At 52.0% G+C, this 113,293-nt stretch overlaps 2 protein-coding genes across 16 annotated transcripts; both read right to left on the bottom strand.

The window, feature by feature from the left end:
- Positions 1–1,010: 1,010 nt before the first annotated feature.
- Fasn (fatty acid synthase) lies at positions 1,011–17,458 on the bottom strand. Its single transcript, XM_003464828.5, has 43 exons — positions 17,283–17,458; positions 16,005–16,140; positions 15,459–15,611; positions 14,133–14,306; positions 13,736–13,936; positions 13,423–13,545; positions 13,226–13,341; positions 13,015–13,149; positions 11,989–12,451; positions 11,694–11,881; positions 11,310–11,499; positions 10,752–10,846; positions 10,400–10,534; positions 10,116–10,319; positions 9,912–10,027; positions 9,556–9,728; positions 9,289–9,480; positions 9,140–9,220; positions 8,872–9,051; positions 8,575–8,754; positions 8,297–8,497; positions 7,718–7,995; positions 7,042–7,428; positions 6,798–6,962; positions 6,589–6,707; positions 6,348–6,502; positions 6,050–6,253; positions 5,789–5,939; positions 5,527–5,705; positions 5,328–5,447; positions 5,104–5,226; positions 4,794–5,017; positions 4,505–4,706; positions 4,241–4,392; positions 4,047–4,138; positions 3,774–3,925; positions 3,440–3,682; positions 3,141–3,332; positions 2,805–3,035; positions 2,509–2,729; positions 2,315–2,413; positions 1,961–2,212; positions 1,011–1,880 (listed from the first exon to the last, which is right to left on the bottom strand). The coding sequence occupies exons 2-43, from the start codon at positions 16,129–16,131 to the stop codon at positions 1,743–1,745; spliced, it is 7,506 nt and encodes a 2,501-aa protein (XP_003464876.2). The 5' UTR covers positions 16,132–16,140; positions 17,283–17,458; the 3' UTR covers positions 1,011–1,742.
- A 2,290-nt stretch (positions 17,459–19,748) lies between these two features.
- Ccdc57 (coiled-coil domain containing 57) lies at positions 19,749–113,015 on the bottom strand. 15 transcript variants are annotated; one of them, XR_010045276.1, is made up of 19 exons: positions 111,233–113,010; positions 97,296–97,704; positions 94,457–94,565; positions 81,489–81,590; positions 79,531–79,688; positions 79,336–79,410; positions 77,959–78,159; positions 74,582–74,740; positions 72,652–72,814; positions 72,041–72,175; positions 66,994–67,216; positions 64,502–64,605; positions 61,609–61,782; positions 57,406–57,646; positions 52,969–53,087; positions 46,985–47,104; positions 46,336–46,546; positions 25,961–26,086; positions 20,009–20,147 (listed from the first exon to the last, which is right to left on the bottom strand). XR_010045276.1 is itself a non-coding variant. In XM_063242376.1 (18 exons), the coding sequence occupies exons 1-18, from the start codon at positions 111,408–111,410 to the stop codon at positions 19,939–19,941; spliced, it is 3,090 nt and encodes a 1,029-aa protein (XP_063098446.1). In that variant the 5' UTR covers positions 111,411–113,004; the 3' UTR covers positions 19,749–19,938. The 15 variants fall into 15 exon arrangements, 9 of the variants coding, with proteins under 9 accessions (XP_063098446.1, XP_013002648.2, XP_063098449.1 ...); XR_010045275.1 differs by lacking the exon at positions 25,961–26,086 and adding an exon at positions 42,191–42,323 and having other exon boundaries at positions 20,016–20,147; XM_063242376.1 differs by lacking the exon at positions 25,961–26,086 and having other exon boundaries at positions 19,749–20,147; positions 111,233–113,004.
- Between the last annotated feature and the right edge of the window lie 278 nt (positions 113,016–113,293).

The raw sequence follows: 113,293 nt of genomic DNA on the forward strand, positions 1-113,293 counted from the left end.
TTGAAAAGTTACCATCACTGATAAAGAAGGAACAACTCTGAGTTTCACAATCCTTGGCACACTGAGCTTTAGTTCCAGCCCTTTTTATTATTTGTATTTTGTGGTGCTAGGGATTGAATCCAGGGCCTTGTGCAGGCAAGACAAGAGCTCTACCACTAAGCCATTTTTATTTTGAGACAAGGTCTAAGTTGTCCAAGCTGGATTTAAACTTGTGATCTTCTTGCTTTAGACTCTGGAGGAACTGCGACAGGTATGGGGCACCTCGCCCAGCACATTATTGTGAGTAATCCTCTGGGTACATTTAGAATTGTATAGACAAGCCGGGTGTGGTGGCTCACACCTGTAATCCCAGCACTCAGGAGGCTGAGGTGGGAGGATCTTTGCAAGTTCGAGACCAGCCTGGACTAAGTGAGTTCAAGGCCAGCCTGAAATGCACAGCGAGACCCTGTCTCAAAAAAAAATTACATAGACAGTGTTGTACTTTTTATGTTTTTTTTTCCTGATATTCCAGGATTGAACTCATGACTCCTTGCTTGCAAGGCAGGTACTTATGCCGCTGAGCTAAATCCCCAGCCCCTGTACCCCCCTTTTTTGAGGACTTCCTTCCTACCATAACCAGGTGCTGGTAGGTGGCACCTCCCCCAACCAAATGAGGAAAGGGGAGTGTTGCTTCCTCTGGGGGCCCATCCCATCAGCTGAGCCCTCAGAACAATCCCCAGGGAGACTATCCTGCCTAGGTGGTGACTGCCAGGGATCTTCTGCCCCCAGCCACATACACAGTGGGCAGAAGCCTTGGCACCCATTTGTGAGGAGACTCTGCCCACTTACACGAGCAGACTCCTATCCCCCACCCCTAGGTGCCCAGCAGGCTCTGGCCTGCTTCTCTTTCCCTGGAGTGAGCCCAGATACAAACACAGGTAGTCAAATGGGAGCCACGGTAAGGACTCCCGGCAGGACAGGGCTATACCCTGCATCACAGATCAGGAAGGAAAAAGGAACTTAGCCAGAGGTGGAGCTCACATGCGCTTTAATAGTGGGGAGGCTCAGGGGATGGGATCAAGAGCAGCATTTTTATCAAGTTGGTGTAAAAATGAAACAAGATCCAGACATGGTTCTTCACACTGACAAGTACAATCAATTTCAAAATCCAAGCAGCAATTTGAATTGTTTTTGCAAAACAAACACAAACGCAGGTTGGTACCCGGTGCGGTCCGCAGGGCCAGGTTGGCCCTACATCATGGGTGCAGCCAGGTGCTGGGGACCCAGGGACCAGCCCTCCCCGCAGTAGGCAGAAGGAGCAGGGCGCCTGGGCAGCGCATGTGCACAGTAGAGAGGGTGTGGTGCCCCCAAGAGCCCGCCATCTTCACAGGATGGGACCAGCCCTGGGGGTCTTGCCCAGGAATGTAATAAATACGAGAATCTAAATGCAGAAACAACAACCAACCAGTGTGGCCAACTCCACACAGTACAAAAGGCTCAGCCCGGCTCTGCCGGTCCCACTGGCTCTTCACAGACCAAAGTGTCTCCGAGTCAGCAGCTCTGGGGTTCCCTGGCACCCACTGGGAGGTGGCAAGTGGATGGGATGTGTGTCACAGTCCTATTTTAGCAGCCACCAAGGGGAGGCGGTGGTGCTAGGCCTTGGGCAGGTTCCACTGGCGGGACCCTCCCCAACCCCTGCATGCTAGGTGTCGGTGTGGTGTGTTGGCATGGTCCCTGGTGATGGGCTGGCAGTGGCCAGGAGCCTAACCTTCCCGCACGCTGACTCGTGGCTCAGCCAGAGAGCTGTGGATGATGCTGATGATGGACTCCAGACCGCTGCCCTCCAGCAGTGTGCGGTGGTCACCCTCGATGATGTGCACAGACACCTTCCCATCACACACCTGTGGGTAGGGACTGTGAGCCAGACCTCACTCCAGGACCGAGTCTGGCCAGTTGCCCTGGGTGCTGCCTGCCCACTCACCTGTGAGAGGTTGTAGTCGGCGCCCAGGTCCTCGCCATAGGCGCCACCAGTCTTGGCCCGGAGCAGCGTCACATTGCCATGGTACTTGGCCCTGGGTGTGTACTGCTCAATTGCACGCAGCTTGTAGTAGAAGGACAGGGCGGCGAAGCGAAGCTCCCGTCGGTTCAGGTTCTGGTGACTCTGGGTGATGAAGTCCACAGCAGCAGCCACACGCTCCTCCAGGTCCTTCAGCGGCAGCAGTGCCTCCAGCATCTACAAGGCAGGCTCTGAGTGTGGGAGCTCAGCCTGCCTGACCCTAGCCCTGTGTCACAGGGGCAGAGACCCTGACCTCATCCTGCCCCACACCTGACCCACCCTGTTGTGCTCTGCGTCAGTGAACTGCTGCACGAAGAAGCAAATGGCCTCAGCCTCGGCCTCCGCTTCACAGCCAGGGGTCATCTTTGCGCGGTAGCTCTGCAGGGAAGGAGGGCAGTGGCTGCAGCACGGGAGGGGAGGTGAGTGTGGCCCACCTGGAGCTGGAATACTGGCGATCCTACCACCTGGCTCACCTGGGTGTAGGCCAGCACATAGGTGTGTGAGCCATCAAACAGGAAGAGGCTGTTGTGGGCGGGAGCTGGCTCCTGCTGGGCCTGCAGCTGGGAGCACATCTCAAAGGCTACACAGGCCCCATAGGAATAGCCAGCCACACGGTAGGGTCCTTCAGGCTGCACCTGCTTGATGCAGTCAATGTAGTAGGCGGCCAGGCTCTGAATGCTGTCCAGGGGGGCAGCTGCAATGGCAGTACCAGGTGCTCAGCTGGGAGGGCCCGCTGGCTGTAGCCACCCAGGGAGGACTGGGCACATACCTTGGGTGCACTGCAGGCCATAGGTGGGCACACTGAGCTTGGCAGCCAGGCTGTGGAACACAGTGGTGGAGCCTTCAATGGGGTGCACCAGGAAGAGCGGCCGTTCAGTGCTCTGGACCGAGTTGAGCCGTGTCAGGGTGGGGCCCTCGGGGTTTACCAGGAGCGTACTCAGGTTCAGCTGGCCCTGTGGCTGGGTCTGGTTGCCCTCCTTAGCCTTGGGGGACTCTAGCTCTGCAAGGATAGGGCAGATGCCAGGCTGGCTTCCACACATGTGAACCTGTGTGCTCTGTGCCCTGCTGCCAGCCCCTTGCCCCTGACTGTCACCCTCACACGCACCACTGGCTGGGTTGGACTTGGAGGAGGACAGCTTCTGCAACTTCTGCAGCGTGAGCTGCCGCACCTCGCGCATAGACAGCACCATGTCGTACTCCCGCTCCAGGGTCTGTCGCACCTCCACGCCCATGAGTGAGTCCAGGCCCAGGTCTGCCAGCGAGGTGTCCAGGTTGATTCTGGAGAGATCATGGATGCCTGGGAGGGAAGTACAGGTGCCATTCAAGTGGGGCTGCTCTGGATGGACACCTGGCTGGGGCTGGGGGTGCTGTTGCTCAGGAGCAGGTTCCACAGACAGTGCTTACCCAGGATGTGTGCAATCGCCTGCAAAAGGTCTGGCTGGACTTTGCTGTCCCTGTGGGTTGCAGTCTTCTCAGCCAGTACGAAGCTGCTCAGGACAGCATAGGGCTGCTGCAGGAAGAGGTCCAGCACCTCCAGGCAAGAGGCAATGCGCTGGGGCAGCGTGCCACCCACGGTCGTGTCACTGTTACCCATCAGGTCCAGCAAAATGCCCACATCACCAATAGCACCCCACTGCACGGCGAGGCCTGTGGCAAGAGCACGGTGGTGGTGAGTAAGGGCTGTGGGTATAGGGTAGCACAGATGGGGTGGGGTGGTGGTGGAGGCGGCAAGGCCTACCTGGGAGGCCATCGTGACGGCGCTGCTCACAGATGCGCTCCATGGTGGAGTTGGCAAAGCCATAGTTGCTCTGGCCCATGTTGCCACGCCCACAGCTCACTGATGAGAAGGCCACGAAGTAGTCCAGCTCAGGACAGGCTTCCCGGGTCACCCTGTAGGTGTTCTTGTCACTCTCTGCCAGCTGTCATGACCAGGATCCCCTCCTCCTCACACCTTCCCTGGGATGGACGGGCCAGAGAAGGCTCCTGATGTGTAGCCTGGGGCCCCACCTACCTGTCCAGGTTTAGGGTGCCGCTGTACTTGGGTCTGTTCACATCCTGGAACTGCTCTGGGGTCTGGTTCTCCAGTATGGCATCCCTCAGGACCTGGGGAGAGGCCTCATCAGTACCTGCAGGGCTCCATCCACCCTGCTATTGCCATCCTGATCTTGGTTTTGGAAGGCACTGGCACAAGGATCTGTCCCTTACCACAGCCAGGTTAAAGATGCCTCCGATTGGCCCAAGCTGTGAGGCCTCAGCAATGAGGGCACGCGCTCCCTCCAGTGAGCTGGCGTCTCGAGTGGACACTAGTACCTGGATGCCCTGGCTCCTCCACTCAGTGACCTGCTTGTTCTGGTAGCCTATGGGACATGGGATTTGGGGCTAGGAAGGGAAGTGAGAGGGGAGCTGCCCCCAGGAATGTGGACACTGTCCCTCACCCATGTTAGTCCCCTCATGCCCTTGCCTGCCCACCTGTGCGGATTCCAGAGCGAGAGGTCAACACAAGCTTCTGGGCCCCTCGCTGAAGCAGCCACTCAGCCAGCTCAAGGCCGAAGCCGCCCAGACCTCCCGTGATGACGTAGGTCTTGTGAGATGGAAAGAAAGTCTTGGAGATGGCAACCATGGGGGTGGGCTGTGCTCCCTGCAGCCTGGATTCTTGCTCTTCCTCGTGGACCTGTGGCCAAGCAGGAGCCACTCAGGTGCCCTGGGAGGGCCAGTGCCACCATGCAGTTGGAGCCAGGGCGCCCGGGTGCTCCCCTACCTGAACAAGGACTTTGCCAATGTGCTTCCCCTGGGCCATGTAGCGGAAGGCGTCTTCCACCTTAGCCTTGGGGAACACGGTGCACTTGAGGGGCTGCACCACACCATCACGGATACCAGCCTGCAGGAGGGCCGACACCTCGTTCCACTGGGGGCTGTTTTTTTCCATGAGCGCGTCCAACAGGATCCCGTGGAAAGTGACATTCTTCAGGAAGATGGCCATGCCTAGGTGGGGTGCCAAATTTATCAGGGCGGCTGCCGAAGCCTGGCGCCTGCCTTCTATTGCTCACCCCAGGCGCTGCCTGCCTCACCAAGCGGGTGGTTGTTGGAAAGGTCAAATTTGCCGATTTCAAGGAAGCGGCCATGCTGAGCCAGGCACCTCACGCTAGCCTGCAGCTTCTCTTCCGCCAGGGAATTTAGGACCAAGTCAACACCTAGGCCGAGAGACAGGGCCTCAGGGTCACACTTCGGCTCCCCCAGGGCCCTCACCCAGTCAGCCAGGCCTCCAGGGATGCGGAGCTTGGGTAGCACTCACCCCTCCCGCCTGTGTGCAGCATCACATGCTGTTCAAAAGATGTGTCCCTGGAGTTGGCGAAGCTGGTGTCATCAAGCTGGGGGAACCTGGCCCGGAGGTAGACCCGCTTCTCAGCCGAGCCTGCAGGGCAAGGTGCCGGGTGGGCTGTGGGCCAGGTGGGCACCAGGGCCGGGGCATGCAGGGTGGGATGGGGCCTTACCGACGGTGGTGAAGACACGGCAGCCCAGGCTGAGCGCGATGGTGATGGCGGCCTGGCCCACCCCACCTGAGCCTGAGTGAATGAGCACGGTCTCTCCAGGCTTTATGCGCCCCCGGGCCACGAGTGCATAGTAGGCAGTGCTATAGACCACGGGCACAGAAGCTGCCTCCTCCAGCGTCCTGAGGACACAGCGCAGGGTCACCAGGCCTGGTCACCAAACAACAGCCTGCAGACTCTTTTACCTGCAGCCCAGCTCACTCACCAACTGGAGGGCACTTCCCAGAGGAAGGCTGATGACACCAGGATAGAGGTGGCCAGACCTTCAGAGGGCACCAGCCCCATCACACGCCGGCCTAGGGCGTCTCGACCTGAGAACTCCATGCCCAGCAAGCAGTCCCGGTTAATCGATTTCCCTGGGAGCAGATAAAAGTGAGCCTGCTGGTGGCGCCACACTTCCCTTCCTTTCTTAGGAGGGGCTGCTGTGGTCCTGCCCTGCCCCCGAAGGCCTCATCTTGGCTGGCACCTGGGATGGCATCAGGGGACAGTTTGCCCGTGGCCAGCATGATGTCCCGGAAGTTGAGTGAGGCATAGTACACAGTGCAGAGCTGCGTTTCTGGGCTGGTGGGCCGGGCATATTTCAGCGGGGAGCAGACCCAGCGGATGGAGGAGAGGTCCCCACGAGTGAGGATGTTCACAAAGGCGTGTGCCGTCTGCTCTTGGGGTCTGTCTGCAGGAACAGAAGCAGGGCTGCCACAGGGTCCAGCTGGCTAGGGTTCCCACCCACCTCGGCCTGGCAAGGACAGTCAGTGCTGTGGGCTCACCTTGGTCCAGGAAGGAAAAGCGGAAGGCACCCCAGACCCCATCACGGTACACATTCATCACCAGATCTCCCTCCAGCACCTTCTGCAGCTCTGCGGAGCCAGGGTCCATCTTGGGGACATGAGACGTGCTGCTGAGGTTGGAAAGCAGGATGCACCTGCAAGAAGCCAGAGGTGGTGAGGACTAGAAGCAGCTAGGCGTAGGAGACAGGAAATGGCACAGCTCAGTGGGCAGCCCACCTACCGGATCCGGTGCCCACCAGGCTCTTTGCGGAGACAGTTCACCATGCCTACCACGCCTGAGGTGGGGCAGCCCAGGGCTGTCAGCCACACGGGGCGGGGGGACATCTCAGCCAGAATATCCTGCAGGGCAAGGAGGGGGTGGGGGGTCAACTGCTGCCAAGGCTCCAGGCTGTATGAGGTAGGGCAGGAGAGCTAGTACCCCGGCCAGACCTTCAGAGAGTCCACCCATTGGAAGCTGGTGTCCTCCACAGGCAGGAAGATGGGGTTGTCCTGTGGGGCGGGCCGGCGGCACAGGAAGATGGCAGAGCCATAGAATGAGGTCTTCTGGCCCACTAAGTGCAGCGCTGCCTTTGAGAACAGACTCTCCCATTCATCCTAGGAGTGGCAGGACATCAGTGTCTGCCAACTCGGCCCCTGCCAGCCCCACCCCCAGTCCCACTCCCAGCAGTGGCACCTGGCTCAGGAGGCTGGGCCCACTCTGCAGCTCTGAGGTGAGGAAGGCCAGGGTCTCCCCGAGGGTGTGCCCTCTGAGCACGGTGTGCAGCAGCAGGAAGCCGCCCTCCTTGAGGGCAGCTGTCATGTTAGCCAGGGCCAGAGCTGGGTCCCCCAGGGTGGCCACAGCACCATTGCACACCAGCAGATCTGCTGCACCCAGACTGCTGGGGGCAGGGTCCGCAGGGTCCCACTGGCCCTGGGCAACCTCATGCTCGTGTAGCCTGCCCTGGATGGCCTCCAGGGCCTGGGGGTGGCGGTCTGTGGCGGTGTAGTCCAGCTGCAGCATGGGGTGGGTGGTGAGCAGGGCTGGGATGCGTGAATACAGGTGACCGTCACCAGCAAGCACCTGCAGCAGAGGAGCAGGCAGTGGGCAAGAATCTGCAGCTGGGGCTGTCCCTAGGGCAGGGTGGTCACCCACTCCACAGTCCACCTGTGGTTCCAGACCCCAGAGCCTCCAGGGACAGCTGCATGGACTGGACATGCAGCCAGGGCCCCTCCCCAGCCTACCCCTCCTGCAAACCTTCTCCTGCCTGGCTGCTGGGTGGGTTTTCCCATAGCCTCTAGGAGAGATACACAGCGGCCCAGAGATTGGGAGTGCACCCTCCCTAGGTCCTGAGGCTCTGCCTGGCACCCACCTCTACCACCTTCATCTTCATGCTAGGCAGGTTCTCCAGAGCTGTGTCCAAGCAGGCCTTGAGCGCAGGGGAGTTGAGGAGGCCACTGAGGAGGGGGTCCTCAGGCAGCAGAGCTCTCTCCTGGGCCAGTGCCTGCTGCAGGTTCCCATTGAGCTGCAGCTGACAGGCAGCTGCCAGCAGTCGGGGCAGTCCCTGCTGTGTCTGGGTCTCATCCAGCTCAGGCACCACCATCTGGGGCCCCTGCTGGGCTGCCTTGGTCTGCAGTGCCTGTGCCAGCCCTATGCAGGAGAGACAGACTACCTGAGTTGCCTGGCCACTGCCCAGGACCCAGAGGACAAGGCAGCAGCTGGAGGGAAGGAACAGGGACTGGCTGAGGGCAGGTGGCAGGGCTGATTACCCCCAACCCCACAAACTAGATGGGGCCTTGAACCCCTTAGCTGAAATTGGAATAGTTAATGGCCATGAAGACCAAGGGGTGGGAAGAAAGACAGGTGTGGTGTCTGCATGGAAAGGGGCTGTAGAGAGAGTTGCAAGGCAGCTTGGCACTGGCCTCTCAAGAGGCCTGGACCCCTGGCTCACCCTTGCACAGCTGCAGCTCCCCCTGAAGGGTCTCACTCTGAGACAGGCACCCTGCTTCCAGGTGGGGTGTGAAGCAAAACTTCTCCAGGGTGGGCACCATGCTCTCCTGCTGCCGCCGTGGGGCTGATGTTGTATGGAGCTGCAGGATGTAGACACCACCGGCCACTATTCTGTTCACAGCGGAGCTCACCACATCAACCACTGTGGGGACAGGCTGGTGAGCGAGGGCAGCACCAGGCAGGACGTGGGCATGCGGGCCGGGGGCATGGCAGGACTACCTTGGGTCTCATCCTGCAGTGTGTACACCTTCTGCAGGTGGACGGTGGGGTCAATGCGCATGTCAGTGATGCGGGTGGGCAGGTACAGGCTGCGCTGATTCATGCTGAGGATGGTAATCTGTAGCATGGCATCCAGGAAAGTCACCCAGTTGTCTTTCCAGAGCAGCTTTCCCTGTTTACCTGAGGGAAGACCTTGGTCAAAGCCCTGGACTCTCCCCTCTGCCTCACATTGCCAGACACAGCTGTGAGGGTCTGGTCCCTGCAGCTACTCAACACTGGCAGAGTGTGCATGCCTACCTCTGAAGCTGGCCTGCAAGACACCCTGGAAGTGGGGGCCATATTCATAGCCACGCAGCCGCAGCTCCTTGTACACATCCGCCAGGGACAGGTGGGAAGTGGGCTCCGGCTCCATGGGACCTGGGTCTTCTGAGTGGTTGAAGAGCTTGGGGTCGGGGTCCTCCCACTGGTATGCCTTCCCTGTGGGTAGGGGTGGCAGGAGGGCCTGAGCACAGGGTAGGCTGGCTGCCTGTTCAGCCCCCAGCCCCCGATGGGCAGCTCTGCTCACCGCTCACTACCAGGTTGCCATTGTGAGAGACTTCAAAAGCGTGGGCAGCCTTCAGCAGCCGTACCTCCAGGGGCACAGTCCCTGTGGGGCAACAGGGTCAGAGCCTGGCTGTGGCCCCTCCAGCTGCCCCTACCCGCCGGCGCCCTCACCTGTCCTGGGCAGGATGGTGGCCTGGTGCACTGTCACCCCCTCAAACACCACAGGTGTCTGCTCTAAGGGCAGGCTAAGGTTTCGAGCTAATGTCTTCCAGACAAGGTACAGGTAGCCAGTGGCTGGGAAGAGTACACGGCCATCGATGCAGTGGTCCAACAGGTAGTGGTCAGGGGACTCGGGACCAGCATCTGCAGGCAGAAGCAAGCCTCAGTGCCTGGCCCCCACGTCCAGCAAGGAGGGTCTGCCCACCTCCAGGCCCTCACCGATGTTGTAGACGGTGGCAGAGGAAGAGCCTGAGCCATTCGGGAAGTGCTCTGCGGCCGGCACATCCCAGGTCTGGCTGTGGTCCCACTTGATGTGAGGGGAGATAAGGGGTGTTCCTCGGGGTGCTGGGAACTCCACAGGTGGGAGTAAGGCGTTGGGGTTGGCGTTGATGCTGGAGTGGGGACAGAGAGGGGTGAATAACAGCAGCATCTGGCCTGGGGGCAGAGTCCAGAGGCAAAGGGCAGGGAGGCCCACAGCCAGGGTACCACCAAGGTACTCAGTTCAGCTGCCTGGTTCCCAGAGGCCATTGACCCACACCACTGCAACTCCGGGGCTCAGCGCGGGCAGAACTCACCCTACGAGGTGGAGCTTGCCAATGTTGGTAAGGAAGAACTCCAGGTTGTTCTTGTGGTCCCTCCGCATTAGGGGCACAATGGTGCAGCTGGGCTTCAGGCCCCGTTTGAGAACAGCCTGTAGGCGGACAGAGGTTGGTAGGCTCCCTCTGATCTCTTCCTTGCTGCTGCCCACCGGTGCTGCCCACCCATGGCCCAGTGCGCACCTGCAGCAGGGCGTGGGGCGCGATCTCCACCACCACAGCGTGCTCGGGGATATGGCGCAGAGCTTCCTGGAACAGCACCGGGCTCACCAGGTTGTTGACATTGTACTCGGCGGAGAAGGTACGGGCCAAGCTACCCTGCCACTGAGCCTCAGGAATGGATGTGCTGAGCCAGCGGGCAGAGCGCGGCCTTGGGGCCTGGATCACCTGCGCACAGAAGCAGAGTCAGCACCGAAGTTGCAGGTCCTCGGCTCCCTTGGGACCCTGTGCACACCATGGGCACCCACCTTCTTGAGAGCCTGCAGTAGTGCGGGCGCAATGGCCTCCATGAAGTAGGAGTGGAAGGCTATGCCGCCTGTCTGTACCTCCTTGGCAAACACTCCCTCCTGCTTAAGCTGCTCTACGAACTTGCTCACGGCAGCCTGGGGAATCAGGAAAGGTTTAGAGGGGCCCTGGCCTAGCTCTCCTGGTTGGGCACACACCCAGTTCTGTCCACTGAGCTGAGGTCATGGAGAGGAGCCCACCTAAGGGCAGGGAGGGGTCTGGGGACAAACACAACTCAGGCCGGGCCCCTCAGAAGCTGACAGGTACAGGCCAAGGCCTCGCAAGGCCAGTCATCCCTGCTGACTGCAGGCCCACCTGAGGTCCTGAGATGGTCACTGTGTCCTCAGAGTTGTGGCAGGCGGGCACAATGCCAGGGGGGCAGCGCTGCTTACACTCCTCCCAGGATAAACCTGCAAGCAGAGCTGGTCTCAGAGGGCAGCCTGGGCCCAACACACTGCTCTTTCTGTGGAGAGCAGTCATGGGCACAGCCTGGAGCCAGGGGCGCTGGTCTTAATGACAGAGGGCCTAATGACAGCCTCTAAGGGGCTTCTCAAGAAATGTTCACCTCTGCCTCACTGGCTTCCCAGCAGAGGTGTCATTATAGGGGTGATACCTAAGGCCAGTCCTTGACGGCGATTCCACAGAAACCACAGGGCCTGGGCCTCACCACCCTGCTCTGATGGCTGAGCCCTGGGGCCTCACAGGTGGGTGACAGAGGAACAAACTGAGGCCCGCCAGTGTGCCCCAAGTGGACCAGCAGAAAGCCTACTGGCCCAGGCGAGAGCGTCTGCACCACCCATGCCCTTTTGGAGGAGGCAGGAAAGCAGCCTCGTTCCAGGGGTCTGTGGAGGAGAGGCACAGAGAGATGCTTACCCACGGCAGCCATAGTTCCTGATGGGAGGCTGGCCTCCTTGACACACTGGCCTCTCCAGTAGGCTGCAAGCACAGCCTCCTCCTGGGAGACACAGCCATCAGCATAGGCACAGGCCACTTCCCCCAGGGAGTGCCCGATGATTCCATCAGGTCTAAGGCCCATTGAGGTTAGCAGGTCTAGGAGAGCAATCTGTGGACAGAGACAGGACACCTTGCTAGCTCTCCTGGTCTCCCAGGCCACCTGCCACCATGCAGCCTCTATGCAGTCCTCTGCTAGCATTGAGAAGCCCTCCCCTCTTCCAGGCCCCATGCCCATGAGCTGGACAGACCAGGACCGATGTAGCCCAGAAGTGCCCTAGGGCTTAGCATCAGGCAAGTGCCCACCTGGATGGCCGTGAGGCTCACAAGGGCATGGACAACATCATCAAAGGTGTTTTCCTCTGTGCTCAGCAGCAGTTTGGACACCTTCAGTCCAACTGGTTTCAGGGCCTCATCAGATCGCAAGATGGAGTCCCGGAAGCCATCCAGACGCATGAGGCTCACTCCCATCCCGCACCACTGTGTACCCATACCTGTGCCAGAGAGAGTCAGTGGTTTGGCCAGTGTCAACTAGTTCCTCACCCTTCCAATAGAGGGGTGGGACTCCAAGGAACCACGGAGGACATGGGGGTGGACTTACCTGAGCAAATGAACCAGAGTGGGTGCTTGCCTGAAGGCACCTGCTGCACTTCCTGGCCACCACCCTCCACGCCCAGCACTGCATAACCCCTGAAGGGCATGGCTGTTGGTGAGGTGGCCGCAATGTCATTGAGCATGCTCACGAAGGCTAGGTCCTGGCTGTGCTGGCGACCCTGCTCCAGCAGGCTCTGCACAGCCTCTAGGGTCCGCCCACTGGCCTGCAGCAGGCGAGGCAGGGCAGCATGGGGGGCAGGCACAGGGGCCAGCTTTGTGTTGGGCTGGAGGATGACATGCACATTGGCGCCTCCGAAGCCGAAGGAGTTGATGCTCACATTGCCACCACGAACAGGCAGGGGCCGGTCTACCACCTGCAGCCGCCCGTCAGTCAGGGCTGGGATCTCAGAGTTGGGGGTGTGGAAGTGTAGGTTAGGGGCCCAGACCCCATGCTCCAGGCACAGAAGAACCTGCAGCCAGAGTACATGCTGGTGGGCAGCTGACCCCATAGGACTCAGCCACCCCCAGATATGCCTGCCACCAGAGGTCCTACAGTTGCTTCAGCCTAGCACCAGGCACTGGGGTGCTGGGCACAGACCCTCCCTGCTGGGCCTTTTGGCTCCCTAGGATCCCTGTCACTTCCCAGCTGTGTGGACACCTGAGAAGGGTTGCAGGTTTGGAAACAGGCCCCAAGTCCAAGGATGTTTAGTCCTCCAGGGCACTGTAACCAGCCCCCATGAAGGCCAGTTAACCAGTCTGGAAGTAGGGATGTGTACGTGGAGGGGGGGCCCAAAATGGACACTGGTCTGCCCTGACACCAGAATCTCCACTGATGAACCAAGTGCCCACGTGTCTGTCCAGCTGCTTCCCTATCTCTGGGACCCCTGTCTGAACCCCTCTCTGGCTGGGCCCAAGAGCAGCTCAGCTCAGCAGGACATCTGGCAGACATAGCACAGGGGCTCCTGCTGGCAAACCTGGACTTTGCCAGGCAAGACAGGTGTGTGGTGGCCACTCTATAGAGCTGTCCACTTACCTTGGTCAGAGCTGCAAGCCCCGAGGCAGGCTCTGGGTGCCCCATGTTGGACTTGGTGGACCCAATGAGCAGTGGGTCCTGGCGGGAGGCACAGAGGACCTGAGCGATGCTGTTTAACTCCTGGGGGTCGCCTACCTGCAGGGGATATGGAGTCAGGGCTCCAGCCAGGGGCCTTTTCAGTATGGATGGGGTGAGGGGCACAGGGCTTCACCTTGGTGCCTGTGCCATGGGCTTCAATGTACTCAAGGGACTCTGGTGCTGGTCCAGCTGGCAGGTACAGGGAGCGAATGAGCTGCTTCTGGGCTTCTCCAGAAGGGAAGGTCACGCCTGCAGGGTTGGGGGTATATTAGGCCTCAGAGCCCCCTCAACCCCATCTGTGGCAGCCTGGTGCCACCCTGCCATGCCCACCTTGTTCCTTGGAGCCATCTGTGTTGGTGCCAGTATTCAGAACAGTGGCATATACCCGCCGGGCCAGGGACTTCTTGGTCAGCAAAACGGCCACCACAGCCTCCGACCGGCAGTATCCATTCCCTGGATCAGAGTGCACCTCAGTGGGCTGACCCTCAGTGGGGGTCAGCCCACCCAGGAGCACGGGCGCTGGGTGGGGTGCCCTGTGCAGCACTGCAAAGACGCTGCCTGCTCTGGGGAGGGGGTGCCAGATGGAGCTGCAGCAGGCAGGCAGTGGGGAGGGAGCCTTGCTCAGGCTTCCTGCTGCCCTCACCTGTCTGATCGAAGGACTTGCACATGCCGTCCGGGCTAAGCATGCCTAGCTTCATGAACTGCACCGAGGTATTGGGCTTGAGCAACGTGTTGATGCCACCCACAATGGCAGCGGGGCACTCTCCGCTGCGGATGGCCTGGTAGGCATTGTGCAGTGCCATCAGGCTGGAGGAGCAGGCTGTGTCCAGGGCGATGCTGGGCCCTGTGTCGGGAAGGGGCATAAGAAGGAGTGCGTGTGCCAGGCCCCGAGTACCTCACTGGCCCTGCCCTGATCCTAGTGGGTCAGACATGTGCATGAAGGGCAGGTCTACACTCCCAGGGTCTTTGCTATTTTGCCTTCAAGACCCAGGGCCAGGCTCAGACACCCTGGTTCCCAGAGGACTGAGCAAAAAACTCACCTTTGAAGTCAAAGAAGAAGGAAATGCGGTTGGCCATCATTGCACGCTGGCAGCCCACCATGCTGTAGCCCACAAGTGTCTCTGGGTCTCGGCTCAGGGCCTCCGAAGCCTCTGAGCCACTCACACCCACCCAGACACCAGTGTTCGTCCCTCGAAGCGAGGATGGGTTGATACCTGTGGGAGCAGTAGTCAGAACCAACATTCCCACATGGCCCCACAGGTGGAGGCCTCAGCCTCAGTGTGTGTGTGGGGGTCTATTAGGGCATTGGGGCATTGGGGTGGGGTGCTTGGAACAGCCAGTCCAGATAGGGCTACAAAGTTAAGAACCAGGACAGAGGAGCTGGGGCATCAGGGATCAACCAGGTCTACAAGGTCCAGGTCAGTTGGTGGCCAGAGGAATGACAGAGCACACCATTGTCCCCAAACAAATCCCTTGGTCCTCGGTGTCACTAGCGGATCTGACAAGCCTGCTGGCCAATGAGAACCCCAGCTCCAAGGGCAGCCTGCCCCGGCACAGGCCCAGATAAGCAGACACAAGGAGACAAAGACTGAGTGTCTAGGCTAGGAAAAGAGATGTCAGTGGACAGCCCCTTGGGAGTTATGCCCAAGGCCTCTGGGTGGAGCCTGGGCAGCAGGAAAAGCCTGAGGCAAAGGCCTGCTCTACCACCGTGGAGGCATCTCAGTTTCGCCCCACCAGGATGGCATTGGACCTCAGGGTAGGTGTACCAGCCCTAATGGCCAATGTCTACCGATTAGAGGCTGGGGAGATGCAGGGTGGTGGAGGGGCAGAGTTATCAGGAACAAAAGTGGAGGAGGTATGTGGGCAGTACTTCAGCACCCTCCGAGCAGGGATCCAGATCACAGCCACCCTGAGGCCTAGAGCGGAGGGTGGACATACAGCAGCCAGTGTGGGCAGCAGAAGCTGAGCCACCCTGCCCTAACCACTGTCAGTCCTGCCCTCACCCCAAGACCAAACATGGTGAGTGAGGAAACTGGGGCACCAGGGCATGCCTGGGACAGCGCCAGTGTGCAGTTGTGAAACTGACTGCCAGGAGCCCCTGTCTCCTGAGCCACTGGCCCCAAGTCAGGCCAGAATGAAGACAAGATCAGGGAGGCAGGGCCAGGCCACACGCCACTTGCGAGGCCTTTTAAGCCTAAAAAAAATATTGCAGATACCGCACAGTTTGCTTTCTTTTGCAACACAGGGAATGGAACCAAGGGGCCTCAAACACACCAGGCAAGAGCTTTGCCACCAGGCTGGTCCCTGCCCTGTCACTGAGACCCTGGAAACGAACTGCTATGACCAGCAGCTCCACTACAACCCACCTGCATCCACAATGGCCTCATAGGCAACTTCCAACAGCAGCCGGATCTGGGGATCCATTGTTTGGGCCTGCTTGGGGTGGACCCCGAAGAAGGAGGCGTCGAACTTGGATAGGTCCTTCAGCTTGCCACACCGCCGTGGCAGGCCATAGAGTCCTGTGGGATAAGGGAGGTGTCCTCCTCCTGACAGGTGCCCATGGACATCACAGGCTCCTGCAGTAGGGTAAAATCCAGGAGGCTCCCTGGGAGGGGTAGATAGTGGCCCTCACATAGAACTGGTGACTCTAACTTGATTTCCAAGAAGGACCCCCTGCCAAAACCCAGAACCCAGACACAATACCCTCTGAGGGACCAGAGGCTGGCTGGGCCCACCATGCTGACTCACACCTGTCTAGCAAGTAGAGCTGCTCTATGGATCGAGACAAGAGTGGATCCAGCCTGAGCACCTGGTACCCTGCCGGCTCTGGGCACAGGCAGAACGGTGCTTGGCTACAGGACCTCAGCAAGGGAAAGGGCAAAGTTGACTCTCATACCCTCTGTGGCACTCACCTGCCTTCCATCGCCGGTCATCATCCGTGACCATGTCCACACCACCAATGAGGTTGGCCCAGAACTCATGCAAGTTCTCTGACTCGGGCAGCTTCCCGGACATACCAGCGATCACTACCTCCTCCATGGCTCCTCTCTGCAGGGAGGAGCACAGGCCCCACGAGTGGTCACAACTACCCCAGCACACCCTGTGCACAGTCTCAGCACCCACAACGTGGTCACCCTCATATGTCCAGCACAATAATTGGGGTGTTCAGGGGCTGGCTGCAGGCCCAGGACAGGCCCCAAGCTGACTTGTGGAGGCTCCCTGACAGTAGACTGGAAGCCAGGAGCTCCAGATATCACCCCCCCCCTTAGTGGGGGCCTTAGCACTGGCCTGGCATCTCTGAGGCCTTGCGCAGAGGTGTCCCCACAGGGCTGGCTGCCCTGCAGTAACTTGCTGCTGGGCGCTGCAGCCCAGGCACAGAATGGAGGGGACCTCTAAGGAGCTGGTAGGGCCCAGAGACCCTCTGGTCCTAGCATAGCGTGGGAGCAGAGGCGCCACCTCAGGCCACTGAGGGGCTGTGCTGCCCTCTGTGCTGGGTGTGGAGGCCGCTCCCACTCAGGCGGACCCAGACGCTGGGGCGGGAAGGGATCCAGGCGACAGGCCTGAGCAGTATGGGTGCCAAATCCTGGCAGGGGTAGGTAAAAGGTGGCCCTGGCCGGTAAGACTCTTCCAGCAACCTGGGGAACCAGGCCTGCCAAAGGCGCGCAGGTGAGGTCGTGCCCAGGCTGAGGCGGCGGCAGACTCCGGGACAGTCCCCGAGGCACCTGCCCAGGAGCCCTGAACCGGCCCAGAGAGCTCGGGCCGCGTGGCCACGATGCTGCTTGTAGGCTCCGGAGCCGCCCCAGGACGAGGGGCAAGGCCGGGCAGGCCCAGCCATTTCCGCTGAGCGCAGGACCTCGTGCGCGCCCAGCGCCGCGCCCTGGTCCTCCCCAACCAGCGCAAGCGACCCACAGCGCAGCCCCTGTTCAAGGAAGGCCCCGGATGTCCCCGAATCCCGCTTGCATCCACGCGGCCCAGCGCAGAGTCGCGGCGCGGCGTCCGCCCCCCCCCCGCGGCCCGGCGCCCACGTGCCGGGGCCTCCCTCTGGGCCCCAATCCCGGCTGGGCAGGCGGCGGAGCGGGCAGCCTTTGTGGGCGCGGGGCCGGTGGTTGGCGCCCACCCGCCGTGCCCGAGAAAGCCCTTGTCGGTGCGCTTCGGCCCGGGCCGCCCCAGGGCTCCGCGGGGCCGCGTACCTGGACCAAGCGGCTGGCGGTGAAGAGCACGGAACGCTGATGGAGGAGCGAGGGGCGCCGCTGCGTCTCTCTGGCTCCCTCTAGGCCGCGCTGGCGCTATTTAAACCGCGGCCATCCCCGCGCGGCCACGCCACATGGGCTGACAGCTTGGCTGCGCCGCCCAGGCCAATGAGCGTCGGGGCTGCGCCCCAGGACCCGGCGCGCCGCCGCCGTGGGGTGATGCCCGCGCGCGCCGCCCCCCGTCCGCGTCCGCTTCCGCTCCCGCGCGAGCCGGAGCGGCTCCGAACTGCCCGCGTTTGCGGGCCACGTGGGCTCTGCGCGCCTGCGGTGCGAGATGGGCGTGCTTGGGCTACACTGGGGACTGTGCAGGGACCGTTTGGGGTCACACGAGGGACAACACGGGAGGCAGCCTCGGGTACGAGCCCGCGTCCCCGCACTCGCTCGGCCACCGCGGCGCGCGCGCAGAGCTGGAGGCGTGGCTTGCTTCGCCGCCGTGGCCAATCGGTCTTCGGGGTTCTACACATTGGGCCAATGGCGGCGCTCGAGTGGGCGTTGCTAGGCGATAGGGTGATGGCCGGCTGCTGGTTGCTCGTCGCTGAGCAGGCCGCGGGAGAGCGCGGTCGTTGACCCTGGCTGAGGGCGCCGAGTGCCGGGTTACTACCGGTCATCGCTGTGCGGCTGCCGGTGCTCCTGGGTGCGGCCACCCGGGGAATGGGGGATGCGTATAACGCATCCCAGAGCGCAGCGGTGCGCCGGACTCCAGGCCAGGGTGCAGAGAACAAAGAAGCCACTGCTGCCTCCTACAGAGGCCCAGAGCTTCCAGCGTCCTTTCTCTCTTCCTCTCTCATAATTCCTCTGCTCTAAGGGTCGCTGAACTTTCGAGGAAAAGAAACCCAAAATACAACTGGCAACCGAAAGAACCAAATGGGCCCCAGTATCGGGGCTCACCTGAGAGTCCCGGAAGGTGGTCCTCAGGTCCTTGGCCTCCTACCTGCAGGCCCAACTCACTTAGGAAGAGTCTTTTCTCGAGAAGCCAGCAGACCTGGAAGCCAGCAGACTTGGAGGCACAGCTGTCTTGGTTGTCTGTATTTCCTGCTCCAACCACCCAGTGTCCCAGGGCCTTTCCAAGCCTGGCTGGCTGACCCCTTTGGGTCTCTTTGGATTTGACAAGTGTTCCAGTTCTCAAGGCAGTGCTACTGGTGGGCGGTTGGTGGTCAATGGGGTTCTGTCCCCTGCACCCTTGGGCGCAGGTAATGGGCTGAACCCAGAATCTGAACCTGTCTAGAGGATGGCAGCTTGGGGCTCAATTTGAGATTCTGAAGGGGAGCTTTAATGTGCTTTTTTCAGCCTCAGTAGGTCACAGGTCCAGGCCTCTCTTCAGGAACACATGCCTTAAAGAACAGCAAGGGTACCTTCCCCTCCAAAGCATCTAAGAATGCAGCAGTTTGCTTCCAGGAGCATCAGGAAGGCCTGCCAGTGTCCTTGTGTGCCCAGGTGGAGCATGTTAAAGACATGGTGGTAACCCTTTGTCTGTGCACCTGGAATAAATGGATGAAGCCAATTGTAGAAACCCAAGGTGTTGCAAGAGAGATTTACAAAGCAATGAGACCTGGACCTGTAATTTCTCAGCCTGCATCAGGGCCCCTGCTGCTGGTGTGGGGTTTCCCTGTGACATTTGTCAGGCTCACACACTTGTGAGCCAGCAGGCAGATGTTGGCACCCATATTTTACCTGGATTGCAAGTTAGGGTGGGGGGGGGCAGCCCCCACCTCATGGTCCTCCCAGAACAGTTAGTTGTCTGTTGGGTTCAGAAAGGGGAAATGCTGTGGGAGGGAGGGCTTGCAGTGAGGGCTTGCAGTGAGGGCGAGATCAAAACCTTTCCTGGCCTCTGCTGTGATTCAGATGTTGGGGAAAAAAAGGCTAAGCAAGGGCTCTGGGTGAGCACATGTAGGACAAGCCCACAAGACAGTGTCCTTATGGCCTTGGAGCATAGCTGTGGGACTGTAGAATGGGGTAGGGTCAGCCTCATGATGCAGCTGTCTAGTAGGTCAGTGTGGGTATGCTCTTGGGGCACTTGAAGTGACGTATGCCTGTGTATTTCATTCCTGCCCTGGGCACCCAGGTGGCTAAGTGCTTTACTGTTGTCCTTTGTGGGGGATGAGTATGGAAGGCAGTGAGGTGACTCACTTTCCATCCTCCAGCACTCAGTGAACACCCCAGCATGCCAAAGGCAGGGCCAGAACCACCTAGGGGTATGATTCTCAGTGGGGTCCCTCATAAGGCACTGTCTGGGACATACTTCACAGGTGGGTATTCTGCTCGCCAAGCCGCCAGTCTCAGGGGAGGGCCACTGTCAGGTATGGGTGCAGGTATGTGGGCAGTGACAAGCAGGTAGCAGAGGCCAAGCCAAAATCTGGCATGCAGACCTGACATGGCATTTCCAAGTAGGACAAATAGACAACTTGGTCCGCAGATGTGGCAGAGGTTTTAATGACTCCGTGGTCCTCTGGGGAGGCTGTCTCAGCGGCACCTGGAGCCTACCTTGCAGCTCTCAGCATCCCCTGCATGACACGTGCACACCCACCCTTGATATGGAGGGAGGAACAGGGCCCCAAGGCCTGGCCCTTGTGAGTCTGCTGCACTGGGGCCAAAGAAGTCAGTCCTTCATGTTGTAGTTGCGGATCCGGGGGCGCAGCTGGCAGCTTTTAGGACTTGCAGGATGAGAGGTATAGGATCTGGTGGGCCTCGTCCTTGACTGTGCTGCCATCTTCGTTCCCTCAATGGCCAAGGCCTCCCTGAATGGTAGCCTACTAGGCCTCCTGTCAGCTTCCTGATGGCCGTGGGCTGCTGGTGGTGCTGGGGACTCTGCAAAAGAAGTCAGGGCACTGTCAGGAATGCAGAAGGGGGTGGTCATGGTACACAGAGCTGGGGTCTTAGGGCAGATGGCTCTGGGACCTGAACCCCTTGCCTTGGCTTTTTTTGTGGGAGCTACTGCTCGAAGGTGGCCGCTCTGTCAGGATCCTGTCCCAGGCTGGGCATAGCCCATCTGTATGGATATGAGGCGCACAGGTGCCCCATGCCTCTCCTGGACACTCAGACCTCTGGTTCTGAAACTGCCCTGCTTGCTGCCTCTGCGTGGCCTGAAAAAAGGTGGCTGACCCAGGAAGACAGCAAGTCCCAGCCTAGCCTGGGCAACCTAGGATTTGGGAGAGATCCTATCTCAAGATAAAAAATAAAAGGCAAAATGGCTGGGGATACCACTCATCCCTTCATCTGGAGGATGAAGACCCTGGCTTCAACCCCCAGTGTTAAAGAGCAATCAACCAACCAATCAGTCAGTCAATCCAAGGGAACATGTAGTTCAGAACCAGCTGGAAGGGAGTTTTTTAACTTTCCCACAACTGGATGCCTCCACTGGGCTGTCACACATGAGCCAGCTTAAGGCTGACATGCAGTCTGACTCTGTGAATCTAGCTCTCCACCCAGGGAAAGACCTAGAGGCCCTGGGATGTGTTGAGTGTGGCCAGGATGAGCACTGGACAGGGGGCCAATCTTCACAGTGGTTAGCAGCAGTCACCAGCCCCAAGCTGCCTGGGCCCATGTGTGGCCATGAAGTCCGGTCCAGGATGGGAAGAGCCCACTGGGTCTTGGGCTCCATGCTCTGGGACACCCTGTTTGCACCTCCTTTCTATCCTGGGCCACTGCTGCTTTGCTATCCTATGGGGACCTCTTGACACACTGAGTACTGGCCTTCCTCACCCTGCAGGCTGATCAGGGTCACATTCAGACCCTGTGCTCCTCTGCCTCAGGTGCCTGCTAGGGTAGGTATTGGGGGCCTTGGGTGCCCCTGCCCACTGCCCCAGGCAGTCTCTTGCCCCTCCCTGACCTCTGGTCAAGGTGTCCTGAGGCCAAGTCCCTCTTTGACCAGGTCCTGATGTCACCTCACTCAAACACCAGGCCCCAGCTGTTCTCTGCATGACTCAGGGCCCCTGTGTGCTTACCTGCTTTAATCCTTATGATATAAGGCCTGGGTATTTTGGAAAAGTGAGGTTTAGAGAGAAGGGCCAGCCAGGCCCCCGAGGTGTGCATCCACATCATTTCCCCAAGGCCCAGCCAGCAGGTAAGTGAGAGGAGCCAGGCTAGCCTTTTGCTACCCATCTGGGACAGGAAGGGGCAGGGGCAGGGAAGCCCCAGGCCAGGCAGGGTGGCTTCTCAGCAGCCCCCAGAGCTGAGCTAACGTCTTCTCCAGAACAGGGACTGAAGAACCCAGAACACCTTTGTAGCCTGTAGTTTTTCTTTTCTTTTTTTGATACCAGGAATCGAACTCAGGATCTTGTGCTTACCAGGTAGGTACTGTGCAGCTGAGCCATATCCCCGGTCCTGTCTAGTTTCTCCTGGCAGCACCCCTGGACTGAGCTGCCAGGCCACAGGGAAGTGATGCAGATGCCTTGCTGACAGCAGGACCTGCATGCTGCCTCCTGCTGGCTGCTTGGTCTACTCTGTCTCTGGGTTAGGGAGATATTTAAGGCCCTGGGGCTCCAGACTGGGGAGTGGGAAAGAACTTGGGGGTCCCTGTCAGGCTGGAGCCGCCCCTCCCAGTGTGTCTTATGATGTTAGGAGAATCTGCAATGAGAGGGTCCCTGCCTCTTCTTTGGGCTAGACATCTTGCAGTCCCTTGGAGAAGACCTGGTCACATTCAGGCGAAGGGGATTTGATTCCCAGTCTCCCTTTGGAATGCTAAGGGCTCTCTGCTCACTGACAGCAGTGCTGGGGTCCAGCTTTCTGGCCCTCAGTGGTATCTCCTGCCCCAGAGCTGTGCCCTAGCTTCTTACTTCTGGGGAGTGCCATGAGTACCAGCCAGGTAACACTGGGTAAAGGCTGCCTGGGCCGTGAGGGCTCTGGGAAAGAGGTAGCACTGTTGCCTGCCTTAGGGCTGGTGGGCAAGGCAGTTTAGGCCTCAGTTTAAATTGTGGCCCTGAACACCAGTGACAAAGGCCTGTGGAGCTCACTGTGGCTTCAGCTGGTCTAACTTGCTCTGTCTCTCTGGCTCAGTGCCCCTCCTCCCAGAAAGCCTGTTCACTGGGACTCTCCTCACTGCCCCTCCAGTAGGAGGTCTTCTAGAAGCTCATCTAAGCCTTTAAAAATTAAAAAAATGTATTGCAATACTGGGGATCGAAAACAAGGCCTTTGTACTGAGCTGTGCCCCCAGCCTTTTTTTTCTCATTTTTAAAATTTTAAGATGGGGTCTTACTAAGTTGCTAAACTGCCCAGACTGGATTCAGACATAGATTCTTCTGATTCAGCTTCTCCAAGTGCTGGGATTATAGGCATGGGCCACCACATATAGTAAGAACCACTTTCTTTTCATTTATTCATTCACTTAGGTTTTTGAGAAACATAGGGGCTTGCTGTTCAGGCTGGCCTTAAACTTACTATGTAGCCCAGGCTGGCACTGAACTCACCACGGTCCTCCTGCCTCAGCCTCCTGAGTGGTGGGACTACAGGAAGGTGCCCCATGCTCTGCTTTGAACCATCTTTTTCTTAGTGCCCGTAAATCCAGTTATATGACATCCTCTGCCCTTCAGACCTTCCAGGGCTTTCTTCTCCTACTGTTGAGTGGACCCCAAGCCTTAGAGTAGCCCCAGTGGTCAAAGTGGATAGTGGACATGATCTTGCCCTACATCCTCAGCCCTGAGTCTCCAAAAGTTGCAAGCTCCTTGGGACCCCATGCCTGAGGTGGTCATGCAGTGATGGCCTGTGCACCCATCCCTGCATCAGCATCATCCAAAAAAGCCCTGATGGAGGGACCATGCCCACCTCACGTGTAGCCAGCATTTGGCAGGCTGGGGCTGGGCAGCTGTGGCAGGTGTCAAGGGCAGAAAGTGCCATTCCCAGCCCTGAGATGACTTTACCTGACTCTTCTCTGCCTACGGTGGCTGGGCTGCGGCAGGACCTGGGTTGTGGGGAAAGAACGGGGGCCTGGATCCTGGGCAGCAGCTGGCCCCTAGCTGGCCCCGTGGAAAGAAAAGGCGCTAGGCTGGGAGCCGATCTCCCCATGCTGGACTCTGCACTGACTGTGCTGGGGTGTTCAGTCTGGGGTGGCAGCAGAGAGCTCTGGTAGCTTCTAGATACAACCCATGGACAAGGGGCTGCCAATGTGTCTGCCTGCTGGTGTGTGGCTACCACAGCTCACAGAGGTGCAGGATGGGGCTGGCTGGGGTGGTCAGGACTTGGGGATGGCTGGGCTGTGGCATCAGGGGTGACTTCCTATTGGCTGAGGACAGCCGTGACAGAGGTGACACATGTTCCCCTGGGCTGCCCGATTTGTTCCAGATGCTTCAGGCCATGACCAGACCACAAGCCTCCTCTGAAATCACCTCCCAGAAGTCTGGATGCTGACCCTTTGGACTCCACAGGCTGGCCCTGCTCCGGAGGGAGAGTCAAGGGGACAGCATGCCTATGGCACATGCAAGGTGGCTGCAGATTGCAACTGGGCAGCAGGCCTGGGTTGGCGAGGCCAGGGAATGTAGCCAGGAAATGTGGCCAGTGTAGGAGGACTAAGAGGAGGCCACTGCATTGCGGGGAGGGCGCTCAGCTCACTAGACCTGTCTGCTGCCTCCAGTCCAGGGTCGGCCTCAGGTAATAAGGGGCAGGAGAGCCCCAGGCAGATGAGAGAGCATGGTGTGGAGAGACCAGTTCCAGCCCAGCCAACACAGGGACAGCAGGGGCCTGAAGACAGGAGAGGACCTGTGTGGCAGCAGAGAGGCCTGATGCCCGCCCGGTGGGAGTGCTCATGCCTGAGGCTGTGTTCTCCTGGCTTGGTGAGACAGACAGGCTGCCTGAGATGGGTTCCTGCGAGAGCCCACCCTCCAGCCCTGGCTGCTCTCAGCCCCATCGCACTCAAGACAGATGCTTCCAGAACACGCTCTTCTACACAAAGTTCATGCAGAAAATGCATCATTTTCCCAGGGTGGCCGGGCTGTTCCTGGGAAAGGCTGGATCTCCATCCCAACTGTCCATATGACATCCGAGTACATGCTGTCTTCCCACCCTCTGGACAAAGATGTCCTCCATGGGCATGTGGGCTGTTCTTGCATGTCTGTAGGGTCCTCTGGTCCTTCATGAATTGGCTCAGCTCCCGGTTTGGCATTTTCCCCTTGCAGGTGGGTGGTTATCAGCTCACTCTCCCTTCCTCCCTCTCTCCTTTCTCTCCTTTTGTGGTATTGGAGATTGAACCCAGGGTCTTTGCACTGAGTTACATTCCCAACCCTTTTATTTGAGACAGAGTCCCACTGAGTTGCTAAATTACATAGGCTGTGATTCAGGCATGTGCCGCTGTGTCCGGCTAGTCTCTTTTTCACTAATGTCAATGGGGCCACAGGTATGTACAGCAGAACCTTCAAGAACTAATCACACCATGGCCAGAAACATCTCCCACCGTCCTTCCCAATTCCTGAACCAAATCCTCCCGCCTCACTGGGCACCGAACTCTCAGGGCAGCAGCCCTGGGTGTGGCTCTCAGCCTGCCTCACCATCCTGAAGGGTCCTGGGCCAGCCAGCCCTTCCTTTGTCTCCAGGGTGTACTGATTGCTTGGGGGCAATCCCACAGCAGCCAGCTCCCACTTCTGGTGGGAGGAAAGGCCAGGCCTACAGGGCAGGCACATGTGGGTGTGGAAGTGTGGGTGTGGAAGTGAGTGTGACACAGCTGTGGCTGCTTTAGGTAGATGGCAGCTTTAGAGGGCAATGACATGAGCAGGATTTGTGTGAGGCTGAGCTCCACCCAGAGCCCTTCTGCATACATCTTCCCTGAACTGCATCAGAGCTGACCCTCCAGATACCTGGATACACAGCACAGGGCTTCTGGGCTGTGCTGGAAACCCTTGTGCAGCTGGGCGCGGTGGTGCACAACTGTAATCCCGGCACTGAGAAGCCTGAGGCAGGAGGATTGCTTTGAGTTTGAGGCCAGCCTGCTCTACACAGTGAGTTCAAGGCCAGCCTGCACTGCATAGCAATATTGTTTTAAAAAACTCTTACATAGCAGGTGGTGAAGTCCAGAGAGAGACAGAATTGGGGAAGGGGGTTAGGAGTGCGCAGGCCATGACAGCCCCCATGGGGCTCCAGACACAGCTCCACACCAGGGAGATGGTGGGAGTGGGGCAGGAGTGTGGGGAGGGCATGGGGAGCCTCTGTGGATTTAGGCTGAGCCAGGGGCCATGACAACAGGACAAAGTTAAAATATTGTGAAATCCACAGGAGAAAACATTTCTTCCAGGGAAAGACAAGAATGTAGCAAAATGAAACAAATGGGAAATAATTTGGGAGAGTTAATTCTAATACACAAGAATTCAGTAGATAAAGAGTTAAATTCATTAATGAAAACTTAAAGAACAGAAAAAAAGAACACATAGCTGGGTGTGGGAGGGCCTTTTTAGAACCCTAGCCACTCGGAGAGTGAAGGCAGTTGAGGCAGGAGGATCTCAAGTGTAAGGCCAGCGTGGGCAATTAATTTTTTATTATTTTATTATTCTTACTATTCTTCTTATTATTTTAGTACTGGGAATTAAACTCATGAACTGCACTTGCCACACAGGCACTGTACCACTGAGCTACGCCCCTCCCCCCATCACTATTATTGAGACAAGTGCTTGCTATTTGGTTCAGGTTAGCTTTGAACTTACTGTAAGCTCAAGCTGGCATCAAACTGACGGCAGTTCTTCGTGCCTCAGTCTCTGAGTGATGCAATTACAGGCATGTGCCGCCACATCTAGTCAGCCTTGGCATTTCAGCAACTTAGTGAACTGTGCCTCAAAAAAAAAAAAAAAAAAAAAATCCAGGGATGCAGACCAGCATCAAGGCCCTGGGTTTAACACCTAGGAACAAAAATGAACATATCAGAAAAACTAAAATGAGAAAATAAAAATCAATCAGGCAAAAAAAAAATAAATAAATAAAGTCCTAAGCAGCAAGAACTCTGCACCCTTGAGGTCCAGCTTCAGAATACTGCATCACGGGGCAGGCAGCAGTGCCCTAGGAGTGGCTGACATGGAACCAGGGCCAAAGACCCCAACTCTCCTGCTGACCACTGTCCAGCTGGACCACAGGCAGAGGACACAGGGCCTCCAGGACAAGTCCCTTGAGCCCTCTGGCCTGCAGGAGGAGGCAAGACACTTCTTCCTTTTCCAGCAAGTGGATCTCATGTAGTGCAACTGTCCTGGGGGTTGAGGTTGCCTTGAGATATGAACGCTTCTGGTTAAAGCTGGAACCACGAGCAGGGAAAGGTTTGGACAGCTCCGGGTGGGAAGATGCGGAAGGAAGCAGAACTGCAAGAGTCTCAGAGCCAAAGCTGAGGTCCAGGAGAGGGAGCCTCAGGGATAAGCAGTGGGCAAGACCAGAGGAACTCAGACAGCTGCGGAGAGGTGGCAGAGGTATGGCCTCTGCCTAACGCTCAGGAGAAAGGGAGGGTAAACAGATGGGATGGATGGATGGACGCTGGGGAGATACGAGGCAACAGTAGACAGCAGAGCAAGCGTGATGGGAATGATTCAGAGTGGAGCCCCAGTGCAACCCTGTAATCCCAGCTACTGGGGAGACCGAGCAGAAAGGTGATAAGTTGTACCTCTTTTTGTTGTTTTTTGGAGACAGGGTCTCACTGTATAGTTCAGGCTGTCCTTGAACTTAGTATGTAGCTTCCTGTTTCACAAATAAAGTTTTATTTAGAGGAACAAAGTACCTCTCCAGGGATCCATCCTCCTGTACTAAGATTACAGGCCTTGCACCATGCCTACCATCAAGTAATGCTGCAGAAAACGTGAATGGTAATCAAACTTAGAATCCCCTAGAGAACATGGGCCAAGTGGCCCGACAGAGGCTTCTATTGAAACTTCCAGAAAATCATTTTGTTTTTAAGTAACAGTCATTTCCAATCTTACTTAAACGATTCAGCAAAGTAGAAAAAGTTAAAACTTCTCACTTCGTTTTATGATGTTGTCTTGCTTTCCAAACTAGGGAACAACACAAGAAATGAAAATTACAGGGATATTCAACGTACAGATACAGCTGCCTGTCTATAAAACATAAGCGGCCGGGTGTGGTGGCACACACAAGCCCAGCACTCAGGAGGCTGAGGCAGGAGGATCATTGAAGTTTGAGACCAACCTGGGCTACAAAGTAAGCTTGAGATCAGCCTAAGCTTCATATTGAGACCTGGTCTCAAAAAAGACAATAAATAAATAAAATAAGAAAATCAAATACGATTACTATTCAAAAATACACCCTTATCCTGTGACTTTCACCTGGTACTACAGCCTGGTCCAGCAGTGGGTTGTGTTTGCCCTTGTGTCTCCTCATCTATTGTCTCATGAAGTTCGATTGCCCTTACCAAAAAAACCCACAAAACCCAAAAAAGTCTACTGTCTCATGGAAAGAAGAAATAGTGTGTGACCATTTTGACACAGAGAAATACCAGGCAAAGTTTAACATCTGCAGATGAGGAAAGCTCTTGGCAATGATTCTTTTCTCTTCCTTTTTTCTTTTTGGTGCAGGAGAAGGGCCAGAGCTTTGTGCACACTGAGCACCCATCCCATTGCCTTGCTGCATCCCCGGGGAGGGGCTGCCTGCCCCACAAAGGCTCCATGGAGCTGCCACACAGCACTCATTCCAGCGAGTGGAGAAGCTCCAGCCTAATCCCCTGCAAGTCAGAAAACAAGACAGCACGGCACAGGCAATTCTGTAAGTGTACAGGAGTGTGAAGAGAAGGGGATGGAAGAGAAAATTCGGACAGAAGACAGCATGATTGTCCACTTAGCGTGCAAGAGAATCGCAGTGAGGAGGAATGAGGGGCCCTGGGGGGCAGGCAGCTCTGTCCGTAAACTCCAGGGCACTGCATTTCTCTACAGAAGCTGTGACGCTCCAGTCAGCGCCTTAGAAATTTTGGAAACAGCCAGATAACTCGAAGCCAGCCTGCAGCCTGCTTCACAAATAAAGTTTTATTTAGAGGAACAAAGCACCTCCCAAATGTGTCTAGGTCACGTGGGGGACATCTGGTTTCTACTGCTGCCTCCACCACCACGTCCCTTGGCTGAAGTCAGCTCCGTCAGCTCTGCACCAAGTGTACAGTACTGGCCAAGTCCTCCAGATACTAAACAGCCTCAAGAATTCAGAAAACATACTGGGTGGCTCTATACATTTTTCTTTTTAAGCAGAGGACTGTGACCCAGGGACATAGCTCAGCAGCACAGCATCTGCCTGGCAAGTGCAAAGTCATGAGTTTGATTCCTGGTTAACAAAAAACAAACAAACAAAAAAAAAAGTTGAGGGACCATATCTTCAAACAAAACCTTAGCAGGGCTTGGTGAGCTATGACTATAACCCCAGCTACTTGAGAGGCTGAGGCAGGAGGACGTAGGGTTTGAGACCAGCAGGGGCTACACATGGAGATCCTCTACTGAGAAAACAAAACACTGGGTGAGGTGGTACCTGCCTGTTATCCCAACACTTTTGGAAGCTGAGGCAGGAGAACTGCAAGTTCAAGCTGAGACTCTCAAAATTTAAAAAAATGAAAAAAGGGGCTGAGGTCATAGCCCAGTGGTAGTGCATTCCTGAGTTTGACTCTCAGTAGCACAAAAAACAAAAGAAAATCCAAACTGAGCAGGCCTGTACAGGAAAGGAGGGCAGCAACTGACTCTCGCCTCCCCTCTCCAGGGAACCCCAGCTTCTAGGGCTCCTGGGGAGACAGGCGCTGAAGTAATGACTTCCCAGGTGTCCCTAAGTGCCACCAAGGAGAATAATTAGGAAGCCTCTGGTGACTCATGGGAATACCAAGCATCTGCAAGAATCTGGTATCCATGCACTCTCTGTGCCCTGGCCTTCCCTGCGTTGGCTCCTCCTGATTTTGCTGTGAGAAACTGGCCTTCCTTGTAGAGCATTGGTGGCAGACCTATGCCACACGTGCCTCGGTGGGCTGTCTGTTGTCACCGAAAACTCTAAAAATTTCGCCATCACTGCTCTAAAGACTGTGAACACTGGGTGGGTCTGGTGGCAGCCCCTGTGGGCCTGTCTTCTGCCAGGAAAGTTTCCTGGTGCTTGGTCACTTCTGCTTGTGTTCAGGTATTGCCAGCAATCTGCTTTTTTATCCCATCCCTCAAGTCATTTTTAACCTGGCTGTCATGGCATACAGCTGTAATTCCAGTACTCTGGAGGCTGAGGCAAGAGAATTACAAAGCCTAAGCAAGGTGACCATTTTAGTCAGAAATAGGCTCTGTTTCTGACCATCAGCAGTCTGACTCGCTGGGCATTTTTGTGTTTTTGAGACAGGGTCTCCCTATGCAGTGCAGGCTGACTTTGAATTCACCATGTAGTTTACCTATACAGGTCTCAAACTAAAAGACATTCTCCTGTCTCAGGCTTCTGAGTTCTGGGATTAAATACCACCTTGCATGGTGTCTACCATCTTTTTTGCATAGGATCCTTAGCAAGGGCCTCCTTTTGTTTCTGATGTTCCAGGGTAGAAAATCTCTTATTTTCTTAGTTTATGAGGGCAGCAGCTAGCGAGGGGAAGGATCTGAGACAGCTGGGTGACTGGTCACATGGGGAAGGATTAAAATCAGCACAGTTACTGGACCAGGACTTCTCCTCCCCAGCAGAGAGGGCGGCTCCTCCCTACCAAGCTCCTGAGTTCCGAGAAATTAAAAATCCACAATTACTAGTTTTTTTCTTTCCTCTGAAGTCCTGGTTTCCAGTAAACCCTACATTTGGAAGGACTGGGTTAGAAGCCTGAGTTTCTATTGGTCCACAGAGCCACTTGTTACAGCCGCTACATAACTACCGAGCAGTTCTGTGCCTGCCGATCTGGGAGCTCTAGGAGCACCTGGAAACCACTCCGATTTCCACTCGACTCCCCCATCCTCCTGTTTGACCCACAGAGTTAGCCCAGGATCTGCAAAATCCTGAGCTTGGCACGAGTGGTAATGAGAACATGGCACATCTATCCTGCCATGAGTCAGTGTTTTGGGGGATTATTGTTCTAGACTAGTGAGGACTGAACCAGGGCCTTCATACTGAGCTGCATGTTCAGCCCTTTTCTAACTTTTGAGACAGGGTTCTGCTAAGACAGCCTGCTTTGGCCTCATAAAATGCTGCAATTACTGATATGCTACCAAATCTGGCTCAAAATCTGCTTATTCTGAGGTTTACCTATGCAGGTTTTCAGCTGGATATTTACTTTGAACTAGCTGGATGTGTCAGTCTTCATTACTTTTTTTTTAATGAATCAAATTCCAGATCTATTGTTCTCCTGTATTATTTTTCTTATTTAATTCTTAAATCTTTGGGTTCAATTCACTATATTTCTGACCAGTTAACATAGAAGTGTGGATTACTGATTTATTTTTTACTGATTTATTTATTTTGAGTCAGGATCTCACTATGTAGTTCAGGTTGGCCTTGAATTTATTATGTAACACAGGTTGGCTTGGAACTTGCAGTGATTCCCCTGCCTCAGCCTCCCAAAGGCTGAGAATACAGGTGTGTGCCACCACACCTGGCCTATTTAGAAGCATTTCATTGAGAAAATATTTGAAGCTTTTCTAGAATCTGTTTTACTGATTTCTAATTAAGTTCCTCTGTTTCCTGTAGTCAGGAAACATATTTCAATCCTTTAAATTGACTGAGCTGGCCTGGTGGCACACGCCTGTAATTCCAGTACTGGGGGGAAGACAGAAGGTTCTCCATGAGTTCAAGGCCAGCCTGGGGTCTCCAGTGAGTTTGAGGCAGTCTAAAATGCATAGCAAGACCCTGTCTCAAAAAAATAAACAACAACAAAAAAACCCCCACAACAACCAAAAACAAAAGCTCCAAGTGGGATCTGCGTCCTGGCCAGCACACCGTGTTTCTGAGGGAAGCTTGCAGGGGTGGTCAGGTCTGTGTGGCTCAGCGTGGCTAAGGATGAGGTCGTGGTACAGTCTGCCCATCCTAACTGGCCACCGGCCACCCCATAATACAGGCAGAGTGCTGGAATGCACCCAGTAGATGAGTTGGTTTTACAGACAAAAGAGGCCAAAAGGCAAAAAAGAAAAAAAAAAAAAGCAAAAATGAAGCAACAAAAATCGTCATTTCAAAGTTACTTTCCTTGTAAGGTGGGGACGGGGAATCAAAAGAACAGAAAAAGAACTGATTGGTTAATAGCGGGTTACTTTAGGTTAACTTTTCAAAAAGGATCAGGGCAGAGGTAACTTCATTATCTGCCAAGGGAACCAACCGGCCTATCTGAGCCCCTGTGACAGGGCTGTTATCTCCCTAATCTCAACCCTTCAGGGAGGGAAGGGAAGCTTCAAATTCCGAGCAGGCTTCCTGCTTAGTGGCTCTGTTTGGAAGTGTCTTGTCACTTGGTCAGCTGAGGCCAGTGCAGGAGCTTAGTCCATAAGTGGTCTCACCTGTACATCACGACAAACACCTATGATTCTAGCAACTGGGAGACTGAGGCACAAGGAACTCAAGTTTAAAGCTGACCTAACCTACAAAACCAATCAATCAAACAAACAAACAAAAACCCCAAACAAAATGGCCACTTGTAAACTCTGTTTTCTTTTGATGGTAGTGATACTGGGGTTTGAACCTAGGGCCTTTGCATAGAGCTGCATCCCCAACACCTTTTTTTTTTGATACTGGGGGTCGAATTCATTACCTCGTGCTTGCCAGGAAGAAGCTTATGCCACTGAGTTAAATCCCAGGCACCCACCCACCCCCAGCACGTTTTAGTTTTGAGACAGGGTCTTGCTAAATTGCCCAGGCTAGGCTTGACCTTGTGATCCTTGCAATTTAGCTTTTCAAGTGCTGAGCTTGCAGGGGTATCCACTGGGCTCTGTTCACTGTGAAGTTTTATTCTGTACAAGCATGGGTTGGTATTAAGGAGGCAAAGAAAAACTCAGAAAACTCCTCAAACAAGAATGCTGGCACAGGCCTGTAATCCAGCACTCTGGGAGGCTGAGGCAAGAGGATCACAAGTTTGAGCCCAACCTGAGCAATTATTTAAAAAAAAGATTGGGGACATAGTTCAGTGCAAAGGCCCTGGGTTACATCTCTGGTACTGCAAATAACTCCAACAAGGAACCTCAGAGAAGCCCCATGTGGACTCCTGGGGCTCTTTTCCAAGTAGGGGGATGCTGGGCCGTGTGGCCCAGTTTTCTGTACATGGGGGACACTGAAACCTGATCCTTATAACCACACATTGGCAGAGGTAGAAGTGGGTGTGGGCTACTCCAAGACCTTAGAGTAAACACTGAAAAGCCAACTGACTGGATCATTTATGTATTTGCTTTGCTTTAAAAGTCACTTCAGCAGAAGTGACTTCTTTGAGCGGTCATAACACTTTCAAAAGCTGAAGGGGACCCACTCCAGTGTCCCATTCCCAAAGGTGTAGAGCTGCAGACCTGGGAGGTCTCATGAAGTATCAGGCGCTCACCTGCACAGGGCAGGGTACACCATCAGGGCCCAGCACTCGGCTTCTGGGTGGCTTTGAGTCAGGCACTGCAGCCTCAGGAAGGTCTTTCCCTGGGCACAGTCAGGACACAAGTGCCTGCAGGGGTACGGGGTGTCCTGGCCCATGCAAGGCTGCTGCCAGGGGGTCTCTGTGCCTAGCTGCTGAATTGTGGCCAACTCTCCCCCTCCTTGAGGTTTCCCTGAGGCTTTTCCCTACCTGTTCACGTCAAGGAAGCCATCAGGACTCCGTGTTACCCTCCTGCACAGGCTCCTGACCCAAGGGGAGCCCTCTGGAAAAGCAGCATGAATGAGATGTTCCAGGTTTGCTTACCTGGAACATCTCAAGAGGCATAAGCTGCAATTTGAGGCCACCCATCCGGTGGCCACCTGCTCCTTATCACAGAATGTGTCACCACTCACTCATTCCTAATGGCCCTGCTCTCTTGAGCTCACAGGGGTTTCACAAGTGTCCCTTGAGCCCAGGTGGCAGTGGCAGGGACTTCCTAGGGCTCAGCCAAATCACAGGCAGCTGCTGCTGTGGAGAGTCACCTGTCCTAGCCCTGTAGCCAGGGCTGAAACCCAGAAGAGCATCTCTCCTGCCATCCCGGGTTCCCACACTGACCACAGCTGCCCATCGGGCCTCCAGGAACCAGGGTCACAAGGCAACAGCCAAACACCTGCGGGGACTGGCTCCAATCTGCACGGTGACAGAGCTCCTGGGCCTCAATCTTGTCAGGGAAGAAGGAGTCTCTCTGTGGAAAGCCCTAACCAGAAGGCCCCTGAAAGACCAGGCAACCTTTGTTTTTCTTTCCTGCTTTCCTCAGCCCTTCTTATGAAATTGACCTCTCTATGGGATACTCGTCACATCTTTTACACCAGCCTGCTCTCCCCCCCCCCCATCTGGGTGCCAGAACAGGCCTGAGGCTCACACCCAGCTCCAGTCCAGAGCTTTACCTGGATCTTGGTGCTTTTGTCCTCTAATGCTCGTTGGGAGGGTACTGGCTCAGCCAGCAGAGTGCAGAAAATAGGGCTGAGCCCCCTGCAAGCTAAGTTTTTATGCCTTCAGGGTCCAGCACGGTTCCAGATTTGGTCTCAGAGGACTGTCTCAAATGCTACTGGTTCAAAGCAGCCTCTGGGGAAAGGACCAGGAGGCCCCACGGGGATACCTACCACCAGAATTGGGGGAATGAACTGGGATCCTCATCAGATAGGACAAGACCTTCCTGGAAATAAGAGATGGGGATTCTGGGGCTCCCCACCCCATTACTTGGGATTGAATTTAGGGCCTCTGAACTGCCCTGTGACCTAGTTTTTTGGGTTTGTTTGTTTTGTCCTTAGGAGAAAGAGTCTCACTGTACTTTTGGCTGGCCTTGAAATCATGGTGATCCTCTTACCTCATCCTGAGTGCTAGTAACACCACAACTAGCTTTATTTTATTTTCTGAGTCAGGGTCTCACTAAATTGCCCAGACTGGGCTTTCTTGAATTTGCAGTCCTCCTGCCGCAGCCTCTCAGAGTAGAGATTACCGGATGTGTGCCACCATGCCTGGGTGCCTCCAGTGTTTCTTGGGGAGCAAAGGATAGCAGGACCTGAGTGGCTGCTTACAAACAGCAATGTATAGAATGTGTCTTTTCCTTTTTTCTAGTTTTTTTTTTTTTTTTGAAATCGCACTACTTGGAATTGAACCTGAGACTTTTGCATTGAACTATATACCCATCCATCTTTTTTAAAGAAATGAGACAGGGTGTCATTGTATCTAAGTCACTGAGTCTTCCAGGCGAGGCTCAAATTTAGGGTCCTCCCTAGTCTTACAGTAGGGCCTGTAACATCAGGGTAGAGATGGCCTTGAATCCACAGCCTCCACAGGGAGGAAATCCCCTACAACATGAGGAAAAAAGTTCAGAAACCGCCACACTCATGACCCTGGGGAAGAGCTAACTGCAGCTGCGGAGTCCCTGCCCATCTGCTGCCCTTTTACAGCTAAAGGCTTTTTCAGTTTGTTTTGAGATAGCGCCTTGCTGTGAGGGTTAGGCTGGCCTCACCCTCCTACTTCAGCCCCAGAGTGCTGAGAGGACAGGCCTGCATCACCATGCCCAGCTCCAGTCAAAGCTTTTTAATGTTGCACACTTTGATTCCAGGTCCCTGCATAGCCTGTCACTTGGGCCTCTAGATCTGCTCAGGGTGCAGTGCCCATGTGGGGACAGAGGCCATGTCTCTGAGTCTCAGTCCCAGGGTACTTGTGCAGGCTAGTCCCTTGCCAGGCTCTAGTGAGGTGGCAACCTCTCATTCCCCACTGTGTTTTTGTCAGGAGTTGTCCACGGGGCCACGAGGTGATGCCAGCTGTTTAAAGCTGTGCCACAACCCCACGCAGCACCAGCGTCTGGAGCCTGCTCACAGCTCTGCCGATACATCTTGGCTTAACTTAATTAGCTACTGATATTTAAAAGGGAAACATAAAGAGCTCTCTGTTTTCCCTGGGAACAGAGAGATCTGCTTGCTCCTTCCTCCCGCAGGGTCAGGAAGGGACAGCCCTGTGGGTGTCAAAGCCTCTCATGGCTGACCACCCACCTGCCACTGCAGGCCACAGTGTCCTTTCCTGCCAGCCCCTGACTTCACTGAGAAGCGGCCTAAAGCACAGAGCTGGGCCATGTAACCATGGGCAGGGGACTCTCCAGCAGGCTGTCAGGTGGGAGGTGGTTCTGCTGTTCTGCTTTAACCCTGGATCATCAGATAAGAGGAGGCTGGCAGCCAAGCGGCAGCAGGAATCTGCACAGGAAGGTTCTCATTGTGTAAGCAGTGACTTTAGACCATTCTTACAGAAACTTTAGACCAGCAGCATACAGGGCCCTATCTTAACACTGTATGTAAACCTCCCCACCCCGCAGGGCCTTTGTACTTTGTGGTTTTTAGTGAGACAGGGTCTCAGATGCTGTCCAGGCTGGGCTTGAGGTTGGGATTTGGCTGCCTCAGCCTCCCAGGATGTTGTGATTATAGGCATTTCCACCAAGCCTGGCTTTGTGCAAACTTTTTAAAGGAAAAACTTCAAAATTTCAGGGAAAACTTAATGTAATTTTTGAAAGAACAAGTTTTTAAAAATCCAACATTTACACTGTGACCCGCTTTTCTTCCTGAACCCAGACCTTAGCTGCCTGGTTCAGGAAAAGTCTCTGGGAGAAGCCATGTTCCCCTCCTGCCAGGACTCAGCCTGTGGCAGCCTCGGGAAACAGCAGCTGCTGGGCAGGCCAAGTTTGGCCCATCTCTGCTGCCTGGTCTCCACGCAGATGCCACATTCCTCAGAGCTTCCCATGACCTTCCTGCCCCAGGATCTGTGACCTCCTGCCCACACCTGCTGTGTCCCACAGGTCCCTTCTGGAACTCCAGGGAGGGGCATGCAGGTTGGGGCTAGGGTCTCAGGTGGCCTCAGTTTCCACTTGAAAATGGGATTGCAGCACTGTCTAGGCAGGCGGGTAATCAGCCATGAGAGGCTGATACCCATTGGCTGCTCCTTTCCAACCATGGGGGGGAACAGACAGGTCTTTCTGCTTCTAGAGAAAACAGAGCTAGAACTCTGCGGGCCTGGGACTGAGGCAGGTTCCCCCAGACCTGGACTCCAGTGGTCCTCCCAGAGCCCCCAGGCTCCCCCTGGGAGCACAGCACAGGGCCCCCTCCAGCACTTTCCTCTCTCTTTTAGAATGCAGCTTCCTTCCCTGGCTTAGCTTTAGAAGTCACGGAGGACCCACTTTCATGTCTTTCTAGCTCTCTCAGTCACCTGTGAAAGCAGATTGACCAAAAACAAAAAGTAAGGAAACATTGGGAAAGTCCAGCTGCCAGCGCTGGGGGAAGAGAAGTGCCCTCTGCTCACAGCCAGCTGCGGGCACTTGGCCAACCCTGGGGATAATTTGGTAACACTTCTGTAACACAGCCTACCCTACACTTTAACCCAGCTATTTCCCTTCAAGATAATTATCCACTGCGGATTCCCACGAGGTCAACATGCTCACAGGGGCTGTCCAGCACAGGTGACTAGGGACAGACAGGATGGGATGCACGATGCTTGTGAACTGCTGAGACCAGCTGAAGGTCTACACACAGATGCAGAAGCAGGCTGCCTGTGGCAACATGCAGTGGGCAGGTCACGCACACAGAAGCGCAGACACGCACTGTACTCACGGGGTGCCTGGTGAGGCCAGGCAGGGCCTGCAGTGGACAGGGATGAGGAGGCTCAGAGGAGAGGCTTGTTCTTTCCTAAGGCCTGTGCACATTTTGTCCTGGGCCCCCAGGAGGCATTAGGTATGACCAGGGCAGCCCCTTGCTTCAGGGGGGCAGTCCTGGTGTCTGGAGTCCCAACACCAGCTCTGGATGTCTGGGTGCCAACAACCTGCACTCACAGACGATGGCACCTCTGACTGGTGTCTTGGTTACTCTAAGAGGTCCTGTAGCCGTGGCTGGGGCTTGCAGCCCTCAGGTGCATAAGCTGCTGAAGATTGTCCTTTTACTTTGAGCTATACCTCTGGTCCTTTTAATTAAATATAATATAATATAATATATATTATATATAATATTTACAATAATTAATATATAAAATTACATTTAATTATATATATAGTATTTTTATACTATATATATATATAAATATATACTCAGTACTGAAAAAAAATACTATATATATATAGTATTTTTTTTCAGTACTGGGGATTGAACCCAGAATCTTCACACTGAGCTACATCCCTCACCAACAACCCCTCTTTTTCTTAGACAGGATCTGGCTGTGCAGTTCAGGCAGGCCTTAAATTCACTATCTAGTCCAAGCTGGCCTCAAACTTGCAGTGATCCTTTTGCCTCAGCTTCCTAAGTGCTGGGATTATAGGCATGCACCACCACAACTGGCCTTCAACTCTTTTTATGTGTCATATTTTTACTTTGAGACAGGATCTTGCTAAGTTGCTAAACTGCCCAGCCTTGGTTCAAACTTGCAATCTTCTCGTCACAGTGTCCACAGGGTTTCAGCCGTGCATTACCATGCTTGGCCTTATTTTACTCTGCGATGGGGTCTCACTAAATTGCCCAGGCTGGCTTGGAACTCACAAAACCCTCTTATCTTCCCCTCAGTAGCTGGAATGATTGGAATATGCCTCTCTCAGCCTGGATCATTTTGGGGGTAAAAGTAATTATCTTTTTTTTTTTTTTCCAAATCCATTTTATTTCAAAGAGAGAGAGAGAGAGAGAGAAAAAAAAAAGAAAAACAAAATTTCAAAATCTAACACAACAATCAGAGGACAACAGTGGTACATACATTTTGCACTGTCTTCCCCAAATCTGCATTCACTTGTCAGAACAGGACCAGCACCCATCTTTCTCTTCAGTGAACTCAGAGAACTCAGTAGCTTAACTGTCTTAACTATTGTCCATATACATTGTTTCTTTCAGCTCCTCACATTGGTGAGACAATGTGAGGTTTACACATGCACCTCTGATTTATTTAAAAAGTAATTAAACACCTGCAATGCCTTCCCTTACATACAAACTTAGCTCTCGTTCTGCCATTTGCAAAGACGGTGTTCTGCTTCTGCACACCGTATGGGCTGTGCTGGGTCCCTGCCTCTGCCTGGAATGAGATGTGGCACAGATGACAGGTGGGGAAGGGGCCTCCACCTGCTGTCCCTGACGTCCTGCCTTTGCCAAGTGGCTCCGGGAGAAGAAAGCCACCACGTGAAAAGCAGGTTCTGCTGTCACGCGGGCTGTTTTTTTTTTAAACTACCTTCTTGCTTCTTCTGATATTGATTTCTAGATGGTTACATCTTGCCAAATACTTCTGCCCATACATTTTATGGCCGTAAACTTTAAAACCCTGTTGGCTTCCCTAGAAATCCTGTTCGACTCCCCAAGAACCCACCAGATGAGCACAGTCAGGAGCGGCCCACAGCCTTGATCCCATCTGATGCTTCCGCCAGGCAGTGCGCATTTCTCCTGCGCTTTTCACAGCACGTGGGTGCTTCTCTGCTCAGCTGAACAACCAGGTGCTCCTGCTGAGGGGCTCCCCAAAGCTGCAGACCCCATAGTCCAGATGTCTCCCTCAACAGGCTGAATGGAGGTGGAGAGGCAACAGGATCTAGGACGGACTCTCAGATTTGCCCACTGCCACTGGTGCTGGCCACAGAATCTGCACAGCAGCCTCCAGACCGGGCACCACTCTTCAGCTCTCACTGAAGGTGGGATCCACTGACTTGACCGTGGCAGTATTGTTTCAGGTACTGTTGACTATTCACAACTGTGCCGTAGCTAGTTCGCTACTCAGAATGCACTGAATATTTAAAAAAAAAAGATTAAAAAAAAAAAAAAAGGCAGGGCTGGGCATGGTGGTGCACAGCTGTAATCTCAGCACTTGAGTGAGTTAAAAAAAAAACTCAGAGGACACCTTGTCCCAGGATATGGAGCACAGCTTGCAGACTGACTGACCAGGGACTTCCTCATGTTGCACACTGCTCTACGTCAGGGTAATGAGGTCACGGGCCTCCTCCTGACCAGAGATTCTGTCCCCTGGTGTTCTATGAGCTAGTTTCTGTAGAACAAGCCTATAATTTCAGGACCCTGGGAGGCTGAGATAGGTGATCTGCAATCTTGGGCCCAGCCAGAGCAATAGCACCTCGGTAAGACCCTGTCTCAAAAAAAAAAAAAAAAAGAAGAAGAAAAAAAGGGCTAGGTATGATGGTACATGCTTGTGAATCCAGTCCTTAGGAGGCTGAGACAGGAAGATCATCACAAGTTTAAGTCCAGCCTAGGCTACCATAGTGAATTTATGGCCAGCCTAAATCACATAGTGAGATCCTGTCTCAAAATAATAAAAAAGGAAGAAAGAAAAAAAAGGGGATTGGGGTATAGCTCGGTATGCAGGCCTTAGGGTCAAACCCTAGTAACTGCTCCTCCCAAGAAACTAGGATAACTCACATCACTGGGTGCTCTGATCACTGCTGCTATGGATGATGAGATCTTTTACAGGGACAAGCAAAAGCCTCATTGCTGAAATAGTGGCCACATGCATGTAGACTGGTGGGGGCACAGCTTGTGCCATGCACTGCCTGCTTTGCTCCACTCTGTTAGGTGCCACTGCGAGCTCAGGCCTGACACCACCTCACTGGCTGGCCTGGGACTCCCAGCAGCCACAGCCAGCAGCCAGACCCCACACACAGCATGGCCCAGCTCCGCCCTCTCACCCTGGGCGCTCCCATACATGGGCGCCACCCTCCTGTTCTCTGCCCACTACTCTGCCTCTGCTCTCACAGCTCTGCCCGCTTGCCAAGGGTATTTCACAAGCTGTCTTTCTGCAGCCCTCCTCCTCCCAGAGCCCATGGCTTTGTGTCCTGTGGGAGATGAGGCAATGATGGGACTCTGCCAGGACTTTGTTTCTATGACCCGATCATGCTGGACCTGTCACCTGGTTTCATGTGCTCTTACCTGATATCTCTGTCTCTTTGCCAGTACTGGGGGCTAAACTCAGTACATAGCTTCCTCACCTTTGTGGTTTTTTAAGATAGGTCTCATAATATAGTTCAGGCTGACCTTGAACTCTCTTTATTGCCTACGCTGGCCTAAACTCACAGTGATTTTCCTGCCTCAGCTTCCTTAGTGCTAGGATTACAGACCTGTGCCACCAAACCTAGCTTTTTGACATTTTATTTTGAGACAGGGTTTCAATGTGTCTCTGAGTTGCCAGGGCTAACTCTAACTTGAGATACTCCTGCCTCAGTCTCTTAAGAGTACTGAGTTTACAGGGATGTGACATTATAACGAGCACTTTTTGAGGGTGTCTTTCAAGGGAGGGGTGCTTGCCCTCAAAGCCAAGTACAAGACTGTATGAAAGATCCTGCATTCCTCCCATTGGGACTCATCCTCCAGGACACAGGCCTCCATCTCTAACCCAGGAATCTTTTGCCAGCGTGCACATGGCTGCCACAGGCTCACACAGCTTGCAAGTGTAGCAAACACACAGTTTCAGCTGCCCCTCAGCCACTGTGCCCCGCTCTGCAGCAGCCCTAACTTCCTGTGTTTCTCCTACACAGAGAGAGGTTTCCCACCACTCTGGCTCCGCTGGCCTGTCCAAGGTCATCTGACTGCTGTTTTCTGAGCAAAGCTTGCTGAATAGGTCACCCATTCCACTCTCAGCTCAGATCACTCCACCTGACAACTCTGCCACTTCATTGACACCAGGGACTTCCACCTTGCTAAAACTGGGAGTTACTCCAGAAGGCTGAGACAGGAGGATCACTTTAGTTCGAGGCCACACTGGGCTACACAGTGAGTTCAAGGCCAGCCTGAGTTACAGAGTGAGACGCTGTCTCAAAAAACCAAACCAAACCAAACCAAACCAATCTATCATGTCTCTGTCCTGACCTGCTATAGTTTAAATCTAAAATGGCCTCCAAAGCCTCATGTATTTGGAAGGTGACTTGATTATAAGGCTCATGGCTGACCTGCTGTCAGGAGATGGGGTCAGGATGCTACAGCTCCTTTCCCAGCATCCCCCTTCTCTTTCTGCTTCCTGGCTGCCCTGGGATAAGCAGTACTCTGCTATAACCCTCTGCTTTGGGGCCAACTGACTACAGATGGAAACCTCTACAAACTGAGAGCCAGAATAAACTCCTCTGTCAGGGTGCAGGTGCCATCCCAGTACTCAGGAGGCTGAGACAAGAGTATCTCTGCTGGTTGGAGGCCAGTCTGGGCTGTGAGTTCAAGATCAGCAAGACCTTGTTTCAAGAAAACCATAAAAAAGGATGCAGGTATCATTTCTGAGAAGGAAACACTTGATTTCCCTGCAGAATTCCACACAGTTGATCACTCTTTCCCTCTTTACAACTTGGTTGTAAGATATACACAAAGCACACAGAACACATGTGTATCAAACGTAATTTAAGGACCAATAAAAAGTAACGTAAACAATAAAACAAACTCCTGTGCTCCAGCTCAGGGCACCTCTACCAGGCAGGAAGTTCCTCTCAGGCCCAGACCCCTGCCTGCACTGTATAGCTGCTCTTGTGCTGCACAGCCTGGGCCTGGCTCTCCGGCCTCCTGGTACCCTGCTGCCACTACTACCCTACACCCACTCTGCACCCAGGCTGCAGCTGGCCTGTAGGGTGAGAGGCTGGGGTGACAGTGTGGCAGGGTGCCTGTGTGTGCCCTTCATACCCTGGGTGCAGGCAGACTTCCGGGCTGGGGATCACACACCATGCTCCCTTCTCCTGGGTGAGTCCTGGGCCTTGTCACCTATTTTCTGAGTTCTGTGAGTTTATGACTCTGATTTCAACATCACCCAGTTTGATGAAGCCCAAGCAGTTCTGTGGTGTCAGTGCCCAGTGTATTGCTGGGCCCCTAAGCTCCCAGGTGAGGAACACTACCTTCCTGCCATCACACAAGCACAGCGAGACACATCCCTCACCCACCTGGGCTTTGGGCTGTGACAGTGACATCTAAGAGCTCGGATACTGGCTCATCAGAAACACAGGCTCATATTCAGGCTCATGTGCTTTCAGTGTGAGCAGCTGAGACCTTAAAAAGTGTCCCATATGACGGCATCTGTTAAAAATCAGCATGGAAGAAAAAATTACCCAAAAAACTACAATGAGACATTTGGAAAGTGAAAAGGATAAACAAAGCAAACTTAGATATCCTTCTATTTACCGGCCACCAGCCCTTAATAGCTCAGACTCCAAAGATGCCAATGGAAATAAAGAGAAATACAGATGTTATGTATTTAAGAAGCCTGTGTACAGCAGGCTGTGGTGCACACGCCTGCAATCCTAGCACTTGGGAGGGTGAGGCAGGAGGATCACTGTAAGTTTAAAGTCAGCTGGGCTACATCATGAAACCGTGTCTCAGAAACAAACAAATAAAAATTGGTGGGACTAATGAGAAGCAGTATGAGACTTAAAATTTTAAATATATCGAAGTGTTATATGCACTGGTGAAAGTATCACAATGCGATCTATTCCGTGTAATTAATATGTGCTAATAAAAATATTTTACACTGGAGTAACCAACAGAAGAATAAAAATAAAGAGTGTAGTTTAAAAACTGGCAAAGAAAATGGAAAACATGACCTAATAGAAAAAATATATAAAAAAGAAAATACAAAGTAAGACGCTAGCAAGCCAGGGAATGTAGCTTAGTGGCACAAGCACCTGCTTGGCAAGCGTGAGGTCCTGAGTCCGATCCCTGGTTCAAAAAATAAATAAATAAAAAAGATGCTAGCAAAAAAAAAAAAAATCATTAACATGTGAGACCTCACAATAATGAGACTGTATCAAACCATCTAAGAAGGGCCAAGGATGCGGCTGAGTGGCACAGCGCATACTGGGCTGGCAGGTGCGCCACCACAGCACAGCATGGGCATTTCTCAGGTCACATTCACCAGAACACAAGGTGGGTTTCTGACCTGAGGAGGCTTCGTGCCTCTCTTGTTCCTCCTGAAATTATCCAAAAGAAAGCGGAATAAGGAAGAGAAAAACAAGACTGCAGACTCCATCTTCATGGAGACCTAGAGCTAAAATCCCAGAGAGCGGTGGGCGGTGAGCGTGCAGACAGGGAGGGCGCGCGGTTCCCCAGGCCTGTGTGGCCCTGCGGTTTGAACCCGGGATGCTTTACACAAAAGCACTTTCCCCAGCCTCTTCTGCTTTTAAGTTTTGAGGCTCAGGCTCATTAAGTTGCCCTGGCTGGCCTGGAACTTGGATCCTCCTGCCTGGGCTTCTCAAAGATCTGGGACCTCACGACCCATGCTGCGCCCTGTCGGCCCCACCGCCTTCACTGCAAGGCTGCAGGCGGTGGGGAGGGGGCGGGGCGGGGCGGGGCGGGGCACGAGCCGCTAGGTCCGTGCGCGCGTGCGTAGAGGCCGTGGGCGACCCACCCCGTGCGTCCGCTAGCCAGAAGACCCCAGTTCTGCTTTTCGCGTCCCGCACCAACTCCACGTATAGTGGGTCAAGCAGGGGGAACGGAGAAATACAATACTGCGAGAAAACATAAAAAAAAAAAAACGAGCAAAACGAAAGGAAATGCTCTACGCCAAAGCAACTCCCCGCAGAGGGGCCGGCGTGGGCTGCGGGCAGCCAAGGAGGGTGGAGCACAGGGACCCGGACCTGGGCGCGGGATGGACCGGGAGAGAGCTGCTGAGCCCCTGTCAGCCCGCGATGATCCCTTGCTTCAGAACCGACGCCTGGCCTGGCAGGCTGGGCTGAAGCCCAGGATAGCGTTCCTTCCACCATCCGTGTCCTGCAATGAGCAGAGCTGTGCATCGGGCCTCCGGAACTAGGGCCAGGGAGGCCACAGCCGGATGCCCGCGGGGCGGGATCCACTCTGCGGGGCACTGAAGCTCCCCTCCCCTCCCCTCCTTGGAAGCAGCAGCCTGGCCCTTGCATGGACGCAGTTATTTATGTGGTCTCCCTTCCTGCCCTCCGGGAAAGTAACACTGGAAGGGTCCGGTCTTTTCAGTGTCTTCTCTGTGAAACCAGCCTCTGCTCAGTTCCCTGGAGCTTGTTTTAAGGAATGATGTGTGGCCTGATTCTAAGCCTGAAAGTAAATCTTTAAATTTTTGTAATTTTGTCCTTCAACAGTCAGAAGGTAAATGTAGTAATCCTAGGAAAACTAACACTAGAGTTTTGGTGCGAGGGGCTTGGAGAACCAGGCAAGCTGAGTCTAGAGACTGTATGGAAAAAATAAAGGTGGCAGGCGGGTGCGCATCTGTGGTCCCAGCACTCAGAAGGGTGAGGCAGAAGGATTGCTGGGAGTTTGAGACCACCCTGAACTACATGAGGTCCTAGCTCAAAAACCAAACCCAAAGCCAAAAATAGGTAAATGAGAACAAGTAGGAAGATTCTGAGGAGGAAGTGTACAGAGGAGGGCCTAGGTCAGCCAACATGAAGGAGGTCATGAAGCATAATAATTCACATACCACAGCGCTGCTGCTGGGCAGAAAGAGGCGAGTGGGGCATACACAGTCAGACCCACACTGCCTGAAAGCAGCGTGACAGGGAGCACGCTTTCAGACAAGTGTGACACATGGGCTCTTCAGTGGGTGCTGGGACATCTTAATAGCTACCCAAGGTAAAAGTTTGGTTCCTAGTTCCAGCTGCTCAAGAGACTGAGGCAACAACACAACTGAGGGAAGACCATATCTCAAGTCTCAAATACATTGATTAAAAACTGGGCTGTGGGCTGGGGTGGTGGCGCAGCCTGAGCTACACAGTGAGACCCTATCCTAAAAACAAAAAATGAAACAACAACAACAAAAAAAATGGGCTGGTGGTGTAGCTCCCTGTGAGAGTGCTACCCTAGGACCCTCCAGGTCCTAGGTCCAATCCCCAGTACTGGGGGTAAAAACCAAAGCAGAACTAAGGGAAACATTTGCAATTTTTGGCTTAGAAAAGACTTAAATTTCATTATATAGAATTACCCCTGGAAATGAGTAAGAAACATAATGGCCCTGTATGCAAATGGGCAGATAAAAAGATGAAAAGATACATAATCTGCTAACAGACATAACAATGTCACCTATCAGACTGGCAGTGAGCAAGGTATTGGACCCTGCTGGAGAGGGTTTGGAGGAGGTGGCTGTGGGAATAGACCAGAGCAGGTTCAGGGAGGCCAATTAGACCACAGCTGCTACATTTATGTGTGTGTGTGTGTGGGGGGGGTTGTTTTGTTTTGTTCTTTTCGGTGCTGGGGATCAGAGCCAAGGTTTAGCGTCTACCATTGGCTACAGCCCCAGCAAGCAATATGGTTTGACAAAGCAGACACTCCTTGGCGATCTTTTCCTTTCGAAAAGTGTGTCACAATATTGTCTCAGCTGGCCTTGAACTCAGTGATGCTCCTGTCTTAGCTTCCCAAGAGCTGGGACCAGGTGTTCACCACAGCGCCCAGCATCCCAGCACCTGACTAAGAATTTTCACACACGTATGTTCTGTGCATGCACTGTGGCGCATGTTCGGCCTCCTCACTACCTCTTTATCCATGATGGGAAGAAATGGGAAGACGCTGACAGCCTGGTGGTGGAGAAGATGAGAGGAGGGTGTGTCACAGAATGTGCCACGGAATGTGCACTCTGGGTAGGATGCAGGCTGGACTCCAGGTCCACGTGTGGTATCTCTGGCTGCTGCTTTGAATCAACTTTTCCCCTGTACACTCCTGCTGCTGCACACTGTCCCCTGTGGCTCCCTGAATGGGTCCTTTGAGTAGATTTTCCAGAAAACGTTGCGATGACCACCAGTGCAGACAGAGTGGTAGCCTGTGGGTGTCCTGGCCTGGGACTTAGGGGACAGAGTAGAGCCTCAGGCAGCTCAGCAGAACCACTCACAGTGTACCCTCCCTCTCCAGAGAGGAAGCTGATGCTGTTCTAATGTGTACCCAAGGGATGAGGTGCCTGGTCTGGTTTCTGTCTTGCAGCACCCATGCGACCTGCATGTGGCTGAAACTACAGCTCCAGAGAGCAAGGGGCAGAAAGGACGCCCATGGTTGATGGTGTCATTCAAGCGGGGTTGTCACATGTCCCTACGCTTTACCTGCTGTGGCAGCTGCCCAGCAGGCCACTCTCTCCTACCTGGAGTGGAGTCATTCTGGGAGGGGAGGCCAGAAGGGCTGGAGCTCAGGTCTAGCAACTTCCAGGTATCCTGCAGGGAGTGGCTGGTCAGGGAGGACGAGCCAAGGCTCTCGTGGCCATTTTCCTCAGGGGCTGCTTGTGCCTGAGGTGGCTTTGGAGCCCGGTTTTCTTTCTGATGCCTTGATTTGCAGGTGGGAACTCTGTGTTGCTTCTGTAACAGGCATAAGGGACGGAGTCATCCTTGAAAGCCACCTCCTTCTCCTCCTACCATCTGCCCCTGGCGACACAGCTTAGAGACAGGCCAGGCTGTAGGGGATTGGAGGTGTCCAGAAGAGTGGGTCCTGGCCCGAGCTGAATGTTCAAGGGTGAAGTGAGTCTTAGCCACTTGGAGTGGAAGCGCTGCGGTGGGCATGCTCAATGCTGCTGCCTGTATCCCTCCCCTGATGCAAATGCCATTGGTTTTGTTGCCCCACTCTAAATGAGGCACCCAGGGACACTACAATGACAGTTATTCATGCCACAATACCTGTCCCACTCAGCTTCCTATGCTTCTCATGTTCGAGTGTGTACCACACCTAGCACTGACAGTTGCCCCATTGCAACCAGGTGTACCCCGACACAGCAGGCTGCATCTGAGCCACCACTTTACCTGCATGGGCCCGGCCGTGGAGCCTCTCATGGCATGGTTTCTGCTGACCGGCTGTGTTGAGCAGGGCTGGCTCCTTCTCCCACTGCCAGGAACATACTCTGTAGCAGGGAGCTTCAGGTCCTGTTGTGGGAATTCATAGGAGAGGAGTTCAGTACTCACATCCTCCATTATATCTGTCAGTGAGCTTTCCATGAGGGCAGGAAGAAATGCATTTCTGCATCTCCAGGATTAGAGACTGGGGACAGGTCCCAAGGAGGGCACAGGTCTGCCCAATCAGCCAAGGTGCACTCAGCAGTGTCCTCCTGTTGACCTAAACATCTCCCAGAGCCTCCTGAAGAGTCCATGCTGCAGGCCCCAGGCCCTAGGCTCCAGACCCATGAGGAGCTACAGGTCCCACACTTACACACAATCTGGGGCTGGGCAGGAGAGTCCATGAGGCAGCTTCCTCTCTCCTCCTTGGCCCCTCCTCACACCCTTGGGTGTCTGAGCACCCCTGGCCTATTTTTCTCCTATTTGTCTTTTTCTTACAAGTCTGTAGGAGTTCATCTCTACATACCTTATCCACTTCATATGTGGTACCATTTACTACTAGAGATTAACAGGAACCAACAGCTGGCCCCAGGGGAATCTTTTCTGAATGTAATAAACAGGATGGTTTTGTAGTTTGGAAGAGATTAATAAAGTTTAATATGATGTTTAATATAGTAGAAGGATGTAGAGGTCCAGATAGATGCACTAACATCAAAAAATACAATGTTTACATTCTACCTCAAAAACCAAACAGAATTGCCAGGGATTTAGCTCAGTGGCAAAAGCACCTTCCTGGCAAGCATGAAGTTGTGAGTCCGATCCCCAGTGCAAAAAACAAAACAAAACAAAGAAACAGAAAGTGGTAAGGGTGGTGGAATGTTTATTTAAAGCCAGTGAAAATGCAGTATTCTGAAATAAATTGAAATGCTTTAAACATTCGCCATATCTGTTGATCACCCCTGTACGTTCTACCACAGTGGACAAGTGGTACACTTATCTGATGATTTGGGGCTACTTTTAGGGGTCTACGTAGTGATTGTGTGTGGCCCGGTCACACTGGGGAGACACTCCCGTGGTGAGCTGTAGTCCAGGGGAGGGTGCCCTAAGTGTAGGAAACAGCCAGCACGGCTCTCCTTGAATGTAGAACAGTTGCTTCAGCGAGTCCTATTTCCTGGTCTGATGTGTACACAGCCGGCTATGGCACTTCCCTTTATCTTTAATTGGCTTTATACAATGCAAATAAGGCTCCCTAGGGTACCCACATGTGATCCTTAGAACCAGCTGATAATTTCCTGTTTCCTCACATGTGTGTTCCTGTAAAAGCATTCAACACAGCGGGATGGCAGAGCCAGTCAGCTCCAGAAATGTCAACTGGATACGAGCCTTAAAATAAAAGGCTACAAATTTCCCAGAGCACAAAAGTTTACATAACAAAAACTGAAACAACAGCCTCCTAAATTCACTCATACACTGTCCCAGTTGAGTTATGCAGACAGGCCCTTCTGCATATCCCTGTACCCTGCAGAGGTGCTTGCTCTCTGCCTGGCCAGCTCAGGCATCGTGCTCACATGGTTCCCACCTTCCCCATTGTCATTTATCCTCGAGCCACTCCTTTCATGAGATGATAAATTCTGAGAGATCTCACTTGGGTCACACTTAGTACCCCGCAGCTGCCCATAACGTTCAATATGTCTTGGTGTCTTAACTCTTGCTGTGGGTTGCTTTGGAGGTGACAGATTGGAATTAACCTGCTAGAATTCCACTAACATTCCTATGGAATTACAAATATAACTTTCTGGATTGTGAGGTGGACTAAAAAAGGGATTATAATACTCAGCAGGGTTAGTGCCGAGGCCCAAGGGGAGAGGGTGGAGCAGTGGTTTCTTGGGGACTCTGCTGCAGGGGCGCAGGGAGCCTGCATGCTGTGTGTGCAGCCTTCTGGGTTGGCCCTGTTGCCGTGACCTCATGGCACCGCTTTGGCCTTAGCCCTACAGCCAGCATCCTCCTTCCCAGATGCCTCCTGCTGAGGTTCCTTGGCAGGGAGTGAGGCCTGTGGGATATCCTTGGGTCCTGGGCCACCTTCTTGGGCAATCCCTTCTCATTTTCCTCCCCTGTCCAATAACTGACCTCCATGGGCCTCTGCTCTTCTCACTGGGGTGTTTCCTGGGTGACACGACTCTATCCAAAGACTCTGGCTCTCCTGGGCCCCTGCTGGCTGTGTGGCTGCTGGCTGGGCTTAGCCTGGATAGAGGACTGGACCTTGTCTGGCTACCCTCCTACCCTCTTCTTCCCCAGCTGCCCAGCCCAGACCTGGATGTCTTTTCTCCATGTTCCTGTTTTCTTTTCTCTCACATTCCACATCCTGTTCTGGTGTACTGGGGGCTTATGCCCAGAGGCTCACATATACCGGGCAACTTTGTTCCCTGGTCTTTTTATTCTGAGACAGGCTCAAATCTGAAATCCCGCACAGCCTCCTGTGCAGCTAGGATCATGGATGTGTGAGACTGAGCCCTCCTACCATTAAGCTACACTCCCAGCCCTGATTATTAGCAGTTTAAAACCACACACACACATGCACACATGCCACAGCAGTGGGAGCTCTCCCCATGGCAACAGCGGCAGGCCCAGCACACCCCTGCTGACGGTCACGAGGCTACCTCAAGTGGAAGGTGGCTCTGAATCAGAGTGGTCATCACTGGGGGCAGAAGTGACCTGCTTGGGTGGCGGAGGAGGGACTTCTCCATGCTGATAAAAGGCCTCACTGAGGTTGGAGGACCTCAAGTCACTGGCATTTCCCTTTTGGCCATGGTGGATTGGAACCATGGGTTCATGCATGCTAAGTACACACTGTACCACTGAGTTACATCCCAGCCACTGGCCATTTTTAAATGACAAAAATGGCAATTTTATATGGTTTAACATAACCAAACCTATTGCAAACCTTGTACTTGAGGGAAAAATGTGGGACCTACCTCTCCAAACCCAGTGAGAGCAGTGGCACCAATCAGCCTTCACGGGGAAAGATGGGGCCTGGCCAAGGTGGCAGCATGGGCACTGTCCCAGCCACGCTGACATCCACCTGTGAAGCCTGCCCACCCATGAGAAACAGCTGGCACATCCACTGTGAATTACATTGTGCAGCAGAGCTGTTGGCCATAGAATCCCTGGATACAAATGCTCAGGGCTTGTGTTTAAGTGTCCCCCCGAAGCCTCATGCAGTCATAGAGGCAGATTAACCTAGCATTTGTGATTGGTTTATTGTCTAGTGCTGGGGTTGGTGGTGTGAATGCTGTACTCACCCAGGGGCAGGAGCCAGCACACAATGTAAGGGGGAAGGAGGGGTGTTCCTCCCCTTTTACCCTTTTCACTCTTGTCACTTTGGCTGCCATAAAAGGTTCTCCTTAACCACGCCACCCTGCCTTGGTACCAGCTGAGTATAAACTAAAACCTCCAAAAACTGTAAGCTAAATAAACCTTTTCTTCCTTCATTTTTTGGGCATCAGGAATTTTGTTGTAGTAACCAGAAAAAAATAACCAAGACACAAGCCCATTCTGTTCCTAAAGACCCTGAACAGTTTGAAAATATAACTTTGAAAAGATCAACCTTTGAGGGCCAGGGATTTAGCTCAGCACTCAAGCACTTGCCTGGTCAGCACAAGGTCATGAGTTTGATCCCCAGTATCAAAACAAAACAAAACAAAACAAAACAAAACAAATCGACCTTTGAATAAACTGTACAGCATCTACCAGATGGAATGTAATTCAACAATAGAAAGCAATGAGGTGCCAGAGGTGGTGGTGCACAGTCATAATCCCAGTATCAGGAGGCTGAGGCAGGAGGATCACTTGCTGTGAGTTCCAAGCCAGCCTGAGTTACACAGTGAGTTCAAGGCCAGTCTCCTGAACTACATAGTAAGACTCTGTCTCAAAAAAACAAAACTAAACAAGTAAGAGCTACCGCACCACAACACATGGAAGAACCTAGACAGACCATACTAAAGCAAAGAAGACCGAGAAGCTGCTGTGCTGTGATTCTATCTAAGACAGCACAGAGGAGGCACAGCCAGGGACACAGTGGGGAATAGGTGGTTGCCAGGGCTGGGGCCGGGAGCTGCAGGGCCAGTGGAGGGGGGCAGCAGGGGTGGGGTTGCACAGGCACATGTGTCCTGCACGGCTCATGCCGCCTTCAGGTGCTCAAATTCCCGGGCCTCTCTGGGAGCTTGGGCTCCACTGTGACCTGGCTCACGAGCTGTCAGCAGCCCACACACACAGTATGCCCGTGACAGGACTAAAAAGGGAAGGCGAGCCTGCACTTTCACTAAGTGGGTCTGCAAAACTAAAAAGCAATCTATTCTTTAAAAATTCTATTGATTCTTTTGAAAAATTATTTAATACTTAAGTAATATTTCTCAACTTTTAAAAATTTAATTTATTCTTTTCTTTTTTTAGCCCTTGGAAGAGGGGACTGAACCCAGGGCCTTCTCACTGAGTGACATCCTCAGCCCATTTTATAAAAATTTTGAGATAGAGCTGGGAATATAGCTCAGCAGCACACATGCCTGCCTTGCAGGCGCAAGGTCCTGAGCTCAATTCCTGGTATAAAAAAATAAAATAAAACTTTGAGACAAAAATATTACTAGGTCACTAAGTTGCCCCAGCTGGGCTTGAACTTGCCATCCTCCTGCCTCAGCCTCTAGACCCCTGGGGTTACAGATGAGCATCACTATTACCTAATGGTAATATAGGCGACTGCTCTGTTGACCTGTGAAATGATCTCTGTGTCACAGACTGTAAAGGGCCTCTACATTTTAAGGGCATAAACTAGTAGTTTCAGACTGTCATTTGATAATGTCTAATGAAAGTTAAAAGGCACACAGCTGAGACCCAGTTTTGGGAACCCTGTGCAGATACATGAAGATGCTCATGACAAGGATCACAGCAGAACACTGGAGCCCTAAGCACCGGTCAGTATGAGAGTGGACAAGAGTTCGCTGTGTTCCCATAGCAGGAAGAATGCACAGAGCTGCACATGGCAGCACACACCTGTATCCCAGAAACACTCTGGGAGGCCGAGGCAAGAAGACCGCAAGTCCAAGCCCAGCCGGGGCAGCTCAGTGATACAAAGAGACCTTGGCTCAACAAGTTTTAAAAAGAGCTGGGGGTGTAGCTCACTGAAAAGGCCCTGGGTTCAATTCCTAGTCCAGAAAAACAAACTAAAATAATCCTAGTCATTCAGGAGGCCAAGGCCAAGGCAATTAATCGGACCCTGTCTCAAAATGAAATTTTAAAAATTGGGCTGGAGATATAGCTCGGTACTCCCTGGGTTGCATAACAGTTCATAGACCAAATCCGAACATCACCATTTTATTTTATTTTACTTTTTGTATAGCCCATGAGCTTAAAAAATAGCTTATTTTATGTATTTTTTAATTTGTAGGGAAGGATTGAGACAGGATCTAGGCTGGTCTCAAATTCCTCTGTGTACCACCATACTCGTCTAATATAAGCAAATTTTTATTAAATATGCCAATCTTTTTACATATTCTATTGGTAAAGATCTAAAAATAATGCCCTGTAAGCAAAAGTAGAGTAGACTATATGCATGATATAACTAATAACTTTAAAACAGCAGGAAATACATCGGGATGTTACTGGTTACTATGCTGGACACTGAAAACCAGAGATATTTTATATTGGAACTACTGAAGATCAAGCATGGTGGCACATGCCTGTAATCCCAGCACTTAAAAATGCTGAGGCAGGAGGATTGATGTGAATTTGAGGCCAGTCTGAGCTACACAAGGAGTTCAAATCCTGCCTATCTCAAAACCTTATCTCAAAAAAACTAAAAAACAAATTTAAAAAAACCCCTTATAGTTTGAAATTTCTGTTATGAAAATGTAACACTGTCAGCAAAGTTACTTGAAATGTATCTGTCAGATGGCAGCGGTTACCTGGGCTGCTGGATGAGGCTGCAAATGTCCCAGAGGCTCCCAGGGCTCAGTGGGTGCATCACTTGGGTCCCGGGTCTCACGCCTGGGGCTGGGAGGAAGACGACAGCGAGGTGGTCCTCCTGAAAATGAGATCAGAAAGGCTCTTCTCCCCCTACATTTTGCTTCTGGGTTTACCTTGCTTGGAACATACTCAGGAGTAAAAACAAGTTCTTCCCCAGCAAAGCTGGGGCAGGGTCAAGTGTGACCCAGGAGGGACATGGCTCCCTGAAGCCACACAGACCCTGAAGCTGTCAGGGTGGCCGGAATGGACAATGTGTCAGGGGACTGGAGGTGCAGCCTCCCGTAACGTGGGGAAGCATGGGGCAGCTGGGCTGTGTGGCACACGCCTGGGATCCCTACCACCTGCAGGCGAAGCAGGAGGGTCACTGAAGCCCAGGAGTTCAGGGCCTGCCTGGGCAGCGCAGTGCAATTCTGCCAAAAGAAAAAAATCACCAAAAAGACAGAATTATTGCTAAGGCAACATGTCCCAGAGCAATGGATCAACTTGGTTAAACTACTGAGGACTCCAGAGAGTTCTAGAGGGGTGGCTGATAACTATCGCCCCGCTGGCTCCAGGATCTGGTTCTGCCCTTGGGCCCTGAGTCAGTTTTCTGGGCCAGGCATGTAGCTTAGAGGCACAGTGCCTGCCTGGCAAGTGAGAGGTCATGTGTTTGATTCCTGGTACCAAAAAAATAAAATAAGTCAGTTTTCTCCACATAGTAAAACACAAAATTTGGAACTCACCTTATTTTCCTTAGTTTCTAATACCTGAATTTAAAAGTTTCACAATCAGTAGCTGAGTGTGCCAACATACTTGAACCCTCAGTTGCTTGAAAGGTTGAGACAGGAGGATGATGAGTTTCAGCCCAGCCTCATAGTAGGGCAACATAGAGAGGCCTTGCGTCAATATTAAAAATAAGCGAAGTTTGGTGGTGCCCAGCTATAATCCCAGCACTCTGGGCGCTGAGCAGGAGGATGGTTGCGAATTTGAGACCAGCCTGGATTACAAAGTGAGACCCTGTCTCAAAAAGATGAAACAAAACAAAAACATTGCAAATAAAAAGGACCGGTTGTAGCTCAGTGGTGACGCTTGCTTAGCATGCTTGAGGCCTGAAGTTCTATCCCCAGCACAGCACACAGAAAGGAAAAGAAAAGAAGAAAGGGAAAGGGAAGAAGGAAAAAAATAAAATTACTAAACAAGCACGAATACGCATTAGACATTAAACCCAAGAAATCAGGAAAATGATAAACTCAAAAAGGAAAGTATCAGAAAGATGACATGGAAACTGCCAGCCACCCAAGAGCCTGCCCAGTGGTCTCAGCTGTCACCTGAGGGACCCTGGAAAGTGGCCAAGAGGGAAGCACAGCAGCCGCCCACTGTGGGCCCTAAGTGACCCAGGGTAGACTAGAACAAGACGGGAAGAAGCAGTGGTGGAAGAAATAATGGCTGAAGTTTCTCCATCTTTCTTTCTTTTTTATTTTTTCCTTTTGAGACAGGGTCTCACCATGTAGTCCAGGCTGGCCTCAAACGCATGAAGATCCTCCTGCCTCAGCTCTCAAGGGCTGAGATTACAGGCATGGGCACGGTACCTGGCTTTCATTTTTCAAGTATGGAAAAACAGCTGGTTGTGGTGGCACACACCTGTAATCCCACTGCTTAGGAGGCTGAAGCAGGAGGGTCGATGTGAGTTTTAGGTCAGCCTGAACTATACAGGGAAACCCTGTCTCAAAAAAAAAAAAAAGGAGAAACAAACATCCTTCCTGTCCCTGTCCCCCAGTACCCTGAGACCAGACCTACACAACTGGACAGGGCCCTGGTACAGACCCTAGGACGCAGGCAGGGGAGAAGGTGCACAGGCTGGGAGGGCAGCCTGTCCACCAGGGCCAGGGATGGACCATGTCAAGTGCTGGGAACCTCCTCTCTCTGAGCAGCTGTTGGAAAATGCAGCTGAGCGACTTTCTAGACAGCACCTAGAACAAAACCATCCAGGCCTAGGAAGTGCAGGGCCAGTTCTCTCCTGCAGGTTCTTCTCCCAGCCAGCAAGGCAGAGGCCTAGAGGAAGGCGGGGCCTCCAGGGAGCAGGGGCGCCTTCAGAACAAAGCCTCCTGCTGGTAGCTGCCATCCCAGCCCGTGGCTGCCACTGAAGTCAAACAGCAAACCTGGGGACAGTGCTGTCAGCTATTCATAAAATCCAATGTCCTGCTAATATTACTTCTGCACTGACAGGAAGGTTGCCATAGGATAGGTCGTTGTAATTCACAAGGTGAATGGACACAGATATTTCACACCCAGTGCGCAGAACCGGTGCAACCGGCTCGTTGTGTACTCACTGGGGAAAACTAAGCTAGATCCCCAATACACTTTTTTCTTAAACCTAATTATTTCCAGATGAATCAGGTCAGCAAGGAAATAATATAATGAAATACAAATGGCAAAAAATTTAAAGAAATTTAAAGTACTGGATAACAATGAAATATTTTTACTTTTTTTTTCTCTCTCTTTTTAGGTTTTTGAGACAAGGTCTTGCTGTGTAGCCCAGGCAGGCCTCAAAATCATAGCAGTCCTCCTGCCTCGGCCTCCTAAATGTTGGGATTGCAGGCCAGTCTTCTAGCAGAATGTGAATGACAACAGAAGAAAGAAGAGTAAAAATGCTGGTTTGCAGAACTTGTCTCTTTGGCCTTCCAGATCCTAGGACCCACAGGGTCTGGAGATCCATGGCTCTTGCTGCCCTGAGCAGCCTGCGAGAGGGCAGTGGGTTTAGCCTGAGGTTGACCACTGCTGCATGGAAACTGAGGAAGGTGGGAGTATCTGCTCCCAGAGGGGTTTAGGGCTGAATGGATGCCTGTGTGGATGGTGAAATGGATGAGTGAGGGGTGAGTGGGTGGCTCCCTGAAACATCCGGCCACACAGCTAGGCTGGCCTGGAAAAAAGACAAATTCACTGGCTGAAAGGTCAAAGAGAGGGGGAGGCCAGGCTGCCTCAGGGAAAACATGTGGGCCAATTGTGGTATGGGGGCAGAGATCAAAGAGCAGTAAGGTCAGGATGGGGAAGATCACAGAAGAGGGAGAGGAAACAACCATAACTGCCAAAGCCACTGCCACGGCTGCCAACAGTAAGGTGACAGAAACCAGAGGGGGCTCTGAGCAAGGTCCAGCCAGTGGCGCCTCTCAAAGGATAGGCAGCCCCCTCATCTGCTGCTGTGAGCCAGAAGGAAAAACACACAGGCCTCCGGCCCATCAGTCCTCAGAACTGAGCTGTGACGGGAGGGCAGGGCACCTGCCTCAGGTCAGGTTCTGAGGAGCAATGGGAGGAGGTGTGGCTCACCTCCCACCCATTCGCACACCAGGGCTCCTAGAGGGTGTGTCCCCTGCACTGCCCTTCCGGCCCTTCCAGGGACTGCAGGGCTCCCAGAAACTAGGGCCTCTGCCCAAGGTCCCCCAAGGTCGGTGCCCTCCCCCTTTGGGACGTTTCTTCAGAAGCTGTAGGACATAAACGTCCCTGGGTTAAGCCTCAGTGGCAGAGGCAGAAGCTAGAGAAAGACATGGTGCCCTGGACTTTCCCTTTTCTTTGGTGGCGAAAAGCTCTGGTAGGAGAAGTGCTAACAATGCTGACCCCCTGCAGGGCTCTGGGCTTTTCAGGGGTGCACAGGACTCCCCTGGTGCTTAGCACACTGGAAGGGGAGGCCCAACGGGACTCCCCCAGCATAGCCTCTGAGGGCCTCACCTAAAATGCAAAAACCTGCGGAAGCAGAGACGAAGGTAGAGGGCATGTGGGCAAAGGGTGGGCTCAGCAGGAACAGGCAGGCTCTTTAGCCCCTGAGAAACCCCTCGCCAATCTAGATGGACTCTGGAGTCTCCAGACAGCATGTTCTTGGGCGGGCCTCTGCCTGAGAGACTGTGCACAGGTCTGGGCTTCTAGTGGCCCCTTGGCCTGTCAGGCCTGGGCTGGGGGAATCTGAGTATTGCTGAGTGTGGCCTATCTTGCAGGCTCAGAATGTGTGTATCTTGTCAAGAATCTGAGGCTCAAGTGTCACTTGCCTTTCCCAGGAAATCTCCAAGTTCTCTGGTCCCAGCCTTGGCCTCCATCAGAAGACACAGCTGCCACTATCTGGGAGGTCACACAGCCTGAGCACTGGGGATCAGCTGCCCCAAATATCCTGTTCTGCCACTGTCTGCTACGTTCTCACAGATGAGGCCACAGAGCAGGCAGGGAGTGCGCCTGGCTCAGATGGAGCCCGGCGCAGTGTCAGGGCACAGCCACTGGGCCCCTCTGAGACACACAGCCGGCTGCAGTCCCTGCTCGGGCACACAGCACACACACAGCACTCTTCTTCCTTCCCGCCCATGTCCCTTGCCCCATGTGGCCTCATCCTGTTCCTTTCCTAGGGACTGGCTCACCTTTGGGGTACCCCAGCTCAGCGCGCAGCCGGTTCCCCATCTCAATGAGCTGCTCCCTCTGCAGGTGGAGGCTGAGGATCTTCCTGGTGGCTTCCTTGAGTTTCCTCTGCAGGTGGGGCACAGATGCGGCCCTGGGGGACTGTGATCCTGGCTGTGGGGGCCTGGAAGGCTGCTCCTGCTCCTCAGTCCCCACAGGTGTCCCGTCTGTGAGGCCCTGCAGAAAACCACACAGCAGACAGCCCTGTGAGAGCCCCAACAAATCCTGTGTGAGAAACAGTATGCAGAACCAGACCACCCCACTCCCAGTGATGTCCTCCACAGGAAAGACATGCTGGTGACTGTCTCTGTGCCCTCATGTTGGGTGGGGCAGCACAGATACTTGAGTGGGCCTCTCCTTTCCCATGGACCAATGTAGCACACACTGGGCCCTCAGCTCTAAGGGCCAAGGCCCAAACTGGCTCCTTGGTCCTTTCCCTCTGTCACGGGCACTGGCAGCCTTCCCCATGCCATGGGGAGTCTGGGCCTTTGTGACTTTCCAGAAGAGACAATAAGACCCTCTCACACCAGCTGGCCCAGCTGCTTTCAGGCCTGAGCTAGGCCCCGTTCCCAGGAGAAGAGGAAACACCCTTGTTACCCCCTCCCCTCCATGGTCCCCACAAGCCCGCCTGGAAGGCCAGGCCGGCTGGCTCTCCTAGCTGCCTGCTGGACACCCCTCCCCCTCCACAGCAGCTGTGGCTTTGGAAGCCCTCAGAAATTGTGGGGGTGGCAAAGAAAGAGGACAGGGCATTGCTGATGAGCGAAGTAACCCCTGGGAACCATGTGGTCCTGGCTTAGTCCTGCATGGACCGCCCCCGCCCCCAACAGCTATGCAAATGCACAATCGAACACAAGATGTTTGGGAAAGTAACAGGGGCACTCAGGCCTCAGCACATGTGAGACCTAGGCTGCTCCCTCCCTTAGCCTTGAGCACCGTGTGACTGGAACAGAACTGCACATCCTGTCCTGGCCAGCTGCCTGGAGTCCTCTAGGGCCTGTGCCCTGCAGGTGCTCTGTTCCCCAGGTGGCTTTGGAGCTGGGTGACTGTGTGCCAGAGCCTCAGGCAATGAGCTATGGTTCTGGGGGAGGAAGAGTCATGGGGTGACATAGCAGATATGGCCGTCCTCAGCCTGAGCAGGCTGGGGCAGGTACTGCTGGTCCCAAGAATGCCTGGGGCAGGCCTGGGTGCCCAACCTAAGGCACTCCTGGTGTGTATCCCTCGAGACCCCTCTGTAGGTGTTGTCCTCAGAGGACAAAGGACCCAGGGTAAGGACCTGGGAGAGGTGGACACATCTGGGGAAGGGTGACCTTCGTCTCTCTGTCCCCCAGGTCCGACTGGAGACTGCAGGACTAGCTGATTCTCATGGAGAGGAGGTGGGGGCAGAACACGCCTGCAACAGACTCGCCAAACCTCAGACACCTGGAAATTCTGTACTGATGGTGAATCTTTTAGAGCTTTCAGTGATAACGGCCTGAAATGTCCCAAGCCATAGCAGTGACCCTGGCAGGATCCTCAGCTTGGAGGAGCCTGAGGCCTCTGTGTTCTTGGTGGAAACAGCACAGAGTGTGGACCCAGCTGTGCCCTCGGCTGACTGTGTATATGACCTGGGCTAGAGAGTGACCCTCTGAGCACTGGGTTCCTGGCACAATGGTATTCCCTAAAAGTTTATTTTAATGAATCTCAAGTCTTTCCCCCAAACAAAGAGTGCACAACTGGAGATGTATCAGAGACATCATCTGAACAACAGGCCCCCCGAGCAGGCACAGCGGCCATGAGTCCCCCTGCGGAACCCAGGGCTGGGATGATCCTCCCTGTTCTACCAAGATGCCAGTGGAGGGGTGAGGGAGTGAACCTGAACAGCAAGGCAATCGGGAGGAATGCCATCCGTGGGAGGCTGTGGTGGCAGCCAGTGGACCCACAGGAGGCAGAGGTTGCTGCAGCAGGCAGGCCAGTGTTTCCCCCTCCACCCCAAAACCAGTGAGATCAGGCAGAGGGCAGATAGGCCTGAGGCCAGAAGCAAGGGGATGTTGATGCATAGCTGGGGTAGCAGGACAGGACGTCCAGCCTTTCCCCTGTGCAGAGGCCTGCAAGGGCAGTGCAGAGAAGCATGGCCAGCTGTGTGGAGGTCTCACACCTCCTGGGCAGGGGCAGGGGGCCAGTCTTTGACAGAGAGCCTGCAAGGTCAGCGTGGGCTTTACCAGTTCCAAGCCCAAGCACTGTCCACCCTTTCAGCATGGCACCTTTTCATGTAAAATTTCTCTGTAAGTATCCAAGAGCAAATGGGAGTGCTCTGCTGCTTTACATCCAGACACTCGGCCTGCACTTCTCACGTGCGAATGGACAGTCACAGGCCGGCTCAGGCCACGCTGAACATCACCCTGTGTCTGGATCGTGTTGCCCTAGTCTGAGTCTCCTGCCTCACGTGCTCGGGCTCAGGACACGTGCTCATGTGCTGCACTCCTCAGCTCCCCAGGGTCTGTCTGCTTGCTGATACCTGGAGTCCAGGCTGCATCACATCTCCGCTCTGGGCCTGTCTGAGGCCACCTCAGGCTCAGCACCAGGTTCTGTGTCCTTGGTGGGAGCCCAGGAATGATCTGTGGGCTTTCTACCCGAGGGGCAAGACAATTGTGTGTCCCAACGCTGGGAAGTGTGGCCAAGCTCATGTCTCACTCTTCAGCATGGGAGCTGTAGGGGACACCAACTGAGAACCAGGAAGGCCTTCTGCCTCTAGTCTACACTAGCCCCACCTGCCCTGCTGGTTGCGTCATCCCTGAGGGCTGCTGGTTGATCTTCTGATGTGTCTCCTTATCTGTCCCAATGTGAACTTGCAATTTCCTGTTTAACCCGGTGCCTCGCAATCTTCCCCAACAATGCCCATTGGCTTGGATCTGGTCAGCAGAGTGTCTTTCGGCTCCTACGCTGGATTGGCACTGTCTATAGAGCCCTGGTCCCAGGGACAGAGCAGGAAATCCAGAACCAGCCTCAGGGCACAGGTGCTTTTGGCCGCTGGAGTCCTTGTTTCTGGCCAGAACCAGGACAGAACCAGGAAGGTGTGCGTGCATGTGTGCCTCTCCCTTTCTCCCTGCATCTGAAATGACAGCTGTGGATGGCACTGGTGGGGATGATGCTGACACCACCTGAAGCCCAGCAGTCCATCTTTTTGGTCTTCCTTCTCCCTTCTCCTGGTGGTGAGACACCTGCCTGTACCATGAAGGACTGGGGTAGGGCTTGAGGCCACGACGTTTGGCCCCTCCACTCTGCACACATGAGAGTACAGGTAGAGCTGTCCTGTCCTGTCCAGCAAGGGCTATGCCTGGATGTTCAGGAAGCCAGGGACACAGCTGCCAACCTGTGGGCCAGGTCTGTTGTCCTACATGTCCCACAGGCCAGAAGTGAATTGGGCAGGCTGGACTGTGGAGCCCAGAGAAGGCTAGGTGCCGGTCCTGTGAGCAGACACAGCTCAGGGCTACGTTAGTGGCCAGGCTGGCCCTTCCCTTCCAGTGCCTGTGACTGAGCACCAGCTGGGACTCAGGCCCCTCTGCCCTTCTATTCTGCCTGTCTCATCTTCCACCTTCTGGGCAGCTCCTGGGTCATGCCTCCTTCATGTCTCTGGGTACCTGCTCCAGAAGCTGTGCACCCCAGGGACAAGCACACTGTTGTCAACCTCTGACAGTTTCTGCCAGAGGACTCTGAGTGTTTATAGACACTGTTTCTTGTCCCTAAGTCACCGTAAGTAACCAAAGGTCACTGTAAGTCACCATGGGTCACCATAGGTCAGCACTGCAGGCAGGTGGCAGGGCTGCTGCGCAGTAGCAGGCTGGGGTCGAGGGAAGCGGTTGTTCACCGTCCTGCTTAAACCCAGGTGTGGATTGGGTGGCACATGGTGCTGAGCCCGCTGAAGACCAGGACGGGGAGTCTGCAGTGGGTGCCTTCACCTCACCTGCAGCAGCACGCAGCTGGCCACGAGCGGTGCGGTAGCCAGCGTGGTGGTTCCCCCTGCTTCACCTGAAGACAGGTTGGGGGTGGCTCCTTGGGAGGACCTGGAGCAGGAGATGTTACAGCGGATGGAAGCAGGGGCTGACCTCTGGGCACCACCCTCTGCAGCTCATGGAGACCAGCAGCTTGGCAGGGCACCAGCAGCGCCGTCCACTACGAAGGGAACCCACCTCTTTCTCACGCGACTTCCTGTCTGAAGGCTCCTCTCCTTGCTGCGTTGTTCCAAGACGCTTCCCCAGTTCAGCCACCTCCTTCCGCAGGTCCAGAACGTCCAGGTGCACCTGGTGCATCTCCCGGGGAAGCTCTTGCTGCTTGAGGCCCAGCTCCAGGGGCTGCTCCTGCACCTGGGAGGCATTTCAAGAGGCAGCAGACGATGAAGCACAAGGGCACATGGTCCGGAGCAGGACAGCAGCAGGGTGTGCAGCAGGGACCCCTCTAGCCAGATACAACCTGCACACAGGCTCTGAATGCTGCCAGTGTGCACTGCCCAAGGCTGGAAGGGGAAGGCGCATGTGCAGCAGTGCGTAGCAGCCCTTCTCACAGGGCTCAGTGCTGGGAGAAATAGGGCCACCAGGAAACAGCAAGGATGCTAGGTGCAAGGGCACATGCCTATCAGGTCAGCTGCTTGGTGGCTGAGGCAGGAGGACTGCAAGTTTGAGGCTGACCTGGGAAACTTAGCAATTTAGTGAAACTGCTTCACTACGGCTGGGCATGTAGCTCAGTGCAAAGGTCCTGGGGTCAGCCACCAGTACCAAACAAACAAGCACAGGTCTGGAGATGGAACCCAGTGGTGGAGCACTTGCCTACCACAGAGGGCCTGGTTTCAATGTCCAACATCACAAAAACAAAATAAAAACTAAATACAAGCCCCGAGACAGCAGAGGGTAGGAAGCGAATCTTCCCCTTCCAGCAAAAAGCAGAGATAGGAGGTGCTAAGAGGGAAGGGGTCAAAGGCTGTGATGACCGGGAGTGGGCAAGAGGCAGAGAGAACACTGCCCAGCAGGAACTTCTGTGGGGGCAGCAGCATGGTTGTGATTCCCATCCTGGGCTCTGGCCAGGCCCTGCCAGCTCCCCAGGGCAGCCTCTGGCCAGCCTGGTGGGAAGGAAGGACACAGACAGGCTGCTATCCACCCTGGGCAATTCCTGTCAATAGTTTTGTTTTGACTTCACAGACACCTAGCAGAGCTGCTCTCTGGGTAAGCAGACACCATAAGTAGAAAAGGAAACACAAACACTCCACGGTAGAGTCTCACCTAGGACTGCCTCTGATTATGGAGGGAAAATTATGAGCTCTTACCTAAATGCTTTTTTTTTTGTCTTTTTTGAGACGGGGTCTCGCTATGCAGTTCAGGCTGGTCTTGAGTTCACTTTGTAGCCCAGGCTGGTCTCAAACTCGCAAGGATCCCCCCACCTCAGCCTCCCGAGTGCTGGGATTACAGGTGTGAGCCACCACGCCCAGCTTCTAATTGCTTATTTTTGTGTGTGAAATTCTAACCAGGTGGCTTAGAACCAAGAACACAAAGCATTATAGAAATGAGGTATCACCCTCCCTTCATATGTATGTAGAATACATATTTTTTTTTTCAGGTTTTTGAGACAGGGTCTCCCTGTATATTACAGGTTGGCTTTGAATTCAGTGCTTCTTTTGCCTCAGCCTCCCAAATGTTAGGTAACAGGTGTGTGCCATCATGCCTGACTTAATGTAAGAATTTAAAGTAGGGCTGGGGATTTAGCTCAGCGGCATAAGCGCCTGCCTTGCAAGCAGGCAGTTGTGGGTTCGATCCCCGGTACCAATAAAAAGGAAAAACACCAAAAAAAAAAAAAAAAAAAAAGAATTTAAAGTATATGTTTCTTTTTTTTTTTTTTCTTATAGGTACCAGGGATCGAACCCACAATCGCCTGCTTGCAAGGCGGGCGCTTATGCCGCTGAGCTAAATCCCCAGCCCCAAAGTACATGTTTCTAAGCACTATTTTGGGCTTTCTTTTTTCTTTTTTCCTTTTTCTTTTCTCTTGTATTTTGAGACTGGGTTTCATTGTATAGTTTGGGCTGGCCTCAAACTCACTAGGTAGCCTAGGCTGGTTGGTGTTGAACTTGCGGCAAACCTTCGGTCTCAGCCACATCTGGCATTGCTTTGGGAGTTCTTTGATTCAGAGATTATTTATTTTTGAGGTACTGAGGATTGAACCTTGAGTTATGCCTCTAGCCCTCATTTTTATTTTGAGGCAGGGTCTCACTAAGGCAGGGTTACTAATTTGTCCAGGCCAGGCTCAAATTTTCAATCCTCCTGCCTCATCCTTCCAGAGTGCTAAGATTACAGATGCCCAGTTTAACTCAGGGGCATGTTATTTTTGTTTTGTTGGATCTCATTATGTAGTTCAGGTTGGCCTCAAAAAATAGGCAATCCTCCTGGCTCAGCCTCCCAAGTGCTGGGATCATTGGTGTGTGCCAGTATGCCTGGTCCAGAGTTTATTTGGACATATGTTATTGAGAAAATATTTGGAGATTTTTCTGGGTATCTTTGTTGCTGATTTCCAATTAAGTTCTTTTGAGGTCAAGAAACTATTTATTTATTGAGACAGTATTTCACTATGCAATTCAGGCTGGCCTTGAACTCACTTTGTAAGCCCACTTTGTGGCCCTGAACTCAAGGAAATCTTGTCTCAGCTCCATAAGCGCCTGGCTTACAGGTGTGTGCCACCCCATCCAGCTAGAAACATTTTCTGTATGATTTGAACCTTTTAAAATTCATTGAGACCTGCTTTATGGTCTAACACATGCTCTAACTGACAGAAGCCCCATAGGCACCTGGTTCTGATCCTAAGCATAGAAGTGGAAAAGTGATTCATGTCTATTGCAACAACAAAGACACACTTCTGGTCAAGAAAGGGAACGAGACACCATGAGGAAACAGCAGGCATGGGAGACCCTGGATCTGCTATTAGCCAATTTGGCCACAGCCTGCAAATATTTCAAAACATCACAGGCTGGAGTGGTGGTGTTATGACTGCAACCCCAGTTCTCCTGGGAGGCCAGGGGTGGGAGATCTCAAGTTTGAGGCTCACCTTCTTTTTGAGCTCTGTTACCAGCACGTGCAAGAGATGCACTCTGTCTCCGAGCTTCCTGAACGCCAGTTCAGCAGATGCTTGGCCAGCACAGACAGAGCCTTCTGCAAAGAAGACAGAGTCAGTCAGGCTCAGATCCTGGAAGCTAGAAATGTCCCCCACAAGGCCCACAGGGGCCACTGGCTATCTCAGGGAGCAGGTGTCCCTCACTGGTCTCAAGAAGCCAGTTCCTTATGACAATCAGAAATGCGCTGTGCATGAAATGTAATCCTGTGCAGAGAGCAGGACAAAATCCTGCCTGACACACAGCCTCTGATGGAGTCTTTCCACTTATACAGGGGGCCATTTGTTTGAAGGAAGAAAAAAAGACATCCACATAATTCATGGGTCAAAGAAAAAGTGACCATGGACATTACAAGTTAATGTGAACAGAATTATAGAACAAAACAATTTATCTATTCATGCTAAGCTGTCCTTTGGAGAACATTTATAGTTTTGGGTTCACATTTTAGAAAGACAGAAAGGCTGAGAATCCATTAACTGAACATTCACCTGAAAAAAATAAACAGAAGATAAGCAAAAAAAGGTAGAGGAAAGAAAATAAAGTTAGACACTGAGGAAATGGAAAATATAATAGATGGTCAACAAAACCAAGCTGAGTCTTTAAAAAGGCTAAAAATAAATTTCTGTTGAGACTGAGCAAGAAAGAATAAAAAAGAACAGAAGCGAAGGACCAACTTAATATGTGGGAAAAGGTCAACAGACAATTAGAAAGCTCCTAGAATAGAGTAAATAGCTTTATGCTAGAAGTTTAAAAATCTAGATAAGATGGACAAATTCTTAGCATAATACGACATCCAAAATGATGCCCCCAAATAGGTGTAGTGGTACGTGCCTGTATTCTCAGTACTTCTGAAGGCATGCAAGTTCAAACTCAGCCTGAGCACTCAGGGAAGCCCTGCCTAAAAAAAATTTTTAAAGGCTGGAAGCAGGGTGTGGTGATGCAGCCTCATAATCCTAGCAGTTGTGAGGCTGAGGCAGGAAGATCACTACAAGTTTGAGACCATGCTGGCTACCTAGTGAGTTTGAGGCCAGTCTAAACTACATAGTGAGACCCTGTTTCAGAAAGGGGGGGGGGGTAGGGGGCAGCATTGGGGGAGGCACGGAGGCACACACACAAATCTGGAAGTCCTCTAACTGAATCAAGAGTTTAAAACCTTCTCACCAGAAAAACTCCTGCCTTGGGTAGCTTCAAAATAGAACTTTTTTGGGGGGTAGATATAGAAATTCTCAATAAAGCATCAACAAATGAAATCTAGCGATGCAGACAGGGCATGACACCTCACTCTGGAACTGCAAGGTTAAAGTTGCAAAACAGTGCGAATGTGTGCACCCTGCCCCTCCTGCAGTCACAGCCACACCTGGCAGCCACTGCCCGAAGAATCTGAGGGTGGGGAAAGGGCAGCCTTGACCTCAGGGACCCTGGGTGCTGCCTGTCCTTTCTGCTTTCCGGCAAATCCCGGCTCAGATGCTTTCAAAGGAGCCTGTGTCCCAGAAATGCCAGTGGTTTTGAGAAAACCCAAGAGAATCTGCTTCCTGGATCCACAGAACCAGGGAAAGACAGCTGTCTTCCCCCGGGGGCTCCTGCCCACCATTCCTGTCTGCGCTACACCCAGGCACCTGCCTGTGACACCAGCCACAGCCAGCATGGCAGGGCCCACAGATCTGAACCCAGGGAGCACAGAAGAGGCCTGAGTCAAAGCCCAAGGCCTCACCATGCCCGTCAAGCAGGTGAATCTCACTTGGGAACAAGGAGGCACAAATCAGAGCTGGGAGAGGTCTGCCAGGCATGTGCAGAGGCAGTGTCACCCACTGTTGGTGGCAGGCCGGCTGGCACTGTGACAAAACAGTGTGAGCTAAGAGAAGCCACATGAAAGCGCTGTACAGTCGCACGGACATAAGGGGTGAGGTGTCAGGGCAGCAGCTGACTCTGGGGAAACACAGGTAGCTCTGGGTCAGATCAGAGGGTCCTCGGGGGCTGGGAAAACCCATTTTGAAAGGACAGTATACTGGGCCAGCGCCTCCAGCAGCCTCTGCAGAGGAGCAGGCCTGAGTGTGGGGGTCAGTGTGGCCTGAGGGCATCCTCGTATGTTTCGATGTGCCTTCTAGCTGCTCTTCCAGGCCTCTCAGTTTGTCCTTTAAGTCTTGCATTTGTGCTTCAAGGGCCACAACATAACCTGCCAAAAACCCCAATCTTGTTACCTCCTCCCACAGGGTGCTCCTCCCTGAAGACCTGGCCCAGCACCCCTGGGCCGCATGACTTGGCCCTGTCCTACTTGTCTGCCTGGGCCCAGGGTGCCCTGTGGGGAGCCTGCCCTTTCCCCTTCTCAGTCTGAAGCTCAGGATTCTCTTTTCCTCAGGAGGAAGAGCAGGGGCATCCTTGGAAGAGATTTGCCAAAGGCGGTGTTCACCTGCAGGGCCTTCCCACTCACCAGAAGGGGCTGCGTCTCCTCCAGCGCCCGGATCGGGCTGGTCGCCACCCCAGGTGTCCTTTGCGAAGTGTGCAGGAGGAGGCATTTGGTCACTCAGCATTTCCATTTCCCGCCGCATCTGTGCCACAGCATTCCGCAAGCTTATGTTCTGCTCTTGGAGCCGCTGGATCTCCCTAGACAGAAAATCTTCACTTATTTCTTCTCTGTGCTGCTTTAGGGGCATCTGCCAAACACATGTGGAAAAGGGAATTGTTATGGCCACAGAGATAGGGAGCGTTTCCTGCTGCAGCCTGGCTTGATCTCCCACTGCTCCTGCCCTCCTGCTAACCACTGCCTGTCCTCTGGGGCTGCAGGGACCCTCCCAAGCTCAGTGACGGGAAGGCGCTCAAGTGCAGGGTCCCCAGAGTGACCAGGCTAGCGCCAGGCAGCAAACAGGTGTGTGTGTTCACAAGTGCAGGCACTCTCCAGGGGCAGAAGGAAGACCAGGGATTCAGTGTCAAATGGAACAGAGGCTCAGTTGGGTAAGACAAGATGCTCTAGGGAAAGACGCCAAGTGTGTGCTTCTGCCACTGAGCTACACACTGAAAAAGGGTGAAGATGGCAATTTTTTTTTTGGTGCTAGGGATCTAACTCATGACCTCATGTTTGCCAAGAAGGCACTTGTACCACTGAGCTAAACCCCTGGCCCTGATGGAAAATTTTACACACATTTTAGCACCATAAAAATTTAGTAGCTAGACTAGGCCCAAGAGCAGATCTGAAAGCACAGAAGAGCAGTGACCATAAACACACAGCAATAGAAAACAGTGAGGTGGAGGGAAGGGTCTGAAAAATAAGGAGAACTCGGGGTGGTCTGGGATGTGGTACCAGGCACCCAGAACAACAAGAGGGGCCAGAAAAGGTATTCTAAGCACCGTGTTGGTGCATGTCTGTAATTCTAGCACTTGGGAGGCTGAGGCAGGAGGATCACTGAGATCAAGGCCAGCCAATAATGAATTTCAGGACAGCCTGCAGTACAAAGTGAGACCCTCTCTCAAAAAACAAAATAAAAAATAAAAAAACAGAAATGGTATTCCACAGCAACAGCCACAAGTGCTCCAAGTCTGATGGAAGCATAAACCCGCAGGTCTAAGGGCTTCAGTGAATCCTAAGCAAGATAAACACAGAGAAAAAAACATCGAAGAATACATCAAAACCAAACTTCTACAAAACAGTGACAAGAAAGCTCTTTGAGGGTATCTGCCTCACTGAGGACAGATGCAGCTGATGAGTACAGCCCTGCCGGGAGCGAGCCAGAGCCAAGGGTGCAGCCTGCCTGCCAGCCTGACAGGACTATCTACGGAACCTCAGGAAGAAAAGTGTCAGGAAGCCTAGGTGGGGTACGGGGAATCAACCTGGGCAAGGCAGAAGACCCCATCTCAAAAAACAAAGTTTATTTAGAAAAGGAGGTCTGATGATATACCTCAGCTGGCATGGCGCCTACCTGGCAAGCACAAGGTCCTGAGTTTGATCCCCAGTTCAAAAAAAAAAAAAAAAGAAAAATTTAAATAGAAAAAAAAAAAAAAAAAGAATTCCTCAAGTGAAATGTGACCTTGCCAGTCACCGGTCCAAGCTCCCATCCAGCCCCTGGAGCCACTTGCTGTGTCTTGCGTGTTCGCAGTGCTGTGAGGAGACAGCCACCCCTTCAGTGACCGTGGGGTGAAGCCCGAGATTAGCTCTGAGCTGGCCTGGCCTGGGCCTTCCCTGGACACTACTGCAGCAGCCCTGTTACTTTCACTCCCAGCTCATCAGTGCTTTGCCAGGGTCACGCTGACTCTGGACATGCATGTGGCCTGCTGTCCCTGGCCACCCTCCACCCCAGCTCCTTGGGCCTCATACCTCAGGTTCTGATGACTCGGTTTTCTGCACACGAGCTTCCCTCAGTTGCTTGGCACTGTGCAGTGCGTGGGAGGACCATGTGCCCAGAGCCTGGCTCTGTTCACTCTGCAGCACCTGCACATCTGCTCAGGAGGGAGCGTGGTGCTCTTGGCTGGCTGGATACCATTCTGCACTCAGCTGGTGAAGCCTCACCAGCTTGCAGCACAGGCCGTACCCAGGGCCCTGCAGGGATGTCCCCCACCCAGGATGCACAGACGACCTGTGTGCTCACTACAACCCAGCTGCAGGAACACTGGTGTCATCGGTGTTGGGGTGCCCAGCTGAGCCCACTTCATAGCTGACTCTGCTTCAGGCCTGATCTGCCTTCCCTGAGAGCTGACAGCCCAGAAGGAGGGGAAGGCAGGCCAGTCCCCAAAGGACTCCAGTGCCCCTGGTAGCTTAGGCTTTCCATGATGGGGCAGACATCTGACTTTTGAGAAAACAAAGGGGCCCTCAAACACTGTCCTGAGACAGGGTCATGCATGGGGAGCCATTGGGCCTTAATCTCAAACAAAGTCCTGAGATGAGATCAGGCCCAGGCCAGCCTCCAAAAGATGGCGTCTGAGAAGTTTCTGTTGGTCCCAGGACAAATTATCACAGCAGGGCAGCTTAAGACCTCAGGAATTTATTTATCCTCTCCTGAAATCAGGGTATTGGGCAAGCTGTTCTCTGCCCAGAGGCCCTCACAGTCTCTGCTAGCTGGGGCACCCTTGCCATCCTCGGCTATGACTAAATCTGCCTTCGTGTGCTGTCTCTCCATGTCCTCTCCTCTCATCAGGTCAGTAGGTTCTGGATTAGGGCTGGTCCTACTCCAATGTTACCTCATCTTTTTTTCTTTTTCTTTGTTTTGTGTTGAGACTTTTGCAGTGGCTCTTGAGTCTGGCCTTGACTTTCCTAGGTAGTCTAGGCTGGGCTTGAACTTGCAATCCTCCTGCCTCAGCCTTCCAAGTGCTGGGAATATGGGTATGTGCCCCACACCTTGCCTGTGACTTCACCTGAACTCATCACATGTGCAGCAATCTAATTCCAATGAGGTTCTATGGTCAGAACCTGAACCTTAACTCAGCCACAGGAAGCCAGGGGCAGTGGTGGATGGCAGCTGGCTGTCAAGCCTGAGGAGGTCCTTGCAGAGACAAAGTCACTGTTCCCTTGAGCTCAGATTGCTCAGTCTGTGTGTGAAGACATGTGTCTTGGGGACAAAGTTCAACCTCTTGGCCAGCTTTGATTACGAAAAGCTCCACAGTTGCCCTGAGATTTCACCATGGATACCGGATTCTCCAAACCAACGAAGCCAGCAGGGTGGGAAGCGGTATTTTAAAACTGAGAGGGGAATAAGCTACCCAGGTCCACCAGCAGCGATGACCTGCTGGGATGCTGGCATCCCTGCCAGCCCAGGCACAGGCAGTGGCTCTCTGCACGCCAGCCTTTCTGCCCCTTCCTTTGTGCTGCAGCAGCCAGACCAGCTTACACTAGAGAGACCCCTTCCTCATCTTGGTGTGGAAGGCTTGTATTTGTAATTTCATGGAGAACTTATTGGCATTTTAGTGAGTTAATTCCAATCTACCACTTGGAGGCAACCCACAGTGAGAACAAAGATGCTAAGACACATTGAGAGCTATGGGGAGCCGAGCTGTACTAAGTCCAGCCAAGATGCTGGTTCACCTGGAACGAATGCCACTGGGTTTTATTAATTCATGAAGAAGGGAATGGTTTGAGGCTGAGTGATTGTGAGAATGGCAGGAGACATATAAGTACTGTGAGCTGGGCTAGGTAGGAGGCCAGAAGGCACCTCTGCAATACACAAAGAGAAAAATATGCAGGAAGACCAATCTGTGTAACACAATAGAGGTGGCGCTTAATGTTCAGGCAGTAGCGCCTCAGCTCTGATGTGCAAACCTTTTCTGCCTGGGAAGCCACAGCCTCTGATTTTGAGGCTCATCCCAGTTGACAGCCCTGGAGCAGGGGCTCTGCTATATAGCCCAGCTCACCCATGTTTAGGGAGACACCGGAGTGGGACACCGGAGTGACTGCTGCCTGGCTTCAAAGATCAAACATCAGCACCTCAGTTAGTGCTATTTACACTGCTCAGAACCAACTAAAGAAAAAGAAAAGGCCTGGCCAGTTCTGTACACACCAGCACACAGACACAGGGCCAGGGTTGGCTGAAGTGGAGGGGGTTTCCAGGTGTCATCCACACTACACCCCCACAAGGCAGTGGCTCCGAGCCAAGAGGCTCTCCCAGGTCTGAACAATCCCCAGCTGTTGAGGCAGGGCCATCACATTTGTGCTCTGACTCCATGGACCCAGGCTCAGCTGTCCCAGGTTCCCTGTGCCCCTCAGGTAGGTGGTGAGAATGGCTGACGCTCTCAGTGCTGTTGAGGGTCGCCAGTTTCTTCCTTCATGGCAAGACAGCAGCAGCAGAGAATCAGCTGATACAGGGAGGGAGATCAGAGTGGCGGCAGACACACTGTACATCTTGTCTGAGGTGGACTATGCTGTGGACACTGGGATCTGTGTACATCACTGCCTGTGAGCACACCTCAAAAGAATCAGCAGGGAAAAACCACCAAGGCCATTCACAGGCATGGAATGATGTCTCCTCTCCTTCCAGCTCCGGGCCACCCGACAGTTGTGACAGCTCAAGTAGGGTCCCTGAGCCTCAGGTACTGAACAAATCGAGGGGGATTATAGGCTTGGAGGGAGAGTGGCACCAGCTACTGACCACTATTGTCCCTACTAAACACCAGCAACTGCAGGGACAGACACAGCATGAGTCACACTCCGAGGGAAAGATCACAGCGTTCACCACTGGGCTGAGTCGTTCTGAGACTTTCTGCAGTACTAGGGACAGAGCCCAGGGTCTCACTCACTCCAGTGCTGCATTGTAGCAGCTCTGAGTCAGATTTGGCCCTGGTGTTTTTACAGGTTTCAAATGCTAAAGACACAAAAAAGATTCTGGCTTTATGTGTTTTGATGCTTCATAGCCTCAGACTCACCTGTGTGTGTGTAACCAGTCATCAAGAGGAACGGGATTGAGAAGGCCCAGCCAGCCTCCGTGCACATGGGCATTATGTCTACTGCAGCTGCTGAGCTGAGCCAGCAAGGGAGGCTGGGGAACGGATGCGCTCACCTGTGGCTCCTGTCTGGGGAGAAGCCCATGTGCCCGAAGCTCTTCCATGGCCTTGTCTCGCTCCAGGGTCACAGCCTTCAGCACCACATCCTGCTCCCTCAGTGCCTGCTCTGTCTCCTGAAGCTTGGCTGCAACCTGGGAAACACCCACCTGCGGTTGGGGGCAGTGCTGGCCTCCAGGGACAGAGCCAGCACCCTTCTGCCTATGAGGTGCACAGCAGGCAGGGGTGAGATGTGTCCTGAGAATCAGGGTGCACACGAGCTTGGGATGCCAGGCTGACCCTGATGTGGTGGGAGTGATGTCCATGCTGCCCAGCCCCGGTGCCCAGGCCACTCTTGCAGGGACCACACCAGCACCACTGAACCTCATCAGTGGGAAAGCAGCTAACACACTGCACCCCTGCTAGAGGTTGGTGGCCATGGAGGGCCATAATTGTATAACTGTGACTTTGCAGCCGTAAGTCAACGGTCAATGAGGCTGAGTGCTTTTGAACGTATAGAGTAAGTTAGCAAGCACCAAATCAGTCCTACTTCAGCACTGTACATGCCCCAGACCTGTCTCCTGATGCCCCCTGACCAAGGAGGCACAGCACCATGCAGTACCACACACACCTGATCTCTGGCCTCGGTCAGCCCCTGGATCAGGGCCTCTGACCTCTGGATCTGGTCTCTCTCAATGTCATCACAGCGCCGTTGCCAGTCCAAGCCCAGCTGCACCCGGTCACGTTCAAGGCTCCGTTCCCTTTCGATGGCCTGGGACAGCTGCTGTTTGTATCTAGGGACAAATCCAGATGGTCCGCCTTGGTGATTCTTTAGTTTGCGATGGGATGCAGTTTGCGGGCGAGCACAGCCATGCTGACGCTGTGTGCACAGCTTGAAGGCAATGAGAAGCCGCTGCCATGCGCACAGGGCAGGCCAGGGCAGAGGCCGAGATCCCCGAACACTGGGGAAGACGCGGGCCGTGAATGAAAGCAAAAGTGCCAGTGTGCAGGAAGACCAGCAGAGAAGCAAACACATGACAACCACGCTGGCGGACTACTCTGAGGAGCAGCAGATGTGAGCCAGGCAAGAGGCAGCCTGCAAGGGGGCAGCAGGGCCCATTCCATGGCAAGGGGAGGCTTCAGAGGCCATTGGAGCCTGACAGCACCGTGACAGAGAGGGGAAAACTACTGCCATGATACAAGGGCCAGTTTGTCAAGGGACGGTGTACAAAGTTCATGGCCCTAATGGGGCATCACACAGAATGTCATAGCTGACAGACAGCTGACCACAGCTGCACCTCCAGTGAGTGACCGAGCCAGATGATGGACCGAGAGGACATGGGCGACGAGACTCCACCCTTTGCCAACGTGGCTCAAGGGACCGTCTCAGAGCCCCTGGCACGGACAGGATGTCCTCTTTGGGTCCATGTGGGCAACCTGAGACAGACACAGGAACACAGAGGGAACATCTCAGCCACAGTAGGTTTAACTTGAAAACCAGAACATGATGGTCTAGAAAATGCAAAATAATGGGAAATAACACCACTTTTCTAAACTGCCCACTGCCCAAAGGGAAATCACAGGGAATTAGAAAACACTGTAACTGAGTATCAGACTCTAGGATGCAGACAGTCGTTCTTGAGAGGAGACCTATAGTACAAACTGCTTAGAGAAGAATAAGTCATCCAAACTTCTCTATCAGAAGCCATCAGAGGGATACCAAGTTAAAGCCAAAGGAAATGGAAGAAAGAAAAAAGATCAGGTATTGATGACACTGAAAACAGAAAAGCAATTAAAAAAATCAGGGGAGGAACTGGGAATGGGGGTTCACACCTGTAATCCCAGCACTCGGGAGGCTGAGGCAGGAGGATCACCATGGGTTTGAGGCTAGCCTGGGCCACAAAGTGAGTTAAGGCCAGCCTGAACTGTATAGAAATAAATAAATAAATAAATAAATAAATAAATAAATAAATTGGGGGCTGGGGATTTAGCTCAGCGGCATAAGTGCCTGCCTTGCAAGCAGGCGGCTGTGAGTTCGATCCCCAGTACCGATAAAAAAAAAAAAAAGGAAAAAGACCAAAAATAAATAAATAAGTTAGTAAACAAAGGGCTGGGGCTGGAGCTTAGTGGTACAACACTTGCCTAGCATGTGTCAGGCCTTGTGTCCAACCCCCAAGGAGAACTAAAACAAAGCCATCACATACAGTTAAAGTGGGGTATGTTTTACTAAATGTACACTGCTCCTCAATAATGCTGACTTTAGTACATTACTGGAAATAGATGACCTTTACTCAGGCACATGCTCCTGAAACCATAAGACAGACACTAGGGCACAGCCAGGCTGGTGGAGGAGTAAGAGATGGCCCTGCCATGGCTCCCAGCTCTCGAGAAGAGTAGGTCCCTCGTCCCAAGGCCTCTCAGATTCCACCACTGTCCTCATCACTGCATTCCCTTCTGTTTGTCTCTGGTTTACTGTTTCAAACAGAACCCAAAAGAACAGAAGCCTGTGGGCTCCCCTGGGAAGCACTCTCAGAACTCCGGCCCTGCCCTGGGGACCGTACCTGTCTACGTCCTGCTGGGTTCTGACCAGCTGGGCTTTAAGCTTCGCCTTCTCTTCCTGCAGTGTCTGGGCCTGGAGGTCTCTGGAGACCGCCTCCTTGGACACTTGGGCGACCTGGGCATCCCAGCCGGCTTTTATGGCTGCTGTTTCCTCCCGGAGCCTGAGCAGAAAGAATGTATCAGTCAGTGTTCCCACTGCGCACCTAGGTGCGCTGCTGCCCAGTGCCCCAGCAAACAAGCGTGTGCTCTCTGGGCCAGAAGAGACTCCACGGCAGAGTTCAGGCGTCCCCCCACTAGGTAAAGCAATGGTTCCACCTGGGAAGAAATGGCCCCTGGTCCTATAATCCCAGGGCCCCTTCCTGGCCACAGACCTGCCCAAGTGCAGGGCCAGAGGCTCCAGCATCCACAGAGCCTGGGCCACACCTGGCACAGCATCTCATCGCATTCAAAGTGAAAGCAGAAAGAGGCGCCACAGTGTCCGCTAACCACTTAGCAGTTTGCCCAGAGCGTTCTGCAGCATGCTTGTTGACAGACGTGCTGACTGCCCTAAGCAACACTTGGACAGGCGTCACTTCAACCAGTCGATTCTTGGACTGAGCAATTTTTTCTGGGGGAGGAGACAGGGTCTCACTAAGTAGTGCAGGCCGGCCTTGAACTCACTCTGTAGCCCAGGTTGGTCTCAAACTCACAGCAGTCCTGCTGCCTCAGCCTCTCAAATGCTGGGATGATAGGTGTGCACTACCACACCTGATTTGTATTGAATACATTTAATAAGATTATTGTTTTTATATTTTCTGTTGTATGATAAAAATGACCAAAAAGGGAGGTTGGGAATTTTGCTCAATAGCATAAACACTCGCCTAGCAAGCAAAAGGTCGTGAGTTTGATCCCTGGTACCAAAACAAAGTTTTTGATCATTCTATATTTAAATAACTAGACTGGTAAGTGGTTAAACAGCTTAACACCTCTAGAAAGATTACCAAAAACTAGATAAGGCCAGGGATGTAGCTCAGTAGCACAGCACCTGCCTGGAAAGTGCAAGGTCCTGGGTTCAATTCCAGGAAACAAAAACAAAAACAAAAACAAAAACTGAATAAACTTCCCAAGTGAAACATTAAAACACCCAAAGATACTACCTAGGGCAGGCATGGTCCTAACCCAAGCAACAGGCCACCTGCCCATGGCCCGACACTGCCCTGCTATGCTCACACTTGGCCTCCAAGGCCACCGAACTGGCCAGCAATGACCCGGTTACCACATGCAGACCTTGGCAGGCTCCCATGCCCATGTGCTAATGCTTGATGGGCACTGATAAGTGGGGTGGCTGACTGCAGGCGAGGCCACCACTGGGATGGAGTGGCCATTAAACACGATTGGGACACATCTCAAGCCCAGCCTTGTGCAGGGTGGAAAAGCCACCTTGCCAACACTTTGGATGTGTTTCTAAAAAGGAGGCTGAGGACAGGCAGATTCACAGTGTTGACATTTCCAGACAACGGGGGCCACTTGGTTGGATTCAAACATGGGACACTGTCCCTTCCAGGCTGACAGCCTTCCTGAGGTGAGGCCTGCCCACACTCCCACTGGCCTGCTGAGGTGCATGGCCCCAACTTAGGTTGCAGGGCAAGGCCACTGTGCTCTCACTGGAGACACAGGCACTAGTGGGGAACACAGTCACCACTGAACTCATATCCATCCACCTTAACCCTGTAGGTATGCCCTGGGTTCCAAACTCAGACAACACAAGACTGCTCACACAAGGAATGCTACCAAGAGCTGGGGTCGTCACTCACCACTAACTCATACCTAGGATAACAAGAAGCCTCAGAGGTGGTTCAAAACCCACAAATCCATTTTCTATTGGCAAAATAATACCTGTCTATGTGATGAGGACTCTTAACAAGCAAAAAACACTCCTGGACAGAAAGTGAAGGAGAGTTCAGCATAGCACTTACTTAGGAGGCTGAGACTGGACAGGCAGGCTGGCCAAGGCCTGCGTGGGAATGACACAGGCTCAGACTGGCCTGCCTGTGACAGTGCAAGGGCACAGCCCCACACTTCCTGGGCCCAGGCCTCTGCCACTGGAATGGTGCTCCTCAAACTAACACAGGGCATAGTGCTCAATAGACTTGGAACCTTCCCGGCATTTCAAGCTCTAAGAGCATCCCCTACCCAAAAGAGAAATATAATTTGGCAAAGAATTTTCTGCAGGAAGAAGGCAAGAATTCCCCACATGGAAAAGCATGCTGCTAAGCACATAAATGCCAGCAAATGACCCATCTGCCTCAGTGGTCCTGGGAACACAGCCTGCTGAGGGCTGAGTTCTCCCTGGAAGCTGCTGTGACCCGTGGAGCTGTTGGGGCTGGGACCTGGCTGACACAAAGAAGGGAGCGGCATTCACAAAGACACAGGAGCCGTGTGCACCACTGGTGGGAACCTGAGGAGGCGCAGCCACTGGGAAACCACAGGGCAGCTCCCCAAGAGCTAAGCACAGAGCCATTCGTTTCCAGCATGTCACACAAGAACCACAGCAGGGTCTTGAAGAGACACCAGAACACCCATGTTCACAGAGCACCAGAGAAGAGTGCAAACAAAATGTGGCCACTGCATACACGGGAATATTTATTTGGTCTTTTTTTTTTTTTTTTTTTTTGTCTTTTTCTTTTTTATCGGTACCAGGGATCCAACTCACGACTGCCTGCTTGCAAGGCAGGCGCTTATGCCACTGAGCTAAATCCCCAGCCCCTATTTGGTCTTAAAAAGGAGGAACATTCTGACTTGATAAGCATTGAACTATACATTACAAAATGGTTCAAATAATTTTACGTTACATGTATTTTAACACAAAAAAATTTGAAGAATGAAACTTTGATGATGCTATAACGGCAATGAACCTTGTGGATATCATACTCAGTGAAACAGGCTCACCACAAAAGGTTTCAGTTACTTGTGGGCCCCAGTCATCACATTCACAGAGACAGACAGGCTTCCAGGTATCAGAGTAGGGGGTGAAAGCTGTTTAACATGACAGGGGCTTGGCTGGGGAAGAGGAGGGCTTTGGAGCTGGCAGAGGTGCAGGCAGTGTGGCACTGCACATACCCTGCTGCTCCCAGACTGCATACCTGGGAATGTTAAGATGGTAAATTTCATGTTGTGTATCTCTTACCACGGATAGCAAATGCACTGGCACACACACAATCTACGCAACTTCAAAAACGAGCAAACAGGACCATTGAGAGGACCGGACTGCTTCAGAGGTCAGTCCTGCCCGCAGCCCATTTCCCTCGGTCTGATGTGGCCTGAGGCTGCCAGGAGCACAGGCGCCAACCAACAGGGCACCTGACCCTCTGGGAGGAGCAGGCTGGTGCCAGAGGCTCACCTGTCGATGACGGCGTCCTTCTCCTTGGCAGCGTCAGCCTGAGCCCACTCAGCCCTGCGCAGCTGCGCCTCCAGGCTCTCGCAGTGGGCCTGCAGCTCCTGCACCCTGGCCTCCAATGCCCGCAGCTGCTCTGTGTGAGCACTCTTCACTGCCACCAGCACTACATCTCTCTCCCTGGCCAGACGGTCAAGCTCCTCGTGTCTGAAACACAGCGGAAGGTGCCACAGCAGCCCTCCCAGGGCCCAGAATCCTTGAAAGCATCACAGCCCCCTCTTGGACTGTGGCTGTCATGATCCCTCATCCCTGGTGGAACGGCTGTTTCTGCAAGTATCACCTGCCCTTCTCAGAGGATTTGCTCTCTGCCCTGACCTTACAAGCACAGACTGATGCCTGGATCCCTCCCCACCACAGTGCAGGATTCCTGAACAGCCCATAAAAGCCAGCAGGTCTAAGGCATGAGCTTTGTTCTGTGCGCTAACCACTGAGTTACCAACGTGGAATTGCCCTAGTTTGCCTGCTTCTCATAATTCATCTTTCAAAGTAGTTTTGTGACTCAGCATTTTCACAATACTCCTCCAACACTGCAAATATGCTTGGGAGAGGAGAGACTCAGTGCAAACGGGGTCCTGCTTCACAGTGACAACAGTCTTTTAAACTTGAGTGACCTGATGAACACGCTTCCTACAGTGAGACTGAGTCTGCCTGTCTGCAGTTTCAGATGGGGGAAGCTTCTGACCGCAGCACTTTACTTAGAAGGCAATGCAGGTGTTCACTCTGGCCCGCACTCCAGGTGCACTCTGCTGGTTGGCGTACCCTAGAATTCCCAGCGTTTCAGCAGCCCTCACCTCCTTGAGTGTGGCTTCCACAGGAGCCAGGTAGGAGCGACAGGAACATGTGACAGCTGTGAGCAGTGGGATCTGAGCCCCCTAATCTGGCCAGATAATGGTTCTGCCAGCACCTTGGCATAGCAGGCTGACACCAGGCCTTAAATTTATGATCCTCTTGCCTCAGCCTCTGGGTTAGCTGGATTATGGGTGTGTGACACTGTACTCAAATCCTTAGAAGTTTCAAATTTTGGGGGCTGGGGATTTAGCTCAGCGGCATAAGCGCCTGCCTTGCCAGCAGGCAGTAGTGAGTTCGATCCCCAGTACCGATAAAAAGGGGAAAAAAAAACCAAAAAGAATGAAAAAAAATAAAGTTTCAAATTTTTACAGCACAGAAAGTCTAAACCTCCCAGAGGAAGCATAGAGCAGAGCACCAGTGCAGACTCTAGTAGCAACCCTGGCCAGGCCCCCTGCTGCTGTCTTCTGCCCTAGGGGCCCTGTGAGCAGCTCCTCAGCCCCACCACTGCTCCTGGGGCAGTGATCTGCTACTCACTTCCTGTTAAATGTCTCCTCTTCTCTCTTCCTGGTCAGCTGCACAGAGTGAAGTGTGTCCTCTAAGTCCTTTATCCTGCACACAAACAGAAGCAGTGCAAGAGCCTGGATAAGCAAACTGGCTGGTCTGGAGGAAGCCAACCAGCTAGACTTGCTCCCAACAGCCACATGGCCTCCAGGAGAAAGCCCCACACACCGGGCGTCTTTCACAGCCTCCAAGTCCCGGAGCTCCCAGGTGCAGCTCTGCAGCTTCTGCTCTAACTCGCGGTTTTCTGTCTCTGCCTTCTGCAGACACTCCGCAGCTTGGGCTCCAGCCAACTTCAGTGCCTCCAGCTCTTGGTTCAGCAGTTTGACCTGAGAAGGATTTTGGCAGCTCAGCCAGGAGTGCAGCAGCTGGATGGGTAAAATGGCTGACAGTGGTGCAGACGGGCAGCAACACTGACACTGGTGGACTATGTGCTTGGACTTCTCAGCACCTGGCCTCACCCCAGCACCTGAGCTGGCAGCCCACAGCTCGTAACTGTGTGCAATTACAATGTCAATCAAACATTTAAAACTCAAAATGAAGTTGTAATGGGAAAAAACTGAGACATCAGACGTGAACATTTCACCAGGACTTGGCCAAGGATTTAGCTCAGTCTCAAAAGCACCTGCCCGAAGAGCGTGAGGTTGTGAGTTTGATTCCTGGTACCAAAAAAAGAAGCAGAAAGTAAAAATGTGCTCACATCCATCCCTGGTAAAAACTTAGCAAGGCTGAGGACTCACTGAAGGCACCCTGTGCCCGCACAGTTGGGCTCCTATCCCTCAAGGGTGCCTCAGACATGCCCACACCTTTCTCACAGCGGACCCATTTAACGCAACTTACTTCTTTTTTTTGTCTTTTTCGTTTTTATCGGTACCAGGGATTGAACTCACGACTGCCTGCTTGCAAGGCAGGCGCTTATGCCACTGAGCTAAATCCCCAGCCCCGCAACTTACTTCTTGACACAAATCTGAATATTATCTGCAAAGTGAAGCCTACAGTGTGGAGCAGGGGAACACAAGGTTCAGTGTTCTTGGGAAATCCTTGGGTGATGACAGAGGCGGTGCTGTGGGCAGTTATGTCCCAGGGATGCCCATAGGTGGGTGGTGAGGTGCCACTTTGGCTCTCAGAATGAACCCTGTTGTGAAGCCAGGGGTGGTCTCTGCCTCACAGCAGATGAGGGTGACAGTGGGGGTTACCTTGGCTGTGCCTGCTTAGGCAGACAGGGTATCCAGGTGGCTCACTTGTTCTCCCCTCATCAGTTGCTTTGTGAGGGCCCCTGTGGGTCAGCCTTGAGAGTGAGGCCAGACAGCTTTGGTCTGGCTGGGTTAGCACTGCCTCCCAGGACTTAGAAGGAGGGCCTAGCGGGCCACTGTGGTATCCATGCAGGGCTCTAATGCTAGGAAAGGCACTGGTGGACATGGCTGGCCCTGCCAGGCGGAGTACTGATGCCTGTGCCACAGGTTTAGATGGGGGTTGCTGGGCCTGACCATTGCCCTCCAGGGTCTTTGTGTCCCCTGGGCCCGGGACCATGCCTCCACTGCTGTGCTGTGAGAGGGTGCAAGGCTGGGAGGTGGGCCCAGCAGTAACGAGCAAAAGCCATCCCAGGTGTCACTGTCCTCAAGTAGTGATTTGTGCCCCACTGCAGGCCCCTCAAAGCCGGTCCTGCCCTGCCTCTTCCAGGCATGCACACATGTTCCCCATGTCCCACAATGCTTGGGGTATGCACACAGTGTCGAGTCCCATTGGAGTAGAGCCCTGGTGTCAGCTTGCTATGTACCACATGCCAGCTTCAGACAGGCCCTGAACCCCCAAAGCCTGGGGTTCTGCCACAGAATGGGAAGACCTCTCATTTGCCTCTTTTGAGGACCTCATGAGGCAATCTGTGACAGGCACTTCCTCAAGGCCTGGGGCAGCCTGACCAGGGTTCCCAACTGGAGAGAGACTCTGAGGTGGCTCTGCACAGAGGCTTCCCCAGCATCTCACAAACCCCTGCACCCCACCCCGGCCCCTTCAGTCAAGGCCTTGATGGGAACTGAATATTTCACAGCTCGGAAGTCACCCCACAACTCAAAAGACCAGTGCTTCCTGCTGATGAGGAGAGGTCTCCAGTGGCAGAAGGGGTTTGTTACCTTGAGTTCATGGGCTAAGACTGTGTTGCTCATACTGTCGGCCCGTAGGCGGAACTCATGCTCCTGCTTCTTCATTTGGGATTCAAATTCCAGCAGCAGTTCCTAAAACAAAATCACCCACACTGAAGGGAAGACAGCAGGGCCCAGCAAAGAACCCCTAACGTGTCAGTAAGCTAGGGCAGGATGCCATGGCTGGCACAGGGCTGCTGTGCACCCTCATGGCGAGGCCAGGGGACACTGACACCAGCAACAGCAGCCACAGGACACTTATCGGGCTGAGGGAGAAAAGACCCCATAGCACCTGAGACCCCTGGTCTGTGAGCAGCAGTGAAGACCCTAGCCAGTGCCAGTGGGCTTCAGGAGGTGGTCACCCTATCATCAGCCAGGCCTCACCCTGCCCTGCTATGCCCAGGTTCACCAGGTGCCACAGCCATGCTGTATGGACTCTCCAGCCACCAGAATCATAACCCAAATAACCCTCGCTTATACACTGACTGGAGTCAGGTGTGTGTCAGAGCAACAGGAAGGACAAGACAGTGTGGCTTTGTCTACTCCCCATAGTGCTGCCTTCCTCAGGGCAAGGGGAAGTCACCTGCAGACAGGGTGAGGACCAATGCTGCAGGCTCACAAGCATGCAGGAACTCTGCAATCCTCCCTTGGAGGCGTCCTCCCCAGGACAGCCCACTTTGCCAGGCTCCCCACCTAAAGGGCCAGAGAGAGCCTCAAAGATCATGGCCATGGCTGCCCGTGCCCCAGTAGGCACCTGTCCTGGCTCTGGCTAACGGGATCCATGAAACACCTGGTGAGGACAGATCACACTCTGCACTTGCAGCTGAGTGTGGGTGGGAGCTTCTCAACATGTAGAACTCACAACAGAAAAGTCACATTTGGCTCTTTTAATTCTTTGAAAGGCATAACTGAGAGGGGTTTAGTGAGTACACTCAAAAAGTGAAAAGCACCAGTTCACTGGCGCTAATGAGAGCAGGAACCACTAGGGGAAAAGCGCTGCAAGCTATGGCCACTAGGGGGCAGGGATGCCGCGCCGCGCTCCACGTCTGCGGGCGCGCTGAGACGCCCGGCAACCCTCACCCCCACCCTGCGATCAAAACTCTACTGGTGCTTTCTTTGTGTGCTGTCCCAGGCTCTCGGCGCAGAAACCTTTCCTGTGAAATCCGCCCTTGCCCAGCACAGGCAGCCCGCTGTCCAGGACCCGCACAGTCTAACTACCCACAGCCCACCCGTCCGTCCCCCGCCATCACCCACACGCGAAACCCCAACACAGCAAGCAGTTGGCGGAAGCAAGCGTGGCCATGAGTGCCTGACCCATTCGTGTTCCGCAGGGTCCCTTTCCCTGGCAGATCCAGCTCAACAGTTCTTGCGGTCCAGGTCTGTCCCCAGGTCTTCCCAGCAGCAAGCTCTGCTGTCCCGGCCCAGTCTGTTATCACCTGAGGGAGCTCCCCCAGAGAAAAACTGGATTCTCGCAGTGGTCTCCGAGGCCCCCTCTAGCATCCCACCTGGAAACCTGTCTCCCCCCAAGGAAGCACCCCCACGCCAGCTCTCACCCGCGTCCTCTTCTCAGGGGACCCTTCTGACCACCCTGTCCTGGCCCTGTCTATTAATGTGTCTCACAGGGAACCCTTCTGTAGGCCAGGGCTAGACCTGATGGTTCTGGTGGAGAGGAAATAGAACTCTCAACCCACCATATGTCAGATTCACTGAGCTTGTGTTCCTGGAAATTGAAAAATGAATTCTAAGGAACAACAGATATTGAGTGTCAAAAATTGAGAATTAGCTCCTGAGAAACAGGAATGGACCCAAAAGTAGGGTGCCAAAGGAAGTTTTACAGAGCAAAATCACAAGGTGGGTACAACCTGGGTCAAAACTATAATCAACCAAGTAAGATACAGCACAGCTGTTTAGGGAATACCAATCAGTAGGGAAGCAGGTCAGATAGCCTTGTACACAGGAAGAACAAGACCTTTTGGGGAAGGGATGGATCTGGAGGGCCCAGCCACCCACTTTGGTGACTGACGTCTAGCTAAACCTATTGGAGTTGGTGATACCAATGACAGTATAATTTCCAAGTTTTTGCTTGGGGAGAGAGAACTCGTAGGCCTGGTTACTCCATGTGTAGCTTGAGCCTAGTCTTTGGCAGATGGGTCTCCGGGCGCAGCTGTGCTGTTTGCATCCCTCTGCACTGACTCCTTCCAGGGCCTTGCCCTGGCAAATTGGCTGGAGTAACATAGTCCAGAGGTCAGCTGTGCCCCTCTATGTCCAGCTGGCTCCATGGGGGGTTAAGTCTACACACCCAATGGTCATTCCTGCTTCCATTATCCTAACAAAGGGAGAAAATAAAGTAACAAAAGCTTAGGAGATGGCCATGTGCTCTTCAGAGTACTGTGCCCCTAAGAGTAGGGCAGCTGGGGAGACTCAGTGGGAGGCACTTAAAGCAGAGGGGTCTGGCCTTTACATTCAGAAATTAAAGGAGTTATTGGCCCCTTCCCTCTCTTCCCTGGTGCTGCTGCTACCGAGACCTGTGTGCAGTCCTTTTCTGTCGTTCTGGCACCTTTCTTTGGTCTGTGTTATACCTTTTGGGCACACACTGGCCCAGAACACTTCCTGTGATCTTCAGTAAATGCAGCTGTGCTGGGCATGGTGGAGCACACCTGTAATCCCAGCACTCGGCAGGCTGAGGCAGGACCATCACTTTGAGTTTGAGGCCAGCCTGAACTAGAAAGTGAGTTAAAGGCCAGCCCTGAACTTCATAGTGAAACCCTGTCTCAAAAAAAAAAAAAAAAGAAATTCATCAGAGGAAGAAAAAAATCAAAACAACACAGTTGCTTACTATTTACTACTGAGTGTATGCTTGGCAATTCTTCCCTTGTAGAGCGCAAGAACTTGAACTACTGTTGGGCCATTCCACCATCACAGTTAATGTCCAACACCAAAGCCCCTGGCATGCAGTTGGTACTCAAAAGTATCTGTTAAATGAATGAATACATCAGTAATCAGTATCTCCCCAGTGGTTTCTGGCCCTGTATGGGAATAGTCCTCCTGAGGTAGAAGAAACAAGACTGGATAGAAAGGAAACCAGGACAGCGAGAATTTAAAAAACCCTGCAGCTTTAGAACACAAGCCCAATGTATTTCCTCCCAAAACCGCACACGGGTCTCACCCAGAAATCCTTCTGCTTTCTCCCGCCTTGAACACACCTGTGGTGGAGATAGTTGTCTCACGCCTTTGTCACGTCCCCCCCCACATGGACGGCCTGCACTGTGACCTGGCAGGGAGACCACACTCCCCAGGGCACCCTGACTGATAACAGCCCTAAAGGTGCCCTACCCCAGCTGTGCACCTCAGTTCGCTGAGTGTGTCCTGCATTCCTCTAATAGATCCTCTTCCTGCCTCTGTTTACTGACATGTCCTGAAAAGTCCACCTCAGGAGGACTATTCCCATACAGGGCCAAAAGCCACTGGAGAGATATTGATTACTGATGTATTCATTCATTTAACAGATACTTTTGAGCACCAACTGCATGCCAGGGGCCTTGGTGTTGGTATGTTTAGCTCACAATTTGTAGAGGTTTCAGCTTATAATCAACTGGGTCCAGGGCCAGGTGGTGTGGCAGAGGGGCAACAGTTCATGGCAGAAGACAGCAAAAGCAACAAAATACACACAAGATAAGCTTCTTTTTTTTTTTTTTTTTTTTTTTAGATAGGGTTTCACTATGTAGTTCAGGCTGGACTTAAATTCACTTTGTAGCCCAAACTGACCTCTAACTCAAAGCGATCCTATGTCTCAGCCTCCCAAGTGCTGGGATTACAGGTGTGTGCCACTATAACCTGGAAGACAACCTCTTTCTGTTTCTTATATTGTATCCAGTCTACTGGAAATAGGGTGGTACCAATCCAGTCAGTGAACTGATCCAGCAATAACCCACCCTCAGTCCCAGCACCCTTAAACCCAGCATTGCACTACAAATCAGTCACACACTTTAGATCCAGCCACCCCCAAAACAATGCTGTGACTAACATGAGGCTTTAGAGAATATCTAAGACACAAACTTTAATGCTATGTCCATAGTCTGCAATTTGATTACATAATAAAAATTAGATTGTTTCAAGAGGAAAATCAGTGAGGCACAGTGATACACATCTATAATCCCAGTTATTCAGGAGGCTGAGGCAGAAGGATCACAAACTCAAGGCCAGCCTGGGCAATTTAGCAAAATCCTGTTTGTTAGGGTTTATATCTTGAAGTCCCTCCAAGCCTCATGGGATCACAGGTGAGCTTCTGAGAGGTGACAGGATGAGGGCACTGTTAGAGCTGACCTGCAGCTGGGAGGTGGGGTTGAATAGGATAATCCCCGGGGGCAGAACCGGGAAGGCCATGTCTCCCTTCAAGGCTCCTACCTTGATTCTCCCTGCTTCTCAGCTGCCAGGACAAAAGCAACTGCTCCTCCGCCAGGCCCCTCTGTTTCACTGTCTCACTTTGAAGCCAGTGGACTGGACCCATAAACCTCCCCTCCTCTAAATTGTGGGGGCCAGGCACTGTCTCCCTGCACTGAACAAAATAACCAAGACAGATTTTGGTACCAGGAGTGGGGTTGTCCCAGTGGGTATCCTTGACCACTATGGTTTAGAAACCTTTGGAACTCTCACTCTTGACAGGAGTTTAGAAAACTCTGATGATGTCAGCTAGAGAAACCCTAGAATGCTGTCATGCAAGCATGATGGGGAATTCTGGTCAGCACTTATTAAAGCAGAATGTTAATTAAAAAAGGCAGATGGTGACAACTAGGTTCAGGTTTCAGTTGAGAAGAGGGCTGAAGGGGAAGCTATGTTGTAGATCATTATGAGATGCTTGGGCAGAAAACTGTCTACGTGAGACCAAGAGCAGCAGAATAACTGGATGGTCCATTGAGGTCATAACTAAGTGTGGTGCTCCAATAACTATTGTCCCAAAGTCAGCTTGTCAGCCTCCTGGGTCAAGAGGGCAGTGGCAGCAAGTGCCCTAATGCATGGAGGCCATCCAGGGGCCACCCACTTTAATTGCTCCAACCAGTATGCCATAGGGTGATTACAGGATCTTATGACCTGAGTCAGAACTTGACTCTTAAGGCCATTCCCTTACACTCATGGACACACAGGAAGAAAGGCATGTTTATATCTGGCAGTTCTTAGGTTAGTGCCTAAGTCAGGGCCTTTTCCATTTGTTTAAATCCTCTTTCCTGGTCAGCTTTCCAGAAAAGGGGCTCCTCTCCCCAACCTTTGGTGGCTTCATATAGGTGCTTACTATAAGTGAGAAATTTGGTATACAACAGAATCCTGCTGCCCCCCAAAATTCTCTTATCTGGCATCAGGTAGTTGGGGTTGGGAGGGCGTAGACAGCCTTCTTCTGTTCAGTGCCCATTTGGCACTCCCTTTGTGTCACCATGAAGCTCAAATAGCTCACCTTTTGTCAGCAGATTTGAGCCTTTTTCTGAGACACTCTTTTATTTTTGTGGTACCAGGGATTGAACTCACAACTTGCCAGGCAGGTGCTTATGCCACTGAGCTAAATCCCCAGCCCCATTCTGGGACACTTTATATCCAGCCTTCCAAGTAGATGAAGCAAGTCTCTGGCTCCTTGACAGCTGTCCTCACCATGTGGGGCTGCCATAAGGAGGCCATCTACATCCTGTAGCAAGGTGCAATGGTCCTCTGGTGTGATGAAGGCCTTGAGGTCAGCCACCAATGCTTCTGCAAAGACAGTAGGAGAGTTCTTGAATCCTTGGGGAAGCCTGGTCAACGTGAGCTGTTCCTTTATGTTCATGACAGGACACTCCGATTGAAAAGCAAAGATGGACTGACTGACTGGCATAAGGCAAAGACAAAACAAGGCATCTCTCAAGTCCAAGCAAGTAAGACAAGCAGCACTGGCTGGAATGAGACCCACCAACGTGTATGGACTGGGAACATAGATGAACAGTTTTGGTGGTCTGGCTCACAGCACGTAAGCCCTGTACTAGTCTGTGTTCATTAGTTCCCAGTTTGCATACTGGCAGAAGTGCAGTGTTCCCAGATACTGGCACCCAATCAAAACTTCATGTTTCAGGAGTCATTTTATTATTTTTTTTGTCTTTTTCGTTTTTGTCAGTACTAGGGATCGAACTCACAACGACCTGCTTGGAAGGCAGGTGCTTATGCCGCTAAGCTAAATCCCCAGTCCCACCAGGAGTCATTTTAAATGCTCTCGAGTGCCTTGCACAGCTTCCCAGGGGGAAACGTGCTGGCGGATTGAACTTGATCTGCTCTCAGTTTTAGCTCCACTATCACTGGTGTGTGTGTGACTCACAGTCAGCCCAGTGGGTTGTCTTTGGCCCACATCTGGGAACCTCATGTGTCAGCCTGTACGAGTCCTCTACTTTCAGTTTTGGTGACCTGTCTAAATATAGCCTCCATTGTAAGCTTCTGGGACGCTAAGGGTTAACACCATGGCTCCTGGATGAGCCAGACTTGTCTCGTTTCTCTGTGGCCCAAGGGCAATTTGGGCCTGTAGTTTTTGGAGCAGATCTCCTTTTAACAGGGGAACGGGGCAGCTTGGGAGATATGAGAATTCATGTTGGACCTCTTGTTTCCCCTTGATACACATTGGGCTGGCAAAATGGCCTCTTCTCTGAGATCCCAATAGCTCCAAAAATAGTCATTTTTATTTTTAGTAACAGCCTGTTATGGATTAAGAACTGGTGGTCAACTTAATGCCAGCTGGATTATATCAGCATGGCAATGAACAAAGATGCTCCACCTGAGGAAAGTTGCCAGCATAAATAGGTGGAGGAGAAGGGTGCTGAGGCGTTAATGCGTTGCTGTGTTGAGGCATTGTGGGTTCTCCTACAAGTTGCTGTTTGAGCCATTGGTTCTCTTGGAGAAGCTTTGGTCCTCACACTGAGCATTGCTTCCTGACTCCAAAGGGGAAGATGTGTGCCACTTGGTCTCCAGGATGAACTTGTCATGCTGGCTTCCTGGCATGTACTCAATTGTGCTTGTCGTTGGAAGAGCTCAGGGCCTCCATATCACTGAGGATGGCTGTGGTACCTTTCAGGACAGCCCTGGTCTTGTTGTGAGTGTGACTTTGTGGCTCCAGTGCAGAACCCTCATCACACCAGCACAGCTCCTTCACCCCGCTGGCATGGACTCTCTGGCTTCTACCGCTGACCTTTGGGTCTGTCCAGCATGGGTCCATAAAAGAGACTAGAGTGAGTCCTTCTTGTGGGCTCTGGACCTCCAATTGGACTCGTGGGAGGCATTGTCATGAGCTCTAGGTCTTCATCTGGGACAATGCTGTGGGATTTAGGCCCCTAACTAAATATTCTGTGTCTTTGGTGTTGCGGATAGATTTCCTGCATCTTCTTGCGTTAACTCCAGGTGACCATTATAAAAATAATATTATAAACTCCATGTCCTGATTCTAGTTGTTCCCCATGCAACCCCTGATTACAACACGGCCCAACGGGTTGTGTCACTACCAAGTGCAACTTGTAATCATCTAATCCAGCTTCCTCACAGGCTGGCTTTGGTAAGGGAGGGCAGATTTGGGTGTAAGGGTAAGGGTATCTCTGGCTCCTCTGGAAGTTCATGTAGAACCATTTTTTTTCTTGCTTCTTTGCTGCCTTTTGTTTGTTTCTGAGGCCCTGGGCAGAGCTGATTTCTCTTCCTTCTGTTTCAGTCTCAGCTCAGGCCATGAGTGTTTCACAACACATCATGAGATAGGGCTGTTGCCATTACCTTGGGTCTGGACTACACTCAGCTACAAGCTGATGTAGGGAAATGGGTCTGGATGCCCTGACTGCCTCCATCCCAGGCTACCACCTAATATATCTGCCTGCGTGTTCCCCATCTATTGTCCTCTTGGCCAGCCACACAACACCAAAGGAGGACCAATCAATTTGATAAGGAGTCCTCGGTCTCTGGAGATCAGCTTTCCTCCATACTCCCCCTTGTAGCCCTTCTTACAGTTCTTTAAGACACTCTCTAATGGGGTCACTGGTGACACTCTCCCTCCCACAGCCTCCTGGTTATGGTACAAATCACTCTCTGTCACTTTGGCTTTGGGTTGTTTAGACCGTCTCCCTCCAGAGTTTTCAGCCGCTGCTTAGCTATTGGAGGGTGCATATGAATCCTAATTCAGACTCACAACTCATCTACCATTTGTGGGCACTTCCATAAGCTGTACGCAGATTTCCTCCAGTCCTGACTGGTCCCACAATGGCTCAAAGAGTACAGTCTGCACTCAGGGTATGCAGCTCCACACACTTCACCCCACTTGTCCACACACAATCATACACCTCCCCGTTTTCAGTTCCTTCCCGACATGGGTGTCGATTTCAGATTTGCCTAGCTCAGATTTCTTGGTATACCTGTTGTGAGCCTATCTTGCTGTGAGTCACACCTGAGTTTCTGCTTTGGGGTTGTAGGTTTGTGTTGACTTAATCCAAGCCAGACTATTCAGTACACCTGGCTTCCTTCTGCTCCTATGGGACACAGCCCCAGGTCAGACCTGGACCCACACAGACAGTTCAAATCACAACAGAACAAAAAAGAGGCTAGGTGTGATGGTGTACACCTGTCATCCCAGCACTATGGAAGCTGAGGCAGGAGGATCACCCTGGATTATACAGAAAAACACTATCTCACAAATAAATAAATGCAAGGGAGGAGCCAGAGCGAATTCATTCTCTCAGGAAGACCATCTTCTTTTGCCTCAAACATGCAGTTTCTGGTCCTCTGGCCTTCAGACTCAAACTGAACTGTGTTGCCAGTGTTCTTGGGTCTCCAATTTTCAGACCACAGATCACAGCTCCCACAGTCACACAAGCCACACACACCTATGAAGCTGATTCTCTTTCTCCGTAGTCTTTCCAGTACAGAGTTGGCATGGATAGTGGTTCCTGGAGGAGCAGAATTTTGAGGATAAGTTTCTGTAATTGTTCCTGAGATTTCTGGAATAGATTCTCTAATATGATTAGACCTAGACATGCTAAGAATTCTTCTCAACAACCCCCACCAATATTAGGGATCAAGTCCAGAGCTTTGGATGTGCAACATCCCCAGCCCACTTTACATTTTAAAAATTTTGACACAGGGTCTTGCTAAGTTGCTCATGCTGGCCTCAAACTTGTGATTCTCCTGCCTCAGCCTCCTGAGTAGTTGGGGGCAGAGAGGTGCGCTACTCAGCCTAGCCACTGAGGCTGCTATGGAGATGCACAAGGTAACGGCACCAGCTCTTCCTAACACCCACTTCTAAGGGGCAAGTAGCTCAGGGGCACTGGATACGACACTTTCAAATACCTTTGGGAAACTAAGAAATATGTAATGACATTAGTTGCAACTGGCTACATCACAATGCAAGCAGGACTCCCAGGCTCCCAGGATGACAGCTAAGTGAGCTGCTTTGGCAGGAACAGGACCGTGAACACCAGGCAGTTACATGTGGGAGGACCTGGATGAAGCTGGGAAGTCCCTATCTTCTTTTTCTTTTCTAATTTTCTGAGACAGGGCTTTGCTATGCAATTCAGGAGGGCCGTGAATTCATGGCGATCCTCCTGCCTCAGCCTCCTGAATGCTGGGGTTACAGGTGTGCATCACTACACCCAGCTTAAGTCTCTGTTATCAGTGATGGCGAACCTTTTAGAGACGAGGGCTCAAACTGCAACCTAAAACCTACTTATTTATCACCAAGTGCCAACACTGCAATTAAGCCCAAATACTGAGGTATTAGTTTATAGAAACAACTCATACATTAATATCCTTTGCCTTAAAGAAAAACAAGTAACACATATGCCATAGGTTCACCTTCCCCATATTCTTACTAGTCAGTCATCTTTGCCAGTGGCCTCCCCACTCCCACAGGTCTAGGACTCTGTAGCCCTGAGGAGATGAGGCATTGCCTCCCCGACAGTTACCCCTCAGGACGACATGTACGCCCTCTTTTTTCCAGACCAATTACTAGGCTCAAGTTCCAGCAGGTCCCTTAGGGGGCGGTGCATTGGTGACCCATGAGGAGGTGTGCTACACCCCAAAAGAATTACTTGAGTTTCCTGAGACAAACAGAAACCTGGGGGATGTATGTAAGAACAGGCATTAGGGGTGCAGGACGATGGGGACACCATGTGGGTCTACTGAATAACTGAGGCATTTATTGCTAGGGGCCTCACCCCAGACTGCACTTATGCAGCTGCTTGGGCATTTAGGCAGAGCTCCACCTGCTGGCCTCCTGTTGCATACCGAAGAGGGCCACAGTGAGTGGATTAGAAATACTCAAGCTTCTCTGGTTTAACTGCAGCAGAAGGAATTCTACCACCAAGGGAAATGGTGACTGAACACTCACCCACAAGGAGGAACCAGAAGACACACCACTTTGAGGGGCAGATTTGTGAGGGAGCCCCAGCAACCCCAATAAGCTCTTTGATTGCTCTTCTCTCTAGGTCAGACCTTACCACAGGAACCAGAGCCAATCAACTGGAAAATCTAAATACATCGAGATTCACTGATCCCGGGGCATCAGGAACAAGTGGCAGCACTCATCTGCCAAGGGAAAGGTGCACAAATAGCACAAGCCGGCAATTCAGAACAGTTACTCACAGTAGCCAGAAGTGAGACAGAATACCCAGAGTCTTACTGGACAGGTATTAGATTTTCTTGACTGTGGGCAACCAAATACCTGGGAAAAACAACTTACAGGAGAAAAAATTTGCTTTAGCCCACAGTTTCAGTCTATGGTCAGTCAGCTCCTTTGCTGTTGGGCCTTGGTGTGACCGAAACAACATGGCAGAGGAAAACTGATCCCTGTGGAAAAGGGAAAGCCATAGAGGAAGAGGCCAGGCTCTAGATACAGCCCCTAAAACCAAGCTCCCAAGACTTGTTTTGTTCAGTTAGACCCCCTCTCTTAACAGCCCGTTCAGCCATTAATCCATTAATCACTGATTAATCCACTGATGCGGTTAACACCCTCCTGGTCCAACACTTACCCAAAGGCTATCGGCTGGCCTTTGTTGGGTATTTTAGACCCAAACTATAACAAACAGAAAACTTCCAGGGCAAGAGAACACAAGTCCATCATGACTCCTAAGAACAGTCTCGGCTCCTTAGTCAATTCCAGTCTGTAGACCCACAGCCCATGGGAGGAAGGAGAGGCCCAGTGCTCTGAGGAGGAGGCTGGATGCTACCAAGAGCTCCACTGCCACCTGTTCTGCTACCCTTCTTTCTAGGAAGTTGGGGCTTTTGCTAGGCTCCCTGTGCACTGAGAAAAGAAAATCATCAGGCTTTTGGGGCCTTCTAGACATTGGCTCTGAAATGATGATAATCCCAGGAGCCTGGAAACACACAGCAGCCTCCAGGCAGAGAAGGGGCTCAGGGGCGTCAAGTGATGAGGGAGTTCTCATTCAGGTCCACCTTGTGAGTCTGATGGGTTCCCAAAACATAACTGGAATGGACATACAGAGCAGTGAGCAGAATCTCTGCACTCATTCCCACGGAAAGGCCATGCAGAGGCCCCTGGAATGTCCTCTACCTAGGAAAAGAGCAAATCGAAAGCCACATCTTCCCTGGAGAGTCTGCAGATTAGGCTGCCATCAGAGAGCTGACCAAAGAAGCCTGGCGGTACCTGCCCCTCAACACACCACTTAACTCTCCTACTTGGCCTGGCAGAAGGTGGTGAATCTGGAGAACAACGGTGGGTGAACACAAGCCTAACCCTAACTCCAGCCGTAGGTGCTGTGCCCGATGCAGTCTCACTGCTTAGGCAAACGGATGCATTCCCTCACTCTTCAGCACGGCTACTGCCAGGCAGGTCCTTCTTCTCTATCCCTGTCCACAGTCTGACTAGAAGCAGTTTGCTTTCAGGTGGCGAGGCGGCAGTACACCTCCCTGCCCTAGCTGAGGGTAAATTCTCCAGGCCTACATTACAATTCACTTCACAAGAGCCCTGATCACCTTGACTTTCTGCAAAGCTGTCACGCTGTCTGTCACACTGACCAGACTGAGTGAGTAAGATGTAGCAACTGCTTTAGACTCATGAGTAAAACATTTGCACGTTTGGGAGTGAGAAATATATTTGATAAAACTCAGGGGCCTCTACCTCTGTGAAATTCCTGGGGCCTGGTGCAGGTCACACTGAGATATACCTTCGAGAGTGAAGGATAAGTTGCATCTGGTCCCATCTGAGAGGAGGAACCATGCCTGGCAGGCCTCTTCAGAATTTACAGGTGATCTCTCCCTTACTCTGACTATTTACTTAGGTAACCCAAGAAGCTTCAGGGTTTCCATGGGCCTAGAATGGGAGTGGGGACAGTTGTGCAACAAATTCAGGCTACTCTTTCTCTTGGCCACTTGGTCCAATAGACCTGATGGTACCTGGGGTATTAGGGCAGGCAGGTTCTACAGGTCAAGTGCAGTACAGGCCTGCAGGGCTTCAGAATAAGGCTTGACATCATTCACAGACAACTACTTTCCTTCCAAGACAGTTCTTGGCCTGCTGCTGGGCCTTGCTGTAAACTGAAAACCTGATCATGAGCCACCAAGGTACCATGCAACCCTGAGCTGCCCATCATGAACTGTGCCATCCACTCACTGAGCCATAAAGTATGGCAATGTATAGCAAGACCCCAACACTAAACAGAAATGTGAGCTACAGTGTCAACCCATGCAGACTCTGTGAGCACAAGCAAGAGGCAGGAAAGAAGGACCCAGATGCCTCTGGCCTCACTGCTGCTTCCTGCCTTTCTCCCAGCCTGCACCTGGGAGAGGAGGGAGATTCTCCCAGTTTGAGTGGCCTGCATGACAGGAACTCATCATCCAGCTGTGGATGGCGGCAGCACTGCGACCCCGCTGAAGGACAGTGGCCCAGGGAGACCGTCCCGGAGGTGGAATGCCAGCCCCTCCACAATCCCATGCAATTGAGGTGCCAGGGACCAGGCCAGATGCTCTACCTGTCTCTGCAGAGCGAGTTCACCATCAAGTTCCTCAAGCTTTCTCTCCAGCTTCCACTTCAGATTCTCATACTGCTCCCGTTGATGGTCGATCTCATCGTTCTTGTCACTGTAATAATCAGACACAGGATATTTACCAAACAGGATATTTACCAAACGAACACACTACCCAGGGCTCCTGCATGCTTTGCTTTTGCAGGGGTGGTGGCAGCAGGGTCTACAGGGAGTAGGACTTCTGGTCCTGCCTGGTCCTGCCTAGTGCAGCTGACCAGGATACACACAAATCAACCCCCAGTGGTCCTGGAAACCAACAACCAGGGAAAGCACCTAACACGGGTCAATACCAAGACAACCCAGATGTAAATCAGCAATCGAGAAAAAGAAATGGAAAAAACAAGATCGCAGCGGAGAAAAGGAAAGTAGAGCAAAGAATCAAACAGACATTTTTTCGGTGCTGGGATTGAACCCACACCCTCAAGCATGCTCAGCCAGTGATCTACCTCTGAGTTACATTCCCAGAACTGCTGAGGGGTTTTTCTTTTTTCTTCTTCTTTTTCTTTTGTTATTAGGGATCCAGTAATCTAAGGGCACTCTATCACTGAGCTATACTCCCAGCCCTTCTCTTAAAGTTTTATTTTGAGACAAAGTCTTGCTATGTTGCCCAGTCTGGCCTTGAACCTGTGATTCTCCTGCTTCACCCTCCTGAGTAGTTGGAATTACAACTATGTGCCACTGCACCCAGCTCAAATGGAAATCTGAAAATTAGAAAGTAAAATAACCAAAATAATATGCCCATTGTACATGGGCATAATGACCAAACAACTATGACAAGAAGACTGAACAAGTGAGACAGACAACAGAAATAACCTGATCTCAACAACAGAGAGAAAATAAATTTAAAAATGGAGAAAAAGAACAGGCAAAGGATTTGAAGAACATGTCACAGAAGAGTGAGGCACTTTAAAAAACAAATGTAAACACCTTGAATTCAAAACCTCTGTGAGAAAGGAAGTCCACACCCAGCACACACACCTGTGACGCTTTTCGGGCTGGTGAAGACCTGGGGAGCTGGCTCCAGGCCTACTGTCCAGCCCCTCCCAGGTCTCGGGGGATGGTGGTGCTTTGCTGCTGAGACTAAGTGAACTGGCACTTAACATCTGTCCCCAGCACTGCTGAGGGACCATGGATACCTGGTGCTTCCTTGAGGCCAGCGACTCTGTGACAGGTATGTTTTGTTTTTTGGAGTTTAAAAAAAAATTTTAATTTTAAGGAGAATAAAACCTAACAATACAAAACAAAATAATGCCAATCAAAACAAAGTGGTGAAAGTGGCACAGAATCCCCAAACAGGACAATGGGTCATTGACAATGGCTTCCATAAAATCTCTTGTTCTCCTCACAATAGTTGTCCATTCCCTCAGACATAGTAAAATTGAATAAAACAAAATGAATAAAACCAGTCAAAACAGAGCACTGAATAAAACAAAACAATAAATCAGAACAAAACAAAACAGAATAATACTGGATTTCAAAAACAAGACAGAAGGAAATCCTCCATATTTGCCACATTGCACACTGCCATCCTCCTCATAGATTCAGACTACAGGCCTTAATCCTGCAAGGTCAATCAAGGATCTAGCTGTTTCTGTACCTCGGTTGCTGTGAACTCAGACCATCATTCGAACCAGCCAGTTGCTTAGGACATAGGGGATGGGAGTCTTGGCACTTATTGGCTTGTGAGAAAGGCAGTCTGGCGTCTCTCTTCTGCGTGGTTTACAGGAAGATCAAACTAGCTTCTTGATGTGCTCTTCCCAGACCTGACATGGGCTTTGCTGACTCACAGGAACAGTGGACTGGCTTCTCTCTCCCTGAGCCCTGCCTGGTTTTGAGGGCTTTTTTTGAGACACTATCTCGCCATGTAGCCCAGACTCTGAATTCACTATGTAGCCCAGGTTTACCTCAAACCCATGTCGATCCTCCTGCCTTGACCTGCCAAGTGCTGGGATTTTTGGGTGTGTACCACCACGCCCAGCCTGACAGATACGTTGCTGCAGGGACCTTGGAAGCTACCTGTGGGTTCTCAACAGGAGACAGTGGTGCCACACCCACCCATGCTGCTCCGCTTCCTCGCACCTGCCCACCACAGGAAGTCCCTGTGAGCAGGAATCCCAGGATGCATCCCACCAAGCAGGCACAACTCAGCACGGGGATGGCCAGAAGCAAGCTCTGGGAAGCTCTGGAATTTGCTTGGATCCTTGACCATTTACCCCTGTCATTTTGGGGTGGAGGGTAGTGGTGGTAGTTGGAGTTGAAGCCAGGGTCTTTACACTGAGCTATATCCTCAACCCTTTTTTTTATTTTTGAGTTAGGGTACAAGTCACTAAATTGGGCAGATTGCTCTCAAACCTGTGATTCTCCTGCCTCAGTCTCCCAGAGTACTGGGATTCTAGAGGCCCTGCCAAGACAACCCTACAGATGGCCATGGTAGGTTCCTAAATCAGCTTGCCTGAAGTCAGCCTACTTAGCTTTGAAATTCATATATATTCTACACTAAGCTAACCAGCACAGTTTATCAAGTAACACATACCTGTAACTAGTGAAACAAATTCTACGTATTTAAATGAACCTTGAAAAGTGTCCATCTTGGGAACAGGCATCCAGAGCCTGCCTGTGTCTGCATGCACGCTGGCACGCTGAGACTGTGCACCCAGCAGCCGGGAGGCTGGGGCTCACAGTGGAGACACAGTGCAGTGTGTGTGTGGCTGGCACCTGGGCCACTGGCTGGAGCAGGAGACAGTGGGGCCCCAGTACCTGTGGCAATTACAGTGGCAGGTCTCACCTGTGGATGCGGTCCAGCTCCAGACGATGCTCTTGTGACCTGAGCTGAAGCTGCTCCTGCAGCTCCTCCACACGCCTGGCCTCTCTGGCGAGATCCTGTTTTAGCTTGGCCACCTCTATCTTGAGCTCGCTCACCTCTGCCTGCCTGGCCTCCTCCTGCCCTCTGGCCCGGGCGAACACAGCATCGTAGTGCTCTAGCTCATGGTCCCGCTCCTCCAGCACCTGTAGGTTGTAGATGAAGTCCTCCTGAAGGCGCTTCAATTTCCCCTGTGCCTCCTTCAGCTGCTGCTGAGTGTCCTCCAGAGCCGCCTCCTGTAGCCGGCTGCGCTGGGCCTGCAGCACACGCCACTCCTCCTCCTTGCGCATCAGCAGCTCACTCAGGGCCTGCTCGGAGCTCAGCATGGCGGCAGCTGCAGCAGAGGAAAGGGGTGTGCATACTGTCGGTTACTCCGCCTTTCTTACCCAGTGCCCACTTCAGACTTTAGCCATGGCTACGAGACAGGACACAGCTCTGGGTCCAGTTGTGCGGTCATACCACGGTTCTGAAAGGGGGAGGAGCGCCGGGCCTGGACCTCAAGGGCTTGCTTGGGCCACTCCATCCTAACCTCACCCTATAGCAAGGAGCAGAGACAGGCAGGGGGAAACAGTTTGCACACTGACAAGAGCAGCTTCCTGAGCATGGTGGAGAGCAGATACTGGGAAGTAGGAAGAACATGTTCGAGTGGGAAGGGAAGGAAAAAGGCGAAAAAAACAATAGGAAGAGTAAGTGTCTACAATCCGTGCCAGAACAGAACTCCAGAGATCCGGCCATGGAGGGACTCAGGCTGCTTGTTCACCTGCCCTCTTGGTAAGCATCCGCAAAGCGGGCCAGGAGGAGAACAGAGCTCCAGAGATGCGGCCGTGGAAGGACTCAGGCAGCTTATTCACCTGCCCTCTTGGTAAGCACCTACAGCTTGGGCCTGGAAGAGAACCATTACCTGTGAGCCTACTGCCATGCGGGCTGAAAATCAAGCACCCTTCTCCCGCCTGCCTCCTCCTCTCTTAGCTACTGGGGATAGATGTTTCAGCATCTCTTGGGAGGATGACCATATGCAGTATAGCAAATATGGAGGATTTCCTTCTATCTTCTGTTTCAAGGCATAGGTTGTTTTCACTGTTTTGTTATGTTTCTCTTGCTCTATTCAGTATTCTCAATTGGTTTCATAATGTTCTATTTTTGGTTTGATTTTAAAATATGTAATTGACTGGACAACTATTGTTAAGTTAAAGAGATATACCATAGTACTTATCACTACTATCCCAGTATCCTACTGTGAAATCCTGTACCAATTTCACTGCATTGTCTCGATTGGCTTTGTTCTGTCTTGTGCAGTTGCATTTTTACTACTTTCAAAATTAAAAAAAAAATAAAAAGAAATACATGTTAAGACTCATGCATGTGTAGAATCTATAAACAGTTTATGAGAACTGATCTTATGACAACTGATGAAATGAACAGATACTTTGAAGAAAAAGAGACACTAAAACACCCAATGCTGATCCTGGAGTGTCATAACGTGAAACCCAGCAATAGTGTTATTCTTTGTTCAGAGTGATATTAGCCTGCTTGGGTTTATTCAATGCCAACATAATTGAAGATATGGGTAACTGCATATATATGTAAGTGTATAGGATTGATAACCATATTTCTAAGTTTTTGTTGGATAGTTGTAGAACTGGTTGCAATCTCACTGTTTGAATCTCCACTTTATATGCTCCACTTTAGTATCTTGAATAACTATTTGTAAGAAGACAGTCTGCAATCATCAACTAGTGATTTCTTACTGATTTTGTCTTTGAAATTATGTATTATTTCTACCTGTTTTCTGTTTTGTTTAGTCTTTTTTTAAATTCAGTTTTAAAAAGACACTACAGTACCCAGTGCTGTTCAGAGTGTCATGATATGAAGTCCAGCAATACTATTATTCTTTGTTCAGAATGATTTTAACCTGCTTTAGTTTGTTTAATCTAAACATAAATGAAGATATGGATAACTGCATGTATGTTTAAGTGTATAGGATTGACAACCATGTTATTAAGTTTTTGTTGGACAGCTGAACAGAATTTTTTGCAGTCTCTCTGTTTGAATTCCCACTTTACATGTTCCATTTTTGTACCTTGAACAACTATTTGTAAAACGACAACGTCAACTAGTGATTTCTTACTGTTTATTTTTTTCTCTGAATATATGTACTATTTCTACCTATTTCCTGTTTTGTTTAGTCTTTCTTTAAATAAAAATTAAAAAAAAAAAAAGAATAGGAGGAAAACAGTGGAAACAAAGCCTTTACAAATCCTTGGAAGAAAGGATGAAGGGACAGAGGGGAATGGGGAAAAAAAAGAAGAATCAAGACATTTTATCATGGTACGAATTCCCTGATGAATGTGGTCAACACATATAACAGATTTGTACTAATAAGAAATATAAAATAAAAAAAAATAGTTTCCTGGAGTGCATACATTTAAACTGAGAAAATGAGGCAGCTAAGCAACTGAGCTGGGGCTGGAACCACGTGGCTCTGAGAACGAGCACCTCATCACCCTGGAGCTCTGCTACAGAGCTGGAACTCAGGCTCCTGAAAGATTCCTGGGAGATTCCCCCACCTTTTACTTCCTACCCAGCAGGGACTGATATTTTGGTAAGACAATAACATGCAAGAAATGAACTTTAAAAAACAAAGATACATTAACAGGGAATCCTTGTTTCTTTTTGAGACAAGGTCTCCCTAAGCTAGCCCAGCCAGCTGCAGGCTCAGAATCTGCCTGGCTTTGATTCTCAGGGCACTGGGTCTACAGACCTGCACCTTCACACTCAATAAAATTCAACTTTTTAATTATTAGATTCAACAACATAAAACTGCCTTATCATCTTGCTAACAGATGTCTAAAGACTTCTTACTCTCATCTCTGTACAGCTGAGAATTCATCATAGCAGGCAGGGCCTGGCCACAACTACACTCCAGAGCCTGCTTCTAGTCGGGGCACACTAGGACTTCCACTTGTTCTGGTTAGGCCCCATCCGCATCCTGCATGGCTTTGACATGCAGAAGCAGTCATTTTGGACTCCCTAGCTTGCCTCAAGCCCGCTGAACCGCAGCACCACAGCCAGGGTAGGCAGGCAGGGGCACGAGAGCTGCTGCCAGCTTTTGGAAGCTCTACCCCCAGCACTTTACCATGAGTGCCAGGCACAAACGTGAGGAGGGCATCTGGCAGTGATGGTTTTATCCAAAGAATGCGCTGCATCTGAATCTCCAGAAGCTGGCCTTCTTTATGCAGTAAAAACACTGCCTCCCACACCTGAGAGCTTGTCCCCTTCTGCTTCCAACACCCCTAGCTGAACCTCCCTGCCCCAGAACATTTCACAACTGATTCTTGTCTGTGTAGGACTCCATTCTGGCTCATCCAGACCTGTGTTGCCATTAAATTATCTACTTCCTGCTTTAGGATTTGGTAAACCCAGATAGGGAGGAAGCCTGAGCTACAGGGTGACTTTTTGTGAAGGTGCTGGGACTGGCAGGGGCCGTGGTGCCTCCAGTGACTCCAGCTTGGCATCGTGTTGCTGGGGCAACTTCAGAGCCAGGGCCTGGGTGGCAGCTTTGATCGGGACAGCTCAGCCACTGTGGGTCCCACATCAGTGCACCAAACCCTGAGGCAAGAAGTGGGCAAATTTCTGCAGACACTTTTGGGTGACCTGGAATGGAATCCCACAGCAAGCAAGGGCCACCTGGGAAATGGTCTGGGCCAGAGAGCAGTTCATTCAGGGATGTCAGGAAGTGGAAGGGGACGGGATTCTTTCTTACGTGATGTATCCAAAACTAAACCACACCTTCAGGCCACACACACAGAACAATCCATGAGTTCTTGGCAGCCAGAAAAAAGCAGCTGTCCACACTACTTCCAGGGCCTGGAAGCCAAGACCCTGTTCCATCCCAGGACATTTTGTTTTATTTATTTATTGTTTTGTTTTGTTTTCTGGTTTTTAAGACAAGATCTCACTGTGTAGTGCAGGCTGGCCTTGAACTATTACAGCCCCAGCTGGCCTCAAACTCACAGCAACCCTCCTGCCTCAGCCTTCCCACTACAGGCATGCAGCACTATACACCACACCCTTTTTTTTTTTTTTTTTTTTATCGGTACCAGGGATCAAACTCATGACCGCCTATGCTGCTGAGCTAAATCCCCAGCCCCTTGGACATTAAAACGGGTCAGATAGCTTTTGAAAGCCCCATTTAATTAATGGTGAAGAAATGGATTGCTGTTACACTCCACCTGGCCAGGGCTGCCACAGAGTTCAGGATTTCTATCTTGTCTGTGGGCAGTGTCCAGACTGAACAGGAAGCAAGCCTAGCAGCAGGCAAGTTGTGCCGTGTACCATGCTGCCACTCAGCCAGCCTGCACAATGGCGTGACAAGAAGTAGACACTATGATGGGTACCTGGGGTGGGTGTGAAACAAATTTCAATACTTGGTGTCTTCGTTACTTTTCTCACTGAGAAAAAATACCTGCACCAAACTTAAAGGAGGAAAGGTTTATTTAGCTCACAGTTTGTAGAGCTTTCAGTTAAAATAGGCTGGCTCCAAGACAGGAGTACACAGCAGAGGGGCAACAGTTCATAGTGACAAAAGACAGCAATAGCAAGCCAGGGAAAGAGGAGACCAGCCTCCTTCTGTCCCTTATATTGTATCTAGTCTACCAGGATTGGGGTGGTGCCCATCCAATCAGTGGACTGAGCCAGCAGTCACCCATCCTTAATCCCAGCACCCTCAATCCCAGCTCTGCACTATGAATCAATCACTCTAGATTTAGCTACTTCTGAAAAAACCCTGATGCATGAGGCTTTGGGGGGACATCTAGACACAAACCATAACACTTGGACATGAAGATTGTACATGGGTTTTAGGGTCTGCACTCAGGGATAAACAGAAACTATAATGAAGGAACACAGCCCCAAAGGTTCTTCAGAGAATAAGGACAGTACAGTTGGTTTTGACAGTACTTATTTGATAACCTGTGGACTATGCAAGCCATTAGTATCAGACAGCCTTGAGTATTAGATGCTGTTGAGCTTCCCGAATAGGAAGCTTCAGAGGTGACAGAAGGTAGAGCCCTGGTCTGATAAGGACGCTCAGACTAGGTATAAAGCAACCACTTGCAGGCTCTGTTCAGGGCATCTTCTATTCTGCAAGGGCTAATTTAATGAGTGTTTTTTTGTGTTCTTACATTTGTGTTTTTCAGAAAAGTTAATAATTAGCAAATGGTGTAAGTTTTATAATAAAAAATCAACAAAAATGAGCTATACAGTCAAAACTATTACTGTAATATCATGGTAACAGAACAAGAAAAATTAAGTAAGAATTGTCAGTGGTCTGATCCAGCATTTGGAGAATCCCAAAATACCCCACCAGGCCTAATGAGGCAACATGAGGATTCTACAGGAGGAAACTGGGTATCCCCTGTACGGTGGGAACACATAGTTTGCACAGCAGTGCTTAGGACACCAAGTCAAAGAGGAAGCACATGTGGAAGACACCAAGGACCAGGATGGGATGGCTGGAACAGGTGTGGAGGCCAGCAGGTGACCTCAGAGAGCTGCTGGGGAGTCAAATGCAAAGTAACAAGGCTTTCCTCTTTTGGGAGGAAGGAGTGAGCCAGTACCTCAAGCAGCAGTGTCTTCTCAGCACTGGTGTTCAGAGCTGACGGACTTTCTTAGAAGAGCATGAATCACTAGAGCAGGGCTTGGCAGATTTTTCTGTGGAGAGCCAGGCAGTAACTATTGGGACTCTGAGCCAGCAGTATAGTTTATGTCGCAACTACTCCACCCTCAGTGAGAGCAGCCATGGAGCAGACAGGACTGGGCTGCCAAGGGCTGGCCTGCAGCCCCGCCTGGGGAGCTGTCAGCATCGTGTGACAGGCACAACAGGAAGCTACTCACAGTTAGTCCTAGCGAGGCCTCAATCCTGCAGAGGTCTGGAGTTCCCGCTAGACTCCCCTGTGTGCACACAGGGGACTGCATGATCTCTAAGAGCTTCTGGTCTAGGGCCAGGGATTTAGCTCAGCAGCATAAGCGCCTGCCTGGCAAGTGCCAGGTTGGGAGTTTGATCCTCAGTATAAATAAATAAATAAATAAATAAATAAATAAATAAATGGTAAAAGAGCTTCTGATCTGGGGAAGGATAGCACATAACGTCAGCATAATGAGTTTGAGGCCAACCTGAACCATATAGCAAGACCCTGCTTCAATTCAAATTTTTAAAAAAGGGGGGTGGGCATGGCTTACCTGGGCACCTCTGCACACAAAAAGGCTGGCTATGCAGTGAAGTTCCAGGGCACAGTAAGTCCATGCACACTGGCCAAGAGGCCAGGAAGGGACTACAGGCCCCAGCCAGAAGGTGCTGGCCAGCAAATCACAGTCTCTCAAGACACTAGGGCTCCTCAGACATCCACTGCTCTCACTGAAGCTAGGTCCAGCTCCACTGCCCACCATGCCCTGGCAGCCTTCTGGCCTGGTCTTTCAGAGCTGCCATTTCTCCAGCCTTTACTGGGTTCACTCCACACCTCCACCTTCTACTTCCCTTGGCCTATTCAATGGCACAGCCATCTGCCAAACTAGACTTTTTTCTTTCCTGAGGCAAGGTCTGGCTATGCCATTTGGGTTGACCTTGAACTCACTATTGAGCTTACATTGGCCTCAAACTCATGGCAATCCTCCTGCCTCAGCTCCCAAGTGCTGGGATTATAGGTATTTGTTGCCATGTCCTGGTCTTGACTCCTCGCTGGCTCTTGGCCTCTATGCCCACACCACCATATTGTTATAAGAAACCCCCCTGAACCTCTGCACACACTCACTCTTTCACGGCTGCCAAAGGAATCTTTGCTTTTTTGAGACAGGATCTTTCTATATAGTTTAGGTTAGCCTTGAATTCACAGCCATCCTCCTACTTGAGCCTCCCAAGAGCTAGGATTACAGGTATGCACCACCAAAAATCCACCACACCCAGTCAGGAATCTTTTTTAAAAACTCAGGCTTCCTGTTACACTGGGAACACCTGGCCCACACTAGCACAAACACTCAGAGCCTGGAGATGCAATGTGTACCCTGCAGTCTGTGCTCCTTCCAACCTGCATGGCAGTGCTTCCTATCACCCAGTGCTAAACTAATTTCACCCCAGAAAAGCCTTCCTTACTGGCATCCTAACTGGAAACCTTCCAGACTGGCATTGTGTGTACACCTTTGTACATGGTTGTTGAGTTCTGTCTAGCACAGTTCTGGTGGCAGAGATGTTCCCACAGACAGCAAATGTGCACATCTGTGCACACTCACAGGGCAAAGGTGCTAAACTGCACGTGAGAAATGAATTTACCAGTCTGGACCCCCCAGAAAACTGGACTCCAGAGGCAGCAGAAGCGAGGCTTTGATCCATGCTCTCACCAGACTGGTGCCCATACATACAGGCACGACAGAGCTGAGAAGCTGTGTGCTCTTACTCCTAACTTGTGGGAGCCCCTCTCCCCATCTCCCATGGCCCTGGATTGGGGTTCCCATTCTATCCCAAGCAACCTATCTCGGCCCACACCCATGATTCCCCATCCCTTTCCCACTTGGTCTCTTGCTCTCGCTGCTTCCTTTTTTGTAGTTATTTATGGCCTTTTGGCTCCTCAGGACCAGAATTCAGGAAAACCTATCCAGCAATTGCCTCTTAAATGAGAACCTCCTCTCTGGTGTGAGTCTTTTTGCAGCCTGCGTGCCCTGTCTGCTATCTGACCCAGCTAACTCTGTAAATAAGGAACAGTTTACTTTGGCTCATGTTTTAGAAGCTTCAGTCTGTGCCTGAGTGGCTGGCTCTGGGCAGAAGTCCCGGGGTCCGGCAGGGGAGAGCTTCGAACGGCTGGGAAGCAGAGAGCAGGAAGTGCTAGGAAGGAAGATCTACCACAGGTCTCCCCCGAGCTTTGGAGTGGGCCCACCTGCTAATACCGAGCTGGCTGTGCCGCCCCTGTGCAATCACCTTCCCGAGTTCTGCCCTCAAGCGCATGAGGCTCGGGGACACCCCAGGTCTAAATGACCACACAGATCTTCGGGGTCCCTGAGCCCTTGTGACAGTTTTATGTCCTACATCTTCTCTGAGGATGCCCGAGGTGCTATGTCTGTGGCAGGCTCCCCACCCCCAAGCTCAGCCCTTCTATTCACTGCTCACAGTCAAGCAAGGGAGTGACTCTTCTGAAGTACAAACCTAATCATGTATTACAGGTCTGTTTAACAGCTGCCTGTGGCTCATGGCTATTCTCAAAGCAAACTCCAGCCTTCTTAGAAAAGCACACAGAGGCTCCTCTGGACCTCTGCCAGCCCTCAGCAGCTCCAGGCCTTCAGATTTTTGTCCTGGACACGTACTATTCTCCCAAACATGTCTTTGTTCTCCTGTCAGGGAGCTTCCTTCTCCTCAGGTCTTCTGATTACAGCACCCCAGGCACCAGGCACTTAATGCCTTCCTCCCCAGTCCCCATGTGGGCCTGGGCAGAGGGGGTCCCTGTGCCTTCAGCTTTCTGGAAGGAAACAGGTGTTCTCCTAGGGTTCTGGATCCCATGCAGAGGAGCGGCTCAACAAATTCATGGCAAATGACACAGCCCATCAACCATCAAGAGAAAGATGCATCCCCAGCCAGCTACACTGCTGCCTTGCACTCCACATGCTAAAGGCAGGAGCCCAGGTGTGCTGCCTGTTTCTTTTTTTTGCTTGTTTGTTTCAAATAATACTTTATATGTAATTTTATATTTATATATAGTTATATCAAAACTGATAGTACATAGTATAACTGGAAGAGAGAACTAAACTTAAGAGGATATGCTGAAAGGATGGAGTTTGTGAACACGATAAATAAAAGTCTCCCCCAACTCCCATCAACAAAACAAAAACAAAAACCAAGTTGTAATGTACGTGGAAAATTGTGCACAGCAGATTTTTTTTTAATATAAAAAGTAGATTCAGGAGCACATCCAATTATAAATAAATGATTGTTAGGAAAATCACATAAAACAATGGAATACATAAAAGTGTCAAGAGCAATCGTCAGGGTGCGAAATTCCTTGGTGGCTAGATGCCCATGGCAAGCAGAAATTATCCTGGCAGCATCGCTAAGAGATCAATGTCCATAGAAGATTCTCCAGGGGTACAAGCAGCATGGGCAGGTGGAGGATTTGAATTTCATATCCTGATTCATAGTTTTCACAATTCCATGTGCAATTTCAGACTCTAAAAGGAGTGTGGGGGTCACAGGCTGCCACCTTGCCGTGCATGCAATAGTCCCAGCAGCCCCCAGCACTCGGATTCTCCCAGGTTCAAACACCAACAGGGAAGTTAGAGGCAAACCTGTTAGGTTAGGAAAGCACGCATAAATCTCTGGGCTTCGAAAGATGGAAATGACACTATAAAAGCCACGATTTCTCACACATGGAAAACCGCAGGCCCAAACAGACTTCAAGGCAGTAGAGGCCCCACCTGAAAAACATTCCCCATTAGCAAATAACACCCTGACAACCTCAACCTGGACGCCACTTGCAGTTTGAAGATGCCATGGGGTGTGATGCTGCCAGGGTGAACAGTGTGGTGGGCCACGTGCAGCTGCTTCAAAACTCATGAAACCCTACAGAGCTTGGCAGTGGGGCAGGGTGGTGGGCATCAATGGTTCATAGCAGGAGTGGGAGGAAGTGCAGAGGCTGGCACTCCCGGGAGGGAAAGGATTAGGGTCAAGGCTATGCAGCTGATGACAGGACCAGAGGCTGCCTGAGCTGGGAGGATCTCCCAGGACCAAGCACCTCTTAACTGCTGGCACCATGCTTGTGGAGGCTGTTAGACTCCAGGCAATGTGTGTTATGGCTTGGAAGAAAGACTGCATTTTGTTGCTGTCCCGAGACTTTGCCTGAGACTGAGACTAAGCACAGCATACTAATTAACGTGGCAGAAGACATTTCAAAGCAGTCTAATGCTGAGGTGGTGGCATGGCTACTGTTGGGGGCAGTTAGCCAGATTAATGTTATCAATCATGAACAAAAAGCCCAGCAGAATGATTTAAAATGTGAATCTGGTCAGAAAGGAAGGTCCAGTAAAGCTGTGGACTGTGAAGATACAGCAAAGGGGGTCTCGATGGCTGAGAAGAAACAGGAGAACAGAAAAGGTATAGGGGCATTACAAGCAGCAAGTCTCTAACTTGTTGCAGCCTCAAAATTACAAAAGTAAAAGACTTTGAGAAGAAAGCCACTGAGTACCATGTTCCAGGGGCATTGGCTTCACCATGTTCCAGAGTGATTGCAGCATAAAGAAGTTGTTCCTCAGAACTGGATTCAGAGTGCCCAGCAATCCAGGCACTCGACCCCTACAGCCAAGAAAGAAGGAAGCCTGGCTACTGCTCGAGCTGGCAGCAGATTTTCAAATCATGCACATGACACTAGTTTTAGGTACATGAAGAATGGAAGAGTTGTGGGGTCAGGAGGGCTTACATACAGATTTCAGAAGGTCTGGGAGGCCAGGCAATGTGTGCCCAAGAGGGCAATGTGTGAAGCTCTGAGTGTGAAGTCAAAGGTGCAATGAAGATCCTAGAAATTTGGAGAAGCCAGGAAGATGGATCCTCTAAGAACTGCAAAGAGGGAGCAGAGTAGAACCAAGAGAGAAGCCATGGGAGCTACAACCACCAGAAGTGCCTTTAGGGCAGAGTCATCCAAGCCCTTTGGAGTTTAAATCTTGCCACAGATTGCTTCAGGAACTACAGGAACTACATGGAACTACAGGACTTAATGTTTGACTTTCTGGACTTTTGGGCTTGGTTTGGTCCCATTTCTTTGTATCCCCTTTTGTAACTTTTAGAATGGAAATGTCTATCTTATGCCACTGAATTTTGGAAGTGTTTAACTTTCTTTTCATTTATACAGGGCTCACAGCTAAGAGTTTGCCTTAAATCTCAGAGGAGACTTGGGGCTTGGACTCTCAGCAATGCTGAAACAATAGGATTTTGGTAACTCTTTGAGATGGACTAAATGCCTTTTTTTTTTTCTAAATACCTTTTGCATAAAAGAATATACATGAGACTCTGGGCAGGGGGCAGGGGCAGAATGTTACAGCTTTTGTCTAGATGTCTACTCATGTGGGCTCATGTCTACTCATTTAGGTCTCATGTGGGTGTCAGGGGGTGAACTTTTTATGAGGTGACTGAATCTAGAGCTTGTGACTGATATGTAGTGCAATGCTGGGATTAAGTTTTACGGGATTAAGAGTGGATGATTACTGGATCAAGAGTGGGTGATTACTGATCAGTCCACTGACTGGATTGGCATCACCCTAATCCCAGCAGTCTGGATAAAATAAAAGAGGTAAAAAGAGTTTTTTTTCCCCCTTTACTGCTCTTGTTGCTTTTGCTGTCTTCTGCCACCATGAATTACTGACCCTCTGCCATATGCCACCCTGACTTGGAGCCACTGAGCCACTCTACAAACTGAGAGCTAAACAAACCTTTCCTCCTTAAAGTAAAAAAAAAAAAAAAAAAAAAGTGAATAAAAAATTGAAGGGAGGTTCTTTCTCAAAGTAGACTTCCAACTAATAAACATAGGAATGACAGAAATAGAAAAACCACTTGGCAAATACCACAATGATAATTATTTTAGGTCTAAAAATCTGCCAGAAGTAGAGAGGAATAAACACATTTCTATAATCAGGTACCTCCTGACACTCTGGGCTCCATTAGAGCAGCATAAGTGCTATCCTCTGCCAGCGCAGGTTCAGTGAAAAGAACCTCAAGGAAAGATGCAGCAATAATAATGGAAAAGGTGGCTCCTCAGCCTGATACATCAGAAGCATCGAGCTTCTAAAAGGGGAAAATGTCAGAAGAGGGGCTAAGGATGTAGCTCAGTAGCAGAGCACTTGCCTAGCAGGTCTGAGGTCCTGAGTTTAATCCCAGCACTGAAAAACAAACAGAAAATGCTTCAGGGTAGTTAATTAAACCATGGAGTGACTGGATAACCTGTAGTTTCCCACAAGAATGGATTTTTTTTTGAGACAAGGTCTCACAATGTAGTTCAGGTTAGCCTTGAATTCACCATTTAGTCTAGGCTGGCCTGAAACTCATAGTGATCCTCCTGCCTCAGCCTCCTGAGTGCTAGGATTACAGGCATGTGCCACCATACCCAGCAGAAATGGAAATTTCTTCAATGTGAATTTCTCAGGGTCAGAAAGAATTATAATACACAGCTCCAGTGTCTCAAGTCAAGAGGTAAAAATGTTTCCAGATTCTGATAAATTGCAAGTTTAGGAGCAGCTTTGCCTTGTCTTTATAGAGGGAGTGGCCCTACATGGGATTCTGGGATGCAGATGGAAGAACACGGACCTCCTGCCTTCCCAGAACCAGCCCCAGGTCAGTGCCATCCCCATCCCTTAGAGGAACTGCTCCTTCCAACCTCCATCCTCCTCCTGGAGGCCCCTCAGGCACCTAGGCAGGAAGTCTCAAGACAACCGCTTCCTGCTGTTCTGCCAGGAGCTCCCACCCTTCTCCCCCACTAGCAGCAGCAATCAGATCTACTCTAAATCTGATTCAGCTCTGAAACAAAGACACCTGTAAACTGGATCCCATACTCTGTCTGAAAAGCAAAATAGTGCACTTTAGTAACTCATGATTTCTTTCTTTCCCTGAGCAATGTAATGAGCAAAACATGAAATTAAGTGAAAAAAAAAATATCAAGAACTACATATGTGGGGCTGGAGGTTTAGCTCAGCGCCATAAGTGCCTGCCTTGCAAGCAGGCAGTCATGAGTTCGATCCCCGGTACCGATAAAAAGGAAAATGACAAAACAAACAAACAAACACAAAACAACAACAACAAAAAACTACATATGTTCCAGGTATAAAGCACACCTGTAATCCCAGCACTCAGGAGGTGAGGGCAGGAGGGTGGCTTTGAGTTCAAGGCCAGCCTGGGCTATATAACAAGACTCTGCCTCAAAAAACCAAAAGTTTAAATAAGAAAGAAGCTAAAATTAATGACAGAAAGGATGGCTACAAGCAGAATATTTACAGTCTCACAGTATCTTCCCAAAAACTATTTATTCCTTACAGCGGGGAAACTAGACATTTTATGATAGTTGGCAGATTGTCACCTAAGCCATCAAGTTATTGTCACCAGCAGTAGACAAATTGGCATCGTGTATCTTTTAGGAAGCACGAAAGACACTATTTCCTTTTGGAAGTTGTGTTGTCAAAAATGCGTAACTTGAAATTAGTCATGGGAAACCACCAGGCAAATTCCAACTACGTCATAAAAGTCAAAGAGGAAATGAGTTGCTAGTCTAGGCTGAGAATAACACATAAAAGCCAGGAGTGGTGGTGCATGCCTGTAACTCCAGCTACTCGGGTGGCTGAGGCAGGAGGATCACAACTTCGAGACTAGTCAGCCTTGGCAACCTGCCTCAACACAAAGTGAAAAGGGCAGGGGCCATAGCTGAGTGGTGGAGCAGTTGCCTAGCGAGGCCCTCGGTGCAATCTCGGGGCTGGGGTGGGGTAGGATATGCGCAACACACTACATTTCAGTAAATCCTGCACAGTGGATCACGGTATTCTGGTGCGGGTTTCCTCGTTTGGATAAATTGCAGCTATGTAAGGAGCTAACACTTTGGGGGCAAGAGAAAAGGCACCCGGAACTTCGCAGCTCGCCGTGGGCCGGCAAACATCAGCAGCATGCTTTGAGCCGCTCCGCGCCACTCACCGCTCCCACGTCCGGGGCAGCCCCGCGCAGGTCGGCACGGCCCAAGTCCCCGACAGCGACAGGTGTCTGACAGGGCCCAGCGACCCGGGGAACTCGAAGGTCCCGTCGCGCGCCCGCGCCTCCCTGGATTTCCAGCCTAGCTGCTTCCGGGGGGCCTCGTTACCATAGCGATGCGGGTCCGTCAGCACTGGTCCGGTTGTGCTCTGCCCGAAGCTCAGGTCCCGCCGGCCGGAAACTGGAGCCCCGACGCCAGGTTCCGACCTCTGCTCACCACACTTCTTGCTCGCCGCCAAGGCAAAAGGGACACGGAGAAAGGGCCTAGCCGGGCACGTGACCTCCATGATCCGAGGGCGCCTCCGCACCCCCCCCCCACCGCGTCTTCACCTGTTTGGGGCAACCGAAGGCAGAGCTCTGCCACGCGAGACGCCCCTCGCTGCTCCCCAGGGCGTCGCTCTCAAGCGCTGATCTGAGCCCGGTGACCCAGAGCTCAGGAGTGGAGCGCCTGGCATCCTGGTTGTATTTGGGAAGTGGGTGCCCCGGCTGCATATGGGGGTCAAGGGGAGCCTCAGACTGCAGAAGCCTGCATAGCTGGGACGGGTTAGAGGGTGGTGCTGCATGGAGGCCCTCAGGAGGTGAGGGTGGGAGAAGCTATGGCAGGAAACCCTTCCCCGGATCCAGCCCGGTGCTTCTAGGTGTGTGTCACCCAGGGCCTCGGAGTGCTTGGGGCTTGGCCTGCAGGCTGAGAGTACCAGAGGAAGGGGCGGGTGCTTAGGGTTCTGGAGAAAGGGGCCTGGAGAAAGTGCCCAGACAGCCCCGCCAACACCACCACCAATGGTGGGCTCCTTCCTCCCAGGTCACCTGCCTTCGAAGGTCGTCTGTTCCTCTTAACCTGGCCACAGCTGGGTAGAGGCCAGTGTCGGCCTACATGTCTCAACCTCCTGTGTGGGAACCTGGGAATCCCTCCAAAGGGCAGTCTCAGGGCTTCATTCCCCTCCCCCCCCAATTTGTACTTACATCCCATGGTCCCACCAGTCCCATGTTAGCCTCTCCTCCTCACTGTCTGTCTTGGCTCCCTGCTGCTGTTTGCCTGGACCCAGCCTTCCTTGTTTGGCTAGCCTCTGCCTTCTCTGTGTCAACCTCTCCTGTAGTTCTTGTAGATGAGCAGGCAGAGCCCCCAGGAAGTCAGCTCCTCCAACCTTATCTCCAGTGCAAGGCCCTGCAGGTATTGAACAGCCCAGGACGCAGCACCGGGGCCAGATGTGCCCACCAAGATGCCCACAGCCCCACCTCAGCTTCTGTCCCAGTCACACCTGTCCCTGTCACACCTGTGAGTGTGGCAGGGGGAGTCTGTCCCTTCAACAGCCACAAAAATGGTGAGGGGCTGTTGAGGAGGGGCAGCCTGGGCTTGGTGCTGACAGCAGGAGCACCAGCTAGACCACCTTGGGGGAGCTGGGGCTTGCTGGGTCTGTATCTTGGATCCCTGGGCCTCAGTTCCCTCATCTGTAGAGTGGGAATTATAAGAACCCATGCAGTAAGGACTGAATTGTGTTCTCCCACTATTCATGTATGGAAGCCCTAGCTACCAGTGGAAGCATATTTGGAGCTGAGCCTTGAAGGGAGCAATTACAGTTAAACGAGGTCATAAGTGTGAGGCCCCATCTGTCTAGGACCAGTGTCCTCGTGACACCAGGCACACACATAGAAAAGCCATGTGAAGATACGAGAAGGGGCTGCCTGCAAGCTGAAGAGTGAGGCCCCGGAGCAGTCAGCCGCGCAGGTCCTGGTCTTGTATGTCCCGCCTCAGACCAGAGAAGAGAAGTGTGGGTTGAGCCCCAGTTAGCGGCATTTGGTTATGGTATGCTTGGAACTGGGGGCCAGGAGACGTCACATCATAGTGGCCATGGTCATTCTTGCAGCCAACGCATGTGCCCTGGTGCCCTGGGGACAGAAACACAGAGGTACTGGCTGGGTCCAGAAGCTGTAGTGCCCTATAGCCTGAGTTCTAATCAAAGTGTCCTCTGCTGGGGTTGGCCTGGCCCAGAGTAAGACCACACCTCCCTGAGCGCCTCCCATTAGGCACTCCTGGAAACTTAAGATCCCCTCCAACACCAACTGAACAATGCTGTCCAGAGGTGCCACATCCCTGCCCTGTGACACCAGTTTGGGCAGCAACTGACCCTATTACCTTGACATCCAGCCTAAGGGGGCCACTCTGAGCCTGCCA

Source organism: Cavia porcellus, unplaced genomic scaffold (genome assembly GCF_034190915.1).
Source record: "Cavia porcellus strain 051 isolate PalLab524CR breed Dunkin Hartley unplaced genomic scaffold, mCavPor4.1 scaffold_32, whole genome shotgun sequence".
NCBI classification, from domain to species: domain Eukaryota; kingdom Metazoa; phylum Chordata; class Mammalia; order Rodentia; family Caviidae; genus Cavia; species Cavia porcellus.

Bases quoted from the DNA above. Each gene is read 5' to 3' on its own strand.
- Fasn (XM_003464828.5), bottom strand. From the start codon at position 16,131: ATGGAGGAGGTAGTGATCGCTGGTATGTCCGGGAAGCTGCCCGAGTCA. The intron at 6,963-7,041 runs GTGCCACTGCTG...TGCCACTCCTAG, and splicing joins GGCCCAGCCTCCTGAGCCAG to GATGAATGGGAGAGTCTGTT. The intron at 4,393-4,504 runs GTGGGCAGGCAA...CATGTCCCATAG, and splicing joins TCGCTCTGGAATCCGCACAG to GCTACCAGAACAAGCAGGTC.
- Ccdc57 (XM_063242376.1), bottom strand. From the start codon at position 111,410: ATGGAGGTCACGTGCCCGGCTAGGCCCTTTCTCCGTGTCCCTTTTGCC. The intron at 97,705-111,232 runs GTAACGAGGCCC...CCTCTGCTGCAG, and splicing joins GACGGACCCGCATCGCTATG to CTGCCGCCATGCTGAGCTCC. The intron at 46,547-46,984 runs GTAAAGTGGTGG...TGCCTGTTACAG, and splicing joins CCACGGCCGGGCCCATGCAG to AAGCAACACAGAGTTCCCAC.